Source organism: Stylophora pistillata, chromosome 4 (genome assembly GCF_964205215.1).
Source record: "Stylophora pistillata chromosome 4, jaStyPist1.2, whole genome shotgun sequence".
NCBI lineage: Eukaryota > Metazoa > Cnidaria > Anthozoa > Scleractinia > Pocilloporidae > Stylophora > Stylophora pistillata.
The window spans coordinates 5263912-5405000 of NC_142522.1; the positions used below are offsets into that span (position 1 = coordinate 5263912).

Consider the following 141089-nt stretch of genomic DNA (forward strand, 5'->3'; position numbering starts at 1 on the left):
AAATTATGCGAAACCTTTCAGTAAGGCAAAATTTGGACTTCCTGTAAACACATGCTACCAAAACATTTTAGCAGCTGCACAAGTTGACTTCTATCTTTAATTTAGAATGAAGATCAGACTCTCTCAAGGGGAGGGGGGGGGGAGGGGAAGGGAGGAGAGCGAGAGGAGAGCTTGACACAAATCTATATCGAGAGCCGTGTTCTTCGGCCGCTGAACGGTCGAAACGCTGATTGGCTAAGGCGACAATAGAAGAGAACTGGAAGTAAACTTGTTCGCACCGTTTGTGACGACGCCATCTTGAAATGCCGTTAGTGTGAATAGTTGCCCTTGAATGTCTCTGATAATAAACGAAAAGAAGTTTGTAAAGTGTCTTGAGACTTCTCTAGAATATTTTCCAGGAATGACTTTGAAGTCGGGTCAACTCAAATGCATAAAAAAGCTAGTTTTGTGCCATCAAGATGTTCTCGGCGTCCTTCTAACGGGTTACCGGAAGAGTTTGATTTACCAGATTCCCAGATTCTACCAAAGTTGTTCTATTCCATCTGGAAAGATGTAAAGAAAGAAGAAAAGGACTTTAAGATAATTATAATTGATCTTCTCGAACTTGTTCGACGCCTGCAAGTCGATAAGCCCGTCGAATATGGTATAAAAGCTGTGACATTAGACTCGAGCAACAAAGGAACCTAAGCGAATGCAGAAATAATCTTTGGTAGTGCTGAGCAGTGGTTATCCGAAGAAAACAAATTGATGGATGTGTCGGTCTTGGTAGTCGATGAAGCACATACTGTTGAGACTTGGTGAGTCCGAATCGATTTGTGTTTACGTTCGTTTGTGTGAGTGTTTAAACTCTAGAGGACAGTTGACATATGAACCCACATCTCGAATATCAGGCAAACTGGAAGAGGTTTTGATTTAATTACAAGAGGGCGGAATGGCTCTCGATATAGATTTGTGTCAGGCTCCTCCCTTCCCCTCCCCCGCCTCCCCTTGAGAGAGGCTGATCCTCAGGCTATTTTTAATTCAAACTAATAAGCTCTTGGAATAATTCGCAAAGACATTGAATGATAACTCATAACCATAATTGAATGATAACTCATAACCATAATCGAGGACTCCGTGTAAATTGTTTCCATAGATTCCTATCAAAGTATCAACCCTGTAATATGCTTGGTTTTACGTAACTGATTTCTTATTCAGTCATGAAAATTACGATTTCCATGATTGTAATTGGCTCAGAACGCTCCTATTTTCCACTATTTTACTTGCCAAGTTGCTATCGGACTGCTTTTTATTGGACAGTTCAATAAGATAATCACATCCAATGCTGTAGTTTAAATCAACATTAAAAAAAAAAAGCCTCCTTTGTCAATCTTTTAATGCAAATTTTCCCTTTCTTTCATATCTTGGCTATTCTCCTTTTCCCGGAAATTGTAATATTTATGATTAATTGGTAATAAGACTCGTGTCATCTGATTCGTTCTGCTATTATACTCGTGTACTTTGTAATGATATACTTTGTATACTACTATACAAATCTAATTAATACTTTCTGTGAATTCCAGGCTTTTGATGCATCCTGCAAGTAAACCATTGATAACACACGTCTATGAAGGACACAATAAAGATATAGATAAAGTTTATTAAAATCAGCTCCAATATTTTGAACTTCCTGCCAAATGGGTAAATAATTATATCGAAATAATACAAGTATTGTCAGTATTGGCAATGATGGACTCAACATTATATAGATAATTTATTAGAATCAGCTTTAATTCAATGAACATCCAGTATAGTTACTTTATATTTACAACGTAATAACAGAAGAATTGTCCGTCCGAAGATAATAGTTGTAATCAGTAAAGCAATGCTGTACCAAGCTCTTTCCATTTATAGATATGTATCCCAGACTCCAACACAGTACCGAAGCTCTTCTAACAACTCCCGGATATAAGACGCTTTAGGTCTGTTTTCTGCCGTTTCTCTAAAGCACAGGTTCATGATTTCATGCAACTGCAGAGAAACCAATTTTAAGTTAGAAGAAAAAAACCTAGTTCTTTCAGCTTGAAGAAACAAAAACTGTAATGGCTATGTGGCGTTGAATCGCGCAATGTTTTAATATCCAATTCCAAACCCTTGTCGGGGCATGCTGTAGATGCTCTGCTGGATTAAAGAAACGTAGGGCCGAGAACAACATTGCATTCTGTAGTCTGCTATTTGCAATGCGATACATTGCAATGCGATGTATTGTGTATGACAGCGTAACACAGTATAGTTTGGCGTAATGCAGAACAGCATATCAGTATGCAATGAATTATTGGAATGCAATGAAACGTGTTCTGCATTGTAATGGAATGCAGCGAAGTGCAATCGATAATGGGATGCTATTATATCGCAAAATTAATAGGCAAAACGGCAAAAAAGTGGCCAAGGTTGATTCACTAACAAATAGGAGGCAGACCTAAGGTTTTTTTAAAAACTATACAATTACCCTTCGTGATACTTTTCTGATAGGGAGAACATGTCATCGAGCACAAAAATACATCGTTTGGTATCAGAAACAAAATAATTTGACGAATTTAACTAAAATCCGCCAACATCGTCAAATATTCACTTGGATTGACGAAATCTCGTCAAATCTGCCATTTCAGTTACTGCGTGCATTGGTCATAAGTAAAGGAGAGAGAAGAGGATCGTCGGCTCATTTACTGATCAGCGGTTCGTTATCGAGGTGTCAAATGATAACCTTACCTGGACGTATTCACTGGACCCATGACAGTGTCCTAATAAGATAGCTATCAACTGTCCGAACTGCTCAATATCGTTGCCGTGATCACTGTGCTCATCAGCTCCCGAGCTTGTAAATGAAGCTGGTTCATTCTCCTTAGACACTCGAGATAGTCCACCCAAGACTGCTCTCACAGGAGGAAGCTGAAAATAAACCATAATATACATTCGTTGATCATGGTTGAAGGTTGGATGGAAAAATATTTGGCTCGAAATCTGTACTTCGTGACCGCGAGCCAAATATTTCCCAGTATCCAACACAATTTTGTTGATCACAAAAAAGCAGAAACTTTATTTACCCTTAGGCAGTGACCAATGAAAATGTTGCTTGTTGTGACGTTGTTATGAACCATCCCAAGTTCCTGTAGTCGTTCTATAGCGCCGATGACGTCACAGGCTATAGCAAAAACCGCATCAAAGTTGATGACAGTTCCTTTATCGCAAAGAAAATTTTGCAATGTCGAACTCGACACAAAATCGTAGCAAATAAGTCTGAAGCAAAAGGAAAAAAATTAGTAGAAAATAAAAGCTCAGTTTTCTTTTAAAATTTCCTTTTCAGATGAAAACATTGTATACTTACAAACTATTCGACTGTAACTCGCGGATCTTCACTTTGCCGTGCTCGATGCTATGGTCACGGGCTGCAGAGAAAGATCGGGGACTTGCTTTAATGCAAACAATGAGCACTGAAGAAATATTTATGAAAGAGAGCAAAATAACTGACTAAAATTCCTAAACGAGCTGATCGAAGGAACCCTCCATGGCTGGAAAACAGCTTTGTTTGAATAGTCAGGGAAACTCTGTTAAAAAACAAGCTCTAATATCAGGAATCATCTTGGATACTTTTTTTCCATCCATTTTGAATCGTTTAATTTCATTTTTATCCTCCCTTAAGGAAACCTGGGTGAAAGGAGCTAATGCTTTCTCTGCATAAAATAATGGCAGCTACCATATATCATCATATCGCTCACTTCGTGTGTGCACTATGATTGGTCAATTTAGCGGGCGGTATTTTCCTGTATCGTCTGTTAAATTCCAAATTTTTTTTAATTGAAAATTTCTCCATCATTTGTACCCAGAAATATGATTATCTTTCTGACCTCGTTTTCTCGGTCCAAACTGTTAAGGAACCGCGGTCACGTAACTTGCAGTACGGACCTCGGGCTCGGTTGATGAGAAGTTTTCATTTATTGAATACGTTTTAAAATGAAGCGTAACAGGCTTAACAGGAAATTGGCCGGTAATTGCGTCCGATTTCTTGAAAAATTTAATTTTTCCAGAAATTTTCTGCTGTTGAACAATTAAAAATTCTAACAGAATATGCTTCCTTTTAGAGGACAAAGTATACAGCATCGTCCATTTACTCGCCTTTAGAATGCCAACGGTAATTGAGAAGGACAGGAAACTCTTCTCTCTCACAACATAACCGTTTTGCCACATCAACTTCTCGAATCCAGTCTTGTTTGTGTTCTTTTGCGAAGTATTTCAGTAACACCATGCTTAAAATGTCTCCTTCCTCTGACCATGCTATAGCGTAACCCTGTGACGGCAAAGATTCGTTAGGACGACTTAATCTTAGGCGACCGCGAGTTTTGCCAGTCCTCCTTGATTCATTCCAAAAAAAAAAAAAAAACCTTCCTTTCCTTGCTCACCATAAAGTGTTAAAGTCAAGTCTAGTCTCTGTCAGTTCGCTGGTACTTATTTATTCTCCTGCTAGAGAGAGGAATTGGAAACGATAGTCTGGTTTCTTTCCCGAGCACACGTCACAGAGACCCGGTCAGTCTCGAGTCTAGACCTCTCTACCTGGAGTCCAGTGCTCTTACCAGCTGAGTGACAGGGAATAATTTGGATATATCAACAAAGTTGAAATGGTAAATTGGCCACCGTAACGATTACAAAAGCTGACGTTTCGAGCGTTAGCCCTTCGTCTTTCGCTCCGACGAAGGGCTAACGCTCGAAACGTCAGCTTTTGTAATCGTTACGGTGGCCAATTTACCATTTCAACTTTGTTGATATATCCAAATTATTTCGTTACACCGACGTAGCCCCAAACAGTTTCTTTCGAAACTATCAAATTTCATTCATGAGTGACAGGGAGACTGGTTGACAGACCACCTTAAAGACCTTTGTACAGCTCAATTAATCTACCCCAAACAAAATCGAAGTTTAGAGCAAGAAATTACTTGTCTTGTCGTGGGTGTGTGAAAAGAAAAATTCTGATTGCCAACGATGAATCGAGCCACAGACCTTCGCGGTTTTGGCGTTCCGACGCAGAAACTGATATGTGACACGCGTATCACATACTGCTTGGATCAGCGATATCGAAAGTCTTTAGTCATGTGGGTCAAGAGCGTAAGAATGTTCTTTTGATAAAACGTTTTCACACACTTACAGTGCTAGCTTTTCCAGCGGTGTCGTCTTGCAGAATATCCACTTCTTCAATCAGCTTCAGTTTAACGTGCGTCGTATGTTTACCATGGTCTCGTTCATGTTTTTCTACCACTCGTGATGGCAGTGGACTGGAATATGCAATGACATTGGAAACCAGAGTCGCATCATCAGATGTTTTCAACCAATCGACTGTCTGCTTTCGACCTTAAATGAAAAAGAAAACCTTTATCAAATACAAGGACCCAGGAGAAGGGTGGGGAGGGGGGGAAGGGGTCCAGACACACCATTTGTCATAGGTGTACTTGTTTTTCCTACCTGTCTGACACCAAATTTTTGAAAAGATCACCCATTTCCACTCAAATGGTTGTTTTTTCTCTTTTATTTGTAACCGACAGAGAGATAAGTAATGACGATTCAGCGTGACTCATCCCCACCATTTAGGTGCCTGGAAAAGCCAAAGATTACCTTAAATGTGTATTTCTTTTACTGATGATTGTCATTACTCACTTGGCATACGGTAGTTTAATGTCTTCATGACCATACCAGTGACATTTTTTCCTTTTTTCGTTAAGCTACGTTTTGTTCGCTGGGTGGAAAACGTGTACAGGATTGGATTCAGAGAAGAGTTTAGCGGAAGAACAAATACTGCAATCCACACGTAAGCGATTTTGTTTGGATCCTCAAAATTTCCAGTTAGAGATAAAACATTGATTATAATGATTGGCACCCAGCAGCAGAAGTCTGTCATCACAATGAAAACAAGTCTTTTAGCCATGGCAGATTCGTTTTTGAAATTCGTCGATCGCGCTGCACGTGCAGCACGCTTTACCGTCCAAAACATCGAAATATACGCTACGAGGATAAAAGTGAACGAAATGAAGTTCAGGCCAACAAAGATTGTCACGGAGTATTCCCAGCCAGCCGGTGTGCCCTCCGAAAGCTGAAGAGGAAGGCAAACGGCAGAGCGACTGTAGAAACCGAAATCCCCACTTTCATCGTAAAAGTAGTTTATTCCGGTGATAGGAATCAAAGATATGACCACGCCAAATATCCAAACACCCATGCAGGAAAGGACGGCCGCTTTGTAAGTAAAGCGCTTGAACTTGAATGGGAAGACGATACAAATTAGTCGGTCTGTGGTTATAATGGTGAGAATCAGGACAGACACTTCATTTGAGAGCATCGAAAGAGCTCCAACAATTTGACAACCCATACCCGATCTCCATTTGATGTCATGTTTGAAGTATTCCCCTTGCCATCTCAAGTCCATAATAGCGATTGTTAATAGGTACACGCCCATTAACAGATCAGCTACGGCCAGATTAGTCAGCAAACAGGACTGAATCCTGTTTTCCTCTTTATCAATGGTGCGCCATATAATGACAAGGAGGTTGCCAAGGAAGGCGAGGATTCCAAGAATCCAGATACAGACCTGAACCGGCTTGTTTTTCATGAGGTCGTTGCAGCTGGAAAATTCATCGACTGGAGAATTGCAGTCAACTCCTGCGATTGATTTCTTAGCGTAGCAGCACAAGATGAAGCGGTCGAGTTTCCTAAACGAAAATAGTTCATGGTAAGTACGATTAACAATGCTGCCTAACACTTCCCCTGGAGCAATTCTGATTAAGTGTGGAAAGCAATTCGAGATAACACTGGATTTGTCTTACATTGTTTAAGAAAGTTTGCACCTCATTCTTAACCACTCAAATTCAAAGTTTTGGTAATTGACACCGGTTTCCGTGTGTTTATCTTATTTCCCAAGACTTCTTTCGGTATTTCCTTTAGATCTGGTTGGCCAATATCGGCCAACACTAGCCAATATTGAAAAGCCAATATTGGAAAGCACGCAGTGAAGTAAAACAAGCTAGTGCGCCAGGCAGCGTTGAACACACTTGGAGTAAAGGATACTCACAAATACTTCATGTTTTTCAGTTCACTGAAAGCATCGGAAGGTACATCGGATAGTTTGTTATCGTTGAGATATCTGTAGTAATAGAGTGAAAGGAATAAATGTAAAGATGAACAGTTTTATCATATCAAAGATTGGATTTGAGACAGTTTCAGAGCTTACCACCAAACTTTTTTGTTAAAGAATATAGCAATTGATAAACGGTCAACTTACAAGTACTCCAGTGACTTGAGTCCTTTAAAAGTTCCCTTTGAGACTGTTGTCAGCTTGTTACCACTCAGGTCTCTAAGAAAAAGCGCGATAAGGATAATAGTAAAGTTGAAAATAAATTTCCTAACATTGATAAGGATCCGAATGGTTCTCGCTTGGGTTCTCTATTGCAACTGGCTGAGCTATTTAGAAAAACGTAGTATACTGAGCACAGATTGAATCTGTGGAGATTCAAGTTGAGATGAGAATTGCGTCAGGGTTGATCTGCAAATTCTTCCACGAGTATCCATGCAAAATAAAGTATTTCAGAGGCAGGAATGTACATTACTATCCGCTAAATGATTTTAGCTTGATCTAACGTCAAACTCTGTCAATTAGCCTACATGGAAATATAGGGAAACTAGAAAGGGGAACTTCATACTGACGGACAATGGCCGAGAGCATTTAATCCCGCTACAGATTTTCCTAAAGCAGTGCCCGTTTCAGGAAAGCCCGGAAACTTGAAGGGTGCAAAGCAATTTTTTTAAAATTTGAATCTATGGCACAGCGGTTCAGATCTTGGAAAAAGAGAAAAAAACAGTGAAATCTGTTTCTTTTTCTGACAATTTCCCTGTTTGAATTTCAGAACTGTTGACACTCAATAACGGGAGAACGGATCTCTCATTATCGAGCGTAAACATAGCAAGAAAAAACAATAGCCTTTCGGGAAAATTATTTACTAGGAATGTGAAAAAACGCTCCTTACAGCAGGCAATTATTCCTACTTTCAACATTACTCGTTTCTTTCCTCACTGAAAACTACCACTTGGTTGGAAACACTTACAGTACTTTCAGCTGCGAAAGATCTTCAAACAGGCCCTCTGGTAGTGTTATTAGTTCGTTATCCTGGAGGTATCTAATTGAAAATAAGCAATTCCAAAAGTAACGATTAAATTCGACAGAAGAAACGCTTTTTTTTAAACAGTGACCAGGCTCGAAAAAGAAAAAATCCCTAGATAGTTTTTAATCTTATAATCTATATTTCATTGAACAGGAAAATTTGAAGCAGATCACAACAGAGAGCTGATTGTTCATAGCAAGTTGTATCCCTGTGAAGCTGGACTGGCCTCACGCAATACTTAAGTGATCACATTGAATCGGTACAAAAGAGGCACTAAAAATTATCTTTCCGTCTTTGAGTTCTGAGGAAGCGCTTAAGAAATCAGGCTTAATTTTTCTGCGCCAGAAGAGGGAGGATGCGTGCATAACATTCCTCAAGCGAAGTTACTCTTCTTCCGAACTACTACGAAAGTTAGTGCCTCGTTTTGCATTCACAAGACCATATACCCTCAGGACAGGAGAAACTGTGTTTGTACCTGCCTCTCCAAGATCTAATAGATTCGGAAATTTTTTCACCATCAAATACCAGAACCACGTTTAAAATACCGAATTACGATTCGTCTTAATACTCATAGTTTACATAGTATTCAATATTTACATTTAATTGATATCTATAATAGTTATATTTAGGTGTAACATAGAAGTATTTGTAATTAATGACCCGTCTTGTAATTCAGTGTATGCTGCAAAAAGGTTGAATAAACGATCGTAATTATTACTATTATTATTACTAGTAGCCAAAAACCAAACAATCCCAATAAATGAAGGAAAAATAAACTTACAAATGGGTCATATTACTCTTGTTTTCAAAAACGCCATATTCCAGCCGCTCAATCTGGTTTGAACGCAAGCCCCTGTAAATGAATAAAAAGGTTTGATCAAGGCTGTCTCTTGTTGCAGTTAAAAAGCTTCATCAACCTCGTTCCCAGGGAACTTTTCTTTTCAAAGAGGGGACGCCCTGGGAACGAGGTTGAAGCTTCATGTCAAAAAATAAGAACTGTAGAATTCATATAGAATATGATACTTACAAAACCTCTACAGTTGATAGTCCATCCAACACTCCTCTCATTGGTCTTTGTAGAAGGTTTTTCCCCAGATCACTGAAACAAATCACATCGATGTCCACTAAATTTCAGTTATCGAGAGGACTGCGAGATTGCCGCACTTTAAGTTCTGTGACTGGTTGGGAAAATTTGTGCCATCCTCTCGGCAAATAAGATACATAGATAAAATCGCATGCAATCCTTGGTCCTTCGCATTTTCTCGTGCTCAATAAAAGATTTTAAGACAATATCTACTTTGATTTCCTACTGGCTCCCATTACCTAAACTAGTCAAAGTGATTAAAGTCGATCTACATTCAGAAAAGTGCCCCGAACGCCGGATTTATAAGTCACGTAAATACTCACAGAACACGTAGATTAGGAATTCCACGAAAAACACCTTCGGGAAGAGATCTTAAAAAATTGGAGTTCAATCGCCTGGAAAAAAAGGTACATTTTTAAATTCAGTTTAAGTACAATCTGATACTAGCCTTGGAGCCACCTCGTAACCAAAGCATATAGCAGCCCTTATGGCCTCATTCGGTTAAGTACAATCTGATACTAGCCTTGGAGCCACCTCGTAACCAAAGCATATAGCAGCCCTTATGGCCTCATTCGGTTAAGTACAATCTGATACTAGCCTTGGAGCCACCTCGTAACCAAAGCATATAGCAGCCCTTATGGCCTCATTCGGTTAAGTACAATCTGATACTAGCCTTGGAGCCACCTCGTAACCAAAGCATATAGCAGCCCTTATGGCCTCATTCGGTTAAGTACAATCTGATACTAGCCTTGGAGCCACCTCCTAACCAAAGCATATAGCAGCCCTTATGGCCTCATTCGGTTAAGTACAATCTGATACTAGCCTTGGAGCCACCTCCTAACCAAAGCATATAGCAGCCCTTATGGCCTCATTCGGTTACGAAATTGCGCAAAGAGGTAAAGGCAGTCAGGGCGTAAATAAGATTGCAGTTTCGAAACTCAACCTTTTTCGTTATTTTACGGACGAAAGTTTCCCTGTTGTCAGTGTTTTTTATTAATTTTTTTTAAGATGTAAAGAAAAGAATTGAAACAGATTATCAGTGTAGTGGTTTCAAGAGCCTCGTCGGATACCTTTCCACAATTTCTATGAATGGTTTTCCAAATTATCACATCGAATCAAAATTAAAACAACAAATAAAGGGGGAAACAAAAAATGACCTAGGGATGAAGCATTTCCAATTATAACATAACCAAAGTAAAGCGCGCGCTCTGATTGGTCAATTTAGCGTTCCCCATTTGCCCATGGGTGTACGCTGCTGACGTGAGCAAATGCAAAGACTATTTTTCCGCGCGCGCTTGTTTTTTGTGGTCGCGTAAGATTTGTTAAATAAACGGGAACTCTTTAGCTACAATGTATCAATGTTATGTTATAAAACAAATGGTAAACACCACAGCGTACACTATTGAGTTATGGATGCACTTGGGAGGTTTGCTAAGCACTCAAGAAGCTAGAGTCGCTCTCGGCTGTCGCCTCGAGCGACTCTTACGCTTCTTTCGTGCTTAGCAACCTCCCGCGTGCATCCATAACTCAATAGTGTACGCTGTGGTGTTTACCATTTGTTAACTGGGGAATACCGGCTTCATCTCGAAGACTCGACTTTTTCATTTAAGACATTCAAATAAATAACGTCTTGTCAAGCTCTGGTCAAATAAAGAGGCAAACAAAAGGTGACCTAGGGATGGAGTATTTCCAACTGGGGACTGCGCTTCATCTCGAAGACTCGACTTTTCTATATTTAAGACATTCATCTTTACAAGGCGTGACTAATTTTATACTTACATTGTTTTAACGGATGAGACATTTTGAAAGCAGTTTTCACTGAGACGAAGCAAAATATTGAAGCTCGTGTCGCTAGAAAAGCCAAAAAGAAATAATCAGTTGGTTTCATTCTCCAGTCGGTTCATTAAACCTTTTGCTAGCCCAGATCTAAACGGAAAGTTTTAACATTTGATCACCGTATGAGGAATATGCTCACATATATTCCAGCTTTTCGAGATCTGAAAAGGCCTTTTGCTGTAACTGGGATATCCGATTTTTCTTGAAAAACCTTGAAAGAAATATGACACTTGCAGCAAATATGAATGAAAAATGTAATCATGTGGGAAAAATAACAGAAAAGCTCACTGAGAAAAGCGACAAAAAAATAAAAATAAAAATGATGATATCACCACATTAAGATTAGAAATGCAAGAGAACTTTTCCGAGTTTTTCTTGCTTACACAGCTCCTGTATTGAGAGGAAGATCTCTTGGAACACCGAGCAAGTCTATTCCAGTTACTTGAATCTTCTTGTCCTTGCCTTCACCGAAATCTTCGCATTTGCAGCTCGATGGACAACCTAAAATAAAACGATAATACTATTATCAATTCAAATTGAAAAGGCAACAAACAATTAACTTAAAATAGGATAAGAAGCAGGTCTCATGCACGGGAGGGAAAGATTGTTTACCTTGCTGACGTGAGCAGGAAAGTCCGTCATTGTCGTTGACTAGAAAAGAAAGAAAAATCGATAATAATTTCTAAACGGTTTTGGAAGGAAGTTAAAGGACTCCCAGAAACAAGCCAAGAGTTATACTGTTAATGTTCGCGGCAAAGTATTGCAAACCGACAAACTCTTTCTTTTTTAACAGCAGTTTTTACAAAGTCACATTGCACCAATTAAACGGGTCTCTTTTTGGATCACATTGTGTATGGTATTCATAAGATCTACCCGACCATTCAGAAAAAATTAATCGATCACATTTTGCGCCTTGGTGATTTTTTAAGGGCCCTCTTAATAATGAACCTATTTCCAAAAAGTCCCCCTATTCTAAATACCTTGGGAATAACTGAGACTACCTCCCCCCACCCCCCGTGGTTTTTAGAGCGTTAACGGTGTTCACTGACTTTTATATCAATTCATGCCATCCTAAGAAAACAACTAAACTAAAACAGCTTACGAAGAAAAATAAAAGATCTCAAAACCTGGAACGCTATATAACTAAGCAAGGTAGCGGACTGCAACCAAGATAACGACGAAAACACTATAATGAGAATATTATTATGTTCACGTACCTGGAACAGAGCGATACAAGGCCTTGAATCTGGCTACAGGCAAATTTCCTTGACAGCTCAGAAGAATTGTGAAATGATTAGAGGAGGATAAGAGATCTGGGGGGAACAAATAGCCGCAGAATTTTCCTAAAGATGGTCGAGTTCTTTCGCTACCATCAAAAACCTCCACAAAACATTTATCACACGTAGGGTGATCCCTGAGTCGGAATTCTTGGAACTTTAAGCGTATTATATGACGTGGTGGAACGGTTATGAGCCATCTGCAAAAGATGTCATCAAGAGAATGTCCCGGATATGAAGGAGAAAAGAAATATCCCGTTTTGTTGGTTAATCTTTCGTTACAGGCTGAAAGAAGATAAAAGAAATATAAGTTGATGAGAACGAATAGAGTTTTTATATTCCTTAAAAAAAGGCAACAAATGTAACTATTGCGACCAATAAGACTATTCTTGAAAGTACCCCTCATATTTAAGAAACAATTGGGCATATTTTTTTTTAAACGTGCGAAGCGAAGAATAGCACCAACGTTAAATTCAATCCATCTGTGATGCTTGGGTTGGGAATCGAACCCAGAAAACCATGGAGGGAGGTAAGCAGATGAACACTCTGCTACGCTTTTACTTTCTCTCTCTTCGCTCTTTGCGTTGCCTTGTTAATCTATTTTCTGGCCGAACAGAGCCTCTGTAGGTTCTTTTTTTCTCTAAAAATTCGGAAAGGCAAGGATGGAAAGTGGCACTTTGTCAATTTTCATCCTTTCCCAAAAGTTCTCCCCACAATGTGATTGACGTTTAGTACACTTAATGAATGAATCTACTAAAAATTTTACCTTGTTTAGCTGACGAGGGTTTGTGTTGGCAAAGGTTTTCCTCCTCAATGTAAAGTCCCGTCAATGCTATCAAGTCTTCCCTTGTCTCTGTTTTACCTTCTATTAGCACCTGTTTATTGTATCAGACAAAAGCAAAAAAGGAAGAAAAATATATAATAAAAGAAAATCATGTTTATGGTCGGTCACCGTGACTCGTCATCCGCGAAAAACTCCAAAAAGTGGACATGGAAATGGAAAAAAGTCCATGAACAAAGAACTTTACGGCACGCTACGGAAATTTTTTTCGGGGAGAAATGTCGTTCTGCTAGAAAGGTTTATTCAAAGCAAAATACAATGGAAAGCTGTTGGTGATGGGCAACTGGTTAAGTGTTTCTCATACTTTTCTGTGCTTAAAACCTGGGAACACTTTATCCTTTCCGAGCAGAACATGCTCCTAAAATAATATCCCGAGACGTATACCTGAAACTCAGATAGAGAATTCAAAGGCACTTGTCCGTAAAGCTAGTTCTTGCCGGTATTGCTTCCTGAAATCCAGATTGGAATTCCACGGTAGGTTTTTGTCTTCTGGTAAATTGTAAGTGTCTTCTTTCCAGGTCCCCGCAGCATGTAACGAAACTTTAGGCACTCACTATGCCAGTCATGTGATCTATTGTATAGCGGGCTCATGAGAACAGCCAACTGGGTAAAGCGGGTGACGTTGGTATCCACTACAAGTCGTCCACCTGGATCAGAAATAAAATTGAAAGCATTTTATTTACAGAATATCATCGAAAACACTATCGAGAAGTTATCAAGGAACAAGGAACATTTAACAACGTTTTGAGCGAACCAAAACAACAAAAAAATTAAGAAAAAAGTTAATTAAATTACGACATTGATGCAGCGGTTCCTGGTTCAGAGTGGACTCAGTGGAGCATGGTTCCAGATTTCTTCCCTTCACTAATTTCTCTCAATCAGCTGTAGAGCTAAAGGCCTTCCCGACATGGATTAATAACCAAATTTTGTTAGATGATGAAGCCACTCAGATAAATTTGCGTAATGTGTACATGTTTGTTTAAGGAGAAGGAGGACATTCTTAATGGATGAACATGTATCACACTTTAGACGAACATTTACACGCGCGATAAATGTTTTGTAGAGATTTTTTTACTGTAGCCAAAGGACTGGAACCTCGTTGGGCAAATTCTGCGGCTATTCGTTTTTAAGGAAGACCATCCAATAAGAACTAAGCGTAAACTCTCTACGTCAGGCGTGTGGTGTAACCGGGAAAACGGGAAAACGAGAATTGGATTTGCAAGGTGATAAAGTACAATTTTTTTCACTCTTTTCTCCTTGTTGTTTCGCTGCTCAGTTTCAAAACTTCCTTAAACTAGCCAAAAGGGTCTTTTCATATTCAAACTGTAGAGCAATAAATGAAGGACCGATTGCAATCAAATTCTCGTGACTATGAACTTGCCTCCTCTATCGCTGCAGGTTCGAAACCACTTCACTTCTACTTCTTTTTGCAACCCTTTTCTGACTGTTATCCAGGCCTTCGCGTCACCATCTTCGCTGTCACATCCAAATGACATGCGCAGTATCTCCTCGACTGGCAATGGGTAACCCCACAGATTGAAACCACTCAATACACCCAAAGTAATTGACGCATTTTCGCTGGAATTTCTGAAACCAATGGTCATGGTTCCTTCCCCTGTGCGCAAAAGGTTAAGAGACAAGAGCAATTTTGTTACTACACTTAAATTTTCTGATCGCAGAAGTTACTTCTACATCGGCGTTCTCGTTTAAAGTCAACCATCTATCACGATAAGTTAAAGATGGTCTTAGGAAGTAGCAGTGGAAAAATACAAAGCAAAATCAACCAGACGCATAAAAGATAACACTTTTGCTGAAGCCATAGAGCAAAATGTAAATAGTTTCCGTACAAAGAGTACCTTCGTTCGGCGTAAAATGGAATTCAAATGAACCATATCTTCTCTCGCCGTCTTTGAACACCTGCATGAGCCTCTTACGATTATTCCACAATACACACACGTGGTGCCACATGTCATCTGCCACGCCCATCGGTATTTTGCTATGAATAAAATATAATGATAATCAGGCATTCAATTTCATCTATTCATCCAATCCATCCATTCATCCATATGGTGGCATGTGGCCACTCACTAAGTTACAGTAGTAAGTGTATTCCAGGAGGTATTATCATTGGAAATTGTTCCTTCTCCTTTACACCCTCTTACACAAACTGGTTCTCGAAAAATTAGGAATCTTAAGCAGTCTCAGTGATGGTGTCAACGAAAAGAGAAGCTAAGATATGAATTGGGTTGATTTTTAGCAAATAGCAGCGCTGACTGCATTAAAGAATAGAATACAAACTTGATTTATTTGCTTTCGGTGTTCCACTTTTCTGACTCGTGAAAAATTGGCGGTATCACGTTGTTGTTCTGTAGAGAATGGCCACGAAATGCTAATAGTTTTTAATACTGCCCGCAGAGCTATACTTCGGCTCGTCAAACTTTTAGTTTGGTCCTGTCTCGTCCTTGTTGACCTTGCTTGTGCGTATGCAGTTTGCTTAAATTCCCTTTTATGCGCCTACTAAGGCAACGATGAATGAATTCAATATTTTGTCTCCTACCTCCTCCTGTTATTCATCTGTATTACAAAGATGTCGTTGCTGACGTAGCATCCTAGTTGCAGCGACCCGCCTCGTTCCTTGGCGACTTTATATTCGATGAAAAAACCATCATGAGAGGTCTTTAACCAAAAGCAGAGCGTAAAACCCTTGTGGAGAGATAAAATTTCTGAGAACGACACATAGCCAAGATCAATATCAGGAAGATGAATCTCGTAGTTTCCTGGATCGAAAATTCCTGTAATGTTAACACAAAAATTTTCTATCAATTATATTGCAAACCATATACAGCTGAAACTTTGATAGAGGATGCAATGACGAGGCAGATCCATTTTTAGCCTCCATTTGATAAATTTTCATTTCAGAGGGGAAGCAGTGAGGATTACGAGTAAACATTTTCCTGACTGTCCTAAGAAGCTTGCGCGCTGAAACAAAATTAGAGTCTGACCTCCCTTTGCGACTGCCTCTCGTTATAAACACCTCTCTTTAGAGATTACTTTTTCAAAATATCAAAAGTTTCCAAGTCAAATCACAATAAATGGAAACTCTCGTAAGCGACCACCTCTCTTAATCGGCCTCTTTTAGAGATGCTCAACCTCGGGTAGGAGATCAACTGTTTCAACATATGTCGTTCAAGTAGAGTCCCCGGAAGTGCTTCCCGAAATGGCTTTACCACGTGAATTTTTGCTTGTGTTCCGTTCCTGGAGAAATTTGGACAGCACCACTGGAATAACAAACGAACCAAGTTTTTTTCACGAGAATTGTCCCAAACGCGCTGTAGATACAAAATAATCACCATAGATCCTAAGTTATTTGCTTTTTCTGCATGAACACGCCGCTAAGAGTTATTCCTATAGCTTTCCATAAGCGTTGGCCAGAAAGGGTCCGGTCACCATATGAAAATTACTCGAGATAAGAAACCTAGACTTGACATTTCGGATGGTCACTTACGAGATGTTCAGCTGTAGTTATATTCGCCGAGTACAACAGAATTCATAAATATATAAACTAATAAGATCATATGCTTCCAATTGACTATATCGCTGTAAATCTTACGGTCAAACTCACCGATAATAAGGAAATCAAGTGACAGAGCAGTTTAGGCCCTTGGGTTTCATATTTGGGGACTGGGTTCGTCTTTCGAAATCCCCGTGTTAAACGACTTGGCAGCGCATCACAATTGTAGTTGAGAATTTTTTAGAAAAGATAGTTTTTAACTTCCAGTTTAGATATAGAAGAAAGTCATGGAAGTGTAAGAGTAATGTAATTTTTTAAGTCATACATTAAAAATTTTACCCACCAAAATCAGCGGAGTGAACATAGTCGCTAACACCGCCCTGTTCGTGATTGGCAGTATTACCACTGTCGTTCTGATGGTTATAGTCAAACTCTTTGTTCTTTAGACTCTTCCAGCCATGGATACTTTTCCATCCGCACCAGTCTTGCGATATGTCACATTGGCTGTCATCTAATTGAATCGATAATGGACCAACTAAACTATGACTGATAAAAGCCTTCCACATAAGCCTGCTTTCCTATCAGGTTATTTTCAATGGCTCTCCTTAGAAAAATGCGCGTGTTTTTTAAAGGGAACCTCCCCTGTTTTAACAAATAACTCTGGAAATGTTCCAAATGTACTTCTGAATAGATCTAGCATAAAGAGGTTGCCTTACCAAGCGGTCTGACTTTTTTTTATCGTTTTCCAAAGAAGGGTATCACAGCAACTTTGAATTTCCCGCGGCCGCCATCTAAAATAGTGCGCAATGCACTCAAGGTGTAGTCTTTCACTCATGTTGATGCTAAATTGCTGTCGTTTAAAGAAAATTTTAGAGAATGTGTCACTGTTCTTCCCCATTGGTAAGAGCCGGAACATTCTTCATGCGAAGAGAGACAGGAAAGCGAGGTAGAAGATAAAGAATATAGAGAAGCGCCAGATTAAAAATTCTGAAAATGACGACCGCCGATCGAACACTTCATGGTGCCTGTGGCTCCAAGTGATGATGAAGATCTGCGACATATTCAATAAAATTTTTCTACAAGAGACAGCAATAAAGTATCATCAGGAGTACCAAGAAACCATTACACGTCATCAGCTTAAAGCTCACTGCACGCTATTCAAGATGGCAGCCGCGGAAAATGCGAAATGGCTGTAGACCCTTTGGAAAATGATAAAAAAAATCAAACCACCTGGTAAGCCAATTTTTTTATACCAGATCTACTGAGAAATACATTTGAAACATTTTGGGAGTTACTTGTTAAAAGAGAGAAGGTTCCCTCAAGGTTTTGCTGGAGAATAGAAAGAGGCTACACGGCAGTGCCACTGCCAAAGCCACTGCCACCGTCATTGCTACTGTTACTGCTACTGCCATTGCTGCTGCTACTACTAGTGCCACTCCCAGTCCACAACCACTGTCAATGCTACTACTACTGCTACTACCACTGCTACTGTTACTGCTACCGCTACTACTATTGCTATTACTTCTTCTGGTACCACTATCACCAAATTATTTTGTTGTCAACGCATAAAGACTCATATACAGGCAAGGGAATCAGGGTATAAAGAAGAAGAGAGCGTTTTTCTGATGCGCTATATTTCCAAAAACAAAGAAAAACGATTATTTTAGGCGCTGGAAGGTGTAATATCAGACAGTGTGGATTCGTGAAACAGATACATTACCTTTACAGCCATACAGCTCCACTCTCATGGAGATGTGATCTTTCCAAGCTATTGGTCGAAAGCGGATGAAACGTGCTATTATAGGTGGTTTAACTTCATGAAAAACAACAGTGTCCATATTTGTATTTCCATCAAATTCCTTCATGAAAAGATAGTAGTAGAAATGATCAAAGGAAATTCTGTCTATCTCACTTCAAAATCATATTACCCTCCTGAACTTATGTAAATGAAAACGGAGTCGAACCAAATGAACAGGATCAAACCTAACCGAAACGAGACGAACAGAACAAAACTGAACATAGCAAAATTCAACTGAACTGAACCGAATCCAACAACACCCAACGAAACCGAGCCAAGCTGACCAGCCTCGCCCCGCTCCGCCCTGAACTGTTCCGAACCGAACTTAATCAAATCAAACTCGGCCAAAAAAGATAGGCTGAACCGAGTCGACCTGCTCTACCCTGTCCCTCCCAATCTCGCACCGCCCCGACTCGATTTTATGCGACGCAGCCTGACCCGATACGACGCGAATCCAATCGACTCAGCCCGAGCTGAGCCGACCCCACCAAACATAATCAAACCAAAGGATACTAACCTCAGCCAAATGTTTATTTATTTATTTATTTTTTTTTATTTTGGATGAGAAAAACAACAGTAATATGATTTTGATGTGTGAAGTCCAACTCACCTTGTCTTCAATATCTTTTGGTTCCTTGTAATACTGGAAGCTTATTCCATCCCCGCTATACTGCAGCTTGTACTTCGTTACCCACTCAGGATATGCATTCCGTCCTTGCGTTGCTACAGCCGTGACCTTCATGTACCGAATTCCCAGAGCCACTTGAAGCCATTGGTTATCGTCGTTTACGCTGGCTGACCAAGATCCCTGTTTAACGCCTGATTGTTTAAAATGTAACCTGCCCTGAGAAGGGGCGTGGTGAGCATCCCATTGTGATGAAGCAGTGATTTGTTTTTTGGAGATAGTTCCATTCTCCATGCCAAGAGGCTTTTGACAATCTAATGGTTGTTAGGGATTAAAAAGTAATGTAGCTATTGGTAAAATAGATAGAACAGGATAGGATAAACCGTAGCCTATACTTTCCGCGTCCTTAGCTGTTTTACCTACGGTTAGAGGCGAGTATGGGGGTGAAAAAAAGAAAATCGTTTCAGTTTCTCTATTTTAATGTAGCTCTGGGCGTGCCAAATGTTCCCAAAACATTATGCCCTTCCTCCTTTCGCCATCTAACTCTAAAATCTAAATATTCATTCCCCTTAATGAATGACGCTCATTTCTTGAAAATTTAGCTCTTATTAGGGAATTGACGGCTTTAATATGTTTCTTCAATTGGAAGAATAGGATCATTGGCTTTTAGTACAATTACATTCATTTTATTCATAATTTTGCACAGCATATCCACGAGTTTACCATAGCGTCACTTTGATTAGTTAGTCGTAGGAGTGTGAGGTTAATGGGCACAGCAAGTGCCTGCAACGTAAAAAAGAACTTGACAGTACACGAAGTGCAGTTTTCTATGAATACGTAACCTCTAGCGTAACCCTTACCTTTAACAGCACTCCAAGGAATCAGTTTGCAGGGTTCTTTGGTGAAAGAAACATTAGCAATGGCCAGAAATGGTCCATGAGTGAATTTGCAGACACCAACAGAATGAATCTATGGTAGGTTATAAAAAGGCAACCATGATAAGCTCAGGCATGTACAACCACGAGAAGATAGGTGTTATGGGAAAAAGGAATGTTTAAGTCTAACCCACTCTAGTTCTAGGAACACCGTCTAAGAACACCGTCATAGAAGACACCACGACATCATTAAATCGTAACCACGTTAAGAGTTTTTCTCCTTCGCAGCCTTTGTGTGGTCTAGACTTGTAACGCGCTCTCTCACGTTACACCTGTTGTTAGAAGGGTAAACAACGCGTTTCTTCACGAGCTTCACGTTGCATGGCGAGACTTAACAAAACGCTGCGAAGGAGAGTATTAACTACCTGAATTTGAGTTGAATTGACTGGTATTGGAAGCTGTGCGTAACGCCACATATTGGTCGCCTCTTCTGCATGGAAATGATGTTGAGTTTTGTTCGTGTTTGTGTTGTTTAATAACACAGTTAACGAAACCTTGTGCCAGAAACAAAGGCACTTCCATTCATAAGCAATGCTGTTGATGATGGGAGACGAGAGAAAACATGGCAGTTCTGATGCTCCAACTGGTAGAGAGGCGTATCCTACTGACAAAAAATACTCGTCGTGTTAAGGAGTGATCTGCTCTGGATACCATATGATTTTGTCGCCGACATTAAAAAGTATACGTGAAATCATAGTGGGGACTGCATTTTAAGATTCCAAAGGATATCCAACTTAGGAAAAATCGTTTTCAAATATGCCAAAAAGTGCGTTCCTGGACGGTGCCATTTTGAAACTTGCTGAAGGTTATTACATCGTTTGTAAGACATATTTTAAGATTTCTGTATTTTCTACGGCAATTATGGGAAAAGGGAAAGCAAACGACCGTTATCGGTCATAAAGCATCACTATGTTACTGTCAACTGACGATCAAACAGCTTACCTCGCTTTCCCATTCCCGCGAAATGAGTATTGAGAACCCCTCCAGCATGAACGTACCAATCGCACCCACTCTCTTCAAAATAGCAGTCTGGACTCGCTGGAGACGAAGCATAAAAAGCAATAGGTTATAGACGCAATTTGTGCTTCTTAATATTCCTATTACTGACGATGCCGGACGGGAAAATAGCGAGAAATCGTGGTAATTCGTGTTAACTTGTCTTGAAGACTTTATTTCTGTTTAGATCGCTTTCAATCACCTTAAAATTAAATATACCTACTTTGTTTGAAGATTTTTTCACATGCTCCGTCCACCACCGTAAAATCATCCACTGCAATATCCCCTTTACTTCCAGTACCAACTGCTCCTTCCAGTACAAACTGAAAATAGCAATCCTGATATCAACAAAAATTGACCTTTACAAAGCTTAAATGCGTATTTTTCATTACTTTGCGAAATACTTCAGATTTTAACCTTGTACTTTTGGAAAATATGCGATTAAGTAAATGAAAATGCAATGCACTCTTTTAAACGCCCTTATAAAACAAAATATTTTAAAAAGGAGCTGAAATTGAAAACATCTACAATGAAAGAGCGAGACTTTCGTCCGGCCAGCAGCTCCTGCGGGAGAATGCACTGTGGATTATGCATTTTTAGATGATTTTAACGTCCTCTTATATGATTGAATCGTGTTAATATATTATATAGTTTCAAGCCTCTTCGCTGCATAATTATCGGAAAATTGAATACTTACTTTAAACCAAAGGGTGCTATTCAAAGCCGTCTGACCATATCGCCAACGGTTTCCTTGATCTCCCGAAACCATCCAAACAAGGGTTTCTGATTGGTTAGTTTTGAGGTAAATACTCAGATTACCAATGTCCGACCCATGCATGTGATACCAGAACTTAACGCAGACTGTCTCATTAGGTTTCATCCAGTCGCTAAGCAATCTCGCCTCGTCTCCAAAGTTTCTTCGAGAAGCTTCAATATAGATATAAAAACCTGCAAAAAAAGATATTGCGCGCCTATTGTTTTTTTTGCCCTTTTCGTGATCCGAATTCTGACCCTAGTGAGCGAAATGGCTGGGTTTTAGAGCGCTCTCCGATTACTTGTCGTAAAAGCAATCTCAAAGGGATTTTAACAGCCAATTAAAGCGAAGGAAAATACCCTTAAGTTCTAATGAGAACTCGAGGTGAGACAAGCATGCTGCCTTAAGCGCAGGTAACCAAATCGTGTGTGGTTTTAGTCATGCATCTGATTGGTTAATAGAATGTCACGAGTTTTCCTGATCGATCCCAGTACGATATCAGCAAAAGCATTGTAGTCCTAGATTACTTTAAAACTGCTTTGTTCAGTCATAACCGTTATCAATTTTTTCGATAGAATTGAATTCATTTGGAGCCTTTATTTCCGCTTAGCCCATTGTTGGTTCTTTCCTCACTGAAGTGATTTCTGCGCAAAGGCTGCCTTACCATCCTTGCTGAACGAAGTGTGATCGTAACTCGGCCCAGTTCTTTCTGTTTGCGTCTGACCAGTGCCCACGGTCCATTGGAAAGTGGCATTCTTGTCAGACTTTAGTCCACAGTGGCCCGTTTGAAAGTTACAGTTACCTGAAAGGACCAATAGAAACTTATTTACTTAAAAACAGGAAAGAAAACAAACAGGCAAAAAAACACAATCATAGAAAAATTATCATAGCTAAAGAAATGCCATGTGATTCAAAAGAATGGACAAAATGAAATAAACAAGTTCTTAAGATAATTTGATTCTGGCGAATAAATTGAATTTACCATTGAGAAACAAATAAATTTACTGATTTCCACTTTAGAGAACACTTTGTGCATGTTTGGACCATCTGCTTCGCTTAAAAAGCAGTAGTTTTTAGTTATTCCTCTACGAGTTAGTAAGAAAAAGAGTCGTCTGATTAGAATAGCTGATTAGGTCTGCAATTAACCACAACAAAGTTAGTATAGAAGAAACACTGAAGTCGTTCTACCTCTGAAAGATCTGCATCTCTTTTGTCCAGTGGAATTTTTGGAGGTACACGCCAAATCGTTAAGATTACACCTGGTAGAACCTGGAAACCAGAAAGATGAAATGCCACGTGAAAACCACATCTACGTAAAAGTCTGACTTGCAAACTTTTGTTAATTACACAATTAAGAGGATCACCACTAGTGACTGGCTCTCTTCATAAGGAAATCTAACTGAAATTACATATAAATCTCCTCTGATAAGGGAAACCCCTGGAGAATCTATATACAGGAAATCCTGTAAAACATGCGGAGGACCACCCGACTACGATTTTTCATTCTATCCAAAACAAGCAAACAACAAGCAGACCATCACTTTTTCCAGCAGACACGGTTACCCAACTGCTACCCTTCTTTTTAAGCTTTATTCACACTCTGATCTTGCTTAACACTCTGATCTTGCTTACCGCATATAGATGGTGTGTTAGTTCCATCCTTGCAGAAGGGTGTTTGACTACAAGTGTCTGACCAGGGAATGCACGATCCATCAAGGCACTGATGGCTGGAGGGACATGGATTTCCTGCCAAAAAAAATTATCATCGGCGCATTTTAGTAACTACCGGACGACGATAATCTAGAAAATTGCTATTTCGTTGGAGACTAACTGCTTAATTGGCCCGCTTGAGCGTAATAGTCTGGGCAACTGCTGTTTCACTAATTGGAGATAAGTCTTGGGTCCTTAAAAGGCGGCATTTTATAGACCATAAAGATATCATCTGCTTCAAGATCATTTGACTAAATACACCTAACAGTTAACTCACGACAGCTGCTTTCATCATCTCCGCTAGAACAGTCCTCGTAACCGTCACACACTGCCGTTGCTAGGAGACATCCTCCTCCTTTACAGGCGAACATACTGGAAGGACACTCACAATTCTCTTCATCTGAATGATCCTTGCAGGCAAAGTCGCCATCACACAACAAATTCTTCTTGACACATTCGCCGTTCTTACAGGTAAACCGATCTTCGCTACATTTGAAACCTAACGCAACCAGAAAATTTAAGAATCACTTATGGAACAAATTCGATTTGATGGGAAAGCCGGCGGAATGTTTGCTGAGAGAAACTGAACATAGGCACAGAAGTTAGTATAAAGTTTCAACATACATCAGCCATTTTAGTGGTTAACATTCAGCTGGATGTCTTTTCGTAAGGTCTAAGATTGTGTAGCTGCGGTCATTAGCTTGAAACAATAGCTATTCATTCAAAAAAGATGCACTCAGACTAATCATATATTTAATTAGCTGTTATTTCTTTCAAACGTCTTGGCATTGAATGCCATTTACTTCATTGGCTTGTATAACCACAGGTAACAAAGGTAAATAACAGAATGTACTTGACGAATTCACAATGAAAACAACGTTATTAATTTAGTTGTAAGCTATCTTTTACTTTTAATGAAAACAGGATCACCTGGCTGAGCAAAGTAGGGTCGTAGTAAACAATTCTCAGTAGTTATAATGACGTCATCAAATGCAACGTTAATTTCGTCTTCAAGAACGCCTTCTCCTTTAAAAATGATCTTAAAGAATAAACCCCAGAAAAAAAAATCAAGCTTCGATTGAATGATGAGTCGTGAGTTCATTTAGTCCCCATTTCTCAGTTCTAACCTGAGTTCCTCCGGCTCCTGGCCAAGCAACCTGAGCTGCTGACCATTTTTCACCGTGGTTTCCGGTCAAATTCCATATTAACACCAGATTCTCTTCACTTGTGTCCCTTAGGTAAACCTTGAGAGTCGGCTTCGACTTAGCGGGTATGAGGTAATTGAAACGCAGACATAAGCCCACAGATTTATGGAACGGTTGCCATGGCAATAAAGGACTGTCCAATTGTGCTTTGTAAGGCCCATCAACAAAGGCAAAGCTACCTGTATTGTAAAAAGGAATCTTATACAGTTGCAGTAACGCATCGCGTTTTCAGGGAGCCAAAACTGGAGGGACCCGAGAAAGTGTGCCTGGGAACTTTAAATGTTCATTGTCTCTCCGGGAGAGTGTTAAAGAAACAAAACTGATTTTTAAGACAGCTGAAATAGCACAGCAGCCAGAGCCTAACACTCATACTCATGGGGCACGAAAGACAGGCAAATGAAGCATCTAGCCCTGGAAAAGACCTATCCCTTCAATATTCTTCAGATTTGTGCATTTTTGCCAAATTAACACCCCTGTCAAACGAAGTGATTATGATCAGTACCTATGTATAGCTCTGAGATTTCGCTCTCTGCTTTCAACTAACCTGGATAGTTAACGAAGGGTTTAGCATCGGTTAATTTCCACTTTTTCGGCATGTCATCAGGTTGTGTCCATCCGCAGTATTCTGATTGGAAATAGCACTCTTTTAACACCACGGCTAGTAAGTAGATAAATGAAATTATCAAAATTAGTTTATTTTAAATCAGAAGACAGGTTAAAAATTACACGAGAAAGGACTTCACCTTGAAGATGGAGATGACCTAACACCCTCTGATGGACAGTACTCTCCAGATTGCTTGCAAACGAAGAGGAAATCTGTATTGATATGCAGAAATGTTAAGTGAATAGTGCGCTGTATAAAATGGCCTGTACAAGGAGCCTTCCTCTGGTAGCACACAGTCAGCATATCTATTCGTATAGATACACTGACTGTGTGAGGTCAAGGATGAGCCATCTTGATCTCACACTCAAAGCCTACATACTCACCTTCACTGTAAAATTTCCCGGCTGTTTGATTGCGTCGAAAACAGCCGTGAAGGATGTGTTTACACATGACAGGCTCACTGCTGGGTTAATTGTTATGTTTTGTCCTAGCGTTGTGATCTTCAGTTGTAGCAGGCAGTCTGGGCAATACAAACTATCACAACAGAACTGGAAAAATCCTATTTAAAATGAAAGTAGTGATGTTTTATATGCTTGGTTTAACGTCTATTAGAGTACTATGTTATTTGGTACTCTAATAGACGTTTTCATCAACCACCAGGGTTCACTTTTTTACAATTAAGCCTTTTTTTGGGTAATAGTATTAAAGATATTTCTTCCGAGAAACGGAAACATGGACACAAACATAAAATATTTTTTCCCTACAATGGTAATACTAATAATAACAAAAGTTTTGGATGTTAATGATGATTATTGTAATACTGACTAGCTAATGTTGATATCGATGATAATACCGGCACAGGTTTTAAAACTGAAAAAGAAAATCTGAAAGATGAATTGAGAGATATGTGATTTTTGATAGTAGCGCTTAATTATTCCGGGTAACTTAGAAGTACATAAATCCCCATTATTAACATGCAAGACCTGAGTAACTCACCTGAAATGCGCAATGCCGCACCAACGAAACCAAACATGGATGATTCATGATTTTCAAGTGTCACTTCTAGTTTACGTGTCCCTATCAGAATTGAACGGAGAAGCAGCTTTTAATAATCACCACGGTGTAGTTCTGAATGATTCTTGCTTGCGGCCATGACAGCTGCTATATCCAACAACATAACCGTCCGTCATACCTGGTTTAGTCCAAAATAGTCTTTTTCTTGGAATAGGCCGTTCATATTCACCATTTGGTCTACGCATGCCCAGAGATACGTGGTCTGGGCCTACTATTTCACTCATAAAGACCTCCATTTGGTAAATGCGGCATTTGTTCAAAAATATTGGTTGTGATGTTTGCTGGGCTTTATACCTTAAAAAAACAAGACAGCGTATAGGATCTAAGAAGAAGAACGCCCAGAAACCTTGAAGTGTATACCTAAAAGCCTGCGGCGGTTTTCTCTGCATATGAAACGAACACGAGTAAGGCTACTTCCCCCTGTCCTTGGATAGTTACTTTCTATTTGGAAAGGTTTGGTGTGTGAACTTTCAAAAAAAGTGTTGTAATAAATACCACAGCATAAGATCGCACATAAGTTCTGACTTAGATCCGGAATTTGGGTGCCTAAGAATCGGTCGAAAATTTTTTTCCCGAATATCTTTGAAGGTACTACGATGCACATCTAAGTTTCAAGCGACCCTAATCGTATCAATTATTATTTTGCGTGTCTCACTTGTCCCATTGTTGATGGTCAGTCCATCTTTCAACAGTGATGATTGGTTGCTTCGACACAGTCTTTTCTGACTTCTTATCAACAGTTTCAATGCCTTTCTCAGTAACATCGTGCATTCATAGTTCACATAAATCATCACATGCCACGTAAAATGTGTAATTACCACTCTCAGGAGCCTGTAGAAGGATAAATGCAGTTTCTCAATTGACAAAGGAAGGACGAAGAACAACCTGAGGCTACACGAGATTGCATTTTCGGTTATTTATTTTCAAAAAAGCTATTTTGCTGTCTCTCTCTTTTTCCACCCATTCACGCGATTTTGTACCATTTCCAGTGCACGAATGGAAGTTCTGAAAAAGCAAATGTACTATTTCGACTACTGTATTCGTTCAGATAATGAAACCCTTCCTGAGATTTTTCTGTTTTACGATTTTGGTAGATGGTGTTTTCAAGAAAGCTTAAGCGAGGTGAGGCAGTCATTAACTACATAGAAAAATCTCTTGTTGACTCTAGAGACGATTTTGTTGAGTTAGTTGATGACCTGTATTCACAGTTATAGTGAAAAAAAGTACCTGTAAGTAACCAGTCAAACGCTGAATGTACTTTTCTGCCACATTTACCGGTGCATCGAAATCTCGAAGAATTATTTGGCTTTGTGGCGTATACTGGAAAGCAGGATTTTCGCGCATAGTTGATGTTTTTGTAGTGTCGTAGTTAACGTTATACCATGCATCACGCCAAACTCCGTGGATTTCGCTGGTGAACTCTACAAAACAACAATGAATTGAAGACAAATGAATGAAGATGAACGTCCCTTATACACATTAATGGCATTTGAAATTTATGATGTGTACCAGAAGTTACAAGTTTTGGATGACAAAGAGTTATCAAGTTATCCTTGAAGCTTTGCAATCGTTACTTTGTCAGTATTATGAGTATGTGTATACATTCATCTGGATAACTGTTCTGAAATTACCTATGTTAACAGTAACAAGGTGGGACATTTTAAATCTCAGTCCATTATCTTGTGACCAAACGATGAGGCAATTATAAAACAAACCTGCGTCAGAGACCTTTCTTTTGCGGTTCGTTTGGAAGAGTACGCTTCGCAGACACATATCAAAGTTTTCACATTACGTACGTAATGTGCACGTAACCATAGTTACGTGCACATTTTACTTTAACTTTTTTTTTAATTAACTGCAACTGGTGAAACTTACCAATTGTGCGAATCACAACCTGGCAAAGAACTAGCGTGACATTGCTACCAATCAACTTGAATGTCACGTAACGTCCACGCGCTGGTTGAGAACAGCGTACTTTGTAACCCCACGACTTTCCATAGGACACAAACTTGGTACAAGATGGATGTAAACTGGTTTCATCAGTGGATGCGTCGATGCTAAGAATTCCATTATCTCGTCGACAGCAGTCCAGGTTTTCGGTGATCTCAACAGATTCAATGGAGAGGGGCTTTTCAAGGGTCACCTGCCACTAAGGTTTAGACTCCTATTCAAAATGAGGGCCAGAGAAAACCAATGAAATGACTCTAAACAGAGAAGCAAACGCGAACTAAAGCGACGAGAAGTGGATAAATAATGAGGGGAACGAAAAACCAGTGAAGTGTTCAAACAAATAAACAAACAAACATAGAGCCAGCACAAGGACAGACAGACGATTGTCTGAGTCACCATCAATCAAAGGTTCATATAATTTCACTTGCTTTGATGAACGAATTAGCGATGTTTATAATGTAAGTGCTATCTCTTGTATCACATTATCTCTTACCTTTTTTGACCTAAAACATGTGGAAAAGGATATGTCAATAGCCAGAAAAGGGCCATTTGGTATCAGAACACTCGAGCTTCGGAGTAAATTTTGACGCAATAAGGAATTTTCTGAGAGAGAAAAAAATGGTGGATCAAAGAATCAATGGAGAAGTTACTGCTTTCCTTCGGTGATACCAGTAAATCATAAAAAAACTACTTTTTGAAGAGTGAGAAGTTTTTTGAAAGTATTCAGTTGTATCATAAATCTGTTTAAATGAGTTTTGTTGTATTTTACGATAGAATTTTTGTTGAAAAGTCAACATGAAAACTACCTAATTCGCTATTGTATGCCAAATAATCTCACACGACGTATAGACTATGGGACATACCAGCACGTTTGGAGCACAAAGCATTCTTATACGTTTTGCAATCTTCATTCGTGATTCTTGACGAAATTGCTGAGAGAACTGCACAACTCTGGTCTCCATGGTTACCGGACGGATATCCACGCATCCAAAGGGAGGCGTTCAACGGGTTTCCATCGATCCAAACCCAGTCGTCTCGCGCCAAGAAACCAATATGCAAGTTGTTCGGCTTTGGCTTCATTTCTTCCAACTTGTTAGATAAGGCAGATCTTAAGCCTTCCCGCGATACCTTGGCTAGTGCACCACCTTTTCGACTGCATTCTATTTGAGCGTAATTCCATGGAAGTGCGTTATGGGTGTGAATAGAGAAACAACCGCCATGGAAATGGAAGAAATTTGGACCACACTCGAATCATAAAATGCTACTTAAAGGAAGTTTGAAATCGGAAAGATCTAGATGTACACTGTCAAATATCAGTGCTACACTAAATAATTTCACTAATTTACCAGATATTTAATTTTTTTTTGGGGGGGGGAGGAAAATATACATACGGAAGATTTGTATCAATATATCAAGACTCATAATTGATAACCATGAATTTACTCAATGTCCCTTCAAAGTGTCAAAAATAAGGGTTAGCCCTTCACTCCAAAGATTTCAATATCACTTCTCTAAACTGTTCTTCCATATATTTCTGACAATTCCAACTCTGAGAATCAGGTATCAAATCAAACAAAGTGACGTTTTTTGGTTCTTCATCCCTGCATTCTGCTTGACGATGTATTTAGATTAAAGGAAGAAATTACATGTGAATATAAGTTCCTTGTAGAAGTAAAAGCATTAACAAAAATGGGATTTTATTAAATCACATGCAACACAAACTCAAACTCCTAAATAAACATACCTGAAAGAAATCAAAATATTTAAATTGACAATCTTTGTGTACTAGATGTGATATATTGTTGTTTCCATGCAGCCACATGTTACCAGTAGGTATCATCTGCTCATAATACACATCTTTAGCCAAATAAAGAAAAAATTCAAGATCACGAGATTTTGAAGACTCTTCTATTTGGATTATTTGTTCACAATACAAAGCTTCATGTGGCAAATGAAGCAAAAAGTTGGTGATCTTTTTTCTTTTTTTTTTGTTCATTCTGTTTTGTCAGTCTCTGTAAGAAAACATGTTGTTTTAAATATTTATGGAAGTAAATGCAAATTTGTTGCCGGTCACTTCACAAATACACTTGTGCAAGCCATGCTCCATTTCACAATCAAGAGCCATCAGTCTTTTTATCTTCCTTCTCCAAAATTCACAGACTGTTAAAAGAAGTTTTTGTTTTTGGCAAGTGCATCACAAACTATGAAATCAATGACATCTGTGACAAACCAAAGGTTGCAAGCACTTTTTAAGTGAGCTATTTCTTAAAGCTCAAGTTTTGGTCCAAATATAATTTAGTGTTACAATACAAAGGCGCTAAGGGACAAAAAAAACAAAGGTTATTTTTTTGAAGAGACAAAGAGAATGATTTCATTGGTCAACAGGTTTTTCACCAACTGTTCAAATAAATGAAGGGTAACAAAGTCAAATCAACCTCTGTGGTTCAAAAACAGAGGACAAAAGTTACAAAAGATTTACCTGAGCGGCAAACTGGAGGGACAATACCACACAATGTTTTAAAACGCTTCAGCAAAACTCAAAATTCCCATTACGTTTTTTTTCATTGTTTTTACAGCGTAACTAGCAAATATAGAACCGTCAAAAATATACAAAAGTCGAGATAACTCCTCGTGACTTAAATAGATTATCTTTGACAAGATATGCTAAACTGAAATTAGCAAGATAAATTTTCAGTCGACAAAAATGGCTTTAAAATAATCCAAACGGGCACCGTAAAAAATTCATGTAACGAATGAGCGGTCGTCGCCAGAATAGAGCGGCAAATATCATCTTACTAATACCAAATCCTCTAATTAATCGATTGAAGTAGTATTTCGAACATACCAAACACGTTTTGAAGCAAGCAATAAGGCCCTGTGACGTGGACGAGGAGTTATAAAAGGATTTACATTTATCAAATGGTTTGCTTAAGTAAGTTCTTGCCCGAATGATTCTGAAGTTTAGAAAACAACATGTTATGCAGATTTCCGTCTCAGAGAAAAGGACTTTGTCAGGGAGTAGCAAATTCCAAAATAAAAAATGGACGACTTTTACTTTAAGTTTATCCAACCAGACGACCTAAAAATCTCGTGAAGTTGGTTCCCTGTGAACACAACGAATGTATCAAATTATCCCCAGTTTATATCTAAACAAAATATCGGCATATGGTATTCCGAGGACTGGACTGGACTGGACTGGACTGGACTGGACTGGACTAGTAAAACGCGGACTAGTAAAGCGCGGACTAGTAAAACGCGGACTAGTAAAACGCGGACTAGTAAAACGCGGACTAGTAAAACGCGGACTAGTAAAACGCGGACTAGTAAAACGCGGACTAGTAAAACGCGGACTAGTAAAACGCGGACTAGTAAAACGCGGACTAGTAAAACGAGGACTAGTAAAACGAGGACTAGTAAAACGCGGACTAGTAAAACGCGGACTAGTAAAACGACAACAACAAAAAAAACAATTTCATACGAAGGCGATCATATGACTTAATGGCAAGCCAATTTAGTAAGTGACAATCCCTGTTTGACTTTTAAGCTGCAAATGGGTTTGACATGCGCCAGATACAAACAAATTTATAAGTTTAGGCTAAGAAAGTATTTTATTCAGCACCAGTTCAAAATTCTAAAATACACTTTCGTCGTAAATTTCACGGCAGAAACGCAGGAATTCGATGAATAAAAGTCGCATTAAATCTCCTTGTGTCTAGGTAGAAAGAGTCTCATTGACTTCAGCTTTTCGGTGGAAGAATAACCGATTTACACACGCCGTTACAGAAAACAAACAAGCAGATTGACGACTCCAAAACACAATTTGCATTCACTTACAATTTCACTTTCCGTGACATTTTAAAACGGCACAGAGGTAAATCTTCGAAGATTAATCGTCGTTGGAAATAAAAAATACTTTTCGTAAGATCTCTGTTTTCCTCTTTACGAGTAAATCGTCGCATGATCAATTAACTCGTGTGTGTTTGTCACACAAGTACTGCTGTTTCTTCAAAAGCGTATGCTTTAATTGACAGGTGTCACATCGTGACAGTTACTTTTCCAAAAAATGTTTGAAAATTTGTTCGGAAGCCTTTTAACTACCTTTACAAATAAAAATCTTTCGTTCAAAGTTTTCTCTTTAATTTGAAGAACCCGAATGATTTTAGGGCTACAATTACGAGTTTATTTACGGGAAAATCCTCCTTGAACTGAACAATTTTATAGCGAGGTAGTTATAAAGAAAACAAACGTCATTGAAATTAAAGAGAAAGCTTTCGCCGAAATATTTTTATTTGTCAGTGTAAAGATAGTTAAAAGGCTTCCGAACAAATTTTCAAACATTTTTTTGAAAAGTAACTGTCACGATGTGACACCTGTCAATTGAAGCATACGCTTTTGAAGAAACAGCAGTACTTGTGTGACAACGTGTTAACTGATCATGCGACGATTTTCTCGTAAAGAGAAAAACGGAGATCTTACGAAAAGTATTTATTATTTCCAACGACGATTAATCTTCGAAGATTTACCTCTGTTCCGTTTTAAAATGTCACGGAAAGTGAAATTGTAAGTGAATGCAAATATGTGTTTCCCGCTCTTTTTGGTTTTTATCTTTTTTCACACGCACGCACAAATGACAACTTCGTCCGCCACGGACGCGGGTCCTTTCTTTTAAAAAAAATTTGTCAAAATCGGTCAGCCCCACCCAGGCACACCGGCGTCTTTGATTTGTTTTAGAATTTTGAAACTCTTAGGAAACCGCAAAAATTGGGTCGCATTAGAAAATGCTTGTGTTGATAGAGTTTAATCCCTAGAGTAAACAATTCGGTCATAATGCGACCCGAGCCTGAAAGAATCCAGGATGCTACACCAATTTTTGAACAGTTCAGAAATATACGAACAGTTCAGAAGTTCCCATTACGGACCGACCTATGCTGGTGAATAACACTTTTATCTTTTTCTAACGCATAAAAACAATGATTGCTAAAAGAACCCGAATGATTTAGGGCTACAATTACGAGTTTAATTACGGGAAAATCCTCCTTGAACTTCACAATTTGATGGCGAGTGAGTTATAAAGAAAACAAGCGTTATTCAAGTTAAAGAGAATGTTTTCGCCGAAACATTTTATTGATAAGCAACTGTGACGATGTGACACCTGTCAATTGAAGAAGAAAGAAGCATACGCTTTTGAAGAAACAGCAGTACTGGTATGACAAACACACACGAGTTAAATTATCATGCGACGATTTTCTCGTAAAAAGAAAAACAGTTAGAGATCTTACGGAAAGTATTTTTTATTTCCAACGACGATTAATCTTCGAAGATTTACCTCTGTTCCGTTTTAAAATTTCACGGAAAGTCAAATTGTAAGTGAATGCAAATATGTGTTTTGGCCGGGAGTTGTCAGTCTGCTTGTTTGTTTTCTGTAATGGCGTGTGTAAATCGGTGTTTCTTCCACCGAAAAGCTGAAGTCAATGAGACTCTTTCTACCTAGACACAAGGAGATTTAATGCGACTTTCATTCATCGAATTCCTGCGTTTCTGCCGTGAAATTTACGACGAAAGTGTATTTTAGAATTTTGAACTGGTGCTGAATAAAATTCTTTCTTAGCCTAGACTTATAAATTTGTTTGTATCTGGCGCATGTCAAACCCATTTGCAGCTTAAAAGTCAAACAGGGATTGTCACTTACTAATTTGGCTTGCCATTAAGTCTTATGATCGCCTTCGTATGAAATAGTTTTTTTTGTTGTTGTCGTTTTACTAGTCCTCGTTTTACTAGTCCGCGTTTTACTAGTCCTCGTTTTACTAGTCCACGTTTTACTAGTCCGCGTTTTACTAGTCCGCGTTTTACTAGTCCGCGTTTTACTAGTCCGCGTTTTACTAGTCCGCGTTTTACTAGTCCGCGTTTTACTAGTCCGCGCTTTACTAGTCCGCGTTTTACTAGTCCGCGTTTTACTAGTCCGCGTTTTACTAGTCCGCGTTTTACTAGTCCGCGCTTTACTAGTCCGCGTTTTACTAGTCCAGTCCAGTCCAGTCCAGTCCACGCAATACCATATGCCCAAAATATCAACACATTTCAAATAATTTGATTATTTGATGGCCTGCTCCCAGTTGGCTTGTTAGCTCAATTGGTAGAGCGCTGCACTAGTATCGCAGAGGTCAGTGGTTCGAATCCCGTACAGGCCTGAAATTTTTTTCAGGTCTGATTTTCACTATTGCTCAAATAGTGCTTTACTGCGAAGGATCGTGCTCATATACATTTCAAATAACTTGATCACTTATCAACTTCATCAATTGTCGGCAAATTCTAAAAAAGTAGTCCATTCTGAGAATAGCCACAAATTACTGCGCTGTATATAAAATGCTTTTAACTCAATCACGAAATTCTCGCTTGCATTCACGATCAAAATTACTTTTTAAAACCCTTTTTTAAGCCATTTTGGCCACGCACAAGTTTCAAAAGGCAACCTAAAAAACTAAATAAAATGGACAAACATCTGATCTTACCTGTCAAACGAAAAGCATTACAATCATTTCCCTCAGAAGTATAACTTTTGCGAGCGTTTTAATCTGTAAAAATCACAAATACATAATTTTACGCCAAGCGACTAAAGTTAAATCAAACGACGAGTACCTGGCGTTTGAACAGTAAATCGTTTTAGCGGAATCATACAATACCAATTCCGATTAGAAGCTATGACCACGAAACAGTTTTTTATGCATGTAGCGTTGGTTTTGCTTGATAAGCAATCTACAAATCTTTTACCGAATGTGACAAAATTAGAAGTTCAAATCGCGCAGCTATGTTTGTCAATCATAACATTACATATTCTTCGATCACTCATGTAAAATTACGAGTTTTGGCTTTCAGACTGAACAAGATGCGTTCACAAAATGTTCAACATGTTTAAATGACTCTAAAGAATAATTCCTCAAAAGACTTCCGACAGAAAGTTTGAATTTCCTGAGGTCTTCTGGATTTTACAATTCACGCCATACACATTCATAAATGCTTGAAATACCAATTGGTTCGAGACGAAGATAATAAAAAACTATAAAACGCGGTACAAACCTCGTCAAACTTTGATCTGTTGATTCCGACAACTCGTCCTATTCGTTAAAGTTTTGTCTGCAGTAATAGCTCCGTTTTTCGCCCTAAAAATGAAGATTTTACAGCAGTTAAAACGGAACGACTGAAAAACATGCGAGCTACAAAAGCGTCGGGCGGTCTGAACCACACGGTCCGACCAATCAGCAACAAAACTGACCAATCAGACAAGCCCATTATCTTGTCACGCTTGACACGGAATGTCATACTGCACCTCCATGGGTCGGCGACCTGAATGTATTTTTTTATTTTCACTTGAGAAAAGAAATGTGTTTTTTTCGCTTTAGTCTTAAATTTTTGTTTTACTTCGATCACAGCATCCCTTCCATTATGAGGCACTTACAGAATCTCAGAATCACATAATCGACAGCAGTAAAAATAAAATTCAAGCACAAACAGGAAAGGCGCTGTAAAAACAGCTTTGAACTTTTGATGACAATACGCTTTCGTAATGCAGTAAATGGTTTGAACCCGGGGGTAACATGTGAAGGTGTAGTCTGATCGTCCGGGTGAGTGTAGTCCTGAGAAGGACTGTTGTCGGTGGCAGTGACTGACGTTTCGACAACCTGTGCGGAAGTCATCATCAGAGTCAAGTGAGTGATTGTTGTCAGTAGAATGTTCTTATTCCAGTTCGTGTGAAATGATCGGTTGGTTTTGCCGTGATGTTATTGGCTGTAAGACTCAAGTGACGTAAGTCGTTCGTGATTGGTCTGTTTCGGTCTGTCGGTAAAGCTAGGTTGTTCTTTTTCGGTCGTTTGTGATGTTTATGTCGTGAATGAGTCGTTTGTATGGGGCGGGTAGTTGTTGACATCTGTTTAGGGGAGTCTGTTCTAAGTTAGTAAACCAGCTTTCCAGAGTCAGTCGTTGAAAATAGTCAGTGCTGTAGGTTAGGCATTGCGCAGAGTCCCAGTCAATGTTGTGGTTGGTAAGTCGATGGTGTTCAGCAATGTGATTGCCTTGTTAATGAAATGTTGTATATTCGCATGCGTAAGCCAACACTGAACGTGCAAACGGATTCCATCCGCGCCAAGGTGTTTGTTTAAGCCGTTCAGTCTAATTTATGCTATTCTGGTACCTTTCCTTATTTGCATGTTTTTAAACTAGTCTCTTGATAATGGAGTCACGATGACCCCGAAACGTCGAGTAATAAATCTTTCCTGGTTTTTTCTATGCCTTTGCTTTAGCAAATCCCTGCTGATCAAGTGCTTGTAGAGAATGAACTGTTTTATGTCAAAAACAATAAAAATGACGCTAAAGTCGACTTGGAACGTTGTATTTCAGAGGGAAATGGTGTAGCGTGGAAGAAACAGAGGAGACTTCCAGGTTCTTAACATTAATGATAAAGAAAACCATTTAGTCTCAGTCACAGGGATTCCACTGACAGGACAGCAGGCGCCGTCTGGCCAGCTGACAACTTATTAATTAGCATGGGGAAATAAGACAGTTTTTGATAAAGTGAAGGAGGGTAATTAATCAAGAAGCGGGATCTTAAACAGTAATAAACAACTCAACAAAATCACTTACGTTACAAAATAAATCATGACAAATACGGTGAAATATTTCCGTAGACTGAGATACACCTTGAGGTCCATATCCGGCAGTTGACAATCGGGTGTCAAAACCGAACCTGTGCGTTTGCCGTATTTTTGCCTTGAGCTTATACCCCACATCGAAGAACTCAACCAGGAGGAAAAATCAAATTTTGTCGAGTTAAAAGAGAGAGAAAGAAGAAAGAAATAAAAGGAAGCAAAACAACTTTGACTGAATATGCTTCTGTTTGTATAAACTGAGTGGATCTGCAAATAAAATTTAGAGACTTACAACTTTATTGCCATCGCATCTGTGCTAGATGGCAAAAACTTTTGTATTCACATGCTAGTGAAAAAAGGGTACAGATTTCACGTCCTCATCGCCTAGAACAAGCTCCCACAGCGGAAAACTGAAAACACAGTGATCGCTAGAGGGATTCAATTAATTGGTATATTGACGCCTGAAACAAATTGTGGAAAAGGGATTAAAACGCAAGCATCCTATTCTGCTTCTCATCTGCAAAAATTCGTTACTGACGGTTGAAATGTCAAATTTTTATACTATATCGTATTGTGGTTTATTGTGGCATTTACCCAATTTCGAAAGGATCAGGCAAAATGTAAAATCTGTTTCTGAATGGAGTGTGTTTAAATCGTGCAAATTATATTTGAAAGTGCATTAAAGTTTCAAATCAAAGAATCATCACAATGTTTAAAAATCAACCAAGAAAAGATTAAATATAACTAAATTTTGGGGGAGGGGGTGCTTTTGTCAATATGATCATGATTATTCTATGCTTAAAAGCAAAAAGCACCCGCTTAAAATACAGTAAGGAGTAGAAAAAAAAGATACTTAACTGCTTATTCGATTAACGCTAAACCTTGTAGGGCAGATAGCAACTGATTTTACGACAAGGCTTGAGAACGTATGGTGCGCCAAGTCAGTATTATATCGGAAAAAGAATTGTAATAGGATGTTTAGATTTTAATTGTGGGCCTTTAAAATAAGCAAAGGCAACAACGAACTAAAAAATGAAAAATTGTTTAAAACTTTTAATCAGCAAAACGACGGCTTTGCACGTGCGTTTTAATACTTTGCAAATTTCTCAGGTCTTACGCGGAAATGACATCAATCCTTCCAGATCGAGTGAGTTTATGTTTTAGCAAGAAGGTATATGATGTTGTATAATTTGAATATATCAACAAAGTTGAAATGATAAATTGGCCACCGTTACGGTTATAAAAGCTGACGTTTCGAGGGTTAGCCCTTCGTCGGAGCGAATAGAGGAATTGTGGGTTGTGTGTGCTTTTAAAGGCAGAAAATGGAGCTACGTGATTGGTGATGTTGTATAAGCTGTATGTCGCAAATTTTTACAACTTTTTTTGTTGCTATATTTAGAGGATAGCAAGACATCTGTTTCTGCAAAGCGGATTTTGTCGTTGAAAGCCGGCCCTCTTTTCCCTACAACGGCTCACGGATGAAGGAAACCCAAAGTTTATAATATTTTAATAAGATCCATGGATCGAGAGTATTCGATGACCAGGAAAGGAACAAATGTTTTTTGTTTCACACATTGGTTTTCGCATAGTGAATTGGCTCAAATCCTAAAAAAAAAAATAATAATCATAAGCCTAGTAGAGTAGAATAACTACATACAGAACTAATGTCAGTTTAATATTTTCAAACGGTGATAATTCAAAAGACGTATCGAATTTGTCGACTGAACTCAGCACAGATCAAACATGTTTTCAGGGGAAATTTTTCAGTTACACTTAATAGCTTAAAGCGTAATTTCCATTTTGTGTTCCAAAGAATAACTTGCTAATTTCAATTTTCTTGAACAATTAAAAAATACCACGAAACCACTCAAAGATAGATTTTTCTAGATAGATTTAATTCGACGCCTACAGGGAACGGGAATCTCTAATTTGGCTTCATTTCCTTCCAGACTTCGAATAAATATAACAGAAAAATAGAAACATATCGATCGTAGTTTCAACAAAAACATTAACTTCACACCATCACTCGAAAAATGTTCCTAGCTTTTTATTTGTGCAAATGACGGACTCTCAACTGAGGGGGAGGGGAGGAGAGGGGAGGGGAGGGGAGGGTGAGGGGAGGAAAAGGGGTGAGGAGGGGATTTCGGAGGCTTTGATTATGCTACGACAAAATTTACCTGATCCGATTCCCCCATAAGGCTTTGCAATATTCGTGTGATCCCCTATCATTGGCAGCCGATTTTCAATAGTCCTCAAACTTCTCCCCCCACCCCCCCCCCGCCATGCAATAAAAATAATGAATGGTTCCCTCGTCACCATCATCATTATCATCATCATCTTTATTTAAACACGGTTAAACACATCAGGCATTAACAGTTTAATATGAAAGCTACAACTAGTTACGAAGAACTAAGTATACTATGTATAAACTATGTATATTAGTCTAATTTAAAATATTACCAACTATTATAGAACGTAAATTAAATTAAAGCCTGTTACATGAATGCGTGTCGGAATTAATTAACAATCGTCGGAAATTAGCCAGAGATGTTGCTTGCCTAGCAGCTGAGGGTAGGCTGTTCCAGAGAACCGCACCACTATAGTTTATAAGAGTTAGTGCGTGGCAAGCCGGAATAGCAAGCTTATTTTCAGAATCGCGCAAATTGTAAGATACGCAAAACACTTGTTAAGAGTAAGTGACACATTAGTTGCGGGGCTTCCACGCGCGCGAAGCGCGCGTGGCGCAGTGCCCCACACCCATGGAATATGGTCAACCTCTCGGTTGTCACGTGACTGACCGAGCGTACGTAAGGGAGGGGTGACTCAGGCGAGTCTTGGCAAATGCACATCTTTTATGTTATCATTAATATTACGAACTTGGGAGCTCCGCCTTTAGGCTTGGCTAAATCTATATGTTAGAGTGCATGGCAAAGAAGGACTCCATATTAGATGGATAGCTTATTAAAATCAGCTTTTATCTAATGAACACACAGTAGAGTCAGTAAATACGGTTTACAATAAAATACTTCAAAAATTGTCCATCTAGAGATAAGAGTTGCATTCAGTAAAATAATACTGTGCCAAGCTTTTTTCCATTTATAAATACGTCTCCCGGACTTCAACTCAATGCTGAATCTCCTCCAGCAACTCGCGGATGTTAGACGCCTTAGGTCCGTTATTTTCGGCTGTTTCCTCAAAACACAGGTTCATGATTTCATGCAGCTGAAAAAAAAGTCAAATTTAGTAAGGAGAGAAAAGCTACCTCTTTCAATTCGTTTTGAAGAAACAGAAAACATTATCGATATAATGGTCATTCTCTTCATGCCTATTTAATGGCTTTGAATCAGGCCATGTCTTGCCATCCAATACCAGACATTACCGGGAAGATTGTGGGCTCATTTCCTGATCAGCAGCTGGTTATCAAGCTGTCACTAGTAATAACCCTACCTGGGCGTATTCACTGGACCCATGACAGTGTCCTAATAGAGTGGCTATCAACTGTCCAAACTGCTCAATATCGTTGCTATGACAAATCTGCTTATAAGCTCCCCAGTTCAAGGTAAACGAATTAGGCTTGCTCTTCTTTGACACTCGAGAAAATCCTCCCAGGACCGCTCTCAGGGGAAGAAGCTGAAAATAATCGATAGTACGTACTTTTGACCGAGTGATTCTAATTAGCATCTAATACGATTTCGCAAAAAGATGAAAAGTTTATTTACCCTTAAGGAATGAGCAATCAAAATGTTGCTTGTTGTGACGTTGTTATGCACCATCCCAAGTTCCTGTAGTCGTTCTATAGCGCTGATGACGTCACAGGCTATAGCACAAACCGCATCAAAATTAAGGACAGTTCCCTCGTCGCTAAGAAAATCTTGCAATGTTGAACTCGACACAAAATTGTAGCAAATCAATCTGAAACAAAAGGGGCATATATTTTGGAAATCATCACATACAACAAGCCCAGTTACGACTACTTTGTGTTCCTTCTTTCACTGTCCTACGAGTATGGTGGGAAAGTAAACGCAATAGTTGTTTTTTGAACAGGAAGAGACTTGTAATGGCCGCGAAAGGCTGATCAATTTATTAGATCAGGTCAGGTCATTTCATGTTTCGAATGTCTTTTTCAGGGCTCAAAATTTAGACTGCTTCGGCATCAGGCTTGGTTTACTTTGCCCTGTGATAGTCTTAAAAGCTTGCGTCGCCTTCTCGACCAATCAGATACAAAACTAAAGGCAATCACGGCTTCGTTAACGCGTCTAACACGTCAAACCATTTAAGTTTAATTTTGTTCGAGCTTCTTGATGTTTTGGCCTCGCTCAAATGTTCCTGTGATGAATTTCTATGATAATTTTTAATTGTCTTTTAACATGAGAGCTGTTACTTACAGACTGTTCGATTGTAACTCGCGAATCTTCACTTTCCCGTGATCAATATCGTGGTCACGGGCTGCAAGGGAAAAATAGAAACAATACCTGAGCAAAGAAGGAATTCCTTAGAAGAAAGAAAAATGACTTAATAAAAATACCAGATGACTTGACAACTCATTCAAGAACCCAGGCCTGCATATTTACAAAAAGGTTTCATTGAAAGGCTCAAATACTTTGTTAGCTGAAAAATTTTGTTGACAACAACGGCAAGAAGGTAAAATTAGCTACTTAAAAAATTTGAACTCATTTTGAGTGCATCTATTCAGGATCACGTGGGAATTATTTTTTTTCCTATCAAGTAATTTTCAAAATCCCTCAGGGTGACCCGGGGTCAAAGCGCTTCTGCCTTATATTCATGTAAGAATATTTAGCAGCAATCAATCATATCTGCACAGCAGGATATTAAAACACTTAAAAACAGTAGGAAAGTGTTTCTAATTCCTCGGCAATTTCGATACTCGTTAACTTTTCGTTTAACAGCAAATCATACTAGTAGTATATGATTCCGTTCAGAGGACAAAACACAAGGAGCTTTTATTCACTTGCCTGTGGAGTGCCAACGATAATTGAGAAGAAAAGGAAATTCTTTTCTCTCAATACACAGGCTCTTTGCCACATCAACTTCTCGAATCCAGTCTTCTTTGCATTCTGTGGCAAAGTATTTCAATAACACCATACTTGAAATGTCTCGTCCCTCAGACCAAGCTACAGCATAACCCTGTAATAGCAAAGATTCATTGCGAAGGTTAAACCCATACCAGTCTAATGGCCCTTCCTTCCCTCCCCTCCCATCCAACAAGTTTTTAAGTCGAGTGAGTCTGTTGGTTCGCTGGTATTAAATTATACTCTTAAGTGTAAATCAGTTGCTCATGATCGTCAAATGTCCTGGCCAAGAACACGATGCAATGACTTTGGCAGGGCTCGAACTTAGCTTCTCCGGTTGGTGTTCAGTCCAATGCATGCTTTGAACACTATATCCCCAGCCAAATTGTTCAGACAGTCAGTGACTAACTCAGATAAAAGCCAAGTCTCAGATCCTAACTGAGATGAAATATTCGACCTTCCACAGACTGGTAATATACTCTGACCGATGAGCAACATTGAGAGTGATCGCACCTTAGGTAGCATGTCATATGTACTTGCATAGCTCTATAAATCTCTCCCCAACGATATTCAGGATTTGGTCTTCTGGTAAACATTATTTCACACACTTACAATGGCAGGTTTTCCAGCGGTGTCGTCTTTTAGAATATTCACTTCCTCAATCAGCTTCAGTTTAGAGTGCATCATGTGTTCACTATTGTGTTCACTATTGTCTCGTTCATGCTGTCCTGGTGAAGGCAAGGGACGTGGGAAAGCGATTATATCGGCGATCAGGGTGGCATCATGGGATGTTTTCATCAAATCCCCTGCCTGCCTCCGACCTTAGATGAATAAAAATAAATCATGCAAATACACGTTAGACTGCCACAGAAATACAAGGACTTACTCGCACACAGCACTGAAGAAGTACTCCTCGTTTAAAACAAGTTTTTCACATCTCGAATTTGATTGCATTCGAGATTTATCTTCAATTGTAGAAAATATGCGTTGCTTGACTTGTACTTTTCCATAAGATATCGAACGTACTCCTTGGAAGTAGTTCTCTTCAAAGTGCCCTTTTGAAAGGTTCTTTAAAGGGGAGATCAGGGCGGATCCAGAAATTTTTGATTGGGGGGGTCCAAACTTTGGTTCAGAAAGGACTGTTGGACTCTTTTGAGGCAAATTACTTCTCCACCACACCCCACACCCCCTCCCACCAGTCGCGGTTGCACGTTATAATTCCTTGGCCGCTCACCGTTTACTTGGATTCATTAATTAAAAAAATCAGATAGTTAAAATACGATATACGATCATGTCGATGTAAGAATTTCAGTCTCAAAGTTTTAAGCGTCAGGTCTGATAGGGGGTCCGGACCCCCCCGGACTCACCCCTGGATCTGCCTCTGGAAATTCACCTTTTCGTGAGTTACTGCCCCCCAAGACCTTGGCAGGGACCTCAAGCAAACCATGATTGGCCATACTCTGCTAAAAACAATATGAAATCGCCAAAATTTATGTGGTCTGAGAACGGCGAATCATTTACGTCTTTTTGTGGAATGCAAGGGTGTTCAATTTTAACTTAAAAATTATGCCGAAGATGAGGTCCAAAGGCATCTAGCCACCCACGAAATCATTATGGACGGTTTCCTCGTTGCTCCCGTTCTACATGCTTCTGGTCCCCAATATTTCTGAGAGGGACTCCAAAGATGATAACAACTGTGTCAGGCTCTGGGTTGAGAGGGTGAGGAGGGGGGGGGGGGAGGGTGCAAAAATAACAGGGGCCAAAAGTCCCAGTAGAAAAAGAAGGAACAAATGGTGCTTTCCTTATTCCTTTATTCGTCATTAGCCCATCCCCTCCAATTAAGCGCACTCAGCTCATCGATAACTGTCATTAGTATATACTAAAAAAGTGGATGGCGTTGAAGGCGCGCTCTGATTGGCTAGTCAAACTCCGAATATCCTTTGCTATTTACCTTCGAGCAATTCGGGAAAAAATGGCGTCCCGGTTTACATCCGTGACAAGCGAAGAAATCACTCAAATTAACGACGGTGGTGTATAATATCTCACTGTTTTAGTATTTACTAAAACAACTATTCAGCTCAGTGTCGGTGGTTAGCGGTGGATATTTACCTCGTCGCTTCGCGGCTAGGTAAATATCCACCACTAACCACCTCCATTTCGGTGAATAGTTGTTCATTACTCACCTGGCATTCGCTCGTTCAATGTCTTCATTACAATACCAGTGATATGTTTTCCCTTTTTGGTCAAGCTTTGCTTTGCTCGTTGGGTGGAAAAAGTGTACAGGATTGGATTTATGGAGGAGTTGATAGGAAGAACAAACACTGCAATCCACACGTAGGCGATTTTGTTTGGATCCTCAAAATTCCCAGTTAGCGATAAAACACTGATTGTTATGATGGGCATCCAGCAGCAGAAGTCTGTCATCACGATGAAGGCAAGCCTCTTAGCCATCTCGGATTCCTTTTTGAAATTCGTCGATCGCGCTGCACGTGCAGCACGCTTTACCGTCCAAAATATTGAGATATACGCCACGAGGATAAAGGCGAAAGAAATGAAGTTCAAGCCCACAAAGAATGACACGGAGTATTCCCAGCCAGCCGGTGTGCCCTCAGAAAGCTGAAGCGGAAGGCAGACTGCAGAGCGACCATAGAAACTGAAATCACCACTTTTATCGTAAAAGTAATTTATTCCGGTGATAGGAATCACAGATATGACTATGCCAAACATCCATGCACTCATGCAGGCGAAAACGGCCGCTTTGTAAGTAAGGCGCTTGAACTTGAATGGGAAGACGATACAGATAAGTCGGTCGATGGTGATGATGGTGAGAATCAGGACAGAAACTTCACTAGAGAGCATCGAAAGAGCTCCAATGACTTGACAGCCGATGCTAGATCTCCATTTAATGTCGTGCTTAAAGTATTCCCCTCGCCATCTTGAGTCCATGATGGCGATCGTTAATAGATACACGCCCATAAACAGATCAGCTACGGCCAGATTGGTCAGCAGACAAGACTGAACCCTGCTTTCTTCTTTATCAACGGTACGCCATATTATGACGAGGACGTTGCCAAGGAGCGCAAGTATTCCCAGAATCCAGATGCAGACCTGAACAGTTTCGTTTTTCATGAGGTCGTCGCAGCTCGAAAACTCGTTGATTGGAGAATCGCAGTCAACTCCTTCGATTGACTTTATGGCGTAGCAGCAGAAGATAAATCGGTCGAGTTTCCTGCGTAAAAGAAATACCTCATAATAGGCACGATTGACAATTTTACCTCCCTCCTCCCGAGGAGAAGTTTTTATTCAAATGTCGAAAGTAGTAAGGGAATGCAGTTGTTTTGCTTTTCGTTGCTTATTGATTGATTCAGATTAATCCGTACACCCTCTCAACCAATGAAATGCACGATAATTTTCCGTACTTGATGCTGGTTGAAGTGTGTTCGTAAAGTTTTGTATGGGCTTGTAAAAGTAAGGAGTAATATCACTCATGTTTTTAAGAGTGATGATAATTTTTAACCTTACGACGAAACATGCGATTACTTGTTTATATTATTTAGGGCAAAATTTTGTTTCATTAGGAAGGTCAAAAACCATCTAATATGGTACTTAAAATAATAAGTAAATAAATACGTAAAATGAAGCTCCCCTTCAGGGGCTTGCCAGCCACAATGTCAACTAACTAAGTGCTTAAAAATCCCCACTGGCATGAGGCAGACCAGTGGGCTATTTACAGAGCGCAGCCGAGGAATTGAACTAGGAGCAACCGAGCACAAATCCAGTTAGTGACAGGGTGGAGGATTTGAGCCTGGGACACCAGATTACAAGTCCAGCACCTTAACCACTCGGCCACGCCGCCTCCCCGTACTTCTAAATCTGATTGGGCGAAATTGGAAAGCGCTTTGTGAAATAGAGCAATTTCGAAGGCCAACAAGAGCAGAATGTTCATTGACAGATACTCACAAATACTTCAAGTTTTCTAGTTCACTAAATGCATCGGAAGGTACATCAGATAGCTTGTTTTTGTTTAGATACCTGTACCAATGGATAAAAAATAGTTTACGTATTGACAAACTATTATTTTTCAAATCTAAGATTTGATTTAAGGCAGCTGTCAAGCTTACCACCTAGGAATTTTTTTACTTAAGTTTTTGTCATCGACATAAAGCGATCAACAAACACTCTACTCACAAATATTCCAGTGATTTGAGTCCTTTGAAAGTTCCCTTCGTCGCCGCTGTTAGCTCGTTCCCACTCAAATCTCTGCGGAAAAAAAGCGAAATTACTTCTGTCACAAGATTGATAATTCAAAGGTTTTGTGGAGGATCTGAATGGTCCTCACTTGAATTTTCTATCTTAATGGGCCATTTCGAGAAACGAAGTACACTGTACACAACAAAAATGTGTAGAGCCTCCAGGCATTCAAGGTGACTAAGACCATAAAATTAATCTGATTGGGCGAAATTGGAAAGCGCTTTGTGAAATAGAGCAATTTCGAAGGTCAACAAGAGCAGAATGTTCATTGACAGATACTCACAAATACTTCAAGTTTTCTAGTTCACTAAATGCATCGGAAGGTACATCAGATAGCTTGTTTTTGTTTAGATACCTGTACCAATGGATAAAAAATAATTTACGTGTTGACAAACTATTATTTTTCAAATCTAAGATTTGATTTAAGGCAGCTATCAAGCTTACCACCTAAGAATTTTTTTACTTAAGTTTTTGTCATCGACATATAGCGATCAACAAACACTCTACTCACAAATATTCCAGTGATTTGAGTCCTTTGAAAGTTCCCTTCGTCACCGCTGTTAGCTCGTTCCCACTCAAATCTCTGCGGAAAAAAAGCGAAATTACTTCTGTCATAAGGTTGATAATTCAAAGGTTTTGTGGAGGATCTGAATGGTCCTCACTTGAATTTTCTATCTTAATGGGCCATTTCGAGAAACGAAGTACACTGTTACATATGATGCACGATGCTCGCAGTAGATAGCGCTATTTAAGCAATAGCGAAAATCAGACCTGAAAAAAATCAGGCCTGTACGGGATTCGAACCACTGACCTCTGCGATACTAGTGCAGCGCTCTACCAATTGAGCTAACAAAACCTCTGCGATAGTAGTGCAGTGCTCTACCAATTGAGCTAACAAGCCAAGCCTTGTTAGCTCAATTGGTAGAGCGCTGCACTAGTATCGCAGAGGTCAGTGGTTCGAATCCCGTACAGGCCTGATTTTTTTTTATTTTTTTTTTTTTTCAGGTCTGATTTTCGCTATTGCTTAAATAGCGCTATCTACTGCGAGGATCGTGCATCATATGTATCTAATGCCGCAGTTCAAAATATATGAACTTGATATGTTTCATTGTATCTGAAGTACACTGTACACAACAAAAATGTGTAGAGCCTCCAGGCATTTAAGGTGACTAAGACCACAAAATTAATCGGCTAGCTATGTTATTTCCATTGATACCTTATCATTCAAACAGTGACAAAAAAATAAAATGCTGGTTTTATCATCGTGTGACCATTTATATCCTAACATCAGTATGCATATTTTCTATACTCTTCTCTATACTTTTCTTCTGTGATTGACAACAAGAATTTGGCTAACAATCAAGAGCTTCCTTGGTTTGTGATAATTTTCCTTTGTTCTCCTGACCTTAATGTGTGATTCAGGGGTGATATCAAGATTGTGAGAAGAAAGTAGATGCTTGTCACCCTCAAGTCAAATGGTTACACCACCTAACGTTTTACTTCCTGATGTGACTTATGTAAAAATGTCTCAGTCAATATTCATGTAAAATGCAGGAGAAAAGATTTAGATAACATCCAGCTGAAGGATGTTAGTTTGATGCAACCCAAAGCTCTTTTCAACTACCATACGTGGAAATATAGGAAGTACCGGTAACTTTATGGGCTTAGAGCCGTATTGTATACCATGAATCACGGTAACAGTAGTGTAGATGTTGGATGAAAAGACAATCAATTCTATTTCTTTTTCTGATTATTTCACTGTTTGAATTTCAAAACTTATGATATCACGATGTTGAATGTAAACATAGCGAAAAAAATTTCGAGAGCAGTAAGTACATGGACTTTCGAGAAACGGGCCCCAGTGGGCAACCAATTATTCTTAGTTTTCACAACTGTTTGTTTCTTTCTCTAATGATGACCAATTTTTGGATTGCCATACTTACAACACTTTCAGCTTTGAAAGATCTTCAAACAGGCTGTCTGGTAATGTTTTGAGCTTGTTATCCTGAAGATACCTAATTGCACATGGCCAATCAAAAAAGTAATGATACAAAACCATAATACATAACCTAACCGAAAAATAAGGAAAAGAAAACCCACGAAAATTTCGAATTTCCAATCTTGATCTATAAACAATTCCACGAAACTTTCTAATTTCCAATCTTGTTCTAAATATAATTCCATTTCAGAAGTCTTCATAGGGTCTTCAGAGTGTCACAACGGACAAAAACTAAACCCCATTAATCTGTACACGGACCCCTAAAATTACTTAATAAGGATTTCGACACATCACAAACAGTCTATATTTATTTCAAATTAAGTCACGGGAAACACTACCTAAAATATATGAAGGATAACAATACTTACAGATGGGTCATGTTGCTTTTGTTTTCAAAAACACCATATTCCACTCTCTCAATCTGGTTTGAACGCAAGCCTCTGAGAGCAAATATGAAATTTTAATTTAGGCCATCTCCACTTAAGGTTGTTGAAGATATTTTGAAAGCTTCACATGAGAAATAGACTATTGCAAATTTAATTGGGTCACTTGTAGTTTAGAAGTTAATACTTACAAAACCTTTATTCTAAAAAGTCCATCCAACATTCCTTTTACTACTTTGCGAAGACGGTTTTTCCCTAAATCTCTGAAGTAAATCAATAAATTTCACTGAGTTTAAATTGTGTAAAATGAAGTGGAATGAAGTCTGATGACCCAATCAAGGACACTCAGTTTTTAGTCGTGTTGAAAGGAGTGCGAGTTGTCGATGTATAAACTCTGTGATTGCTCGGGTAAATTTGCGCCGCCATTTTAGAGAATAGGATGCGTAATAAGAACAAGTATGCAAGCGTCAGTCGTTTACACTATATCGAGCTCAATGGAAAATCGTTCAACTACACCCACTATGACTTCCCGCGTTTGATTAAAATCGATCCATGGTGACAAACCTGTGATGAGGGTCGGCCTTTAAGGTACCCAAATACTTACAGAACGCGTAATTTCGGAAGTTCAAGAAAGACTCCGTTGGGAAGGGATTGTAAGAAGTTGAAGTTCAGTCTCCTGGAACAAAAAGTACAGCGTTAAATTTAATGAACATATAACTGATAACAGCCTTAAAGCGACTCTCTTCTGACAGCTAAATAGATATACACGACCGTAGAGGGTTTCGCTTTTGTCACCATTGGGCAAGCAAATGTGCCCAGATGTTACCATTTGGATCTGAAATGGGATAGCAGCTTTTAAAACCCTCTTGGATATCAGATCACAGCATCTCCACCTTATTTTCTTGGTTTATGCAAGTGTAAAGACAAAAAAGACCGTATTATGCGGTTTTCCCAATCGAGGACTGCAGTGTTTAAATGAAGAAACAACTCACTCGGCAAAAAAAATTACCCTTAAAATGTCGTGATGCATACTAACATAGTTTTGACGGATGAGACATTTTGAAAGCAGTTTTCTCTGAGGCGAAGCAGAATATTGAAGCTCATGTCTCTAGAAAAAAAAGTAATCAGCTCGTTAAGTTCCCCAGCCAGTTCACCTAACTCTATAGCAGAAATCTTGATGCAGATTTTTAATTCTTTTAATCAACAAATGTAAAGTTTACTCACATATATTCTAGCTTGTCGAGATTTGCAAAGGCCTTTTCTTGTAACTGACGTATCCGATTTTTCTGGAAAAACCTTGAAAGAAATATTAAACTTGCAGTAAACAAGAATAGAAATTCTAATCATCACAAACCAACAGAGCAGCTAGCTAACAAAGAAAAGGAAAACAATGTGGATATGTCAATGATGAAGTTGAAAAACAACAAAACTATTAAGTTTTTCATGGCTTACACAGCTCGAGTATTAGGGGGGAGATTAGATGGAATACTGAGCAAGTCTACTCCAGTTACAAGAATCCCTTTGTCTTTGCCTTCACCGAAATCTTCACATTTGCAGCTCGATGGACTACCTAAAAACAAGAGAAAACAATACTATCATTCAGACTAAAGCTGACAACTAACGTCCAAATCTGGGATGATAGGAAAACGCGCAAACAGTAAATCAGAAGCATAAAATTAGAGCACGAGACCCAAAGATTGTTTACTTTGCCGACGTGAACAGGATGGTTCGTCATTGTCCTTGGCTGGAAAAAGAAAAGAAGAGCTTTTATATACCCCCATAAAAGAGTACTGGAAAGAAATAAAAGGGCTCAAAGAAGTTAGTCAAGAATACTGTGAATGGAATACTACTGGTAACCTTGATCAGAAATTTAATGCATAATAAAAGACTCGTCTCTTTTAAATGCACTCAGAACAGAATATACTTATATTCAAAAATCCTGAATTGGTTTTCTTTGGTATTTCGCATTTTTTTCAACCAAAGAAAGGTATATCATGGATGGCATTCATTAGATTTGGGCAAATTTTCTAAATACAAAATAATGAATCGTATTTGACACCCTAGGGGATTTCTTAACAGCCTTCTTCCACCCATAAATGAGCCCTATCTCCAGCATGGAGACCACACCTTAAGTGCTGAACAATAAAGCAGAATGAAAAAAGGAATCATGACAAAAACGCAATAAACTTTGTGATTTTCATTTACCTGAAACAGAATGATACAAGGCCTTTAATCTGGCCACAGGTAAATTTCCGTGACAGCTCAGAAAAACTGTTAAATGATTCGACGAAGATAAGAAAACTGGAGGAAACAGAAAGCCGCAGAATTTGCCCAACGAGGGTCCAGTTTTTTCGCTACCATCAAAAACTTCCACAAAACATTTATCGCATGTGGGGTGTTCTCTGAGTCTGAATTCTTGGAACTTCAAGTGGATTATATGACGTTGTGGGACGGTTATGAGCCATCTGCAAAGAATGTCATCAGGAGAATGTCCCGGATATAAAGGAGAGAAGAAATATCCCGACTTGTTAGTCAGTCTTTCGTTACAGGCTGAAACAGGATGAAAGAACTGTTAGTTGATGAGACAAAATGGAGCTGGTATGTTTCTTATAACAAAAGGACAGTCTGTAAATATTGTGGCCAATCAGGTAGTTATTGAAAACCCCTTCCACATTCAAGAAAAAATTGAACATATTTTGTTTAAACGTGCGATTGCGAAGCGAAGAGGAGGACCAACGTTACATTCAACCAATCTGTGATGCTAGGTTCGTGAATCAAACTAAGAAACCGCTGAAGGGAGGTAATTTATCCTTCAAAAAGTCGATATGGCAAAGATGGAAGGTGATGCTCTTGTCAATTTGTGTCAATTTTGTAAAAGGCGACGTCCGTTAGTTCTCTTTTATCCTCCGAAAAGTCGATAAGGCAAAGATGGAAAGTGGCGCTTTTGTTAATTTGTCAGTTTGTGCAATTTTTCAAGAGTGTAATTTTCATCCCTTTCCAAAAGCTTTCTCCACAATGTGAATGCGGTTTAGTGCACTTAAGGAATGTTTCTACTTAAACCATACCTTGTTTAGCTGATAAGGGTTTGTGTTGGCAAAGGTTTCCCTCCTCAATGTACAATCCTGCCAATGCTATCAAGTCTTCCCTTGTCTCTTTTTTTCCTTCTATTAGCACCTGTTAATTGTATCAGACGATAGCAAAAAAAGGAAGAAAAATATGTAACAAAAAAAACTCATATTAATCGTCGATCACCGTAACTCGTCATCCTCGAAAAGCTAAAAAAAGTGGACATGGAAATGGAGAAAATTGCATAAACAAAGAACTTTACGCCACGCTACGGAATTTTTTTTTGAGGAGAACTATCGTTCTGGCTCCGGCTGTTCGAAGGATAGATAATGCTATTCACTGGATAAAATCTCTATCCGGTGGATAGCGCAGTACGTTTTGTTAACGCTTATCCGCTGGATAGCGATTTATCCGTTGGATAGTGTTATCCGCTCTTTGAACAACTGGGCCCTGTTGGAAAGCTTTATTCGAAGTAAAATACAATGGAAAGCTGCGGGTAATGAGCAACTGGTTAAAAAACTCATATTAATCGTCGATCACCGTAACTCGTCATCCTCGAAAAGCTAAAAAAAGTGGACATGGAAATGGAGAAAATTGCATAAACAAAGAACTTTACGCCACGCTACGGAATTTTTTTTTGAGGAGAACTATCGTTCTGGCTCCGGCTGTTCGAAGGATAGATAATGCTATTCACTGGATAAAATCTCTATCCGGTGGATAGCGCAGTACGTTTTGTTAACGCTTATCCGCTGGATAGCGATTTATCCGTTGGATAGTGTTATCCGCTCTTTGAACAACTGGGCCCTGTTGGAAAGCTTTATTCGAAGTAAAATACAATGGAAAGCTGCGGGTAATGAGCAACTGGTTAAGTTTTTCTAATACTTTTCTATGCTTAAAACCTGGAAACCCTTTTTTTTTTTATACCGCGAACACAAACATTTATCCCTTCTGAGCAGAATTTGCTTCTAACATAATATCCCGAGACACTTGCCTGAAACTCAGAAAGAGAATTCAAAGGAACTTGTCCGTAAAGCCAGTTCTTGCCGGTGTTGCTTCCTGAAATCCAGATTGGAATTTTACGGTAGGATTTTGTCTTCTGGTAAATTGTAAGTGTCTTCTTCCCAGGTCCCCGGAACATGTAACGAAACTTTAGGCACTCACTAGGCCAGTCATGTGATCTATTGTATAGCGGACTCATGAGAACAGCCAACTGGGTAAAGTGGATGACGTTGGTGTCCACGACAAGTCGGCCACCTGGATCAGAGATAAAATTGAACGCATTTTATTTACAGAAGATCATCGTAAACTCTATCGATAAATGACCAAGAAACAAAGAACATTTAGCAACATGTTGAGCGAACCAACAAAACAACAAATTTCAAGAGCCATCATAGGAGAAAGTTAATTAAATTGCGACATTGATGCAGCGGTTCCTGGCTCAGAGTCGAGCATGGTTCCAGATTTCTTCCCTTCACTAATTTATCTCAATCAGCTGTAGAACTAAAGCCTTTCCCGACATGGATTAAGAACAAAAGTTTTTTCGGATTATGGTGTAACCGGGTAAATGAGAATTGGATTTGCAGAGTGATAAATTACAACTTTTTCGCTCGTTTCTTCTCGTGGTTTCGCAGCTCAGTTTCAAAACTCCCTTAAACAGCCAAAAGGATCTTTTCATACTCAAAGTTTAGAGCAATAAATTAAGGACCGATTGCAATCAAATTCTCGTCACTGGGAACTTGCCTCCTCTATCACTGCAGGTTGGAAACAATTTTACTTCCACTTCTTTCTGCAACCCTTCTCTGACTGTTTTCCAGGCCTTCATGTCACCCTCTTCGCTGTCACATCCAAATGACATGCGCAGTATCTCCTCGACTGGCATTGGGTGACCCCACAGATTGAAACCACTCAGTACACCCAAAGCAATTGACGCATTGTCGCTGGATTTCTGAAACCAATGGTCATGGTTCCTACCCCTGTGTGCAACAGGTTAAGAAATTGTAGCAATTTTGTTACAACACTTAAATTTTCTGAAAAAAATTATGTCATCATCCGGAAGTTCGATAACTCACGAATTTAACTCTCAGCTTAATTTGTGATCGCAGAAGTTAATTGTACCTCGGCGATCTCGTTTAAAATCAGCCATCTATTACGATAAATTGAAGATGGTCTAGTTAGAAAGTAACAGTGGAAAAATGCAAAGCAAAATCAACCAGACGCTAAGAAAAACAACACTTTCGCTGAAGCCACTCGGCAAATGTCAATAATTTCTCTACAAAAGGTACCTTCGATCGACCTCAAATCGAATTCAAATGAACTGTATCTTCTCTCGCCGTCTTTGAACACCTGCGTGAGCCCCTTACGATTATTCCACAATACACACACGTGGTGCCACATGTCATCTGCTACGCTCATCGGTATTTTGCTATGAATAAAATTTAATGATAATCAGGCATTCAATTTCATCTATTCATCCATCCATTCATCCATATGGTGGCATGGGCCACTCACTAAGTTACAATAGTAAGTGCATTCCAGGATGTATTATCATTAGAAATTGTTAATTCTCCTTTACGCCCTCTTACACAAACTGGTTCTCGAAAAATTAGGAATCTTAAGCAGTCTCAGCTGTGGTGCCGACGAAAAGAGAAGCTAAGAAATGAATCCAGTTGAATTTGAACGAATGGTAGCACTGACTGCTTTTAAGAATAGAATAGAAACTTGATTTATTTGCTTTTGGTGTTCCACTTTTCTGACTCCAGAAGAATTAGCGGTATCCCGTTGTTGTTCTGTAGAGGACGGCCACGAAATGAAAACCACCCGCAGAGCTATATTTCGGCTCGTCAAACTTTTAGTTTGGTCGTGCCTCGTCCTCGTTGACCTTGTTTATGCAGTTTGCTTAAATTCTCTTTTATGCACCTTCCAAGGGAACAATGGATGAATTGAATATTCTGTTTCCTACCTCCTGTTTTCCATTTGTAATACAAAAGTGTCGTTGCTGACGTAGCATCCCAGTTGCGGCGACTCGCCTTGCTCCCTGGAGACTTTATATTCGATGAAAAAACCACCATGAGAGGTCTTTAACCAAAAGCAGAGCGTAAAACCCTTGTGGAGAGATAAACTTTCCGAGAACGACACATAGCCAAGATCATTATCAGGAAGATGAATCTCGTAGTTTCCTGGATCAAGAATTCATGTAATGTTAAAAAAAAATTTCCTGTTAATTATATAGCAAACCATATACAGCTGAAACTTTGATAGAGGATGCAGTGACAAGACAGATCCATTTTTAACCTCCATTTAATAAATTTTTATTTCAGAGGGGAAGCATGAGGATTACGGGAAACCTTTTTCCTGAATGTGCTCGGAAGCTTGCGCGCTGAAACAAAATTAGAGTCGGACCTTCCTTTGCGACTGCCTCTCGTTAATGAACACCTCTCGTTAGCGACCACTTTTTCAAAATACCAAAAGTTTCCAAGTTCGATCCCAATAAATGGAACCTCTCGTAAGTGACCACCTCTCGTGATCGACCTCTCTTAGAGATTCTCAACCTCCCGTAGGAGACCACTTGACAGACAATCGGTTTTTCTCTCACAAGCGAAAACTGAAAATTGTTTCAAGATATGTTGTTAAAGTAGAGCCACCTGAAGTGCTTCTCGAAATGGCTTTACCGCGTGAATTTTTGCTTGTGTTCGGTTCCCACAGAAATTTAGACAGCACCACTTAGAATAACAAACCAACCAAGTTTCTTTCACGAGAATTGTCCCAAACGCGCTGTATTAAATAATATGTGAGATACAAAATAATCGTCATAGATCATAAGTTCTTTTTTTTTTTTTTGCCGGAAAGTGTCCGGTCACCATATGAAAATTACTCGAGATATGGAACCCGGTAAGCGACCACCTTCCCTAAGAGATCACCTAGACCCGACATTTCGGATGGTCGCTTGCGAGAGGTTCAACCGTATTTGTGTCGCCGAGAACAATAAAATTCAGAAACATACAAACTAATTAAGTCATGCGCTATAAATATTACGGTCAAACTCACATGATAATAAGGATATCAAGTGTCAGAGTAGTTTAGGCCCTTGGGTTTCACATTTGAGGATTCCAGTTCTAAATCTTACAGTCATTTACTCAATTGGGTTCTTCTTTTGAAATCCCTGCGCTAAACGACTTGGCAGCGAATTACGATTGTAGCTGAGATTTTCTTTTAAAAAGTTAGTTTTGAATTTCCAGTTCATGAGTTTAATTTCCCCAAACAGCAAAGAAGAAAGTTATAGAAATGTACGATGAATGAATTTTTTTTATGTAATATATAAAAAATTTACACACCAAAACCATTGGAGTGAACAGAGTCGCCAACACCGCCCTGTTTGTCATTACCAGTATCACCACTGTCGTTCTGATAGATATAGTCAAGCTCCTTGTTCTTGAGACCCTTCCAGCCATGAATACTTTTCCATCCACACCAGTCTTGCGATATGTCACATGGACTGTCATCTAATTGATTTAACACTGGATCAACAACAACAACAACAACATTTATTTAAACACGATAAAAATTACATCGGAGCTGATGTGGTCGTGTATTTAATAATCAACCTAATTATCCTAATTAACCTAATATGGTCGTGTATATATAAATTAACCTACTTAATTAATTAACCTTGATTTAAAATCAACCTAATTGACCTAATATCGAATATTTAAAAATTAACCCAATTAATTAAAAATCAATTAAAATATTATTCATCTATAAATTTAACTAAGCGTACGAGGTTTTGTGTTTTAGAAAATTTTTAAATAAGCTTTTTCTTGAAATTGCACGCGTATGATTGTCAAGAGAATTCCATAGAGATGCGGCTTTGTAACAGGTGGACTTGCGAAGAACTTCAGTGATTGGTTTTGGTAATAAAAAGGTCAATTTCCTACGCAAGTTATAGATGCACTCATATTTCGTAAACAGCTTCATAATGGGAGCGGGTAAAAAGTTATAGAAACAGTTATGTGCCAAGATAAGTAATCTATGTTCGTATAAATTTTTAACAGTGCGCCACTTGCATTGGACTAAGATAAAATCACTTGGTGTGTACCAATCGAGGCCGTAGATGATCTTTGCGGCACGTACATGTATTCTCTCCAGCTCATCAAAGAGCGATTTGCCGCAGGAACCCCATACAATCAACCCATAGGTAACAGATGGTAGAATTACTTTGAAATAAAATTCAGCTCTCGCTGTAGTAGGTAAAAAATATAAGGACTTGAGAAAGTTCAACTTTTGTGAAAAGGACTTAATCGTATCAACTCTTTTACGTGAGCGTTCCAGTTAAGGTCACTATCAACTTCTACTCCTAAACACCCAGATGATTTAACTTGAGTGACCACACTGTTCCCCAATAACACTGGCTGCATCGGCCCAACAAACCGGCCACGCATTAAAATCATATACTCGGTTTCACAAGGGTGGGGTATGAGGCGGTTAAGGCAGCACCAGTCATACAACTTCAGAAGGATAACGTTCAAGACAACAGCAACCATATAAGGAGAAGACGCAGCCGCGTAAATCGTAGTGTCATCAGCATAATGTGAATTTCACCATCACAATGCCCAACTATATCAGGCAAATCGTTGCAAAACAACGAAAAGAAGGTGGGAGGTCGCTTGATCCCTGTTTGGACTGATGCATGTACAAACATGTGGTCCGAGATTCCAAGCTCGATTGTTCTGGTGCTCTTTATCAGGTTACGCTTGCTGCTTATTACCGGTCAATCCGAGTAGACGTATCACTTGTTACCCTAGTTACCCTAGTTGGTTTATCATCGATAACCGTGTAGTCAAAGGGAGAAGACCTTGAGTGTTGGTCCGGCCGGGGCTCGAACCCTCGACCTCCCGCACTACAGTCCAGCGCTCTATCCATTGAGCTAACCGGGAGGCGGTTTGTGTGCTATGTGTGGTTTGTGTAATGTGTGCTACACTTAGGTTTAATGCCTGGTACACAGACCTTGCGAAGTCCTGCAGATAATTTCCCGTTTGGTCAATCACGCTTTGCCATCCGGGGTTGGTTTCAACATCGCCCGAAAGAAGTAAAAGCTGTTTGGTCGCCATCGTATTAGCTTAATATAAAATTCGGCTGTTAGAGAATTTACGCTTGCACTTGCTATTGCTTAAGATGGAAAAATGATGGAACAATGAATTGGCAGGTTAAATAAATGCAGGAGCAGGTTTAAACAACAACTGAACTATGATTGATAAAAGCCTTCCACATAAGCCTGCATTCCCATTAGGTTATTTTCAACGGCTCTCCTTGGAAAAATGCGAGTGTGGAGGTGAAAAGAAGAAAACCGTTTCAGTTTCTCTATTCTAATGCAGCTTTGGGCGTGACAAATGTTCTCAAAATATTATGGCCTTCCTCCTTTCGCCATCTAACCCTAAAATCTGAATATTCATTTCCCTTAATGAATGACGCATATTTCTTGAAAATTTAAGTCTTATGTGGGGATTGAAAGCTTTAATCTGTTTATTCAATTGGAATAATAGGATCATTGAGGTTTTAGTACAATTACATTAATCTTATTCATGTTATGCACAGCACATCCACGAGTTCACCATGGTGTTACATTGATTAGTTAGTCATGGGATTAAGAGGTTAATGGGCACAGCGAATGCCTGCGACGTAAAAACAGAACGTGACACGAAGTTCAGTTTACTATGAATACGTAACATCTAGCGTAACCCTTACCTTTACCAGCACTCCAAGGAATCAGTTTGCAGGGTTCTTTGGTGAAAGAAACATTATCAATGGCCAGAAATGGTCCATGAGTGAATTTGCTGACACCAACAAAATGAATCTGTTGTAGGATATAAAAAGGCAAACATGATAAGCTCAGGCATGTACAAGCACGAGAAGATAGGTTTTATTGGAAAAAGGAATGTTCGAGTTTAACCCACTCTAGTTCAAGGAACGCCGTCTAAGAACACCATCTTAGAAGACACCACGACATCGTTAAATCATAACCACGTTAAGAGTTTTTCTCCTTCGCAGCATTTGTGTGGTCTGGAAGTTCTCTCACGTTACACCTGTTGTTAGTAGGGTAAACAACGAGTTTTCTTCACGAGCTTGACGTTGCGTGGCGAGACCTAACAAAAGGCTGCGAAGGAGAGTATTAACTACCTGAATTTGAATTGAATTGACCGGTATTGGAAGCTGTGTGTAACGCCACATATTAGTTGCCTCTTCTTCATGAAAAAGACGTTGAGTTTTGTTCGTCTTTGTGTTGTTTAATAACACAGTTAACGAAGCCCTGCGCCAGAAACGAAGGCACTTCCATTCATAAGCAATGCTGTTGATGATGGGAGACGAGAGAAAACATGGAAGTTCTGATGCTTCAGCCGGTAGAGAGGCGTATTCTATTGACAAAAAAAATACGGCGTCGTGTTAAGGAGTGATCTGCTTTGGATACCATATGATTCTGTCGCCGACATTAAAAAGTATACGTGAAATCATAGTGGGGACTGCATTTTAAGATTCCAAAGAATATCCTAACTTCCTAAAGGAAAAATCGTTTTCAAATATGCCAAAAAGTGCATCCCTGGACGGCGCCATTTTGAAACTTGACAAAGGTTATTACATCACTTAAAAAAATTGTTTTAAAAATTCTGTATTTTCTCTTGCAATTATGGGGAAAGGGATAGCAAACGACCGTTATCGGTGATAAAGCATTACTTTGTTATCGCCAACTGACGATCAAACAGCTTACCTCGCTTTCCCATTCCCGCCAGATGAGTATTCAGAACCCATCCATCATGAACGTACCAATCGCACCTACTCTCTTCATCATAGAAATCTGGACTCGCTGAAGACGAAGCATAAAAAGCAATAGGTTGTAGACGCAACTTGTGCTTCTTTTTGGTCCTAATACTGACGATAATGGACGGGAAAACAGAGAGAAATCGTGGTAATTCCTGTTAACTTGTCTTGAAGCCTTTCTTTCTGTTTGGATCACTTTCAATCACCTTAAGCTCCGACGAAGGGCTAACGCTCGAAACGTCAGCTTTTGAAATCGTTACGGTGGCCAATTCACCATTTCAACTTTGTTGTTATATCCAAATTATTTCGTTACCCCCACCGACGCAGCCCCAAACAGTTTCTTTAGAAACTATCAGCCTTTATTGATTAAAATTAAATATGCTTACTTTGTTTGAAGATTTTCTCACATGTTCCGTCCAATAGCGTGAAATCATCTACTGCAATATCACCTTTACTTCCAGTACCAACTGTTCCTTCTAGTACAATCTGAAGATAGCAATCTTGATATAAAAAAAATTGACCTCTACAATGCTTAAATGCGTATTTTGCAATACTTTGTGAAATGCGTCAGAATTTAAACCTTGTACTTTTAGAAAATATGTGATTAAGTAAATGAAGATATAATGCACTCTTTTAAAGGCCCTTGTAAAACAGACCATTCTAAAAAGGAGCTCAAATTTAAACATCTACATTGAAAGAGCGTGACTTTCGTTCGGCCAGCAGCTTCTGAAAGAGAGTGCACTGTGGATTACGCATTTTTAGATAATTTCATCGTCTTCTTGTATGACTGAATCATGTAAATCAATTATATAGATTCAAGTCTACTGGAAAATTGGATACTTACCTTATACCAACGAGTGCTATTCAGAGCCGTCTGACCATATCGCCAACGATTTCCCTGATCTCCCGACACAATCCAAACAAGCGTTTCTGATTGGTTAGTTTTAAGGTAAATACTCAGATTACCGATGTGCGACCCGTGCATGTGATACCAGAACTTAACGCAGACTGTCTCATTAGGTTCCATCCAGTCGCTTAGCAATCTCGCTTCGTCTCCAAAGTTTCTTGGAGAAGCTTCAATATAGATATAAGAACCTGCAAAAAGACATCGCGCGTCTATTTTTTTGTTTTGCCTTTTTGATCCAAATTCTGACCCTGATGAGGTGGCTGGGTTTTAGGGCGCTCTTCGGTTAAGTGTCGTAAAACCAAACCCAAAGGGATTTCAAAAGCCAATTAAAGCGAAGGACAATACCCTTAAGTTCTAATGAGAACTCGAGGTGAGACAAGCATGCTGCCTTAAGCGCAGGTAACAAATCGTGTGTGGTTTTAGTTATGCATCTCATTGGTTAATAAGGTGGCGCGAGTTTTCGTGACCAGTCACAGAACGATATCAGCAAAAGTATTGTAGTCCTAGATTACTTTAAAATTGGTTTGTTCAGTCATAACCTTTGTTCATTTTTTGATAAAATTGAATTCATTTGGAGCCTTTATTTCTGCTTAGCCCATTGTTGGTTCTTTCCTCACTGAAGTGATTTCTGTGCAAAGGCTGCCTTACCATACTTGCTGAACGAAGTGTGATCGTAATTCGGCCCAGTTCCTCCTGTTCGCGTCTGACCAGAGTCCACGGTCCACTGGAAAGTGGCATTCTTGTCAGGGTTTAGTCCACAACGGCTCGTTTGAAAGTTACAGTTACCTAAAAGGACCAATAGAAACTTATTCACTTAAAAACAGGAAAGAAAACAAACAGGCAAATAAACACAATCATAGAAAAATTATCATAGCTATAGAAATGCCAGGTGATTCAGAAGAATGGAAAAATGAAACAAACAAGTTATTGAGAAAATTTGACACTTGTTTGCATGTTTGGACATTTACTTTGTTTAAAAAGCAGTTGTTTTGAGTTATTCTTCTATGAGTTAGTAAAAAAAAGAGGCGTCTGATTAGAATAGCTGACTAGGTCTGCAAAATTAACCAACAGAAAATTAGTATAGAAGAAACACTGAAATCGTTCTACCTCTGAAATATCTGCATCTATTTTGTCCAGTGGAATCTTTGGAGGTACACGCTAAATCATTAAGATTGCACCTGGCAGATGCTGGAAACCAGAAAGATGAAACGCTACGTGAAAACCACTGCTACGTAAAAGTCTGACTTGCAAACTTTTGTTTAACTTAATTAAACAATTAAGAGGGTCACCACTAATGACTGGCTCCCTTCATAAGGAAATCCATCTGAAATTACATATAAATCTCTTCTGATAAGAGAAACCCCTTGGGAACCTAGATATAGGAAATCCTGCAAAACATGCGGAGAACCCCTTACTACGATTTTTCATTCTCTTAAAGACAAGCAAACAACATGCAGAGCCTCACTTTTTCTAGCAGACATGGTTACCCTGCTGCTAACCGTTTCTTTATGCTTACTTCACATCCTCATCTTGCTTACCGCATATAGATGGTGTGTTAGTTCCATCCTTGCAGAAGGGTGTTTGACCACAAGTGTCTGACCAGGGAATGCACGATCCATCAAGGCACTGATGACTAGAGGGACATGGATTCTCTGCCAAAAAAAATTATCATCGGTGCATTTAGTAACTACCAAACGACGAGAATCTGGAAAATTGCTATTTCAGTGGGAATCAGCTGTCTGATTGACCCGCTTGAGCGTAATAGTCCGGGAAACTGCTGTTTCACTAATGGTCTAGGGTCCTTAGCAGCCTACATTTTCTAGACCATAGGGATATCTTCTGCTTCATGATCATTTGACTAAATACAAACAGTCAACTCACGACAGTTGCTTTCATCATCTCCGCCAGAGCAATCCTCGTTACCGTCGCACAAAGCCGTTGCTAGGAGACACTCTCCTCCTTTACAGGCGAACATACTGGAAGGACACTCACAATTCTCTTCATCTGAATGATCTTTACAGGCAAAGTCGCCATCGCACAACAAATTCCTCTTGATACATTCGCCGTTCTCACAGGTAAACTGATCTTCGCTACATTTGAAACCTAACACAACCGGAAAATTTAAGAATCCCCGATGGAACAAATGGGATTTGATGGGCAAGTGGAATGTTTGTTAAAAGAAACTGAACGTAAGCACAGAAGTTAATGTAAAGTTTCAACATACATCAGCCATTTTAGTGGTTAACTTTCAGCTGGATGTCTTTCCGTAAGGTCTAAGATTGTGTAGCTGCGGTCATTAGCTTGAAACTAAAGCTATTTTTCTGCCATGAATCATCCAAAACAGATGCACATAGAATAATCAAATATTTAATTAGCAGTTATTTCTTTCAAACGTCTGGGCACTGAATGCCATTTACTTCATCGGCTTGTAAAAATACAGGTAACAAAGATAAATAACAGAAAGTACTTCACGAATTCATAATGAAAAACAATGTTCTTAATTTATTTTGAAGCCATCTTTTACTTTTAATGAAAACATAATCACCTGGTTGGGCAAAGTAGGGTCGTAGTGAACAATTCTCAGTAGTTATAGTGACATCATCAAATGCAACGTTAATTTCGTCTTCAAGAACGCCTTCTCCTTTAAAAATTATCTAAAAGAATAAACCCCATAAGAAATATCAAGCTTTGATTAAATGTCGTGACGTGAGTTCATTTCGTCCCCATTTCTCAGTTCTAACCTGATTTCCTTTGGCTCCATGCCAAGTAACCTGAGCCGCTGACCATCTTTTACCGTGGTTTCCAGTCAAATTCCATATCAACAGATCCTCTTTATTTGTCTCCCGTAGATAAACCTCGAGGGTCGGCTTCAACTTAGCAGGCATGAGGTAATTGAAACGCAGACACAGGCCCACGGATCTATGGAACGGTTGCCATGGCAACAAAGGACTGTCCAATTGTGCTTTGTAAGGGCCATCAATAAAAGCAAAGCTACCTGTATTGTAAAAAGGAATCTTGTACAGTTGCAGTAACGCATCGCGTTTTCAGTGAGCCACAGCTGGAAGGACCCGGGAAAGTGTGCCTGGGACGTGTAAATGTTCATTGTCTCGCCAGGAGAGTTTTAAAGAAACAAAACTGATTTTCAAGGCGGCTGGAATAGCACAGCAGCTAGAGCCTATCACGTTTTCTGCACGACTCATACTCATGGGGCACAAAAGACAGGCACATGGAGTATCTAGCAAGGGAAAAGATTTGTGCCTTCAATATTCTTCAGTTTTGTGCGTTTTTGCCAAATTGACGCTCCTGTCAAAACTACGTGATCATGAATCAGTACCTATGTATAGCTCTGAGATTTCCCTCTCTCCTTACAACTAACCTGGAAAGTTAACAAAGGGTTTAGCACTGGTTAAGTTCCACTTGTTGGGTATGTCATCAGGGTGTGTCCATCCACAATAATCAGATTGGAAATAACACTCCTTTAACACCACGGCTAGGAAGTAGATAAATTAAATTATCAATATTATTTTTTTTAAATCAGAAGACATGTTAAAAATTACACGAGAAAGGACTTCACCTTGAAGATGGAGATGACCTAACACCCTCTGATCGACAATACTCTCCAGATTACTTGCAAACGAAGAGGAAACCTGTATTGATATGCAGAAATGTTAGGGGAATAGTGCAATGAATAATTTGGTTTGTATAAGGACCCTTCCTTTGGTTGTACACAGTCAGTACATCTATTCCTCTAAATTTCAAGGATGAGCCATCTTGACCTCACGCTTTGTCAATAACGCCTATATACTGACCTTCACTGTAAAATTTCCTGGCTGTTTGACTGTGTTAAAAACAGCCGTGAAGGATGTGTTTACACAAGAGAGGTTCACTGCTGGGTTCACTGTTATGTATTGTCCTAGCGTTGAGATATTCAGTTGTAGCGGGCAGTCTGGGCAATACAAACCATCACAACAGAACTGGAAGAATCCTATTTGAAATGAAAGTAGTGACGTTTGTACGCTAGGTTTGACGTACCATATTATTAGAGTACCATGTTATTTGTGTTTTTTTTCTCCATCGAGTCGGATGAAATGGTGTCAGACTCATTCTTGTCAATTAACAAGGTTCACTTTTCAAAACTTAAGCCTCTTTTTGGATAATAGTTTCATAGATAGTACTTCCGAGTTTACACATGACAGGCTCTCTGGCTGGTTCACCATTTTGTTTTCTCCTAGCGTTGAGATGTTCAGTTGTAAAGGGTAGTTTGGGCAAAACAAACCATCACAACAGAACTGGAAAAATCCTATTCAAAATGAAAGTAGCGATGTTTGTATGTTAGGTTTGACGTCTATTAGGGTACCACGTTATTTGTGTTTTTTTTTTCTCCACTGAATTGGATGAAATGGTGTCAGACTCATTTCCATCGACTACCAGGGTTCACTTTTTTCAATTAAGGTATGGGTCGCACTTGGGTAAAGTTTTAAATTTTGCCGGCAAAAAAACCACAGAAATTTGAAACCGCAACCGGAAAGCAAACTTCTGGTTTCAACTATCAGGGTCGCACTAGGTGAAAAAATATGTCAGTGATGACACTTTGAGAAACCAGACACACGTTTATCCACGTGTTATGGGGAGAGAGCAGTGAGCTGAAAAAGGAAAACAAACGTTAAAAAAATGCGTCCCGTTGAAGCATTGTTAACAACGATCACGGTGATGCTTATTCTTCTTATTCAGTTAAATCACGAGCACCTTTTTCGTCTTTCGTATGATGTATGAAAGATAGGTTAACACCTGTTTAACTGTTTTGACTGCCGCTATGAAATTGGTCCGCTAGTCCGATGAGCTCCGGAGACGATGATGAAGCGGAATTCTGCAAAGGGCTCTCAATATTTCCAATAGTTGCCCCTTCAGGACCACAACTTTGGCCTTGAGGGTACACATATTGTGAATACTCTGCGTTGCCACCGAAATAAACCGGGAACTGTGATAAAATTGTAATAATAAAATCCACGTCCGTCCATGGTAAAGAAAGAGGGCGAACTGAAGTAGATCTCGTGCGCTGTTAATTTTATTGCATATTATCTGTTTGCTGTTACTGACAAGCGATGACAGTTACCACTGTGATAGCTAATGTTTAGTCCGAGTTTTCCTAATCTGCCTGCCCCACCCAAGCACTACGGCGTCTTTGATGTTTTGGCCGGTTTTCAAAGTTTATGCGAACCGGAAAAGTTAGGGTCGCATTAGGAAATGTGCCCCGATTACAGATTTTTACACCAAAGTGACCACATTCACACCAAACTTTGCCAAGTGCGACCCATGCCTTTAAGCCTCATTTTGGATAGTGGTTGCCAACCGAAACGGAAACGTCGACACAAAGATAGAATACACTCTCCCTGAAATAGCAATACTAATAATAACACAAGTTATTGATCTTAATGATGATGATTGTAATGCTAGCTAATGTTAAAAACGACGATAACACTGTCACAGTTTTTAAAACTGTAAAAGAGAAGCTGAAAGACACGTTGAGAGGTAGGTGATTTTTGATAGTAATGCTTAATTATTCCTGGTAATTTAGAAGTGCATGAATCACCACTATTAACATGCAAGACCTGATCAACTCACCTGAAATGCACAATTCCGTACCAACGAAACCAGGTATGGATGATTCGTGATTTTCAAGTGTCACTTCTAGTTTACGTGTCCCTATCAGAATTGAACGAAGAAGCAGCTTTAATAATCAGTACAGTACAGTTCTGAATGATTCTTGCTTCCCGGCCATGACAGCTGTTATATCTAACAACAGAAGCGCACGCCATACCTGGTTTAGTCCAAAATAGTCTTTTTCTTGGAATAGGCCTTTCATATTCACCATTTGGTCTACGCATACCCAAAGATACGTGGTCTCCGCCTCTGAATTCTCTCATAAAGACCCCCATTTGGTAAATGCGGCATTTGTCCAAAAATATTGGTTGTGATGTTTGCTGGGCTTTGTATCTTAAAAAAACAAAACAAAACAAAACAAAACAGCGTAAATGATCTAAAGAGAAGAACACCCAGAAACATTGAGGTGTATACCTAAAAGCCTGTGGCTGTTTTCTCTGTATATGAAACGAACAGGAGTAAGGCTACTAAGCGCTGGACTGTTATGCGGAAGGTCGAGTGTTCGAGCCCCGGCCGGAACAACACTCAAGGTTTTAAATAATCGGATAGGGACGAATAAATAGAGGTCCCGTATCCTGCAGGGTTAGGGGTAGGTGACGTTAATTTCCCACGCATGAGATTACTGCGTAATGGATGTCCTCCCCTGAGGTGGGATGGGTGGGTTTCCACATTTCCATTTAAACGAGCTATCGCTTATAGGCGATATGTGGTTAAATGAAATTACTTACTTACTTACTTCCACCCTTTCCTTGGTTAGTTACCCTCTATTTGAAAAGGTTTACTTTGTGTACTTTCAAAAAAGGTTTCGTAATAAAGACCACAGCATGAAGATCGCACAAAGGTTCTGACCTAGATCCGGAATTTAGGGTGCGTAAGAATTGGTCGAAAAAAGTTTTCCCGAATATCTTTGAACGTACTATGATGCACATCCAAGTTTCAAGCGACCCTAATCTTTTCTATTATTCTTTTGCGTGTCTTACTTGTCCCATTGTTGATGGTAAGTCCATCTTTCAACGGTGATGATTAGTTGCCTAGACACAGTCTTTTCTGACTTCTTATCAACAGTTTCAATGCCTTCCTCAGTAACATGGTCCATCCATAGTTCACATAAATTATTGCATGCCACGTAAAATGTGTAATTACCACTCTCAGGAACCTGTAGAAGGAAGGACGAAAAACGACCTAAGGCTACACGAGACTGCATTTTCGGTACTTCTTTTCAGAGGAACTATTTTGTTGTCTAAAGGCTGATAGTTTCGAAAGAAACTGTTTGGGGCTGCGTCGGTGGGGGTAACGAAATAATTTGGATATATCAACAAAGTCGAAATGGTAAATTGGCCACCGTAACGATTACAAAAGCTGACGTTTCGAGCGTTAGCCCTTCGTCGGAGCGAAGGCCGGGCTAACGCTCGAAACGTCAGCTTTTGTAATCGTTACGGTGGCCAATTTACCATTTCAACTTTGTTGATATACCCAAATTATTTTGTTGTCTCTCTGTTTTTCCACCCATTCAAGGTCACGAGATTTTGTAACTGCACGGATGGAAGTTCTGAAAAAGAAAATGCAGTTTTTCGACTTCTGTATTCGTTCAGATAATGACACCCTACCTCAGATTTTTCTGTTGTACGATTTTGGTAGATGACGTTTTCAAGAAAGCTTAAGGGTGAGGCAGTCATTAACTACACAGAAAAATCTGTTTTTTTTGTAGAGATGACTTGTATTCACAGTTATAGTGAAAAAAATTACCTGTAAGTAACCAGTCAAACGTTGAATGTAATTTTCTGCCACATTTACCGGTGCATCGAAATCTCGAAGAGTTATTTGGCTTTGTGGTGTACGTCCGAAAGCAGGATCATCGCGCATAGGAGGTTTCTTTAGAATGTCGTAGTTAACGTTGTACCATGTATCACGCCAAACTCCGTGGATTTCGCTGGTGAACTCTACAAAAAGCAGATAGATGGAAGCCAAATGAACGAAGATGAACATCCCATAGGAACAAAAATGTCATTTGAAATGCATGATGTGTACAAGAAGTTATAAGTTTTTGGACGACAAAGTTATCAAATTATCCCTGAAGCTTTCCAATCGTTCGTTGGTCAATATTATGAGTATATGTGTATATTTATCTGGATAACTGTTCTGAAATTTACTATGTTAACAGTAACAAGCAAAGCAGGACATCATAAATCTCGTTCCATTATCTTGTGACGAAACGATGCGGCAATTATAAAACAAACCTGCGTCAGAGACCTTTCTCTTACGGTTCCTTTGGAAGAGGAAGCTTCGCAGACACACTTCAAAGGCCAGGGATACCATAGTTGTGTGCACACTTTACTTTAATCGTTTTTAAAATTAGCTGCAACTGGTGAAACTTACCAATTGTGCGAATCACAACCTGGCAAAGAACTAGCGTGACATTGCTACCAATCAACTTGAATGTCACGTAACGTCCACGCGCTGGTGGAGAACAGCATACTTTGTAATCTCGCGGCTTTCCATAGGAAACGGAATTGGTACAAGATGGATGTAAACTGCTTTTATCAGTGGATACGCCGATGCTAAGAATTCCATTATCTCGTGGACAGCAGTCGAGGTTTTCGGTGATCTCAACAGATTCAACGAAGAGAGGCTTTTCAAGGGTCACCTGCCACCAAGGGTTGGACTCCTATTCGAAATGAGGGCCAGAGAATAGCAATGAAATAATGAGAAGAACGACAAACAAGTCAAATATTCAAACAAACAAACAAATAACCATCACAAGGACGGACAGACGATTGTCTGAGTCACCATCAATCAAAGATTCAGATCATTTCATTTACTTTGATAAACGAACTAGCCATTTTTATAATATAGGTCATGTGATATCTCACCTATTACATCATCTCTTACCTTCTTTGACCTAAAACATGTGGAAAAGGATCCGTCAATCGCCAGAAAAGGATAATTTGGTAGCAGAACACTCGATGGTAGGAGCGAATTCTGACGTGATAAGGAATTTTCTGAGAGAGAAAAAAAATGGTGAACTAAAGAATCCGTTGATACCAGTTAATTTTAAGAAAATTACTTCTTGAAAAGTAAGAATTTTTTTTTAAAGTCTTAGGTCGTATCAGAAATCGGTTTAAATGAGGTTTTTTTATGTCTTACAATAACAGTTTGTTGATAACAACCTAATTGGTTATTGCATGCCAAACCATCTCACAGGAAGTATAGACTTTGGGACGTACCAGCACGTTTGGAGCACAGAGCATTCTTGTACGTTTTGCAGTATTCATTCTTGATTCTTGATGAATTAGCTGAGAGAACTGCACACCTCTGGTCTCCATGGTAACCAGAAGGATATCCATGCGTCCAAAGGGAAGCGTTCAACGGGTTGCCATCGATCCAAACCCAGTCTTCTCGCGCCGAAAAACCAATGTATAAGTTGTACGGCTTTGGCCTCATTCCTTCCAGCTTGTTAGATATGGCAGATCTCAAGCCTTCCCGAGATACTTTGGCTAGTGTACCACCTTTTCGACTGCAGTCTATTTGAGCGTCTTTCCATGAAAGTGCGCTCTGGGTGTGAATAAAGAAACAACCGCCATGGAGATGGAAGAAATTTGGACCACATTCGAATTGTGCTGTGACAAAAAGTTAAGGAAAGGATTTTTAATATGAGACTTTCAATACATTTGCATATACAGTCGAACCTCGATTATCCGGACTATTCGATTATCCGGACTTTTTTCTCTGTTCCCAATTATTTTCATGAATATTAGTTAGTTGTGATCTTGAAAACTCAGAGTTGCAAAAAGGCCAATAATCCTTTCAAAAGACTGTTGAAACAGCGTATTATCTTGTGCGCTTTTCAAAATTCGCAAGTGCGACGAGACAAAGAAATATTCGGATGCCTTATTTGTAAATACATACAGGCTGTGTAGATATCACAATTAAAATGATGTTTTCTTTGCTGCATACCTTTTGTTTACATTTCTATCTCATTAATATTCATATTTTCGATCATCCGGACTCTCGATTATCCGGACTATTTACCGAGGTCCCGACGAGTCCGGATAATCGAGATTCGACTGTACCAAGGCTCTATAAAGTCCTCTGGTTAGTAATTGTTATTTATATATAGTAAACCCTTTGGTCAGCGAAAGGTCTCTTTAAAGACCTATAAATCAGTACTTTTGAAGGTTTTTCAGCAGTTTTAGTTTTTAAGGATATATTTGCATTCGAGGCATGTAGATATATTCAGCCGAAAGATTGGGGCTTTTTAGCATTTTAAGCAATAGAAACGTTTTAAATGCCATTACTCATTGATTTGTCAGTAGAAGTATTCAACAACTCACCAGTTTGATTACACCTTGACTTGACTTTGATTATTTGGTCCACAGATAATGCCTGATCGTACACCTGTAAACAGGATATCCTGCCACGAAAGAACTTATTCGATCTGGTTGAACCTCCAATCAGCACTTCTGAAGCAGTACCTAGTTCCATTTTTACTTTGAGAACTTTTTGGGTGACTACGCTATTATTGACAAAAATAGTTGCAATCCCTGTGTGGTAATCGTATGTTGTTCCAATAAAGTTCCACATGTCTGAGTTCAAAATGTTTTTCTTGTAGAGAATATATTCCTTTGAAGTTTTCCTATCCATGTATGTCACTTGAACACCAAGTGATTGATGAACCACCATCAGCGAGGAAGTGGAAAATCCGTTAACTGTTTCATATTTGTAAATATACCCAGTGGAGTTTTGAAGATACACCCAAGCAAAAATACTAGTAGAGAACCTTGTGTCAAGTTCTCCGTTATTTCCAAGGTGCACAAAACTGTCATTTATACCACTGAAGAAGAAGGAGCCATTTAGATTTTTCCAAGGACCAGGCGCAAACGTAATTTTATTAGAATTAGCTTCAGTGGCTCCGTTTGGACTCAAGTCCACCGTTCCATTTGCACCCCTCAGAGTAAAAAATGCCACTGGCATAGGAACATCTAAAAGAAAAAAAATAACGATTATTAAAATTTTTTCTCATGATTGTCAAAGGATAATGGTATTTAATACGTCTAGTATAGTCGGTAAAACATTTTGGAAACAGAGCAATCAGGTAAGGTACGTATGCTCTACCTTAGAACTCATTCTCTCTACATGTTCGTATTTCTTGCTAATGTATAATTTCTTATTCAAGGGCAGATATCTCAGCAACTTGTACAACCTGAGGCTCTTGAGCATTATCTCAGAATGGAATACCATACTCGAAATCAACGCGAAGAGGACTCAAACTCTGTATCAAATTACAATTAAACATTGAACTTTTCAAAGTGTTACTCTGGAATCAACCAAAAATTATTACCATACAGACGTTTTTATTTGGGGAACTGAAATACTCTTATTGGATAGATTTTGAATTTTAAAACGTATCGCTTGTCATCATACCAAGTGGCTGTTCACAGATGTACCCTTTCAAACCATTGCACGGTTGATCGTTCCATCGCCATCCATAACCAACCCAGTCTGAAGACGATCTTATCCCATTGTAGAAAGACCCACATTTTCCATCTCCACTCGGTTCTCCTGGGCCCCAGAGATTATTCGTGTCAGAAACCATCTGTCCATCTATCCAGACCCAATCAGTGACCTGAGTGGTCAATCCAAGATGAATTCCACCGTGAATGTCAAATTTTAGTTCTCTCATTCTATTGGCTACGGCGTCCATCGTTGACTCGTCATTGAAGACAGCAAGGTCGGCGTTGGATTGGTGGCAAAAGTTCCGTGCGTCACTCCACTTAAAGGTTGATGTTAAATAGAACAGAAAACACGAAGTACCAGCTCTGTACCAGCCAGGTTCGCATCCAAAGGTTATATTATCGCCTAAAAAATAAGACCTGAGTTTCATTTCTACGGTACAGTCCGAAAGACATCAATTATCAGACATTGGTTTCTTATTTATGTCACCATCGCTCATCTAAAAGGTTCCTTTCCCTTATCTGCTCTAGAAGATGGCTTCATGAATGAGCTTTACAACCCCTGGTTAGGTTTTTTTCAGTCTATGGCGTTTGAGCAGAAAAAACCCTTTGCGAGTGTCATCTTCTTTTGTATTCTCACCTGGTTTAGAAACATCAAGAGCATAAAAGGAGAATACAGTTTTTCTCCCACAGCAACTGTCATTTAGGTGATTATGAAGACTTATCATCTGACCATACGGACCTCTATCAATCATATAAATCTTTCGAGAGTTTTTCTCTGCGTCACTGCTGAGGACAACAACATCTAGTGGAAAGCTTGTGTAATTAACAACATCCAACTTTGGTGTGAAGAAACTTTTTTCCTTCGACACTGCAGGGTAAATAAAGTATGGCTTCTCTTCCAGATTTCCCCGAGGTCTTTGCAGAGTGAATCGAAATTCCTCGGAGTAAAGGCTGTGGTCGGAGGGCTGCAAACCTATTCGAAAGGTCTGGCCCTTGTAGGAAGAGACGTAAAAGGTTTTTGATTCTAGAAATGAGACAGGTAAGATAAGAAATGATATGATACAAGATTATGTAAAAGGTGGAGAACAAGTTTAATTGCAAAGGTAAGATAGAGAGGGAAGGAAAAACTACATAAATTCACATATTTTGATATTTGGAAGATATACACCTGGCTGAAGATAAAAAAAGGCAGCCTAAGATTGCTTAAGTGACTAGAAACAGAAAACTATTTTAAAAAAGAGGACAAAGGTATGTCTTTAATAGGGTTAGTCATATCAATTTAGCCATTTAAGACATATTCACTTAATAATGCAAAGTGAAACTCAAAACTGAAATGACGAACCCAATGCATTATTTAAATGTAGAGATGCACCTTTTTGGAGACAAGTTCCCCTTTGGAAGGTGAGGTCGTCAAGTGCTGCATCTCCAGAATAACTTCTGCCTCTGATACCATCTATGACTACCTAAAGAAGACAATCGAGGTAAAATCGTGCCTCGCTACCAGCACTTCTGTAAAATATCAGTCTTGCGGGGTACGTCATCGATGAAGACACTCATGGTACTTAGTAAATGAAAGGCATAAATGCTAGGAATTGTTCAACACTGATCTATATAGAGTTATTTACGTGGTTGTAAAATTATAAAAACGTTTTTAACTTCCCATAAACCTACTTTATACCGTCTCGTCTCGTTGAGATTAATTTGCTCGCGTATCCATTGATCTCCTCGATCCTCAGACTGAAGCCAAACCGGTTTAATTCTGTTTTCCTTATGGCTCTGTACGTAGATAACAACACAGCTCATGGTGGAACCAAACATGTGATAGTAGAATGTCATGCATTGTGGTCCCTGCATCCATGGACTTTCAAGCCTTGCTGTGTCTCCACGGCGTCTAGGAGCCGAAGCCTCAATATAAATAAACTTCCCAGATCCTATGTTTGGAAATAAGATGATGAAAAAGGATCTGATGACATCTTGACCCGTTTTATGACATCGTTCTTTCAGATTAAGTTTCTTACTTCTTTCTCTAGTAAAACCTTCACGTTTCAAAACCGAAAGAAAAACCGGATCACGCAAAGAGCAAGCACAGTTTGTCATACGCGATAATGAAATAGAACTAAGAGAGATGATTAAAAAGATAAAGTTTCGTAGGTACAAATTCCCTGTTTGTTTCTTGTTAATCAAACCCTTATTTTCTTCGCAAGGAGACCTTCTTCACTGTTGTCTTCAAGTTGGAACTTCTTCAAATGTCATTATAAACCATTTGTGCTCTCCTTCACAAGCGAAATCTGCTTTTATCGTTTTCAAATTTTTTTAAAATTTTGTAAAAGAACATAATTTTTTTGAGAGATGATTAAAGGGTTTTCCAGTAGCCTCCGGATGACAGCATTGGTGAACTTTGGTTTTGTTCGATGCAAGCTGATGTGAGTCAGTTTAAGTAGCAAAATAGCATAACTTTTGACGGTTAGCTGTTTTTTCTTGCCTTTTATTTAACACATTTAGACATAATGTCATCTTAAACTAGGTTCTTTAGTATGGCAAAAGTAAAATCAAAAGAAGCAAATATATTTTTTTTATCACTTTTCACAGTATTACCTGATGTATGATCAGCTCTTGGCCCAGTTTTAACGCTTGGAGTGGACATTCCAATTGACCATTGAAAAGTTGCCTTTGCATCCGGCCTCCAAAAGCAAAAATGGAAATCAAAGCTGCAATTTCCTAAAAGAGAACGACGAAAAAGATAAGAATTGTTGGTGATTCAATTGTGGTATAGTTTTGTATTAGACATTTTCAAAACGTAAACACTAAAAAATGGAAAAGAACATTAAAAAAAAAAACAAGAACAAAACAACAACAACAAGAAACAAACAAACAAACAAGCAAAAAATGGAATAGCGAGACATAATAAAATACAAATGAGTCATAATTCATTTTATTATATCGCTCGCAGCGCCCGTGGGCAAGATAAAGCGAATCCTGTGTTCTGATTGGCTACCCGAGCGGGAGAGACGGGCCCATCTTTCCCGCTCGGGATTGCCCGCATTGATCCCGCACATGAAAAAAATAGAATTAGAACTACGTTCGTAATTCTGGACAATTTTGGCGATGGAAACGCAAAAAGTGGCAGAAAGTAGTCAAAACAAAGAAACGAAAACGACTCTCATGAGTTTGTTGTGCTACAAGCACAGGTGGCTTTCTTTTCAGGCTCTCGAAATAAACAAATCATTCCTAATTCTTATTAAAGCAAAATCTTTTAGCGATATAATAAATCCTTTATGAACTAAGCTTGTTCGGTCAAGATGACTGGATTAATATCCAGTCATCTTGAACTCGTTCTTTTTTCGCATTTTTATGGACCTCGATCCATAAATGGACCTCTGTCCATAAAAGGTCCATAAAAGGTCCTTTTATAGACCTCGGTCCATAAAAATGCCAAAAAACAACTCGGCTAATATCCAGCCATCTTGACTGAATAAGGTTGGCTTATAACGGATATATCTTGACGTCATTTCGACCTGAAATTATAATCAAAGATTCACAAGGGAGTAAAATGGAGAGAAATGTCTTTAATCGGAGAATTATGGTAAAACGATTGTGAATGTTGAAAGATACCACAGAAATTTACCAAGAAAATCAACTAAGCAGTGCTGCAAGTTATTGTAAAAGAAATTGTTCAGCAGATATGTACCTGACTGATCGCTTGAGGTTTCGGTTTGATTTACACACATTCCATCCGTCAATATCACATCATCGACTGCAATGTCTCCTCGGTAACTCTGGCCAACGACTCCATGCAGTGTTACCTGCAAAAATGTTGTAAGAGATATTTTTCATTTATTCTCAGCATTTTTGGTCGCGTAGACTACTGCGATTTATGCGTATTGGCATTACATTTGATTCGGTGTTATTATCATTTCAAATTGTCTGGACGTACACTTGTTTTTACAAGAACGCCCGCAAAAAACAAACAAGGACAATTTCTACGCCTCGATAGCCAATAAAATCTTCTTCACAATTGAAAGAAACGTGGAAACGCTGGCACGATATATAAATTTTATTATTTCGAGTAAATTTCTTTAGTTTACCCATCTTTTTCCCTTTCGACCGTTCTTGATTTTCTTCTGATTAGTTTTCGGTTTGAAGCTGTAGCACTGACATCTAACTTAAATTCCTGACTAGACTGTCACGAACAAACCTGGCCCAAATTATACGAAAAGTTGATTGACCTCAGGCGAATTCTGGTTGATGCTTTTTCTTCTTAGTTTCTGTGGATGGGTGTCGTAAACTTACCAGGATCATCCAGTGATGTCAAGGGTAGAGGAGGCTGGGAATGTAAGGCAATGTCATCTTGAATGTAAGGCTACAGAGGAAAGAGTTTCTGTCGAGAAACTCATTCCACTAGAGTAGATTACCCTAGTGAATCCATGAGATAAATCTTACCTGAAACTCGCCCACATAAGGTATATCAACAACGGCCTTTCTCCACTTATATCCTTGGTTTCCATTCCTTTCCCAAATCAGGTAATATTGCTGTTGTCCGGCGGCCCTCATGAAGACTTGAAGTCTTCCTATGTGTATTACATACATGTGATAAAAGAAGTGCAAACATTTTGGTCCCCAGATGAAAGGACTCAGCAGCTCTGCGAACTGATTTTGTTTTGCTGGATGTGAAGCATTGATGTGAATGTAACTTCCACCTCCTGTAAAGATTTGTGCAAATAGTTACATGCACTGATAAGCATCCGCAAAAAGAAAAACTAAGGGTATTATTGTAGTTAATTTACAACAGCAACACTTGCCTCAGCTTTAAGCTTAAAGTGGAGAAAAGTCACCCTAAAGCGGCGAGCAGATGGTAGAATTCGGTTCAGATGTTGCTCAACTTGCAAAAAATATTTTACCTACTCAGTAAATACATAAAATGGAAGGCGGATAAACAGTTAAATCAGCAACATCACATCCTACAATTCAAAGCTTAACCAGTAGCAGTAAAGTTAGGAATAATTTTTTCGACAGGTAAACGTGGATAATTCGAAAAGGAAGTCGGCAGAGTCAACTTTGGAGAATGTTATTCGGGAGAAATTCGCAGGAAATGTTTCATTCCAAAGAATAATTATCAGTCAGAATACCGGGGACGGGTTAGAGCGGAAAAAAAGGTGTTTTTGAGCCATAGGCTCCTGTGTTTAAACTAGGAGTTCCTCCTTGTTGGAGAAGCTAATCAAAATGATCCCCTCCCTTTCATTCCGCCAGTTACACAGTGTTTTGAGATCAAAGGAGCAGTTTCCTAGAAAAAAAGGTACTTAATATAAGTTCTAACGGAATGAAAGCACTCTTGACTAAGTTATCTTGGTGTACTAGTGGTTCCTCGTTCGCTAACCTCATTTCAATTGCTTTCAAGTTGCATTAAAACATCCAGAGCAACCAAGGATACGTTTTGGTTATCATGTTCATGAGCCTATTTTAAATAACATCTTCAGTGAGTTACGAAATGGCTAGTTTTTACACAAGGTCATTGTACACTCCGAAAAAAAAAAAGAGAGTCGAATACCATGAAAAACGGGTAGGTAAATTAAACTAAAGCAACAGACAGAACCCATAAGTAGGCTTGCAAGTTGATGTGCAAAAAAATGTTCAGCAGATAAGTACCTGAAGTTTCGGTTTGATTTACACAAATTCCATCCGTCAATATCACATCATCGACTGCAATGTCCCCTTGGTAACTCTGGCCAACGAATCCTTGTAGTACTACCTGTAAAAAAATTGTCATAGATATTTCTCTGAATTTATGGTCTCGTAAACTATTGCGACTTATGCGTATTTGCATTATATTTTCTTTGGTGTAGTTATTATTTCAAATTGTCTGGACTCTTGTTTTTGCAAGAACGCCTCGCAAACAAAAGATAAAGACCATTTCTACGCCTCTATAGCCCATAAAACTAAAAAAATCGAAATAAACATGGAAACGTTGGCATGATTTATGTACTTTCTTATTTTGGGCAAATTTCTTCAGTTTGCCCATCTATTACCCTTTCGACCGTTTTTTTTTCCTACTAACTTGCTTCCAACTCGAAGCTTTAGCTCTGATATCTAACCTAATATCCTGACTAGACTGTCACGAACAAACCCGACCCAAATTATGGGACAGGTTGGGTGGACCTTAACCAAGTTTTGGTTTGTCTTAATTTTTTCTTAGGCTTTGTGGATGGGTATCTCAAATTTATCTAGGATCATCGAGTGCTATAAAGAAGGCAGGGGAATGTATGACTCAAGAGGAAAGAGTTTGTTTCGAAAGACTCATTCCACCAGAGTAGGTTACCCATTGAATCCACGAGATAAATCTTACCTGAAACTCGCCCACAATAGATATAAAGACAACGGCCTTTCTCCACTGATTGCCTTGGTTTCCTGCTTTTTGCCAAATCAGGTAATTTTGCTGTTGTCCCACAGCCCTCACTAATACAACAAGTCTTCCTATATCTGATCCATACATGTGATAAAAGAAGTATAAACATTTTGGTCCCCAGATGAAAGGACTCAGGAGCCCTGCGAACTGATGTTGTTTCGCTGGATGTGACGCTTCGATGTAGATATATTTTCCCCCTCCTGTAAAGATATGCGCGAATAGTTACATGCACCGATAAGCATCCGCAAAAGAAAAATTAAGGGCATTATTGTAGTTAATTTACGTCAGCAACACTTGCCTTAGCTTTAAGCTTAAAGTGGAGAAAAGTCACTCTAAAGCGGCGAGCAGACGGTAGAGTTCGGTTAAGATGTTGCTCAACATGCAAAAACTATTTTACCTACTCAGTAAATACATTAAATGGAAGGCGGTTAAATAGTTAAATTAGCAACATCACGTCCTACCATTCAAAGCTTAACCGGTGGTAATAAACCTGGTAATCATTTTCTCGACAGATAAACGTGGATGATATGAAAAGGAAGTCAGCAGAGTCAAACTTGGAGATTGTTATTCGGGAGAAACTCTTAGGAAATGTTTCGTTCTGAAGAATAATTATCAATCAGAATACCAAGGATGGGTTAGAGCGGAAGGAAAGGTTTTTTTGAGCCATAGGAAGCTTTTTGACCATCGTTAAATTCCTAATCCCTTTCCCTTTCATGACAAGATATCGTTTGCGATCAAGTACTTACCTGTGTGGTCTTCAGTCGGTCCCGTCCATCTGCTTGGTGTTTCATCTCTTCTTAGTATCCAATCCATTTGGTCTGCGTGGAGATTACGCCATCCGCAGTAACCCTCATCAAAGGTACAGTTTACTAGAATTTCAAACGGTTAAGAAGGACGGAAACATCAGCGAAACAATAAAATGTAACATTATTTGCATGGCCAGAAATTAAGAACGGTTACTTTTCGCCAGGTGACTAACATCAATAGCGCATGTAGATTTGTTAAAAATGCTTTGCTTACTCAACTAAAGACGTTTGAGAAAAAAAATTGTATCAAGTTATACGAATTTACCTGACATTTATCTTTTTTACGTACCTTCAAATGCCCCAACGAGCGTGATATTCTCAGGGGAGACGCACGTTAAATTCGAACTAAAACTAATATCATCAATTGCGATATCAGCAGTGTAACTTGCGCCTGCCATACCTTCAATTATGACCTGAATTGAAATGGTATAAGAATTGTCAGAGTCACAATTTAAAAGGGTGGTTGACTCATTTATATAGCGAATTAGGGGGACAAGGAAATAAGTGAAGACTTTGCGGGAGTTGGAAGTGACGGAGGTTAATGAAGATGCTTGATGCTTATTCAAATGAATTGTTACGAAGTGGTATAGCAAAAAATTGAGACTTATGGGTGACTACGAATACAATGGTCAAATAACATGTAATAGCACTCCAAAAATCATCTTTGATCCTTGAGAAGATTTTTTTTTCGCACCACATGGTTTAATTTATTAAACGAGATTTGCCTCGCTACCTGGTAACTTCCGCCGTAATTCAAGGTCGTGCAGCCCTCAGTCCAGTTGTTGGATAATTTACCTCCATGACGGCTCCATACTCTTGATTCTTTTCCCATCTGATCTTTAATATATACAGACAGACTCTCAATGGCACTGCCGTACATGGAGTAGAAAAACGTTAAACGCTGTATGCCTCTCATCCAAGGACTGTATAACTTGGCACTCTCTTGATATCTACGTGGAAATGAAGTTTCTATGTAAATGTACCAGCCATTTCCTGAAAGAAAATTTAGTTGGAACGTTAACTTGGAAATATAGACTTTGACTGTGGGCGTCCAAAGTTAACAAGTTATCAAGCGTTACCTCTGAAAAAATGAAAAAGTCATGGATTTGAATGTTCCTATACGATTAGGAAAGCATTTTTGGTTTCTGAAATTCTTCACAAATCTTGGCATAAAATTCCGCCTTAAATTTTATTAATGTCCCTATTCTATGTGTAAGTTAAATGCATTAAATGTGAGATGCATTAAATGCGAGCCCAAAGGTTTATGTGGAAAAAAAACCACTATGATTGCGCGTAACCTCGATGTTCCGCGATTGACACTGCTGCCTAACAACATAAAGTACCTTTGTAACCGCTTGAGCTGAATAATACCGCTTCCGAGAGAAGCTGCGAAAGATTTTCTGGTTTGATAAACGCCTCCGTGATTAGTTTTAGACAGAAAATTATAGTTAGCGTTTCAGGTCAGGATAAGACCTCGTGTAATCAAGATCGATTTTTAAATAGAAGACGAGTTATACTGTAATCTTCGATAAAGTAATCAAGACCCGCGAACGTTTGTAAGCAATAAGTTATTTTGTGATTACGTTAACTCGTAGTTGTGACTTAAAGCGAATTCGAAACTTATAGCTAGTTTTTTACTTTCCTTATTGTTCTTTAATTGCCACGTGCTCGGTATCCAAATTGAGATAACATTATTCGTTAAGCTATGATCGCACAATACTTAGGCAATTTCTTCACGTAATGATTTCCGCTGATCGCTTAGATATAAGAACGCCTCAAAGAAAATGAAAAAGATAAAGAAAGAAAAGATCCTATGTTGGTTTGGTGTTTATCGCATGCGTGTGTATCAAACCGGGAATCGAGTGCCAATTCTAACTTGAAAAGAAACATTTACAGCTTTGCATCTCAACTATCTCATCAGCTTTTCAACCATTTGATTTGGATGTCAGATGACATCATGTTTCTCTTGTGTTTCTTGAACTTAATAAAATTGATTTTGGGGTGACACCACTCTCTACGTACCTGAGTGGTCGCTGCTTGGTCCTGTGTCAAAACTAGGAGTAGCTCCTTGCCGGAGGAGCCAATCAAAATGATCCCCTCTCCTTTCATTCCGCCAGTTACACAGTGTTTTGTGATCAAAGGAGCAATTTCCTAGAAAGAAAAAGGGTACTGAATTTAAGTTGTATTGGAATGACACCATTTTTAACCAAGTTATCTTGGTGTATTAGGGGCTCGTCGTTCACCATCCTCATATCAGTGGTTTTTCAAGTCGCGATAAAACATCCAAACCAACCGAGCATACGTCTTTTGGTAATCTGGTTCATAAGCCCATTTTGAGTAACACCTTCAATGAGTTACGAATTGGTTAGTTTTTAAACAAGGTTTGTACGCTCCAAAAAGGTCAAATTCCATGAAAAAAGGGTAGATAAATGGAATTACAACAACAGACAGAATCCATAATATTCGAGGTGATGTGTACTTGTTATTAACAGATTCCAGATATCAATAACAAGTTGAATGTCACCTTTTGAACGAATTATTTTAGTTACGAATATTAAACGAAAATTGAAGAGAAGCAAAAGACGGGATAAACTGTGGGGCAGTAAAGAATGGCATATACATCGTTTTCAATGTCTGAAGACAGTACCTGTTACAAACAAACACTTAAAAATATTGGAATGCTCACAAACACCAAATCCATTTTACGGGAGTGCCGTTTCGGATGATAGGTTTGGTGGAACCAAAACATTTTCGGACGCATTTTTAAAAAAATCCGTTTATACGACCATTCCAAAGAGCAGGCAGCTGCATTTAACAATCCCTAGATTCAAACTAAAAAACTAAAACGAAAGTGCTGTAACGAATATAACCTTGGATGTAAAAATGAAAGGCATAGACAACTAATCAACTTATTTGCTATATCAAGACTGTTTTAATTCCCAAATGGGATATTTACCTGTGAGGTTTTGCGAAGAGACACCATTTGTTGCAAGAAGCACATGTGTCAAAAACCATAGCGAGAATCCTTGGAGAAACGTGAACATAGTAATCTTGAACTGCGCACTGTCTAGAAAGTTGAGAAGAACGATGATAAGAATACTTTAAATTTCCTTCAGTCGATTATCATTATGTTAATATATTTGACTGGATGCCCGATAAGCAGTGATAAACAACAAACGAATGTCTTAAAAATTTCTGCTCCCGCTTCCCACCCTCTCCCGTCCCTGTTCTCCCGGGCTCCCGCCCCCCTACTGTCCCCCTCCACAATAAAACCGACAAAACCCCGGAGCTTCTAGAGGAAATGCGCAAGCTGAATGCACTCCTATTTACCCTAAAATAAAAAAAGTTCGAGACGCTTCTAAAAGCACTTGTTCGTTAAAAGACTGCTTTTAGCCACGAATGGTCAATTATCAGTTTGAGAGAGAAATCTTTCAAAATTTTTAATCTTGTAGAGAATCTTATCGCACTTCAAGAGTTGAGAATATTTCGATGTCCAAATCGAGAATATTCCGAAAAGGAGTCGACTGCTTGCGAATCACAAGAATAAAAGTCAAGCTAACCACAATTTTGCAAGTCTGTATTATAAGCACTCAGTGGGAAATGAAGAGAAGTCACGTAGCATTCATGACCTTCAAGTGCAAAATGAAAAAAAAAAATAAAATAAAATAAAGAAGCAAGCAGTAGGCTTATTTTTGAGGTAAGCCATAAGTCATGTGTTTGTTTGTAGTCGGAGTGAACGTAGGCCAGGGGCCCGTTTCTCGAAGGTTCCGGTAACTTAACGGACCCGTAAAGCTGTTATGTTTTCTTTTAAGATGGCGATTTCAAAAGTTTTGAAAATGATGGAATAAAACTATCAGCTACAGAAACAAAAAGGACTTGTTTTGGGTGCCAGAACCTGCTTCCCTATCCTTTAAATTTTGATTTTAAAACATTGCTTCGGGCCCGTTAAGTCACCGGGACTTTCGAGAAACGGGCCCCTGGTCAGTCAGATATTTCTTGCGTTTTGGATTTCGCAACAATAAGTAAGTCAATAACAGTCGACACGAAATTAAAAGTTTGAAACGTAATAAGCTGTTATCGATATTTAAAAGAAATCTTCACATGGTTAAATTAAGTCGTCGAGCAATGAACTCATATTTTTACGTCATTCCTTAGGGTCGAATGACTCTAAGAAGGAAGTGTTTTCAGAATATGGAACGAACTCTAGACTTTTAGATCATCAAATGGCATTAGACTGTGTACTTGTTGCGATATTGTTGTCGCTATGCCAATTTCATGATACTTTTCTTGGCTAAAAATGCAGTAAAAAGTGATTTCTTTCATCGCTCCGACGTCACAGGCTGTTATCTAAGTTTACTTTGGGGCTCTAGTTGTCCCTTTATTTAGCATCAACTATAATGAAACAAGTTAAACGGATGTTTCTTGCGTGGTTGGAAAGTAATTAGCAGGTATCCAATATTTCCCAATCACATTAGATAAAGAACTATTATGTAGCATCCATGTTATGCTTGTGATAATTCGAGAAGTCAACTATGTATATTCTGTCAGAACATGCCAATTAGAATACGCGTTTATTTGTAGCCGGAGCAAAAGAACTTTGAAAGCCAAACTCAGACAGATTGATCATAGTATTTCATACTGGTGACGTTTTCAGTCCATTCACGATCAGAGTACAGATCAAAAATTGGAATTTTCTTTCTACCTTTGGTTTACGGTAAGAATGACCTTTGTTTACGAAAAAAATAAAACAGTAAACATGGATAGACTACCGTGGTCGCAGAAGTTTAAAAGCCCGTCAACGAAGCAGTCAAACACTGAATGACAAAAGTGCGATCACAGCACGTCAATAAAGTATTACTCGTGAAGCTTCCATAAAATGTTGTTGAGATAAGGAAGAATTGGAGCTCAACGGCAGCAAAACAACACAAATGCTTCTTTAGTTACATATTCGAGCCAGCACCTCTTGACGTTTAAGGAACCGGCAAATATACAGCAGAACCAATCACTGGCCAAGCCATTAATGTGCGTTTGTCGTATATTTTTGTAGCGGACTTACACAGACAGTTGTCGCTGTCGTTAATGAAAGCCAACTAAGACAGATGTTGCTTGCGTGGTTGGAAAATAAAACTAACGAAAAAATGGCACTTATATAATATTTCCTGCTCTGATGAGATAAAGAGCAATCATGAAGCATTCATGATCTGCTTATAAAAAGGCGAAAAAAGGAAACAGAAGGCTTTTTTCTCTCAAAATATCATAATGCTAATTAGAAAATAGGTTTGTGTATCGACGGAGTCAAAAACAGATGTTTAGTGCTTAGTAAATTTCAGTACATTACGGAAGTCAACGATCGTCGACTAGAAGTTCAAATGGTAAAACACGAGGAGAAGTAGTCATATATTTCTAAAGAAAATCCTTACATAGTTTGATTGCGCCTATTTAAAAATAATTCGCATTATCTAAGATTTTTGACGTCGAATGAATGAATGAAGTGCTCTCAAACTTTCGAAAGACTTCTAGAGGTTCACACATATAATCATGTGTCAATTTTTAGCTACGTAATTCATTAAGAATGCAGTAAAAGGTAATTTGTCCATCCCTTGGCGACATGGGTGGTTTTCTAAGTCTACCTCCAATTGTCCCATTAACCACATCAACTGCAATGTAAATTTCCCGCTAAATGCGTCTTCACTTCGACAGGATAAGATATCCTTGCCAAGCCACTATTTTCTAAATTTCAGAACATTTGTTGAGCGTCCTAACCTTTAAGCAGACGTTTCCACTCCGTAACAGTGCATGAGGGATATCCTATAATGAGTTTCCTGCTGACACTGAGCAAGAATAATGAACACAATTCTGTTTCCAATTTTACGATGCGTTCGGCATAATCAAATAAACAGCAGCTGTCATAATTAATGTTGACCGGAAGTTACAGCATCGATTACTGAGTGTTTCAAATGAAGCACAAATATATGAATGGGAAAGTTTTCTTGGTTTTGAAAAATGCAGATTTTATTTTCCCTGTAATACATTTTCTTAAGTAAAACTTGTTCAATTTTGCATATGCGCATTTTGTGTTTCTTTGCCTGTCTTATGACATTTTCCCGTCTCACGGAAAAAGATGTTTTTCATCATGTCACGAGCAAGGGACAGAAAAAATAGTCATGTTGAATCGAACTTCAGACCTTCAATTCCATATCAGGCCCCAGAATTTTTTTCTTTGTCCAGCACTCGTGACTAGACAAAAGAGCTCCCTTTTTTTTTACCGAGCTGAAAATTTACCACTTTTCTTATTCTGTTCAGAAACTTAAAATAGCTACCAGCGATCGACTGATAGCGCAAAATTCAACATCAATTTTTAATTTTTCACTACCGTGCTTAAGTGTGATCTTTTCCAGACCTCAGACCTCAAACCTCGAGCACTTAGGGCCCCACATGTACACATGTACTATATGGGTATTTAAAAGTAACCTCACGATACAAGACCATCATTTGGACTCTTACAAATATTTTGTTGAATTTACGAATGTCATACGAGGAGTCACATGATGCAGACCCGACTTGTATTTGCATTTGCTCTTAACAGCAATTTGATAATAACTTATAAAAATAATAAGAACCTATTCACTGAGTGGGAGGGCCGGAGGGGAAAATATTTTTGTCGAGTTCTGTAGGGCATGAACGTCCGTGCACGTCATGAAAGTCATGAGCACCCGTGCGTCATAAACATCAGTAAGCATTTCATCATATGACTACTAAGTGCTGGAAATTTCGAAATATTCTTTTTAACTTATATAAGACGCGATAGACTGGCGCGCGCAGGAAAACCGCAAATACGATTTCACTGGAAAACTTTTCCTTTTTTTTTAAATTAGAACAAGGGACTCATAATTCATTGAAAAACGTGACCCTGTCCCCCTTCACAATGAAAGCGGCAAAACCCCGGAGCTTCTAGAGGAGATGTGCTAGCTAAATGCACTCCACTGAGTCACTCATTATCCTAAAATGAAAAAAAGTTCGAGACGCCTCTAAAGTAGTCTCCCTCGTTGCAGTTTTTAGTCTCGTCACGCAACGCTCCTCCCCACAAACGGCTGCTCACATTCGAACAACATTCCTTACCACTACGTCAACCAATCACCATTCGGATTACATATGCCGAGAACTCTGCGCGCCAAAGTAATCTAACCAATCATGTTGTTTGTTTCATCTTGGAGTTCAAAGCTTTCAAAAGTGGCGACCTTTGAAGAAGCGTTTGATGTTGTTAGTAATACATTTTGAATTCCTAGCTTAGATGCGCAGCAAAAAACTGGAATTAGGAAAATAGTTGAGGAAAGAAAGGATGTATTTGTCAATCTTCCTACTGGTTTCGGGAAATCTCTCCTGTATCAAACACTACCACTCGTGTTTGATCTTACCTCATAAAAGCCTGGTCATATCGTCGTCGTGGTCTCACCATTGGTAAGCCTTATGGACGACCAAGTGTCCCATTTGAAGGAGCTGGGGCTAAAAGCAGCTAACATAAGTTCACTTGAGGATGGTAAACGCACTCGTGTTGAAAGCGGCAAATATTCCTTAGTTTACGGATCCCCTGAAACGTGGTTGAAGAACGAACGCTGGAGATTTATGCTGACGAACTCTGTGTATTCCAAAAAACTCTGTGCCATTGCCGTCGATGAAGCGCATGTTGTAAGACAGCGTAAGTGTTTAAATAAAAACGAGACTACAGCAAAACCTTCTTCGGCGTTTCCTCCATCAAGAAACTACGATCAAATGCAGAATTTGAAAACGCGGGAAAAACGATATTGATTACAATCTTTTGTACTCTGATTGGTCACATAAGAAACGATGTCAGTGACCTCATAGTTGCAAAGACAACAAAGGGAAAGGAATGTTGTTCGAATGTGAGCAGCCGTTTGTGGGGAGGAGCGTTGCGTGACGAGACTAAAAACGACTGTGAGAGAGACTACCTCTAAAGGCACCTGGTCGTTTAAAGCCTCGTTTTAGCCACGAATGGTAAATTATCAGTTTGAGAGAGAAATTTGTCAAAATTTCTACCCTGCCAGAGAACTTTATCGCACTTCAAGAGTTGAGAATATTTCAATGTCCAAATCGAGAATATTCCGAAAAGAAGTCGACTGTTTGTGAATCGCAAGAATAAAAGTCAAGCTAACCATATTTTGCAGGTCTGTATTATAAGCACTTAGAGGAAAATGAAGAGAAGTCACGAAGCATTCATGACCTTCAAATGAAAAATGAAAAAAGAAAGCAACGAGTATGCTTACTTTTGTCGAAGTATACCATAAGTAACATAGGAAGCTTTTATCTGTTTATAAAAGAAATCTTCACATGGTTAAATTGAGTCGTTGGGCAACGAAACAATATTTTTACGTCATTCTTTAAGATCGAATGATTCTAAGAAGGAAGTGTTTTCAGAATATGGAACGAACTCTAGACGTTTAGATCATCAAAGGGCATTAGACTGTGTACTTGTTGCAATGTTGTTGTTATGCCAATTTCATGATACTTTTCTTTGGCTAAAAATGCAGTAAAAAGGGATTTGTTCATCCTTCTGACGTCACAGGCTGTTTTCTGAGTTGACATTGAGGTTCTAGTGGTCCCTTTATTCAGCATCAATTATAATGAAACAAGCATCCAAAGTTTTATTTTTGTCGGAATATGCTGATTAGAGTAGATTTTTGTTTTTTAGACCGAGTTAGAGAAAAATTAATGAAACTCAACTTAGACTGATGTTTCTTGCGTGGTTGGAAAGTAATTAGCAGGTATCCAATATTTCCCAATCACATTAGATAAAGAACTATTATGTAGCATCCATGTTATGCTTGTAATTATTTGAAAAAAAGCCAAACTCAGACAGATTGTTCATAGTATTTCATACTGGTGGCGTTTTCAGTCCATTCACGATAAAAAAATTTGAATTTTCACTCTACCTTTGGTTTGCGGAAAAAATGACCATTGCATACCGGAAAAAAAAAAACAGAAAACGTGGATAGGCTACCGTGGTCGCAGAAGTTTAAAAGCCCGTTAACGAAGCACTCAAACACTGAAGGACAAAAGTGCGATCACTCAGCACGCCAATAAAGTATTACTCGTGAAGCTTCCATAAAATGTTGTTGAGATAAGGAAGAATTGGAGCTCAACGGCAGCAAAACAACACAAATGATTCTCTTGTTACATACTTGATCCGGCACCTCTTGACTTTTAAGGAACCGGCAAATATACAGCAGATATTGCAAATCTCCAACTTTATCCTTCTTTTTTTCAACCTGTTTTACCCGAAGAATTACTGTCAGAAATATCACTTGTACCGAATCATAAGTCTCATGGTTTGTACTCCTCAACAGCCAAATTATTAAAATGTTCGAGTACCGTCATAGCTCCTGTCCTTTAGCTACTTGATACATCGATCAGATCAGAGACTTATCCATTACAACTCAAAATTGCTAAAATTACACCAGTATTTAAGAGTGACGATGATACTGACGCAAACAACTACAGACCTATCTCTTTACTTTCAAACTTTAACAGAGTATTCGAGAAAATGATTTACAACAGATTAGCGAGCTACATAAAGAAACACGAACTTTTGTATTCCTCACAATACGGCTTTCGTAAGGAGCATTCAACCCAGTACGCAATATTGGACATTGTTAATGATATACAGGCAAACATGAATCAGCGATTGCTATCTTGTGGAATATTCATTGATCTCAAAAAAGCTTTCGACACAGTCGATCACTACATTTTGCTTGATAAACTCGATCACTATGGCTTTCGTGGATTAAGTAACGATTGGTTCTCCTCATATCTTAGAAATCGCACACAAACTACCAACGCAAGTAGGCCATTGTATTTCAGATAAAGCTGTCGTTGGATGTGGTGTTCCTCAAGGATCAATTCTTGGACCATTACTTTTCTTGCTATTTGTCAATGATATCTACAGATGCTCGAATAAATTTAAGTTTTACCTGCAGACGCCCTAACATATTGTATGCGTACGAAAATCTGAAAGACTTTGAAACAATTGTCAACAACGAGTTACAAAACCTTTATAACTGGTTGGCAGCCAACAAATTAACTCTTAACACTAAAAGATCCAACTTTGTAATTTTTCATCCTTACCAAAAGGGACTGGCTTACTAACTAAAACTCTGCATTTTCGATAACGAAAAGAATAAATATGTTCGTCTCGAGTCTAAGGTTTACATAAATTATGTGGGCGTTCCTACTGATCAGAATCTCTCTTGGAAATACCGCATTGATTCTATTGCTACAAAAATTAGTACAAATGTTGGGCTATTTGTAAAGCTACGCCACTCTGTACCTTGAAAAATACTATCGAATATTTATAAGTCATTAATCCACCCTTATTTAACTTATGGTCTTGCCGCCTGGGGTCAGGCATTGATGACTCATCTTAAAATTCTTATTCTTCAGAAAAGAGCCCTTCGTCTGCTGTACTTTGTAGAATGGCATGACCATGCAATTCCTTTATTTCTTAAAGCAAACGTGCTTCCGATAGCTTTTCTTTATTACGAGTCGGTACATACTAAACCTATTTCAGAAAACGTCTAATATTCATTTATACAATACATGATCGTTTACGTCTGGTAAGTTTTATGTTAAAAGTTCGAGACTAGAAATAAAAAACAATTCCTTCTCTCTGATCGGAGTAAAGCTGTGGAATAAGATACCAATCTGTAGAACGGATCTCCCAAAGAAAGCTTTTAAAATAGTCCTTCGCAAATTGCTATTTGATATCTCAGAAAAAGAAGATAACTATATTCAAATCCCCATGATCATTAAAAAGGTAGGTACATAGATACACTTTCTAAGTTTAATTGTCTTCTTATCTTTTTCTATCTGACTGTGTAAATAAAGACTCCTTGTCCTAAGATACCAGACGATTTGTATTATTCAGGTACTTGTCTTGCCCCGCCAAGATTAGCTTTCTAGCTATTTGCGGGGGAAACTATCCCACTTTAATTTTATGTAAAAAGATCAAAGAATAAAAATTGTTGTTACCGTTGTAACAATCACTTGCCAAGCCATTAATGTGCGGTTGTCGTATATTTTTGTAGCGGACTTACACAGACAGTTGTCGTTGTCGTTAATGAAAGCCAACTTAGACAGATGTTGCTTGTGCGGTTGGAAAATAAAGCTGACGGAAAATAGCATTTATCTAATATTTCCCGCTCTCCTGAGATAAAGAACAATCATGAAGAATTCATGATCTGCTTTTTAAAAGGCGAAAAAAGGAAACAGAAGTCTTTTTTCTCTCAGAATATGCCAATTAGAAAATAGGTTTGTTTATAGACGAAGTCAAAAACAAATGTTTATTGCTCATTGAATTTCAGTACATTAAGGAAGTCAACGATCGTCGACTAGAAATTCAAATGGTAAAACGCGATGAGAAGTAGCTATCTATTTTCAAAGAAATCCTTACATAGTTAGATTGCGCCTTTTTAATGATTTTTAATAATTCCCATTATCTAAGATTTTTGACGTCGAATGAATGAATGAAGTGCTCTCAAACTTTTGAAAGACTTCTAGAGGTTAAAACATATAATTATGTGCCAACTTTTAGCCACTTATTTTCATTAAGAATGCAGTAAACGGTAATTTGTTCATCTCTTGGTGACATGGGTGGTTTTCTAAGTCTACCTCCAATTTTCCCGTTATACCACATCAACTGTGGTGTAAATTTTGCGCTAAATGCGGGAGTATCTTTCATACTTCGACAGGATAAGATCTCCTTGCCAAGCCCACTATTTTCTAAATTTCAGAACATTTGTTGAGCATCCTAACCTTTAAGCAGACGTTTCCTCTCCGTAACAGTGCATGAGGGATGTCCTCCAATGGGTTTCTTGCTGATACTGAGTAAGAATAATGAACACAACTCTGTTTCTAATTTTACGATGCGTTTGGCATAATCAAATAAAACACCAGCTGTTATAATTAATATTAACCGGAAGTTCCTGCATCGATTATCGAACGTTTCAAATGAAGCACTGGTATATGAATAAGAAAATTTTATTGTTTTTGAAAAGAGGCTATTTTTGTTTTCCCTGGAATACATTTTCTTAAGAAAAAGTTGTTCGATTCATTGCATGTGGGAATTTTGTGTTTCTCTGCCTGTCTTATGACAATTTTCCCTTCTCATGGATAAAAGTATTATCACAATGGTTTTTTGATGACCAAACATAAAACGGAAAAATATGTTTTTCAACATGTCCCGAGTACGGGACAAAGAAAAAATAGTGTTATGTTGAATCGAACTACAGACCCTCAATTCCATGTGAGAATTCAGAATTTTTTTCTTTGTCCCGCGCTCGTGACTAGAAAAAATATCTTCCTCTTTTTTTACCGAGCTCAAAATTTACCACCTTTCTTATTCTGTTTACAAACTTAAAATGGCTACCAGCGATCGACTGATAACGGGAAATTCAACCTCAATTTTTAATTTTCCACCACAGCGCTAAATTGTAATCTTTTCCAGGCCTAAAACCTCAAACCTGGAACACTTAGGGCCCCAAACATGTACTATATGGGTATTTAAAAGTAACCTCACAATACAAGACCATCACTCAGACTCTTACAAATATTTCGTTGAATTTACGAATGTCATACGAGGGGTCACATGATGCAGACCCTACTTGTCTTTGCATTTGCTCTTAACAGTAATTTGATAATAACTTATAAAAATAATAAGAACCTATTCACTGAGTGGAAGGAGCGGACAGGAAAATATTTAGGCAGATCCTATTTGTATTTTCATTTGCTCTTAGCAGAAATTTGATAATAACTTATAAAAATAATAAGAACCTATTCACTGAGTGGGAGGGCCAGACGGCAATATATTTTGCTCGAGTTTCGTAGGTCATGAACTTCCGTGAACGTCATGAAAGTCATGAACATCCGTGCGTCATAAACATCAGTAAGCATTTTATCATATGACTACTAAGTGCTGGAAATTTCGAAATATTCTTTTTAACTTAGATGAGACGCGATAGACAGGCGATAGCAGGAAAACCGCACAAACACTTCCATAAGAAAAACTTTTCCTTTTCTTCGAATTAGAACAAGACACTCACAATTCATCGAACAACGTGACCCTGTCCCCCTCCACAATGAAAGCGGTAAAACCCCGGAGCTTCTAGAGGAGATGTGTAAGCTAAATGCACTCCACGGAGTCACTCATTATCCTAAAATAAAAAAAGTTCGAGAAGCCTCTAAAGGCACTTGGTCGTTTAAAGCCTGCTTCTAGCCACGAATGGTCAATTGTCAGTCTGAGAGAGAAATTTGTCAAAATTTCTGCCCTACCAGAGAACTTTATCGCACTTCAAGAGTTCAGTAAATTTCGGTGGCCAAATCGAGAATATTCCGAAAAGGAGTCGACTGTTTGTGAATCGCAAGAACAAAAATCAAGCTAACCACGGTTTTGCAAGTCTGTATCATAAGCACTTCGAGGAAACTGAAGAGAAGTCACGAAGCATCCATGACCTTCAAGTGAAAATGAAAAAAACAGGCAGCTAGTAGGCTAATTTTTGTCGAAGCATGCCAAGTTTACTTTGAGGTTCTAGCTGTCCCTTTATTCAGCATAAACTATAATGTAACAAACATCTGGACGTTTATGTTTGTGGGAATATGCTAACTGATTAGAGTATATTTTTGTTTTTTATACCGGGTTAGAGAAGATTAATGAAACTCAACTTAGACAGATGTTTCTTGCGTGGCTGGAAATTAATTAGCAGGTATCCAAAGAGAGCTATTATGAAGCATCCATGTTATGCTTGTAATAATTCGAGAAGTCAACTCTGCATGTTCTATCAGAATATGCCAATTAGAATACGCGTATATTTGTAGCCGGAGCAAAAGTAGTTTAAAAGCCAAACTCTGAAAGGAAGTCAACGATCGTTGAATAGAAATTCAAATGGTAAAACACGATGAGAAGTAGTCATCTATTTTTAATATTATTCATAGAATTTCATACTGGTGGCGTTTTCAGTCCATTCACGATCAGTGTTCAGTTAAAAAATTGGAATTTTCTTTCTACCTTTGTTTTGAGGAAACAATGACCTTTGTATAACAGAAAAACGAAACAGAAAACATGGATAGGCTACCGTGGTCGCAGAAGTTTAAAACGCCGTCAAAGAAACACTCAAACACTAAATGACAAAAGTGCGATCACTCAGCACGTCAGTAAAGTATTACTCGTGAAGCTTCCATAAAATGTTGTTGAGATGAGGAAGAATTGGAGCTCAACGGCAGCAAAACAACACAAATGCTTCTCTAGTTACATATTCGAACCGGCTCCTTTTGACGTCTAAGGAACCGGGAAATATACAGCAGAACGAATAACTGGCCAAGCCATTAATGTGCGTTTATCGTATATTTTTGTAGCGGACTTACACAGACAGATGTCGCTGTCGTTAATGAAAGCCAACTTAGACAGATGTTGCTTGCGTGGGTTGAAAAGAAAGCTGACGGAAAATAGCATATATCTAATATTTCCCACTCTCACGAGAAAAAGAGCAATCATGAAGCATTCATGATCTGCTTGTAAAAAGGCGAAAAAAGGAAACAGAAAGCTTTTTTCTCGCAGAATATGCCAATTAGAAAATAGATTTGTTTCTAGACGGAGTCAAAAACAGATGTTTAGTGCTTATTAAATTTTAATACATTAAGGAAGTCAACGATCGTTGACTAGAATTCAAATGGTAAAACGCGATGAGAAGTAGTCATCTATTATTAAAGAAAATCCTCACATAGTTAGATTGCGCCTTTTTAAAAATAATTCGAATTATCTAAGAATTTTAACGCCGAAATAAATGAATGAAGTGCTCTCAAATTTTTGAAAGACTTTTAGAGTTTAAAACATATAATCATGTACCAATTTCCAGCCACGCATTTTCATTAAGAATGCAGTATACAGTAATTTGTTCATCCCTTAGCGACATGCGTGGTTTTCTAAGTCTACCTCCAGTTGTCCCGTTATACCACTTCAACTGCAGTGTAAATTTTGCGCTTAACGCGTCTTCACTTCGACAGGGTACGATCTCCTTGCCTAGCCCACTATTTTCTAAATTTCAGAACATTTGTTGAGCGTCCTAACCTTTAAGCAGACGTTTCCTCTCCGTAACAGTGCCCAAGGGATGTCCTCCAATGAGTTTCTTGCTGACACCGAGTAAGAATAACGAACACAATTCTGTTTTCAATGTTACGATACGTTTGACACAATCAAATAAAATACCAGCCGTCATAATAATGTTGATGGGAAGTTACCACATCGATTATTGAGTGTTTCAAATGAAGCACAAGCATATGAATGGGAAAGTTTTATTGTTTTTTAAAAAAGGCCATTTTTATTTTCCCTGTAATACATTTTCTTAAGAAAAAGTTATTCAATTCATTGCATGTGCGCATTTTGTGTTTCTTTGCCTGTTTTATGACATTTCCCCCTTCTCATTGGTATTTGTGTTATTATAATGGTTATTTGATATAACCAAACATAAAACGGAGAAAGATGTTTTTTCATTATGTCACGAGCATGGGACAAAGAAAAATAAGTCATGTTGAATCGAACTTCTGACCTTCAATTCCATGTGAGGACTCAAAACTATTTTCTTTGTCCCGCGCCCGTGACTAGACAAAAGAGCTTCCTCTTTTTTCACTGAATTTAAAATTTATCACCTTTCTTATTCTGTTCACAAACTTAAAATGGCTACTACCGATCGACTGATAGCGGGAAATTAATAAAGGGTAAACACCAGAGCGTACGCTATTGAGTTATGGATGCACGCGGGAGGTTGCTAATACGAACTGAAGCGTAAGAGTCGCTCGAGGCGATAGCCGAGAGCGACTCTAGCTTCTTGAGTGCTTAGCAAACCTCCCAAGTGCATCCATAACTCAATAGTGTACACTGTGGCTTTTACCATTTGTTTTATAACATAACATTGATACATTGCAGCAAAAGAATTTTGTTTTATCCAATAAATCTAACGTGACCAGAAAAAACAAGCGCGCGCGGAAAACTAGTCTTTGTTTTTGCTCACGTCAGCAGCGTACACCCATGGGCAAATGGGGGACGCTGAATTGACCAATCGGAGCGCGTGCTTTACTTTGGTGATGTTATAATACAAAATCAATTTTTAATTTTTCACTCAAGCGTTAAAGTGTGATCTTTTTCGGACCTCAGACCTCATACCTCGAGCACTTAGGTCTCCACACATGTACTATATGGGTATTTAAAAGTAACCTCACAATACAAGACCATCACCCAGACTCTCACAAATATTTCGTTGAATTTACGAATGTCATACGAGTGGTCGCATGATGCAATCCCTACTTGTATTTGCATTTGGTCTAAACAGAAATTTTATAATAACTTATAAAATTAAAGTAATATTTACCTATTGATTGAGTGGGAGGGCCGGACGGGAAAATATTTGGCAGACCCTACTTGTACTTGCATTTGCTCTTAACAGCAATTTGATATGATATAATAATTTATGAAAATAATGTGAACCTATTGATTGATTGGGAGGGCCAGGCGGGAAAATATTTGGCTCGAGTTCCGTAGGTTATGAAGGTCCGTGTACGTCATCAAAGTCATGAACATCCATGCGTCATAAACATCAGTAAGCATTTTATCATATGACTACTAAGTACTGGAAATTTCGAAATATTCTTTTTAACTTAGATAAGACGCTCTTTTTAACTTAGATAAGACGCGATAGACTGGCGCGCGCAGGAAAACCGCAAAAACGATTCCAAAAGAAAAAATTTTCCTTTTTTCCGAATTAGAACAAGAGACTCACAATTCATCGAGAAACGTCACTTATTTTCTGAGTTTTGCTCACTGCTTTCACTCATTTTTTGCAGCGACAGAAAACAATGTTTTCTTTTATTAAACAAAGCCGTACAAGTTACTAGGGCCTTATCATAACTTTTGTTATTAATACGATCGAAACGTCTATCAGGCTAAATTTTTAGCATCCTTAAGCCAAACTACCACAAACCGGCGATCCCAAAACACAAATAATTTTATTTATAACTAATCGCAATTATACAACGGTTGTAAAAAGAAACCAGTTGAGAAAACTTTTCTCCCGGCTGTGTTATTGGACGACAGAGAACTTCTCTTTATTGACAATGTTTTAGTTTCATAACACGTAGACTGTTTAATTTATACGCTCGATGATATCAAACGATGCTATTAATATGATTCCTCTGGATCACAATATAGGTTTCATTTAAGGTAAATTTAGTACTCAGTACTCGGAAATGTTCAAATAACTAAAGCTAAACCTAAATACCTGTTAATAACACTGTTTTCTTGATTCGTACTACAAAGAGCGCGAGTCATAGATCCGGTAGGAAAAAAACGAGGTTTCACTTTTTTACGGTGCGGATCGAGAGAAGGCAGTTAGCAAGATCTTCATGATATCTCTGGGTTCAAGTAGAGGGAGAAGATTTAAATTTAAACGAACTTTAAATTTAGTAAGCCGCACTTCATAGTAGAACCAATTATGGTGATAACTGATCGATGTAATAATGGCCAATATCAACATTTATGTATTTTTCGCCTATAATAATTGTCGTGTTCTTGACGACTAATAAAAAGGTTTTCAGTATAGAGAAATCGAGACGTGTTATCTCAACCACATGTTTATTCGATCTCTTTGATATTATAACAAGGATATAGAAATTACGTACATAATTACGTGGTACTAACTAGATTACATCATGGTATAATTATATTCGCTAGTGCGATAGGTCAAATACTACAATAATCATGAAACATATTTATATCGAAGGCAGAACAGTTCCCCTTCTCCAAATCTAGAAGTAGTTTTCTCCTCAGATGTTTGATTAACTTTTTTTTAAACAATTTGGCTATGTAACTTTTTACATCTTTTTTGCACAGATGTACAAGTTTTATTTCTGTTGGGTAGATAGCTATACGGGTTACAATCAGTTGGCTACAGCTGACCGAGCTGTGTGACTCGACACAAGGTTCTGTCTAAAAGTCTCATTCAGAGTGGAAACACTGAAGGAAAATGATCCAGAATTTGGAATGGTCACCAAAACCTGAAGTTTTTCGATATCATGGGCTACAAGTTCATAACTTCACTTATTAAATCACAAACTTTCTCCAGTAAGGTGCCCTGAATATCAATTAATGCGAGGTCTGCAAGGTTCCTGGAGTCATTAGTGCCTTACCCTAGACGGACCTCTCGTACGCTCGCCTGGTCTAATCTTGTGGGCTTCGCCGATCGTGGCTGGTGGCCCGCTATTAATAAGAACCTGCTCACGGGCTGGGGATTTGTTTGAGCATTAGAAACAGTCAGCTGGTAGTCTTTTTCACGGCGTTGTTAAGTTTAACAACGCAACACTGACGCCAGAGTTGTACCATTGGTATTGGTAAAGCCATGGCAAAGATGGACTCATCATTATATGGATTGTTTAGTAAAATTAGCTTTAATCTTATGAACATCCAGAAGAGTTAATAAATGTTTACAAAGAAATTATGCAAAAATTGTCCGTCTGGAGATGAGAGTTGAATTTGCCGGGAACTTAGTAAAGCCATTCGGTATCAAGCTTTTACCATTTATAGGCATGTATCCCAGACTCTAATGCACTGCCGAAGCTCTTGTAACAACTCTCAGATGTAAGAGGTTTTAGGTCTGTTTTCTTCGGTTTCTTTTCAAACAGATTAATTATGCACGATGTAATGAACCAATTCGGTGGCCTATGGATCATAAAAACTCGCGTCGCCTTCTCCACCAGTAAGATACAAAACTAAAACCGATCACGGCATCGTTATTACGTATCATGTGCTTTAAACCGTTTATATTTAATTTTCGAGTTTCTTGATTTCCTAGCTTCACTAAAAACTTCTTCTTTCGCATTTTTCTGACCAACGTCTAAAACTTCTTTCAATTGCCTTTAAATAATAATAATAATTGTTTACTTTACAAACTGTTCGATGGTAATAATTTGGATATATCAACAAAGTTGAAATGGTAAATTAGCCACCGTAACGATTACAAAAGCTGACGTTTCGAGCGTTAGCCCTTCGTCGGATCGAAACTATCAGCTTTTGTTCGATGGTAACTCGTGGATCTTCGCTTTCCCCGGTTCATTATCCTGGTCACGGGCTACAAAGAAACAACACTTTGAAGCTACCAATCAGCACAGAGGAATACTCAATAGAAGGACGCAAATGACTGAATAAAAATATTAGATTACTTGACGAAATAATTGGGGAGCTCTAATAATTAAGGGAGCTATCTTTGATAAGTTTGAATATTTTGTTGACTTAAAATAAAGATTGATTTAATGAAAATATAGAAAAAGCGCTAAAGCGAGAAGGAGAGATTGGGTACTTTGAAATTGATTTGAACTCATTTTGAGCACATCTATTTAGGATCGTTTGAGGATACATTGTTTCCTCTTATATATACACGTGAAAAAATAACGCGCGTCTGATTGGCTGAAAATGAGCGCATTTTTCATGTAACTTTGAAATTGAAACATCAAAATGGTAGGAAAGTGTTTCTTATTCTTCGAAAACTTCGAAGCTTGTCAACTACTTCCCCTGTTTAACGACAAATCGTCCAAGCAGGGAATGTTTCTTTTCAGAGGACAAAAGGTAAAGATCTTCCACTCACTCGCTTGTAGAGTGCCAACGGTAATTGGGAAGAAAAGGAAATGTTTCTCTCTCACTACACAGGCGCTTTGCCACATCAACTTCCCGAATCCAGTCTTCTTTGTGTTCTTCGGCGAAGTATTCCAATGGCAACATGCTTGAAATGTTGACTTCCTCAGACCAGCTACAGTATAAGATGGTAACAATAAAGATTCTTTGAGAAGGTTAAACCTGTACGAGACAAATGGCCTGTACGAATTGAAGCCCCCCCCCCCCTTCCCTCTCGTCAACAAGTCTTCAAGTCGAGTAATTCTGTCTGTTCGTGCTAATAATTTATACTGCTGGGTATACAGCAAATGCTCATGAAAGTAAAGTGTCCTGCCCAAGAAAACGACTCGATGAACTAACCAGGGTTTGAAATCAGACCTCTCTTTGTGGAATCTAGTCCAGTGCTCTGACACAAGACCACCAACTCTCCTACCAAAATTTATGCAAACAGTCGGGTGACTACTGAGATGAAGAATAAGTCGGGGATCCTAACAGAAATCGACTCTTTTACCTCCTACAGACTGGTAAGATGCTCCGACCAATAACCAACATCGACACATGGTTCGCTAGGTAGCATATCATATGAACTGGCTTAGCTCCACAAATCTATCCCCCAAGGATATCAAGATATTTTCTTTCACTAAATATTTCTTCTCACACTTACAGTAGCAGGTTTTCTTGCGGGGTCGTCTTGTTGAATATCCACTTCTTCATCAGCTTCAATTTCTCGTGCATAAGTGTTCACTATGGTCTCGTTCATGTTGTCGCCCTTTTGGGACGTCATGGACGCGGAAAAGCGTGATATTGGTGATCAGAGTGGCCAACTTAATCTCCATCAACTTATAGACTTTGAGGCGTGCCGGCAGTCTGCATTTGAAACGCTTTAAACTACATCTATTGAGAATTCTAATGGCATTACACTTCCGCACAATCAAATGCTGCAACCTTCAATGAGATACTTGCTTTTTCTCGTTTTTCTCTTAAGGTTAATTGATGCCTTTCCACGACAAACAAGAATAAATAATAAGAGTGAGGAAGTCAGCTTCTAATAGTTCATACCACTCACGTAAATTCTGTGCTTTTATCATCAGCATACCGAGCTTGTCTCAATAAATTATGCGAAACCTTTCAGTAAGGCAAAATTTGGACTTCCTGTAAACACATGCTACCAAAACATTTTAGCAGCTGCACAAGTTGACTTCTATCTTTAATTTAAAATGAAGATCAGACTCTCTCAAGGGGAGGGGGGGGGGGAAGGGAAGGGAGGAGAGCGAGAGGAGAGCCTGACACAAATCTATATCGAGAGCCGTGTTCTTCGGCCGCTGAACGGTCGAAACGCTGATTGGCTAAGGCGACAATAGAAGAGAACTGGAAGTAAACTTGTTCGCACCGTTTGTGACGACGCCATCTTGAAATGCCGTTAGTGTGAATAGTTGCCCTTGAATGTCTCTGATTATAAACGAAAACAAGTTTGAAAAGTGTCTTGAGACTTCTCTAGAATATTTTCCAGGAATGACTTTGAAGTCGGGTCAACTTGAATGCATAAAAAAGCTAGTTTTGTGCCATCAAGATGTTCTCGGCGTCCTTCTAACGGGTTACCGGAAGAGTTTGATTTATCAGATTCCCAGATTCTACCAAAGTTGTTCTATTCCATCTGGAAAGATGTAAAGAAAGAAGGAAAGGACTTTAAGATAATTATAATTGATCTTCTCGAACTTGTTCGACGCCTGCAAGTCGATAAGCCTGTCGAATATGGTATAAAAGCTGTGACATTAGACTCGAGCAACAAAGGAACATAAGCGAATGCAGAAATAATCTTTGGTAGTGCTGAGCAGTGGTTATCCGAAGAAAACAAATTGATGGATGTGTCGGTCTTGGTAGTCGATGAAGCACATACTGTTGAGACTTGGTGAGTCCGAATCGATTTGTGTTTACGTTCGTTTGTGTGAGTGTTTAAACTCTAGAGGACAGTTGACATATGAACCCACATCTCGAATATCAGGCAAAGTGGAAGAGGTTTTGATTTAATTACAAGAGGGCGGAATGGCTCTCGATATAGATTTGTGTCAGGCTCCTCCCTTCCCCTCCCCCGCCTCCCCTTGAGAGAGGCTGATCCTCAGGCTATTTTTAATTCAAACTAATAAGCTCTTGGAATAATTCGCAAAGACATTGAATGATAACTGAAAAAGTTTCATAACCAAAATCGAGGACTCCGTGTAAATTGTTTCCATAGATTCCTATCAAAGTATTAACCCTGTAGTATGTTTGGTTTTACGTGAACTGATTTCTTATTCAGTCATGAAAATTACGATTTCCATGATTGTAATTGGCTCAAAACGCTCCTATTTTCCACTATTTTACTTGCCAAGTTGCTATCGGACTGCTTTTTATTGGACAGGTCAATAAGATAATCACATCCAATGCTGTAGTTTAAATCAACATTGAAAAATATACGCCTCCTTTGTCAATCTTTTAATGCAAATTTTCCCTTTCTTTCATATCTTGGCTATTCTCCTTTTCCCGGAAATTGTAATATTTATGATTAATTGGTAATAAGACTCGTGTCGTCTGATTCGTTCTGCTATTATACTCGTGTACTTTGTAATGATATACTTTGTATACTACTATACAAATCTAGTTAATATTTTCTGTGAATTCCAGGCTTTTGATGCATCCTGCAAGTAAACCATTGATAACATACGTCTATGAAGGACACAATAAAGATATAGATAAAGTTTATTAAAATCAGCTCCAATATTTTGAACTTCCTGCCAAATGGGTAAATAATTATATCGAAATAATACAAGTATTGTCAGTATTGGCAATGATGGACTCAATATTATATAGATAATTTATTAAAATCAGCTTTAATTCAATGAACATCCAGTATAGTTACTTTATATTTACAACGTAATAATAGAAGAATTGTCCGTCCGAAGATAATAGTTGTAATCAGTAAAGCAATGCTGTACCAAGCTCTTTCCATTTATAGATATGTATCCCAGACTCCAACACAGTACCGAAGCTCTTCTAACAACTCCCGGATATAAGACGCTTTAGGTCTGTTTTCTGCCATTTCTCTAAAGCACAGGTTTATGATTTCATGCAACTGCAGAGAAACCAATTTTAAGTTAGAAGAAAAAAACCTAGTTCTTTCAGCTTGAAGAAACAAAAACTGTAATGGCTATGTGGCTTTGAATCGCGCAATGTTTTAATATCCAATTCCAAACCCTTGTCGGGGCATGCTGTAGATGCTCTGCTGGATTAAAGAAACGTAGGGCCGAGAACAACATTGCATTCTGTAGTCTGCTATTTGCAATGCGATACATTGCAATGCGATGTATTGTGTATGACAGTGTAACACAATATAGTTTGGTGTAATGCAGAACAGCATATCAGTATACAATGAATTATTGGAATGCATTGAAACGTGTTCTGCATTGTAATGGAATGTAGCGAAGTGCAATCGATAATGGGATGCTATTATATCGCAAAATTAAAAGGCAAAACGACAAAAAATTGGCCAAGGTTGATTCACTGACAAATAGGAGGCAGACTTAAAGTTTTTTTAAAAAATGTACAATTACCCTTCGTGATACTTTTCTGATAGGCCAGAGCCTAACACTCATACTCATGGGGCACGAAAGACTGGCAAATGAAGCATCTAGCCCTGGAAAAGACCTATCCCTTCAATATTCTTCAGATTTGTGCATTTTTGCCAAATTAACACCCCTGTCAAACGAAGTGATTATGATCAGTACCTATGTATAGCTCTGAGATTTCGCTCTCTGCTTTCAACTAACCTGGATAGTTAACGTAGGGTTTAGCACCGGTTAATTTCCACTTTTTCGGCATGTCATCAGGGTGTGTCCATCCGCAGTATTCTGATTGGAAATAGCACTCTTTTAACACCACGGCTAGTAAGTAGATAAATGAAATTATCAAAATCAGTTTATTTTAAATCAGAAGACAGGTTAAAAATTACACGAGAAAGGACTTCACCTTGAAGATGGAGATGACCTAATACCCTCTGATGGACAGTACTCTCCAGATTGCTTGCAAACGAAGAGGAAATCTGTATTGATATGCAGAAATGTTAAGTGAATAGTGCGCTGTATAAAATGGCCTGTACAAGGAGCCTTCCTCTGGTAGCACACAGTCAGTAAATCTATTCGTATGGATACACTGACTGTGTGAGGTCAAGGATGAGCCATCTTGATCTCACACTTAAAGCATATATACTCACCTTCACTGTAAAATTTCCCGGCTGTTTGATTGCGTCGAAAACAGCCGTGAAGGGTGTGTTTACACAAGACAGGCTCACTGCTGGGTTAATTGTTACGTTTTGTCCTAGCGTTGTGATATTCAGTTGTAGCAGGCAGTCTGGGCAATACAAACCATCACAACAGAACTGGAAAAATCCTATTTAAAATGAAAGTAGTGATGTTTTATATGCTAGGTTTAACGTCTATTAGAGTACTAGGTTATTTGGTACTCTAATAGACGTTTTTATCAACCACCAGGGTTCACTTTTTTACAATTAAGCCTTTTTTTGGATAATGGTATTATAGATATTTCTTCCGAGCAACGGAAAAATCGACACAAACATAAAATATTTTTTCCCTACAATGATAATACTAATAATAACAAAAGTTATGGATCTTAATGATGATTATTGTAATACTGACTAGCTAATGTTGATATCGACGATAATACCGGCACAGGTTTTAAAACTGAAAAAGAAGGTCTGAAAGATTAATTGAGAGATATGTGATTTTTGATAGTAACGCTTAATTATTCCGGGTAACTTAGAAGTACATGAATCACCATTATTAACATGCAAGACCTGAGTAACTCACCTGAAATGCGTAATGCCGCACCAACGAAACCAAACATGGATGATTCATGATTTTCAAGTGTCACTTCTAGTTTACGTGTCCCTATCAGAATTGAATGGAGAAGCAGCTTTTAATAATCACCACGGTGTAGTTCTGAGTGATTCTTGCTTGCGGCCATGACAGCTGCTATATCCAACAACATAACCGTCCGTCATACCTGGTTTAGTCCAAAATAGTCTTTTTCTTGGAATAGGCCGTTCATATTCACCATTTGGTCTACGCATGCCCTGAGATACGTGGTCTAGGCCTACTATTTCACTCATAACGACCTCCATTGGGTAAATGCGGCATTTGTCCAAAAATATTGGTTGTGATGTTTGCTGGGCTTTATACCTTAAAAAAACAAGACAGCGTATATGATCTAAGAAGAAGAACGCCCAGAAACCTTGAGGTGTATACCTAAAAGCCTGCGGCGGTTTTCTCTGCATATGAAACGAACACGAGTAAGGCTACTTCCCCCTGTCCTTGGATAGTTACTTTCTATTTGGAAAGGTTTGGTGTGTGAACTTTCAAAAAAAGTGTTGTAATAAATACCACAGCATAAGATCGCACATAAGTTCTGACTTAGATCCGGAATTTGGGGTGCCTAAGAATCGGTGGAAAATTTTTTTCCCGAATATCTTTGAAGGTACTACGATGCACATCTAAGTTTCAAGCGACCCTAATCGTATCAATTATTATTTTGCGTGTCTCACTTGTCCCATTGTTGATGGTCAGTCCATCTTTCAACAGTGATGATTGGTTGCTTCGACACAGTCTTTTCTGACTTCTTATCAACAGTTTCAATGCCTTCCTCAGTAACATCGTGCATCCATAGTTCACATAAATCATCACATGCCACGTAAAATGTGTAATTACCACTCTCAGGAGCCTGTAGAAGGATAAATGCAGTTTCTCAATTGACAAAGGAAGGACGAAGAACAACCTGAGGCTACACGAGATTGCATTTTCGGTTATTTATTTTCAAAGAAGCTATTTTGCTGCCTCTCTCTTTTTCCACCCATTCACGCGATTTTGTACCGGTTCCAGTGCACGAATGGAAGTTCTGAAAAAGCAAATGTACTATTTCGACTACTGTATTCGTTCAGATAGTGAAACCCTTCCTCAGATTTTTCTGTTTTACGATTTTGGTAGATGGTGTTTTCAAGAAAGCTTAAGCGGGGTGAGGCAGTCATTAACTACATAGAAAAATCTGTTGTTGACTCTAGAGACGATTTTGTTGAGTTAGTTGATGACCTGTATTCAAAGTTATAGTGAAAAAAATTCCCCGTAAGTAACCAGTCAAACGCTGAATGTACTTTTCTGCCACATTTACCGGTGCATCGAAATCTCGAAGAATTATTTGGCTTTGTGGCGTATATTGGAAAGCAGGATTTTCGCGCATAGTTGATGTTTTTGTAGTGTCGTAGTTAACGTTATACCATGCATCCCGCCAAACTCCGTGGACCATAGTTACGTGCACATTTTACTTTAACTTTTTTTTTAATTAACTGCAACTGGTGAAACTTACCAACTGTGCGAATCACAACCTGGCAAAGAACTAGCGTGACATTGCTACCAATCAACTTGAATGTCACGTAACGTCCACGCGCTGGTGGAGAACAGCGTACTTTGTAACCCCACGACTTTCCATAGGACACAAACTTGGTACAAGATGGATGTAAACTGGTTTCATCAGTGGATACGTCGATGCTAAGAATTCCATTATCTCGTCGACAGCAGTCCAGGTTTTCGGTGATCTCAACAGATTCAACGTAGAGGGGCTTTTCAAGGGTCACCTGCCACTAAGGTTTAGACTCCTATTCAAAATGAGGGCCAGAGAAAACCAATGAAATGACTCTAAACAGAGAAGCAAACGCGAACTAAAGCGACGAGAAGTGGATAAATAATGAGGGGAACGAAAAACCAGTGAAGTGTTCAAACAAACAAACAAACAAACATAGAGCCAGCACAAGGACGGACAGACGATTGTCTGAGTCACCATCAATCAAAGGTTCATATAATTTCAGTTGCTTTGATGAACGAATTAGCGATGTTTATAATGTAAGTGCTATCTCTTGTATCACATTATCTCTTACCTTTTTTGACCTAAAACATGTGGAAAAGGATCCGTCAATAGCCAGAAAAGGGCCATTTGGTATCAGAACACTCGAGCTTCAGAGTAAATTTTGACGCAATAAGGAATTTTCTGAGAGAGAAAAAAATGGTGGATCAAAGAATCAATGGAGAAGTTACTGCTTTCCTTCGGTGATACCAGTAAATCATAAAAAAACTACTTTTTGAAGAGTGAGAAGTTTTTTGAAAGTATTTAGTTGTATCATAAATCTGTTTAAATGAGTGTTGTTGTATTTTACGATAGAATTTTTGTTGAAAAGTCAACATGAAAACTACCTAATTCGCTATTGTAGGCCAAATAATCTCACACGACGTATAGACTATGGGACATACCAGCACGTTTGGAGCACAAAGCATTCTTATACGTTTTGCAATCTTCATTCGTGATTCTTGACGAAATTGCTGAGAGAACTGCACAACTCTGGTCTCCATGGTTACCGGACGGATATCCACGCATCCAAAGGGAGGCGTTCAACGGGTTTCCATCGATCCAAACCCAGTCGTCTCGCGCCAAGAAACCAATATGCAAGTTGTTCGTCTTTGGCTTTATTCCTTCCAACTTGTTAGATAAGGCAGATCTTAAGCCTTCCCGCGATACCTTGGCTAGTGCACCACCTTTTCGACTGCATTCTATTTGAGCGTAATTCCATGGAAGTGCGTTATGGGTGTGAATAGAGAAACAACCGCCATGGAAATGGAAGAAATTTGGACCACATTCGAATCATAAAATGCTACTTAAAGGAAGTTTAAGATCGGAAAGATCTAGATGTACACTGTCAAATATCAGTGCTACACTAAATAATTTCACTAATTTACCAGATATTTAATTTTTTTGTGGGGGGGGGGGGGAGGAAAATATACATACGGAAGATTTGTATCAATATATCAAGACTCATAATTGATGACCATGAATTTTCTCAATGTCCCTTCAAAGTGTCAAAAATAAGGGTTAGCCCTTCACTCCAAAGATTTCAATATCACTTCTATAAACTGTTCTTCCATATATTTCTGACAATTCCAACTCTGAGAATCAGGTATCGAATCAAACAATGTAACGTTTTTTGGTTCTTCATCCCTACATTCTGCTTGACGATGTATTTAGATTAAAGGAAGAAATTACATGTGAATATAAGTTCCTTGTAGAAGTAAAAGCATTAACAAAACTGAGATTTTATTAAATCACATGCAACACAAACTCAAACTCCTAAATAAACATACCTGAAAGAAATAAAAATATTTAAATTGACAATCTTTGTGTACTAGATGTGATATATTGTTGTTTCCATGCAGCCACATGTTACCAGTAGGTATCATCTGCTCATAATACACATCTTTAGCCAAATAAAGAAAAAATTCAAGATCACGAGATTTTGAAGACTCTTCTATTTGGATTATTTGTTCACAATACAAAACTTCATGTGGCAAATGAAGCAAAAAGTTGGTGATCTTTTTTCTTTTTTTTTTGTTCATTCTGTTTTGTCAGTCTCTATAAGAAAACATGTTGTTTTAAATATTTATGGAAGTAAATGCAAATTTGTTGCCGGTCACTTCACAAATACACTTGTGCAAGCCATGCTCCATTTCACAATCAAGAGCCATCAGTCTTTTTATCTTCCTTCTCCAAAATTCACAGACTGTTAAAAGAAGTTTTTGTTTTTGGCAAGTGCATCACAAACTATGAAATCAATGACATCTGTGACAAACCAAAGGTTGCAAGCACTTTTTAAGTGAGCTATTTCGTAAAGCTCAAGTTTTGGTCCAAATATAATTTAGCGTTACAATACAAAGGCGCTAAGGGACAAAAAAACAAAGGTTATTTTTTTGAAGAGACAAAGAGAATGATTTCATTGGTCAACAGGTTTTTCACCAACTGTTCAAATAAATGAAGGGTAACAAAGTCAAATCAACCTCTGTGGTTCAAAAACAGAGGACAAAAGTTACAAAAGATTTACCTGAGCGGCAAACTGGAGGGACAATACCACACAATGTTTTAAAACGCTTCAGCAAAACTCAAAATTCCCATTACGTTTTTTTCATTGTTTTTACAGCGTAACTAGCAAATATAGAACCGTCAAAAATATACAAAAGTCGAGATAACTCCTCGTGACTTAAATAGATTATCTTTGACAAGATATGCTAAACTGAAATTAGCAAGATAAATTTTCAGTCGACAAAAATGGCTTTAAAATAATCCAAACGGGCACCGTAAAAATTCATGTAACGAATGAGCGGTCGTCGCCAGAATAGAGCGGCAAATATCATCTTACTAATACCAAATCCTCTAATTAATCGATTGAAGTAGTATTTCGAACATACCAAACACGTTTTGAAGCAAGCAATAAGGCCCTGTGACGTGGACGAGGAGTTATAAAAGGATTTACATTTAACAAATGGTTTGCTTACGTAAGTTCTTGCCCGAATGATTCTGAAGTTTAGAAAACAACATGTTATGCAGATTTCCATCTCAGAGAAAAGGGCTTTGTCAGGGAGTAGCAAATTCCAAAATAAAAAATGGACGACTTTTACTTTAAGTTTATCCAACCAGACGACCTAAAAATCTCGTGAAGTTGGTTCCCTGTGAACATAACGAATGTATCAAATTATCCCCAGTTTATATCTAAACAAAATATCGGCATATGGTATTCCGAGGACTGGACTGGACTGGACTGGACTGGACTGGACTAGTAAAACGCGGACTAGTAAAGCGTGGACTAGTTAAACGCGGACTAGTAAAGCGCGGACTAGTAAAACGCGGACTAGTAAAACGCGGACTAGTAAAACGCGGACTAGTAAAACGCGGACTAGTAAAACGAGGACTAGTAAAACGCGGACTAGTACAACGCGGACTAGTAAAACGCGGACTAGTAAAACGCGGACTAGTAAAACGACAATAACAAAAAAAAACAATTTCATACGAAGGCGATCATAAGACTTAATGGCAAGCCAATTTAGTAAGTGACAATCCCTGTTTGACTTTTAAGCTGCAAATGGGTTTGACATGCGCCAGATACAAACAAATTTATAAGTTTAGGCTAAGAAAGTATTTTATTCAGCACCAGTTCAAAATTCTAAAATACACTTTCGTCGTAAATTTCACGGCAGAAACGCAGGAATTCGATGAATAAAAGTCGCATTAAATCTCCTTGTGTCTAGGTAGAAAGAGTCTCACTGACTTCAGCTTTTCGGTGGAAGAATAACCGATTTACACACGCCGTTACAGAAAACAAACAAGCAGACTGACGACTCCAAAACACAATTTGCATTCACTTACAATTTCACTTTCAGTGACATTTTAAAACGGAACAGAGGTAAATCTTCGAAGATTAATCGTCGTTGGAAATAAAAAATACTTTTCGTAAGATCTCTGTTTTCCTCTTTACGAGTAAATCGTCGCATGATCAATTAACTCGTGTGTGTTTGTCACACAAGTACTGCTGTTTCTTCAAAAGCGTATGCTTTAATTGACAGGTGTCACATCGTGACAGTTACTTTTCAAAAAAATGTTTGAAAATTTGTTCGGAAGCCTTTTAACTACCTTTACAAATAAAAATCTTTCGTTGAAAGTTTTCTCTTTAATTTGAAGAACCCGAATGATTTTAGGGCTACAATTACGAGTTTATTTACGGGAAAATCCTCCTTGAACTGAACAATTTTATAGCGAGTGAGTTATAAAGAAAACAAACGTTATTGAAATTAAAGAGAAAGCTTTCGCCGAAATATTTTCATTTGTCAGTGTAAAGATAGTTAAAAGGCTTCCGAACAAATTTTCAAACATTTTTTTGAAAAGTAACTGTCACGATGTGACACCTGTCAATTGAAGCATACGCTTTTGAAGAAACAGAAGTACTTGTGTGACAACGTGTTAACTGATCATGCGACGATTTTCTCGTAAAGAGAAAAACAGAGATCTTACGAAAAGTATTTTTTATTTCCAACGACGATTAATCTTCGAAGATTTACCTCTGTTCCGTTTTAAAATGTCAAGGAAAGTGAAATTGTAAGTGAATGCAAATATGTGTTTCCCGCTCTTTTTGGTTTTTATCTTTTTTCACACGCACGCACAAATGACAACTTTGTCCGCCACGGACGCGGGTCCTTTCGTTTCAAAAAAATTTGTCAAAATCGGTCAGCCCCACCCAGGCACACCGGCGTCTTTGATTTGTTTTAGAATTTTGAAACTCTTAGGAAACCGCAAAAAATGGGTCGCATTAGAAAATGCTTGTGTTGACAGAGTTTAATCCCTAGAGTAAACAATTCGGTCATAATGCGACCCGAGCCTGAAAGAATCCAGGATGCTACACCAATTTTTGAACAGTTCAGAAATATACGAACAGTTCAGAAGTTCCCATTACGGACCGACCTATGCTGGTGAATGACACCTTTATCTTTTTCTAACGCATAAAAACAATGATTGCTAAAAGAACCCGAATGATTTAGGGCTACAATTACGAGTTTAATTACGGGAAAATCCTCCTTGAACTTCACAATTTGATGGCGAGTGAGTTATAAAGAAAACAAGCGTTATTCAAGTTAAAGAGAATGTTTTCGCCGAAACATTTTATTGATAAGCAACTGTGACGATGTGACACCTGTCAATTGAAGAAGAAAGAAGCATACGCTTTTGAAGAAACAGCAGTACTGGTATGACAAACACACACGAGTTAAATTATCATGCGACGATTTTCTCGTAAAAAGAAAAACAGTTAGAGATCTTACGGAAAGTATTTTTTATTTCCAACGACGATTAATCTTCGAAGATTTACCTCTGTTCCGTTTTAAAATTTCACGGAAAGTCAAATTGTAAGTGAATGCAAATATGTGTTTTGGCCGGGAGTTGTCAGTCTGCTTGTTTGTTTTCTGTGATGGCGTGTGTCAATTGAAGAACTAGTCCGGTGTTTCTTCCACCGAAAAGCTGAAGTCAATGAGGCTCTTTCTACCTAGACACAAGGAGATTTAATGCGACTTTCATTCATCGTATTTCTGCGTTTCTGCCGTGAAATTTACGACGAAAGTGTATTTTAGAATTTTGAACTGGTGCTGAATAAAATTCTTTCTTAGCCTAGACTTATAAATTTGTTTGTATCTGGCGCATGTCAAACCCATTTGCAGCTTCAAGTTCAAGACGAAGATAATAAAAAACTATAAAACGCGGTACAAACCTCGTCAAACTTCGATCTGTTGATTCCGACAACTCGTCCTATTCGTTAAAGTTTTGTCTGCAGTAATAGCTCCGTTTTTCGCCCTAAAAATGAAGATTTTACAGCAGTTAAAACGGAACGACTGAAAAACATGCGAGCTACAAAAGCGTCGGGCGGTCTGAACCACACGGTCCGACCAATCAGCAACAAAACTGACCAATCAGACAAGCCCATTATCTTGTCACGCTTGACACGGAATGTCATACTGCACCTCCATGGGTCGGCGACCTGAATGTATTTTTTTATTTTCACTTGAGAAAAGAAATGTGTTTTTTTCGCTTTAGTCTTAAATTTTTGTTTTACTTCGATCACAGCATCCCATCCATTATGAGGCACTTACAGAATCTCAGAATCACATAATCGACAGCAGTAAAAATAAAATTCAAGCACAAACAGGAAAGGCGCTGTAAAAACAGCTTTGAACTTTTGATGACAATACGCTTTCGATTCTCACCACGCGAGCACTTGGCCTCCCAAAAACAGAAAATAAAACGCGCAGAAACAGATCAATTTTGTTTCTTCTGCGGTGTCCCAGCAATATTTTACACGTATTTGCGGGTAGAAATTAAATTATTCTCTCCGCCATGGTGACAAAACAACACTCTTAGGGGTGTGATGTATTGTTTAAAATACTCTCGGGAGCTTTGCTTTGGAGCGGTGCCAAACAAAATACTGTTGTTCTGAGGCATCCGATTGCATCTAAGTCTGTTATTTCACTGACAATCAATATAAAGCGCACCGACCTATGGTGGCGCCCTCGGACTGCCATTTTTCGAAAGCGAATATTCCCTTCAAACCACTTCGAAACCAATTAACCGTTATCGGCTAATTCGCCTGGACTTGAGCTTAAATTTACAAAGCAAGCAGACATCGAACACAATAGACCTAAATTTATTAGAATCAATTTCATGTCGATTTCTAATCAACATGTATACACTTTCGTCACGAAAAGAAAAGAAAAAGAGAAATAAACATTAGTTTCTTACAGTTTCAAACAGAATAACCCGCGAGAAGAAGAAGATGAAGGAAAAAAAAAAAAAGAGAGAAGAAAACAAATTCACCTTTAACGACCACAAGGAAAATCTTAATGTTTTCACGCCAACAAAAATCAATTTTAGATTTAGTCTAATTGTTTTCATGGCGCTTAGAAATGAAAATTTCCTTATGTCAATTTCACGGTCAATAAAAATTCGAAACTTACGGATAATTACTGGTTTGTTGTCTTCCACACCTGCACAAAACAGGAACGAGCAACAGATTGAGTTTGATTTCATCAGACTTCCGGCACCCTAAGAAATATCCCGGACACAGGAAGATTGAAAAAAAAGCTGCAGAAAACCGGCTACAAGAAAAAAAACAATCCTCGCACACCTTTAACCCACGTGCGCGAAGTATACCACAACAAAGAATTTGATTGGCTAAGCACCAAAAATATTGTTTAAGCTCTCAGCGACATGAATAATTTAACAACTGCGGTGAAAGGTTGTTCAGTCGACTACACATTCTCTCTTTGTATGATGCAAATAGACGTTTTATCCACCAAGTTTTCACAACAAGAAACGTTTGATAACATAATTTATTTGCCGCCTCATTTTATGCAATTTCAGTGAAAATTCATTTGCGGAAGGACTTCATGATTGGATCAGTTGCTTCGTGTCTTTTTTTTTTTTTTTTTTTTTTTGTAGAGAATGAACTGTTTTATGTCAAAAACAATAAAAATGACGCTAAAGTCGACTTGGAACGTTGTATTTCAGAGGGAAATGGTGTAGCGTGGAAGAAACACAGGAGACTTCTAGGTTCTTAACATTAATGATAAAGAAAACCATTTAGTCTCAGTCACAGGGATTTCACTGACAGGACAGCAGGCGCCGTCTGGCAAGCTGACAACTTATTAATTAGCATGGGGAAATAAAACATTTTTTGATAAAGTGAAGGAGGGTAATTAATCAAGAAGCGGGATCTTAAACAGTAATAAACAACTCAACAAAATCACTTACGTTACAAAATAAATCATGACAAATTCGGTGAAATATTTCCGTAGACTGAGATACACCTTGAGGTCCATATCCGGCAGTTGACAATCGGGTGTCAAAACCGAACCGGTGCGTTTGCCATATTTTTGCCTTGCGCTTATACCTCACATCGAAAAACTCAATCAGGAGAAAAAATCAAATTTTGTCGAGTTAAAAGAGAGAGAAAGAACAAAGAAATAAAAGAAAGCAAAACAACTTTGACTGAATATGCTTCTGTTTGTATAAACTGAGTGGATCTGCAAATAAAATTTAGAGACTTCCAAGTTTATTACCATCGCATCTGTGCTAGATGGCAAAAACTTTTGTATTCACATGCTAGTGAAAAAAGGGTACAGATTTCACGTCCTTATCGCCTAGAACAAGCTCCCACAGCGGAAAACTGAAAACACAGTGATCGCTAGAGGGATTCAATTAATTGGTATATTGACGCCCGAAACAAATTGTGGAAAAGGGATTAAAACGCAAGCATCCTATTCTGCTTCTCATCTGCAAAAATTCGTTACTGATGGTTGAAATGTCAAATTTTTTATACTATATCGTATTGTGGTTTATTGTGGCATTTACCCAATTTCGAAAGGATCAGGCAAAATGTAAAATCTGTTTCTGAATGGAGTGTGTTTAAATCGTGCAAATTATTTTTGAAAGTACATTAAAGTTTCAAATCAAAGAATCATCACAATGTTTAAAAATCAACCAAGAAAAGATTGAATATAACTAAATTTTGGGGGAGGGGGGCGCTTTTGTCAATATGATCATGATTATTCTGTGCTTGAAAAGCAAAAAGGACTCGCTTAAAATACAGTAAGGAGTAGAAAAAAAAATACTTAACTGCTTATTCGATTAACACTAAACCTGGTAGGGCAGATAGCGGCTGATTTTACGACAAGGCTTGAGAACGTATGGTGCGCCAAGTCAGTATTATATCGGAAAAAGAATTGTAAAAGGATGTTTAGATTTTAATTATGGGCCTTTAAAATAAGCAAAGACAGCAACGAAGTAAAAAATGAAAAATTGTTTAAAACTTTTAATCAGCAAAACGACGGCTTTGCACGTGCGTTTTAATGCTTTGCACATTTCTCAGGTCTTACGCGGAAATGACATCAATCCTTCCAGATCGAGTGAGTTTATGTTTTAGCAAGAAGGCATATGATGTTGTATAATTTGAATATATCAACAAAGTTGAAATGGTAAATTGGCCACCGTTACGGTTATAAAAGCTGACGTTTAGCCCTTCTTCGGAGCGAAGAGAGGAATTGTGGGTTGTGTGTGCTTTTAAAGGCAGAAAATGGAGCTACGTGATTGGTGATGTTGTATAAGCTGTATGTCGCAAATTTTTACAATGTTTTTTTTTGCTATATTTAGAGGATAGCAAGACATCTGTTTCTGCAAAGCGGATGTTGTCGTTAAAAGCCGGCCCTCTTTTCCCTACAACGGCTCACGGATGAAGGAAACCCAAAGTTTATAATATTTTAATAAGATCCATGGATCGAGAGTATTCGATGACCAGGAAAGGAATAATTGTTTTTTGTTTCACACATTGGTTTTCGCATAGTGAATTGGCTCAAATCCTAAAACAAAAATAATCATAAGCCTAGTAGAGTAGAATAACTACATACAGAACAAATGTCAGTTTAATATTTTCAAACGGTGATAATTCAAAAGATGTATCGAATTTGTCGACTGAACTCAGCACAGATCAAACATGTTTCCAAGGGAAATTTTTCAGTTACACTTAATAGCTTAAAGTGTAATTTCCATTTTGTGTTCCAAAGAAGAACCTGCTAATTTCGATTTTCTTGAACAATTAAAAAATACCACGAGACCACTCAAAGATAGATTTTTCCAGATAGATTTAAATCGACGCCTACAGGGAACGGGAATCTCTAATTTGGCTTCATTTCCTTCCAGACTTCGAATAAATATAACAGAAAAATAGAAACATATCGATCGTAGTTTCAACAAAAACATTAACTTCACACCATCACTCGAAAAATTTTCCTAGCTTTTCATTTGTGCAAATGACGGATTGTCAACTGAGGGGGAGGGGAGGAGATGGGAGGGGAGGGGAGAGTGAGGGGAGGAAAAGGGGTGAGGAGGGGATTTCGGAGGATTTGATTATGCTACGATAAAATTTACCTGATCCGATTCCCCCATAAGGCTTTGCAATATTCGTGTGATCCCCTATCATTGGCAGCCGATTTTCGATAGTCCTCAGACTTCTTCCCCCCCCCCCCCGCCATGCAATAAAAATAATGAATGGTTCCCTCGTCACCATCATCATTATCATCATCATCTTTATTTAAACGCGGTAAAACACATCAGGCATTAACAGTTTAATATGAAAGCTACAACTAATTACGAAGAACTATTTATACTATGTATAAACTATGTATATTAATCTAATTTAAAATATTACTAACTATTACAGAAGCTAAATTAACTTAAAGCCTGTTTTACATGAATGCCGTGTCGGAATTAATTAACAATCGTCGGAAATTAGCTAGAGATGTTGCTTGCCTAGCAGCTGAGGGTAGGCTGTTCCAGAGGACTCCACCGCTATAGTTTATAATAGTTAGTGCGTGGCACGCCGGAATAGCAAGCTTATTTTCAGAATCGCGCAAACCGGGGCTCCCACGCGCGCGAAGCGCACGTGGTGCAGAGCCTTATACCCATGGAATATGATCAACCTTTTGGTTGTCACGTGACTGACCGAGCGTACGTAAGGGAGGGGTGACTCAGGCGAGTCTTGGGAAATGCACATCTTTTATGTTATCATTAATATTACGAACTTGGGAGCTCCGCTTTTAGGCTTGGCTAAATCTATATATTAGAGTGCATGGCAAGGAAGGACTCCATATTAGATGGATAGCTTAATAAAATCAGCTTTGATCTAATGAACACAGAGTAGAGTCAGTAAATACGGTTTACAATGAAATACTTCAAAAATTGTCCATCTAGAGATAAACATTCAGTAAAATAATACTGTGCCAAGCTTTTTTCCATTTATAAATATGTCTCCCGGACTTCAACTCGATGCTGAATCTCCTCCAGCAACTCGCGGATGTTAGACGCCTTAGGTCTGTTATTTTCGGCTGTTTCCTCAAAACACAAGTTCATGATTTCATGAAGCTGAAAAAAAAGCCAAATTTAGTGAGGAGAGAAAAGCTACCTCTTTCAATTCGTTTTGAAGAAACAGAAAACATTATCGATATAATGGTCATTCTCTTCGTGCCTATTTAATGGCTTTGAATCAGGCCATGTCTTGCCATCCAATACCAGACATTACCGGGAGGATTGTGGGCTCATTTCCTGATCAGCGGCTGGTTATCAATCTGTCACTAGTAATAACCCTACCTGGGCGTATTCACTGGACCCATGACAGTGTCCTAATAGAGTGGCCATCAACTGTCCAAACTGCTCAACATCGTTGCCATGACAAATCTGCCTATAAGCTCCCCAGTTTGTAAACGAACTAGGCTTACTCTTCTTGGGCACTCGAGATAATCCTCCCAAGACCGCTCTCACGGGAGGAAGCTGAAAATAATCGATAATATGTACTTTTGACCGAGTGATTCTAATTAGCATCTAATACGATTTCGCAAAAAGATGGAAAGTTTATTTACCCTTAAGGATTGAGCAATCAAAATGTTGCTTGTTGTGACGTTGTTATGCACCATCCCAAGTTCCTGTAGTCGTTCTATAGCGCTGATGACGTCACAGGCTATAGCACAAACCGCATCAAAATTAAGGAGAGTTCCCTCGTCGCTAAGAAAATCTTGCAATGTTGAACTCGACACAAAATTGTAGCAAATCAATCTGAAACAAAAGGGGCATATATTTTGGAAATCATCACATACAACAAGCCCAGTTACGACTACTTTGTGTTCCTTCTTTCACTGTCCTACGAGTATGGTGGGAAAGTAAACACAATAGTTGTTTTTGAACAGGAAGAGACTTGTAATGGCCGCGAAAGGCTGATCAATTTATTAGATCAGGTCAGGTCATTTCATGTTTCGAATGTCTTTTTCAGGGCTCAAAATTTAGATTGCTTCTGCATCAGACTTGGCTTACTTTGCCCTGTGATAGTCTTAAAAGCTCGCGTCGCCTTCTCGACCAATCAGATACAAAACTAAAGCCAATCACGGCTTCGTTAACGCGTCTAACACGTCAAACCATTTAAGTTTAATTTTGTTCGAGCTCCTTGATGTTTTGGCCTCGCTCAAATGTTCCTGTGATGAATTTCTATGATAATTTTTAATTGTCTTTTAACATGAGAGCTGTTACTTACAGACTGTTCGATTGTAACTCGCGAATCTTCACTTTCCCGTGATCAATATCGTGGTCACGGGCTGCAAGGGAAAAATAGAAACAATACTTGAGCAAAGAAGGAATTCCTTAGAAGAAAGCAAAATGACTTAATAAAAATACTAGATGACTTGACAAACTCATTCAAGAACCCAGGCCTGCATATTTACAAAAAGGTTTCATTGAAAGGCTCAAATACTTTGTTAGCTGAAAAATTTTGTTGACAACAACGGCAAGAAAATAAAATTAGCCACTTAAAAAATTTGAACTCACTTTGAGTGCATCTATTCTGGATTACGTGGGAATTATTTTTTTTCCTATCAAGTAATTTTCAAAATCCCTCAGGGTGACCCGGGGTCAAAGCGCTTCTTCCTTATATTCATGTAAGAATATTTAGCAGCAATCAATCATATCTGCGCAGCAGGATATTAAAACACTTAAAAACAGTAGGAAAGTGTTTCTAACTCCTCGGCAATTTCGATACTCGCTAACTTTTCGTTTAACAGCAAATCATACTAGTAGTATATGATTCCGTTCAGAGGACAAAACACAAGGAGCTTTTATTCACTTGCCTGTGGAGTGCCAACGATAATTGAGAAGAAAAGGAAATTCTTTTCTCTCAATACACAGGCTCTTTGCCACATCAACTTCTCGAATCCAGTCTTCTTTGCATTCTGTGGCAAAGTATTTCAATAACACCATGCTTGAAATGTCTCCTCCCTCAGACCAAGCTACAGCATAACCCTGTAACAGCAAAGATTCATTGCGAAGGTTAAACCCATACCAGCCTAATGGCCCTCTCTTCCCTCCCCTCCCATCCAACAAGTCTTTAAGTCGAGTGAGTCTGTTGGTTCGCTGGTTATAATTTATACTCCTAAGTGTAAATCAATTGCTCATGATCGTCAAATGTCCTGGCCAAGAACACGAGGCAATGACTTGGGCAGGGCTCGAACTTAGCTTCTCCAGTTGATGTTCAGTCCAATGCATGCTTTGACCACTAATTCCCCAGTTAAATTGTTCAGACAGTCAGTGACTTACTCAGATGAAAGCCAAGTCTGAGATCCTAACTGACATATAATCTTCGACCTTCCACAGACTGGTAACATACTCTGACCGATGAGCAACATTGAGAGTGATCGCACCTTAGGTAGCATGTCATATGTACTTGCATAGCTCCATAAATCTTTCCCCCAGGATATCAGGATTTTGTCTTTTGGTAAACGTTATTTCACACACTTACAATGGAAGGTTTTCCAGCGGTGTCGTCTTTTAGAATATTCACTTCTTCAATCAGCTTCAGTTTAGAGTGCATCGTGTGCTCACTATTGTGTTCACTATTGTCTCGTTCATGCTGTCCTGGTGAAGGCAAGGGACGAGGGAAAGCGATTACATCGGCGATCAGGGTGGCATCATGGGATGGTTTTATCAAATCCACTGCCTGCCTCCGACCTTAGATGAATAAAAATAAATCATGCAACTACTCGTTCGTCTGCGACAGAAATACAAGGAATTACTGGCACACAGCACTGAAGAAGTATTCCTCGTTTAAGACAAGTTTTTCATATCTCAATTTTGATTGCATTCGAGATTTATCTTCAGTTTTAGAAAATATGCGTTGCTTGACTTGTATTTTTCCATAAGATATCGAACGTACTCCTTGGAAGTAGTTCTCTTCAAAGTGCCCTTTCGAAAGATTCTTTAAAGGGGAGATCAGGGGCGGATCCAGGAATTTTTGATTGGGGTGATCCAAACTTTGGTTCAGAAAGGACTGTTGGACTCCTTTGAGGCAAATTACTTCTCCCCCACACCCCACACCCCCTCCCACCAGTCGCGGTTGCAAGTTATAATTCCTTGGCCGCTTACCGTTTACTTGGATTCATTAATTAAAAAAATCAGCTAGTTAAAAAATGATATACGATCCTGTCGATGTAAGAATTTCAGTCTCAAAGTTGTAAGCGTCAGGTCTGATAGGGGGTCCGGATCCCCGGACCCTCCCCCTGGATCCGCCTCTAGAGATTCACCCTTTTGTGGGTTACTGCCCCCCAAGACCTTGGCAGGGACCTCAAGCAAACCATGATTGGCCATACTCTGCTAAAAACAACATGAAATCGCCAAAATTTATGTGGTCTGAGGACGGTGAATCATTTATGTCTTTTTGTGGAATGCAAGGGTGTTCAATTTTAACTTAAAAATTATGCCGAAGTTGAGGTCCAAAGGCATCTAGCCACCCACGAAATCATTATGGACGGTTTCCTCGGTGCTCCCGTTCTACATGCTTCTGGTCCCCAATATTTCCGAGAGGGACTCCAAAGATGATAACAACTGTGTCAGGCTCTGGGTGGAGAGGGTGAGGAAGGGGTGGGAGGGTGCAAAAATAACAGGGGCCAAAAGTCCCAGTAGAAAAATAAGGAACAAAAGGTGCTTTCCTTATTCCTTTATTCATCGCCCATCCCCTCCAATTAAGTGGCTGGAATTATCTAGGGATACGTTGAAAATGCATTCAGTTCACCGATAATTATCATTTCTCACCTGGCATTCGCTCGTTCAATGTCTTCATTATAATGCCAGTGATATCTTTTCCCTTTTTGGTTAAGCTTTGCCTTGCTCGTTGGGTGGAAAAAGTGTACAGGATTGGATTTATGGAGGAGTTGATAGGAAGAACAAACACGGCAATCCACACGTAGGCGATTTTGTTTGGATCCTCAAAATTCCCAGTTAGCGATAAAACACTGATTGTTATGATGGGCATCCAGCAGCAAAAGTCTGTCATCACAATGAAGGCAAGCCTCTTAGCCATCTCGGATTCCTTTTTGAAATTCGTCGATCGCGCTGCACGTGCAGCACGCTTTACCGTCCAAAATATTGAGATATACGCCACGAGGATAAAGGCGAAAGAAATGAAGTTCAAGCCCACAAAGAATGACACGGAGTATTCCCAGCCAGCCGGTGTGCCCTCAGAAAGCTGAAGCGGAAGGCAGACGGAAGAGCGACTGTAGAAACCGAAATTCCCACTTTCATCGTAAAAGTAATTTATTCCGGTGATAGGAATCACAGATATGACTATGCCAAACATCCATACACCCATGCAGGCGAAAACGGCCGCTTTGTAAGTAAGGCGCTTGAACTTGAATGGCAAGACGATACAGATAAGTCGGTCGATGGTGATGATGGTGAGAATCAGGACAGAAACTTCACTAGAGAGCATCGAAAGAGCTCCAATGACTTGACAGCCGATGTTAGATCTCCATTTAATGTCATGCTTAAAGTATTCCCCTCGCCATCTTGAGTCCATGATGGCGATCGTTAATAGATACACGCCCATAAACAGATCAGCTACGGCCAGATTGGTCAGCAGACAAGACTGAACCCTGCTTTCTTCTTTATCAACGGCACGCCATATTATGACGAGGACGTTGCCAAGGAGCGCAAGTAGTCCCAGAATCCAGATGCAGACCTGAACAGTTTCGTTTTTCATGAGGTCGTCGCAGCTCGAAAACTCGTTGATTGGAGAATCGCAGTCAACTCCTTCGATTGACTTTATGGCGTAGCAGCAGAAAATAAATCGGTCGAGTTTCCTGTATAAAAGAAGTATCTCATGATAGGCACGATAGACAATTTTACCTCCCTCCTCCCTTGGGGAAGTTTTTATCTAAATGTCAAAAGTTGTAAGGGAATGCACTTGTTTTGCTTTTTGTTGCTTATTGATTGGTTCCGATTAATCCGTACACCCTCTCAACCGATGAAATGCGCCATAAGTTTCCTTATTGAATGCCGGTTGACTTGTGTTCGTATAGTTTTGTATGGGCGTGTAAAAGTATAGTCTCCCTCGCAGCCATTTTCAGTCTCGTCACGCAACGCTCCTCCCCACAAACGGTTTGTGGGGAGAAGCGTTGCGTGACGAGACTAAAAACGGCTGCGAGGGAGACTGGTAAAAGTAATGAGTAATATCACTTATGTTTTTTCAAGTGATGATAATTTTTAACCTTACGACGAAACATACGGTTACTTGTTTTTATTATTTAGGGCAAAATTTTATTTCATCAGGAAGTTCAAAAACGACCTAATATGATACTTCTAAATCTGATTGGGCGAAATTGGAAAGCGCTTCATGAAATAGAACACTTTCGAAGGCCAACAAGCGTAGAATGTTCATTGATAGATACTCACAAATACTTCAAGTTTTCTAGTTCACTAAATGCATCGGAAGGTACATCAGATAGCTTGTTATTGTGTAGATACCTGTAGCAATGGATAAAAAATAATTGACGAAGTGACAAACTGTTATTTTTTAAATCTAAGATTTGATTTAAGACAGCTGTCATGCTTGCCACCAAGGAATTTTTTTACTTAAGTTTTTGTTATCGACGTATAGTGATCAACAAACGCTCTACTCACAAATATTCCAGTGATTTGAGTCCTTTGAAAGTTCCCTTTGTCACTGTTGTTAGCTCGTTCCTACTCAAGTCTCTGAGGAAAAAAGCGGAATACGGATGACAGTTAAGTCAAAAATCACTTCTGTCATAAGATTGATAATTCAAACGTTTTGTGGAGAATCCAAATAGTCCTCACTTGAATTTATATAGAAATTGGCCATTTCGAGAAACGAAGTACACTGTACACAACAGAAATGAGTAGAGCTTCCAGGTATTCAAGGTGAGATAGAACCACAAAATTGATCGGCTAGCTATGTTAATTCCATTGATACCTTGTTATTCAAACAGTGCCAAAAATTATTATGACAATTGACCCTCCTTGTACACCAACTACCATGATCATTGCCTAACGTCATCAGCTAGTTTTATCATCGTTTGACCATTTATACCCTAACATCAATATCCATACATTCTGTACTCTTCTTCAAAGTTTTCTTTTGTGATTGACAAGGAGAATTTGGCTAACAATTAAGAGCTTCTTTGGTTTGTGATAATTTTCCTTTGTTCTCCTGACCTTAATGTGTCATTCAGGGCTCAGATTGTGAGAACAAAGTAGATGGTTGTCACCTTCAGGAGTCAAATGGTTACGCCACCTAACGTTTTACTTCCTGATGTGACTGTAAATTCCTCCATCAATATCCATGTAAAATAATCAAGTACGCAAGAGAAAGGAATTTAGACAACGTTCAGCTGAAGGATTTTAATTTGATGCCACCCAAAACTCTTTTCAGCTACTATACGTGGAAATATAGGAAGTATCGGTAACTTTGTGGGTTTAGAGCCGTATTGTATACCATGAATCAAGGTAACAGTAGTGTAGATGTTAGATGAAAAGACAATCAATTCTATTTCTTTTTCTGATTATCTCACTGCTTGAATTTCAAACCTTATGATATCACGATGTTGAACGTAAACACAGCGAAAAACCTTTTCGAGAGCAGTAAGTACATGGACTTTCGAGAAACGGGCCCCAGTAGGCAACCAATTATTCTTACGTTTTAATTTACATACTTGTTAAGGATTATTGTTACTTGATTGCCATACTTGTTAAGGATTATTTCCTGTTCCTTCCATTCTAAAAAAACTTTTGAAAAAGCGAACCGGAAGTTAAGTACCGGAAGTTATGTTACTCGCGCGAATTGATTGACAGTTTAGAGATAAAATACCCGGATTCAGAGGAGAAGTGCTTACGCCATGGAAAAAAAAGCTAGTGTGGTTGTTTTGTTGTTTTTACGGGACTTTTATTGATGGAAATTTGGACTTTCTTTGGAGTTTGGACAGGGAGAATTTAGGAACCTAAGGAGAAACAATACTTACAAAACTTTCAGCTTTAAAAGATCTTCAAACAGGCCTTCTGGTAATGTTTTAAACTTGTTATCCTGAAGATATCTAATTGCACATGGCCAAATAAAAAAGTAATGATACAAACTCATAATAAATAACCTAATCGAAAAATAAGGGAAACAAAACCCACGAAAATTTCGAATTTCCAATCTTGATCTAAAAACAATTCCACAAAAATTTCGAATTTCCAATCTTGATCTAAAAACAATTCCATTTCAGGTCTTCATGGGGTATTCGGAGTCCTAAAATTTCGACACATCACAAATAGTCACAACTACAATTATTTCAAATTAAGTCATGGGAAACATTACCTGAAATATATAAAGGACAACAATACTTACAGATGGGTCATGGTGCTTTTGTTTTCAAAAACACCATATTCCATTCTCTCAATCTGGTTTGAACGCAAGCCTCTGAGAGAAAATTTAAAATTTTAATTTAGACCATCTCCACTTAAGGTCGTTGAAGACATTTTAAGAGCTTCACATGAGAAATAGAGTGTTGCAAATTTAATTGGGTAACTGGCAGTTTAGAAGTTAATACTTACAAAACCTCTATACTAGAAAGTCCATCCAACATTCCTTTTACTGCTTTACGAAGAAGGTTTTTCCCTAAATCTCTGAAGCAAATCAATCAAATTCACTGAGTTTAAATTGGGTAAAACGAGGTGGAATGAGGTCTAATGGCCCATTCAAGGACACTCAAGTTTTTCAGCGAATAGGATACGTAACAAGAACAAGTATGCAAGCGTCAGTCGTTTGCACTATATCGAGTTCAATGGAAAATCGTTCAACTGCACCCACTATGACTTTCCGCCTATGATTAAAATCGATCCATAGTGACAAACCTGGGGTAAGGATGGGCCTTGTAAGGTACACAAATACTTACAGAACGCGTAAATTAGGAAGTTCAAGAAAGACTCCGTCGGGAAGAGATTGTAAGAAGTTGAAGTTCAGTCGCCTGGAACAAAAAGTACAGCGTTAAATTCAGTTTACATACAACTGATAACAGCCTTACAACGACTTCCTTCCGAAAGCTAAATACCACCGCTTTTGTCACTACTGGGCAAGCAACTGTGCCCAGATGTTACCATTTGTTTCTGAAATGGGGTAGCAGTTTTTAAAACCCTCTTGGATAGCAGATCATAGTATCTCCACTTTATTTTCTTCTTGGTTTATGCTAGTGTAAAGACAAAAAAGACCATATTATGCGGTTTTCCCAATCAAGGAGTGCAGTATTTTAACTGAAGAAACAACTCACTCGTCAACAAAAATCAACTTAAAATGTCGTGATGCATACTAACATAGTTTCGACGGATGAGACATTTTGAAAGCAGTTTTCAATGAGGCGAAGCAGAATATTAAAGCTCATGTCTCTAGAAAAAAAAAATGATCATTTGTTAAACTCCCCAGCCAGTTTACTTAACTCTATAGCAGAAATCTTGGTGGAGATTTTTTATTCTTTTAATCAACAAATATAAAGTTTACTCACATATATTCTAGCTTGTCGAGATTTGCAAAGGCCTGTTCTTGTAACTGAGATATCCGATTTGCCTGGAAAAACCTGAAAGAAATATCTAACTTGCAGTAAGCAAGAATATAATAGAAATTATAATCATCTCAAACCAACAGAGTAGCTAAAAAAGAAAAGGAAAACAATGTGGATATGTCAATGATTAAGTTGAAAAAAAACAAAACTATTAATGCGCCCAGTTTTTCATGGCTTACACAGCTCGAGTATTAGGGGGGAGATGAGATGGAACACTGAGCAAGTCTGCTCCAGTTACAAGAATCCCGTTGTCTTTGCCTTCACCGAAATCTTCACATTTGCAGCTCGATGGACAACCTAAGAAAAAGAGAAAACAATGCTATTATTCAGACTGCAGCTGACAACTACCGTCCAAATTTGGGATGATAGGAAAACATGCAAACAGTAAACTAGAAGTATAACATCAGAGCACGAGACCCAAAGATTGTTTACTTTGCTGACGTGAACAGGATGGTTCGTCATTTTCCTTGGCTGGAAAGAGAAAAGAAGAGTTTTTAAATATCCCGATAAAGGAGTACTGAAAAGAAATAAAAGGGCTCAAAGACGTTAGTCAATACTGCGAATGGAGAACTACTGGTAACCTTCATGAGAAATGAACGCATAATAAAAAAACTTGTCTTTCTTAAATGCACTCAGAACAGAATAAACTTGTATTCAAAATCTTGTATTGGTTTCCTTCAGTATTTCGCATTTTTCAACCAAAGAAATGTATAATATTGAAAATATTTATCTAAAAGATAACTAGTTGTAGGCCAAGATCACCGACAGCAATTTTACAACAGCTTTAGATGACCTTTTGCCGCCAGAGTGACCAATAGTTGCGCTACGTAAGAGGCGCCATAATTATATTCTCCCGCTTGTCAGAACTGAACGTTTCAAGAGGACTTTTGTTAATAGATGTTTGTTTTCTTGTTAGTTACTCAGTTAGTTATTTAGTTAGTTAATTAGTTTTATATTTGCTTGAGTTCATATCATTGGAACTAAACACGTTTGTTGTTTAGATTGCTTAATAAAGGCTTTTATTATTATTACCATATATGGTATTCATTAGATTTGGGCAGACTATCTACATAAAAATAATGAGTCGTATTTGACACCTTAGTGGATTTTTTAATGGCCTTCTTCCACCCAGAAATGAGCCTTATCTCCAACATGGAGACGACACCTGAAGTACTGAATAAGGCAGCAGAATGAAGAAAGGAATCATAACAAAAACGCAATAAACTTTGTGATTTTCATTTACCTGAAACAGAATGATACAAGGCTTTTAATCTGGCCACGGGCAAATTTTCTTGACAGCTCAGAAGAACTGTTAAATGATTCGAGGAAGATAAGAAATCTGGGGGAAACAGATAGCCGCAGAATTTGCCCAACGAGGGCCCAGTTTTTTCGCTACCATCAAAAACCTCCACAAAACATTTATCACATGTGGGGTGGTCCCTGAGTCTGAATTCTTGGAACTTCAAGTGAATTATATGACGGGGTGGGACGGTTATGAGCCATCTGCAAAGAATGTCATCAAGAGAATGTCCCGGATATAAAGGAGAGAAGAAATATCCCGACTTGTTGGTCAAGTTTTCGTTACAGGCTGAAACAGATGAAAGAACTGTTAGTTGATGAGACAAAATGGTTCTGGTATGTTTCTTATAACAAAAGGACAGTCTGTAAATATTGTGGCCAATCAGGTAGTTATTGAAGACACCTTCCACATTCAAGAAAAAATTGAACATATTTTGTTTAAACAAAATATGTTTTGAACGTATTTTGTTTAAACAATTATTTTAAGACCAACACTCAAGGTCTTAAAATAATTGAGAAGAATTTGCTACCTTTCTATAACATCAAGAAATGGTTAGATATTCTAGTCTTCTCGGATAGGGACGAATAAATGGAGGTCCCGTCTCCTGCAGGGTTGGGGCAGGAGACGTTAATTTCCCACACACGAGATTATTGTGTGATGGATGTCCTCCCATGGGGTGGGATGGGTGGGTTAGGACAGCAGGTCCACATCAGCTATTACAGCTGCCAATTAATCAACCTGCTTAAACAAATAAATGAACTTCAACTTCAACTTCAACTTCAACAACGTGCGATTGCGAAGCGAAGAGGAGGACCAACGTTACATTCAACCAATCTGAGATGCTAGGTTCGGGAATCAAACTAAGAAACCGCTGGAGGGAGGTAGTTCATCCTCCAAAAAGTCGATATGGCAAAGATGGAAGGTGATGCTTTTGTCAATTTGTCAATTTGTGTCAATTTGGTAAAAGGTGACGTCCGTTAGTTCTCTTTTATCCACCGAAAAGTCGATAAGGCAAAGATGGAAAGTGGCGCTTTTGGTAATTTGTCCATTTGTGTCAATTTGTCATTGTGTAATTTTCATCCCTTTCCAAAAGCTTTCCCCACAATATGAATGCGGTTTAGTGCACTTAAGGAATGTTTCTACTAAAACCGTACCTGGTTTAGCTGACAAGGGTTTGTGTTGGCAAAGGTTTCCCTCCTCAATGTACATTAATCCTGCCAATGCTATCAGGTCTTCCCTCGTCTCTGTTTTTCCTTCTATTAGCACCTGTTTATTGTATCAGACGATAGCAAAAATATATAACAAAAAAAATCTCATATTTATGGTCGATCACTGTAACTCGTGATCCTCGAAAAACTAAAAAAATTTGACATGGAAATGGAGAAAATTGCATAAACAAAGAACTTTTACGCCACGCTACGGAATTGTTTTTCGAGGAGAACTATCGATCTGTTGGAAAGCTTTATTCGAAGTAAAATACAATGGAAAGTTGCGGGTAATGGGCAACTGCTTAAGTTTTTCTAATACTTTTCTATGCTTAAAACCTGGAAACCATTGTTTTTTTTTCATACCGTCAGCACAAAAGTTTATCCCTTCCGAGCAGAATATGCTCCTAACATAATATCCCGAGACATACCTGAAACTCAGAGAGAGAACTCAAAGGAACTTTTCCGTAAAGCCAGTTCTTGCCAGTATTGCTTCCTGAAATCCAGATTGGAATTTTACGGTAGGTTTTTGTCTTTTGGTAAATTGTAAGTGTCTTCTTCCCAGGTCCCCGGAACATGTAACGAAACTTTAGGCACTCATTAGGCCAGTCATGTGATCTATTGTATAGCGGGCTCATGAGAACAGCCAACTGGGTAAACTGGGTGACGTTAGTGTCCACGACAAGTCGGCCACCTGGATCAGAAATAAAAATTGAACGCATTTTATTTACAAAAGATCATCGTAACCTCTATCGATAAATTACCAAGAAACAAAGAACATTTAACAACGTGTTGAGCGAACCAACAAAACATCAAATTTCAAGAGCCATCATAGAAGAAAGTTGATCAAATTGCGACATTGATGCAGCAGTTCTTGGTTCAGAGTCGAGCATGGTTCCAAATTTCTTCCCTTGACTAATTTCTCTCAATCAGCTGTAGAACTAATTATAAAGCCTTTCTCGACATGGATTAATAACAAAAGTTTTTTGAATTATGGTGTAACAGGGAAAACGAGAGTTGGATTTGCAAGGTGAGAAATTGCAACTTTTTTCGCTCGTTTCTTCTTGTGGTTTCGCAGCTCAGTTTCAAAACTCCCTTAACCAGCCAAAAGGATCTTTTCATATCCAAACTTTAGAGCAATAAATTAAGGACTGATTGCGATTAAATTCTCGTCACTATGAACTTGCCTCCTCTATCGCTGCAGGTTCGAAACCATTTTACTTCCACTTCTTTCTGCAACCCTCTTCTGACTGTTTTCCAGGCCTTCACGTCACCATCTTCGCTCTCACATCCAAATGACATGCACAGTATCTCCTCGACTGGCATTGGGTGACCCCATAGATTGAATCCACTCAATACACCCAAAGCAATTGACGCATTTTCGCTGGAATTTCTGAAACCAATGGTCATGGTTCCTCCCCCTGGGTGCAACAGGTTAAGAGATTGTAGCAATTTTGTTACAACTCTTAAATTTTATGAAAAAAATTATGTAATCATCCGGAAGTTCGTTAACTCACGAATTTAACCCTCAGCAGAGGTTAATTGTACCTCGGCGTTCTCATTTAAAATCAGCCATCTATTACGATCAGTTGAAGATGGTCTAGTTAGAAAGTAAATGTAGAAAAATTCAACGCAAAATCAACCAGACAAATAAAAAATGACACTTTCGCTGAAGCATCGAGCAAATGTCATTAATTTCTCTACAAAAGGTACCTTCGATCGGCGTAAAATGGAATTCAAATGAACTATATCTTCTCTCGCCGTCTTTGAACACCTGCATGAGCCCCTTACGAACATTCCACAATACACACACGTGGTGCCACATGTCATCTGCTACGCCCATCGATATATTGCTATGAATTAAATATAAATATAATCAGGCATCTAAACTGAATTCATCTATCCATCCATCCATTCATCCATATGGTGGCATGTGGCCACTCACTAAGTTATAGTAGTAGGTGCATTCCAGGATGTATTATCATTGCAAATTGTTACTTTTCCTTTACACTCTCTTACACAAACTGGTTCTCGAAAAATTGGGAGTCCTTAGCAGTCTCAGCGATGATGTCAACGAAAAGAGAAGCTAACGAATGAATTCGGTTTAATTTGAGAAAATGGCAGCACTGACTGCATTAAAGAATAGCATGGAAACTTGATTTATTCGCTTTTGGTGTTCCACATTTCTGACTCCTGAAGAATTGGCGGTATCTCGTTGTTGTTCTGTAGAGGACGGCCACGAAATGCAAATAGCTTTGAAAACCACCCGTAGAGCTATATTTCGGCCCGTCAAACTTTTAGTTTGGTCCTGTCTCGTCCTCGTCGACCTTGCCTATGCAGTTTGCTTAAACTTCCTTTCATGCACCTAACAAGGCAACGATGAATGAATTAAATATTTTGTTTCCTACCTCCTTCTTTTTCCCATCTGTAATACAAAAGTGTCGTTACTGACGTAGCATCCCAGTTGCAGCGACTCGCCATGCTCCTTGGAGACTTTATATTCGATGAAAAAACCAACATGAGAGGTCTTTAACCAAAAGCAGAGCGTAAAACCCTTGAGGAGGGGCGAAATTTCCGAGAACGACACATAGCCAAGATCTATATCAGGAAGATGAATCTCGTAGTTTCCTGGATCGAGAGTTCATGTAATGTTAAGAAAAATTTCCTTTCAATTATATAGCAAACCATATACAGCTGAAACTTTGATAGAGGATGCAATGGCAAGACAGATCCATTTTTAACCTCCATTCAATAAATTTTCATTTCAGAGGGGAAGCATGAAGATTACGGGAAACTTTTTCCTGAATGTACTCAGAAGCTTACGCTCTGAAATAAAAATTCAGTTAGAGTCGGACCTCCCTTCGCGACTACCTCTCGTTGTGAACACCTCTAGTTAGCAACCACTTTTTCAAAATACCAAAAGATTCCAAGTCAGATCACAATAAATGGAACCTCTCGTAAGTGACCATCTCTCGCAATTGACCTCTTTTAGAAATTCTTAACCTCCCGTAGGAGACCACTTAACAGACAATCGGTTTTTCTCTCACAAGCGGAAACTGAAAATTGTTTCAACAATTGTTTCGTTAAAGTAGAGCCACTGGAAGTGCTTCCTGAAATGGCTTTACCGCGTGAATTTTTGCTTGTGTTCGGTTCCTAGAGAATTTTGGACAGCACCACTTGGGATAACAAACGAACCAAGTTTCTTTCACGAGAATTATCCCAAACGCGCTGTACTAAATAATATGTCATAGAAATGTAATATGAACGTAATATGAATTACAATTGTAGCTACATTACAATTGTAGCTGAGATTTTTTCAAAAAGTTAGTTTTGAATTTCCAGTTCATGAGTTTAGTTTCCCCAAACAGCAAAGAAAAAAAGTCATAGAAATGTAATATGAACGTATTTTTTATGTAATGTATTAAAAATTTTACCCACCAAAACCACTGGAGTGAACAGAGTCGCCAACACCGCACCGTTTGTCATTACCAGTACCACTGCTGTCGTTCTGATAGATATAGTCAAGCTCCTTGTTCTTGAGACTCTTCCAGCCGTGAACACTTTTCCATCCACACAAGTCTTTCGATATATCACATGGGCTGTCATTTAATTGATTCGCTAAAGGATCAACTGAACTATGATTAAGAAAAGCCTTCCCCATAAGCTTGCATTCCTATCAAGTTATTTTCAACGGCTCCCCTTGGAAAAATGCGCGTGTTTTTTGAAGGAAACCTCCCCTATTTTAACAAATAACTCTTGAAATGTTCCAAATGTACTTCTCAATCGATCTGGCAAATAGATGTTGCCTTACTAAGGGGTCTGAGTTTTTTTTTAATCGTTTTCCAAAGAAGGGTATTACAGCCACTTCGACTTTCGCTTGGCCGCCATCTTAAATAGTGCACAATGCACTCAAGGTGTAGTTTTTCGCTCATGTTGATGCTGAATTGCTGTCGTTTAAAGAAAATTTTAGAGAATGTGTCACAGTTCTTCGTTTTCAGTTAGAGCCGGAGCACTCTTCAAGCGAAGAGAGACAGGAAAGTGAGGTAGAAGAGAATATGGAGAAGCGCCAGGTTAAAAATTCTGAAAATGTCGACCGCCGATCGAACACTTCATGGTGCTTACTGCTCCAACTAATGAGGAAAATCTGCGACACATCTAACAAAATTTTCTTGAGGAGAAAGCAATTCAGTATCAACAGGAGTATCAAGAAATCATTATACGTCGTCAGGCTAGAGTTCATCGCGCGCTATTTAAGATGGCGACTGCGGGAAATTCGCAGTGGCTGTAAGACCTTTTGGAAAATGATAAAAAAATCAGACCATACGGTAAGGCAATCTTTTCTGCCAGATCTATTGATAAATACATTTGGAACATTTTGAGAGTTACTTTTTAAAAGAGAGGAGGTTCCCTCAAGGTTTTGTTAGAGGATAGAAAGAAGCTACACGGCCGTGCCATTGCCAAAGCCACCACCACCGTCACTGCTACTGCCACTGCTACTGCTACTGCTTCTGCTACTCCTACTGCTACTGCCACTTCCACAGCTACCACTGTTACTACCTCTGTTACTGCTACTATTACTGCTACTACTATTGCTATTACTTCTTCTGGTACCACTATTACCGTGTTATTTTGTTACCAACGCATAAAGACTTAGATAAAGGCAAGGGAATCAGGATAGAAAGTGGACGAGAGTATTTTTCTGATGCACTGTCTTTCCAAAAACAAACAAAAACGATTATTTTAGGCGCAGGAAGTTGCAATATCAGACGGTAGTGATTCGTGAATCAGGTACATTACCTTTACAGCCATACAGCTCCACTCTCATGGAGATGTGATATTTCCAAGCTATCGGTCGAAAGCGGATGAAACGTGCCATAATAGGTGGATTAACTTCATGAAAAACAACAGTGTCCATATTTGTGTTTCCGTCAAATTCCTTCATGAAAAGATGGTAATACAAATTATGAAAGGAAAGCTTGTCTCTTTTCACTTCAAAATCATACTATCCTCCTGAACTTATGTAAATGAAAACGGAATCGAAGCAAATGAGAACGAACAAGATCAAACCTTACCGAAACGAAACGAACCGAACAAAACTGAACCCAGCACATTTCAACCGAGCTAAACCTAATCCAACTACACCCAACGAAACCAAGCCAAGCTGAGCCAACTCGACTAGCCGCGCCCCGCCCCGCCCTGAATCGACCTGAAGTGTTCCGAACTGAGTTTAATCAAACCAAACTCGGCCAAAAAAGATAGGCTGAAGCGAATCGACCTGCTCCAGCCTGTCCCTCCTAACCTCGCACTGCCCTGACTCGATTCGATGCGACGCGGCCTGACCCGATACGACGCGACCCCAATCGACTCGGCCCGAGCTCAGCCGACCCCAACCAAACATAATTAAACCAAAGGATACTAACCTCAGCCAAATGTTTATTTTCTTTTTAATTTTGGATGAGAAAGACAACAGTAATATGACTTTGAGGTGTTAAGTCCAACTCACCTTCTCCTCAATATCTTCTGGTTCCCTGTAATACTGGAAGCTTATTCCATCCCCGCTATACTGCAGCTTGTACTTCGTTACCCACTCAGGCAATGCTTTCTGTCCTTGTGTTGCTACACCCGTGACCTTCATGTAATGAATTCCCAGCGCCACTTGAAGCCATTGGTTATCGTCGTTTACGCCGGCTGACCAAGATCCCCGTTTAACGCCTGATCGTTTAAAGTGTAACCTGCCCTGGGAAGGGGCGTGGTGGGCATTCCATTGTGATGAAGCAGTGATTTGTTCATCGGAGATAGCTCCATTCTCCATGCCAAGAGGCTTTTTACAATCTAATGGTTCTTAGGGATAAAAAAGTAACGTAGCTATCAGTAAAATAGCTACAACAGGACAGGATAAACCATAGCCTATACTTTCCGCGTCCTTAGCTGTTTTAACTACGGTTAGAGGCGAGTATGGAGGTGAAAAGAAGAAAACCGTTTCAGTTTCTCCATTCTAATATAGCTTTGGGCGTGACAAATGTTCCCAAAATATTTTGCCCTTCCTCCTTTCGCCATGTAAACCTAAAATCTGAATATTCATTCTCCTTTATGAATGACGCACATTTCTTGAAATTTAACTCCTATGTGGGGATTTACGGCTTTCATCTGTTTCTTCAATTGGAATCATAGGATCATTGGCTTTTAGTACAATTACATTCATTTTATTCATATTCTGCGCAACATATCCACGAGTTCACCATAGTGTCACTTTAATTAGTCGTGGGAGTGAGAGGTTAATGGGCACAGCGTATGCCTGCAACTTAGAAAAAGAATGTTACACGGAGTTCAGTTTATTATGAATACGTAACATCTAGCGTAACCCTTACCTTTACCAGCACTCCAAGGAATCAGTTTGCAGGGTTCTTTGGTGAAAGAAACATTATCAATGGCCAGACATGGTCCATGAGTGAATTTTCTGACACCAACAAAATGAATCTGTGGTAGGTTATAAAAAGGCAATCATGATGAGCTCAGGCATGTACAACCACGAGAAGATAGGTGTTATGGGAAAAAGGAATATTCGAGTTTAACCCACTCTAGTTCTGGGAACACCGTCTAAGAACACCGACTTAGAAGACACCACGACATCGTTAAATCGTAACCACGTTAAGAGTTTTTCTCCTTCGCAGCCTTTGTGTGGTCTAGACGCTCTCTCACGCGTTTCTTCACAAGCGTGACGTTGCGTGGCGTGACCTAACAAAAGGCCGCAAAAGAGAGTATTAACTACCTGAATTTGAGTTGAGTTGACTGGTATTGGAAGCTGTGTGTAACGCCACATATTGGTCGCCTCTTCTGCATGAAAAAGAGGTTGAGTTTTGTTCGTCTTTGTGTTGTTTAACGACACATTTAACGAAGCTTTGCGCCAGAAACGAAGGCACTTCCATTCATAGGCAATGCTGTTGATGATAGGAGACGAGAGAAGACATGGCAGTGCTGAAGCTCCAACCGGTAGAGAGGCGTATCCTACTGACAACAAAATACGGCGTCGTGTTAAGGAGTGATCTGCTCTGGATACCATATGATTTGGTTGCCGACATTAAAAAGTATACGTGAAATTATAGTGGGGACTGCATTTTAAGATTCCAAAGAATATCCTAACTTCGTAAAGGAAAAATCGTTTTCAAATATGCCAAAAAGTGCGTCCCAGGACGGCGCCATTTTGAAGCTTGCCGAAGGTTATTGGATCACTTTAAAGACTTAGTTAAAAAATTCTTTATTTTCTCTTGCAATTATGGGAAGAGGGAAAGCAAACGACCGTTATTGGCGATAAAGCATCATTGTGTTACTGCCAACTGACGATCAAACAGCTTACCTCGCTTTCTCTTTCCCGCCAGATAAGTATTCAGAACCCATCCTTCATGAATGTAACAATCGCACATACTCTCATCAAAATAGCAGTCTGGACTCGCTGGAGACGAAGCATAAAAAGTAGTAGGTTATAGATGCAAATTGCGCTTCTTTTATACTTGCTGAGTTCATATCATTGTAACTAAACACGATTGTTGTTTAGAGTGCTTAATAAAGACTTTAATTATTATTATTATTATTTTTGGCCCTAATACTGACGATACTGGACGGGAATTTAGCGAGAAATCGTGGTAATTCTAGTTAACTTGTCTTAAAACCTTTATTTCTGTTTGGATCACTTTCAATCACCTTAAAATTAAACATACTTTGTTTGAAGATTTTCTCACATGTTCCGTCCAATACGGTGAAGTCATCCACTGCAATATCACCTTTACTTCCAGTACCAACTGTTCCTTCTAGTACAAACTGAAAATAGCAATCTTGATATCAACAAAAATTGACGTCTACAAAGCTTAAATGCGTATTTTGCATTACTTTGTGAAACACGTCTGATTTTAAACCTTTTGCTTTTGGAAAATATATGATTAAGTAAATGAAGATACAATGCACTCTTTTAAATGCCCTTATAAAACAGACCATTCTAAAAAGGAGCTTAAATTTAAAACATCTACATTTAAAGAGCGAGACTTTTGTTCAGCCAGTAGCTTCTGAAGGAGGGTGCACTGTGGATTACGCATTTTTAGATGATTTTATCGTCGTCTTGTATGACTGAATTGTTTAAATAAATTACGATTTAAGCCTATTTGTCGCATATTTATCGGAAAATTTGATACTTACTTGATACCAACGGGTGCTATTCAGAGCCGTCTGACCATATCGCCAACGATTTCCTTGATCTCCCGACACCATCCAAACAAGCGTTTCTGATTGGTTAGTTTTAAGGTAAATACTCAGATTACCGATGTCCGACCCGTGCATGTGATACCAGAACTTAACGCAAACTGTCTCATTAGGTTCCATCCAGTCGCTCAGGAATCTCGCCTCGTCTCCAAAGTTTCTTCGAGAAGCTTCAATATAGATATAAGAACCTGCAAAAAGATATCGCGCGTCTATTTTTTTTTTGCCTTCGTGAACCAAATTCTGACCCTGATGAACGAGATGGCTGGGTTTTAGAGCGCTCTCCGGTAAAGTGTCGTAAAACCAAACCCAAAGGGATTTCAACAGCCAATTAAAGCGAAGGAAAACACCCTTAAGTTCTAATGAGAACTCGAGGTGAGACAAGCATGCTGCCTTAAGCGCAGGTAACAAATCGTGTGTGTTATTAGATATGCATCTCATTGGTTAATAAGGTGGCACGAGATTTCGTGACCAGTCACAGAACGATATCAGCAAAAGTATTGTGGTCCTAGATTACTTTAAATTGGTTTGTTCAGTCATAACCGTTATTCATTTTTTGATAGAATTGAATTCGTTTGGAGCCTTTATTTCTGCTTAGCCCATTGTTGGTTCTTTCCTCACTGAAGTGATTTCTTTGCAAAGGCTGCCTTACCATCCTTGCTGAACGAAGTGTGATCGTAACTCGGCCCAGTTCCTTCTGTTGGCGTCTGACCAGAGTACACGGTCCACCGGAAAGTGGCATTCTTGTCAGGGTTTAGTCCACAACGGCTCGTTTGAAAGTTACAGTTACCTAAAAGGACCAATAGAAACTTATTCACTTAAAAACAGGAAAGAAAACAAACAGGCAAATAAACACAATCATTGAAAAATTATCGTAGCTATAGAAATGCCAGGTGATTCAGAAGAATGGAAAAATGAATTAAACAGGTTATTGAGAAAATTTGACACTTTGTGCATGTTTGGACATTTACTTTGTTTAAAAAGCAATCGTTTTGAGTTATTCTTCTATGAGTTAGTAAAAAAAGAGACGTCTGATTAGAATAGCTGACTAGGTCTGCAAATTAACCAAAAGAAAATTAGTATAGAAGAAACACTGAAATCGTTCTACCTCTGAAAGATCTGCAACTATTTTGTCCAGTGGAATCTTTGGAGGTACACGCTAAATCATTAAGATTGCACCTGGTAGAACCTGGAAACCAGAAAGATGAAACGCTACGTGAAAACCACTGCTACGTAAAAGTCTGACTTGCAAACTTTTGTTTAACTTAATAACACAATTAAGAGGGTCACCACTAATGACTGGCTCCCTTCATGAGGAAATCTATCTGAAATTACATATAAATCTCTTCTGATAAGGGAAACCCCTTGGGAATCTTGATATAGGGAATCCTGCAAAACATGCGGAAAACCCCTTACTACGATTTTTCATTCTCTTCAAGACAAGCAAACAACATGCAGACCCTCACTCTTTCTAGCAGACATGGTTACCCAACTGCTAACCGTTTCTTTATGGTTGCTTCACATCCTCATCTTGCTTACCGCATATAGATGGTGTGTTAGTTCCATCCTTGCAGAAGGGTGTTTGACCACAAGTGTCTGACCAGGGAATGCACGATCCATCAAGGCACTGATGACTAGAGGGACATGGATTTTCTGCCAAAAAAAATTATCATCGGTGCATTTATTAACTATCAAACGACGAGAATCTGGAAAATTGCTATTTAATTGGGAATCAACTATCTAATTGACCCGCTTGAGCGTAATAGTCCGGGAAACTGCTGTTTCACTAATAGTCTAGGGTCCCTAGCAGTCTACATTTTCTAGACCATAGGGATATCTTCTGCTTCATGATCATTTGACTAAATACAAATAGTCAACTCACGACAGTTGCTTTCATCATCTCCGCCAGAGCAATCCACGTTACCGTCGCACAAGGCCGTTGCTAGGAGACATCCTCCTCCTTTACAGGCGAACATACTGGAAGGACACTCACAATTCTCTTCATCTGAATGATCCTTGCAGGCAAAGTCGCCATCGCACAATAAATTCCTCTTGATACATTCGCCGTTCTCACAGGTAAACTGATCTTCGCTACATTTGAAACCTAACACAACCGGAAAATTTAAGAATCACCGATGGAACAAATGGGATTTGATGGGCAAGTGGAACGTTTGTTAAAAGAAACTGAACGTAAGCACAGAAGTTAATGTAAAGTTTCAACATACATCAGCCATTTTAGTTGTTAACTTTCAGCTGGATGTCTTTTCGTAAGGTCAAAGATTGTGTAGCTGCGGTCGTTAGCTTGAAACTAAAGCTATTTTTCTGCCATGAATCATCCAAAACAGATGCAAATAGAATAATCAAATATTTAATTAGCTGTTATTTCTTTCAAACGTCTGGGCACTGAATGCCATTTACTTCATCGGCTTGTAAAAATACAGGTAACAAAGATAAATAACAGAAAGTACTTCACGAATTCATCATGAAAAACAATGTTCTTAATTTATTTTGAAGCCACCTTTTACTTTTAATTAAAACATAATCACCTGGTTGGGCAAAGTAGGGTCGGAGTGAACAATTCTCAGTAGTTATAGTGACATCATCAAATGCGACGTTAATTTCGTCTTCAAGAACGCCTTCTCCTTTAAAAATTATCTAAAAGAATAAACCCCATAAGAAATATCAAGCTTTGATTAAATGTGGTGACGTGAGTTCATTTCGTCCTCATTTCTCAGTTCTAACCTGAATTCCTTTGGCTCCAGGCCAAGCAACCTGAGCCGCTGACCATCTTTTACCGTGGTTTCCAGTCAAATTCCATATTAACAGATCCTCTTTATTTGTCTCCCGTAGATAAACCTCGAGAGTCGGCTTCGACTTAGCAGGCATGAGGTAATTGAAACGCAGACACAGGCCCACGGATCTATGGAACGGTTGCCATGGCAATAAAGGACTGTCCAATTGTGCTTTGTAAGGGCCATCAATAAAAGCAAAGCTACCTATATTGTAAAAAGGAATCTTGTACAGTTGCAGTAACGCATCGCGTTTTCAGTGAGCCAAAGCTGAAAGGACCCGGGAAAGTGTGCCTGGAACGTGTAAATGTTCATTGTCTCGCCAGGAGAGTTTTAAAGAAACAAAACTGATTTTCAAGGCGGCTGGAATAGCACAGCAGCCAGAGCCTATCACGTTTTCTGCCACTACTCATACTCATGGGGTACGAAAGACAGACACATGGAGTATCTAGCAACGGAAAAGATTTGTGCCTTCAATATTCTTCAGATTTGTGCATTTTTGCCAAATTGACGCTCCTGTCAAACTACGTGATCATGAATCAGTACCTATGTATAGCTCTGAGATTTCCCTCTCTCCTTACAACTAACCTGGATAGTTAACAAAGGGTTTAGCACTGGTTAAGTTCCACTTGTTGGGCATGTCATCAGGGTGTGTCCATCCACGACAATAAGATTGGAAATAACACTCTACTAACACCTTGGCTAGGAAGTAGATAAATGAAGTTATCAATATTATTATTTTTTTAAGTCAGAAGACATGTTAAAAATTACACGAGAAAGGACTTCACCTTGAAGATGCAGATGACCTAATACCCTCTGATCGACAATACTCTCCAGATTACTTGCAAACGAAGAGGAAACCTATATTGACATGCAGAAATGTTAGGGGAATAGTACAATGAATAATATGGTTTGTATAAGGACCCTTCCTTTGGTTGTACACAGTCAATACATCTATTCCTCTAAATTTCAAGGATGGGCCATCTTGACCTCAGGCTTTGTCAATAACGCCTATATACTGACCTTCACTGTAAAACTTCCTGGCTGTTTGACTGTGTCAAAAACAGCCGTGAAGGATGTGTTTACACAAGAGAGGTTCACTGCTGGGTTCACTGTTATGTATTGTCCTAGCGTTGAGATATTCAGTTGTAGCGGGCAGTCTGGGCAATACAAACCATCGCAACAGAACTGGAAGAATCCTATTTGAAATGAAAGTAGTGACGTTTGTACGCTAGGTTTGACGTCTATTAGAGTACCATGTTATTTGTGTTTTTTTTTCTCCATCGAGTCGGATGAAATGGTATCAGACTCATTCTCGTCAATCAACAAGGTTCACTTTTCAAAACTTAAGCCTCTTTTTGGATAATAGTTTCATAGATAGTACTTCCGAGTTTACACATGACAGGCTCACTGGCTGGTTCACCATTTTGTTTTCTCCTAGCGTTGAGATGTTCAGTTGTAAAGGGTAGTTTGGGTAAAACAAACCATCACAACAGAACTGGAAAAATCCTATTCAAAATGAAAGTAGCGATGTTTGTATGTTAAATTTGACGGCTATTAGGGTACCACGTTATTAGTGTGTCTTTTTTCTCCACTGAATTGGATGAAATGGTGTCAGACTCATTTCCATCGACTAGCAGGGTTCACTTTTTTACAATTAAGGTATGGGTCGCACTTGGGCAAAGTTTTCAACTTTGCCGGCAAAAAAACCACAAAAATTTGAAACCGCAACCGGAAAGCAAACTTCTGGTTTCAACTATCAGGGTCGCACTAGGTGAAGAAATATGTCAGTGATGACACTGTGATAAACCAGACACACGTTTATCCACGTGTTATGGGGAGAGAGCAGTGAGCTGAAAAAGGAAAACAAACGTGAAAAAAATTCGTCCCGTTGAAGCATTGTTAATAACGATCACGGTGATGCTTATTCTTCTTATTCAGTTGAATAACGTGCACCTTTTTGTCTTTCGTATGATGTATGAAAGATGGGTTAACACCTGTTTAACTGTTTTGACTGCCGCTATGAAATTGGTCCGCTAGTTCGACGAGCTCCGGAGACGATGATGAAGCGGAATTCTGAGAAGGGCTCTCAATATTTCCAATAGTTGCACCTTCAGGACCACAACTTTGCCCTTGAGGGTACACATATTGTGAATACTCTACGTTGCCACCGAAATAAACCGGGAACTGTGATAAATTGTAATAATAAAATCCACGTCCGTCGATGGTAAAGAAAGAGCGCGAACTGAAGTAGATCTCGCGCGCTGTTAATTTTATTGCATATTATCTGTTTGCTGTTACTGACAAGCGATGACAGTTACCACTGTGATAGCTAATGTTTAGTCCGAGTTTTCCGAAATCTGCGTGCCCCAACCAAGCACTACGGCGTCTTTGATGTTTTGGCCGGTTTTCAAAGTTTATGCGAACCGGAAAAGTTAGGGTCGCATTAGGCAATGTGCCCCGATTACAGATTTTTACACCAAAGTGACTACATTCACACCAAACTTTGCCAAGTGCGACCCATGCCTTTAAGCCTCATTTTGGATAGTGGCTGCAAACGGAAACGGAAACGTCGACACAAAGATAGAATACACTCTCCCTATAATAGCAATACTAATAATAACACGAGTTATTGATCTTAATGATGATGATTTTAATACTAGCTAATGTTAAAAACGACGATAATACTGTCACAGTTTTTAAAACTGTAAAAGAGAAGCTAAAAGACTCGTTAAGAGGTAGGTGATTTTTGATAGTAATGCTTAATTATTCCTGGTAATTCGAAAGGGCATGAATCACCACTATTAACATGCAAGACCTGATCAACTCACCTGAAATGCGCAATTCCGTACCAACGAAACCAGGTATGGATGATTCGTGATTTTCAAGTGTCACTTCTAGTTTACGTGTCCCTATCAGAATTGAAAGAAGAAGCAGCTTTTATAATCAGTACAGTGCAGTTCTGAATGATTCTTGCTTCCCGGCCACGACAGCTGACATATCTAACAACAGAAGCGCACATCATACCTGGTTTAGTCCAAAATAGTCTTTTTCTTGGAATAGGCCGTTCATATTCACCATTTGGTCTACGCATGCCCAAAGATACATGGTCTCCGCCTTCCATTTCTCGCATAAAGACCTCCATTTGGTAAATGCGGCATTTGTCCAAAAATATTGGTTGT

General features: G+C 38.8%; 8 protein-coding genes and 2 pseudogenes across 14 annotated transcripts in view; all 10 read right to left on the minus strand.

Moving 5' to 3' along the window:
* Positions 1-1619: 1619 nt before the first annotated feature.
* LOC148732110 (uncharacterized) lies at positions 1620-11099 on the minus strand. Its single transcript, XM_088756415.1, has 14 exons — positions 11038-11099; positions 9582-9653; positions 9202-9273; positions 8956-9027; positions 8118-8189; positions 7298-7369; positions 7088-7159; positions 5683-6728; positions 5177-5379; positions 4153-4324; positions 3365-3425; positions 3084-3276; positions 2749-2928; positions 1620-2010 (listed from the first exon to the last, which is right to left on the minus strand). Coding segments are annotated over exons 1-14 (2412 nt in total). The 5' UTR covers positions 11040-11099; the 3' UTR covers positions 1620-1887.
* On the minus strand, positions 11092-17441 carry LOC148732111 (uncharacterized; annotated as a pseudogene). Its single transcript, XR_015999788.1, has 10 exons — positions 17067-17441; positions 15770-16004; positions 15069-15208; positions 14594-14827; positions 13597-13859; positions 13138-13246; positions 12312-12656; positions 11707-11745; positions 11478-11595; positions 11092-11305 (listed from the first exon to the last, which is right to left on the minus strand). The product of XR_015999788.1 is annotated as an uncharacterized LOC148732111 (transcript).
* Positions 17442-18209: 768 nt separating this feature from the next.
* On the minus strand, positions 18210-35603 carry LOC148732112 (uncharacterized). Of its 4 annotated transcripts, XM_088756291.1 has the most exons (24): positions 35446-35603; positions 34881-34943; positions 29238-29534; positions 28868-28977; positions 28300-28588; positions 27652-27845; positions 27080-27255; positions 26347-26718; positions 25734-25909; positions 25490-25562; positions 25291-25404; positions 24669-24925; positions 24472-24580; positions 23819-24040; positions 23464-23577; positions 23020-23100; positions 22496-22633; positions 21775-22025; positions 21301-21400; positions 21024-21119; positions 20447-20682; positions 20007-20115; positions 19132-19460; positions 18210-18582 (listed from the first exon to the last, which is right to left on the minus strand). In XM_088756291.1, the coding sequence occupies exons 8-24, from the start codon at positions 26381-26383 to the stop codon at positions 18409-18411; spliced, it is 2616 nt and encodes an 871-aa protein (XP_088612417.1). In that variant the 5' UTR covers positions 26384-26718; positions 27080-27255; positions 27652-27845; positions 28300-28588; positions 28868-28977; positions 29238-29534; positions 34881-34943; positions 35446-35603; the 3' UTR covers positions 18210-18408. The 4 variants fall into 4 exon arrangements, with proteins under 4 accessions (XP_088612417.1, XP_088612415.1, XP_088612416.1 ...); XM_088756289.1 differs by lacking the exons at positions 34881-34943; positions 35446-35603 and having other exon boundaries at positions 29238-31923; XM_088756290.1 differs by lacking the exons at positions 34881-34943; positions 35446-35603 and having other exon boundaries at positions 28300-28977; positions 29238-31923.
* Positions 35604-39468: 3865 nt separating this feature from the next.
* Positions 39469-48990, minus strand: LOC148732113 (uncharacterized). Of its 2 annotated transcripts, XM_088756294.1 has the most exons (14): positions 48865-48990; positions 48659-48730; positions 48235-48306; positions 46803-46874; positions 46575-46646; positions 46229-46300; positions 46001-46072; positions 44224-45269; positions 42653-42861; positions 41984-42155; positions 41396-41456; positions 40730-40922; positions 40458-40640; positions 39469-40232 (listed from the first exon to the last, which is right to left on the minus strand). In XM_088756294.1, exons 1-14 carry the CDS (start codon positions 48894-48896, stop codon positions 40134-40136), a joined length of 2427 nt encoding a protein of 808 aa, XP_088612420.1. In that variant the 5' UTR covers positions 48897-48990; the 3' UTR covers positions 39469-40133. The 2 variants fall into 2 exon arrangements, with proteins under 2 accessions (XP_088612420.1, XP_088612421.1); XM_088756295.1 differs by lacking the exon at positions 46001-46072.
* A 253-nt stretch (positions 48991-49243) lies between these two features.
* Positions 49244-54392, minus strand: LOC148732114 (uncharacterized; annotated as a pseudogene). The gene is made up of 10 exons (XR_015999874.1): positions 54022-54392; positions 53480-53712; positions 52731-52993; positions 51739-51847; positions 50879-51223; positions 50379-50417; positions 50126-50243; positions 49898-49969; positions 49710-49781; positions 49244-49349 (listed from the first exon to the last, which is right to left on the minus strand). The product of XR_015999874.1 is annotated as an uncharacterized LOC148732114 (transcript).
* Positions 54393-54694: 302 nt separating this feature from the next.
* On the minus strand, positions 54695-59135 carry LOC148732115 (uncharacterized). The gene is made up of 4 exons (XM_088756587.1): positions 58910-59135; positions 58478-58586; positions 56071-56253; positions 54695-54915 (listed from the first exon to the last, which is right to left on the minus strand). The coding sequence occupies exons 1-4, from the start codon at positions 58958-58960 to the stop codon at positions 54695-54697; spliced, it is 564 nt and encodes a 187-aa protein (XP_088612713.1). The 5' UTR covers positions 58961-59135.
* A 1043-nt stretch (positions 59136-60178) lies between these two features.
* LOC148732116 (uncharacterized) lies at positions 60179-90692 on the minus strand. The gene is made up of 33 exons (XM_088756588.1): positions 90599-90692; positions 81729-81839; positions 80795-80923; positions 79506-79765; positions 79062-79185; positions 78713-78835; positions 77907-78166; positions 77210-77312; positions 76007-76266; positions 75255-75369; positions 74162-74284; positions 73234-73497; positions 72939-73025; positions 72204-72590; positions 71535-71969; positions 70445-71092; positions 69338-69730; positions 69003-69112; positions 68490-68778; positions 67860-68053; positions 67094-67269; positions 66271-66446; positions 66075-66155; positions 64262-64437; positions 64027-64099; positions 63829-63942; positions 63194-63447; positions 62998-63106; positions 62334-62555; positions 61991-62104; positions 61101-61238; positions 60390-60640; positions 60179-60205 (listed from the first exon to the last, which is right to left on the minus strand). Exons 2-33 carry the CDS (start codon positions 81814-81816, stop codon positions 60179-60181), a joined length of 6303 nt encoding a protein of 2100 aa, XP_088612714.1. The 5' UTR covers positions 81817-81839; positions 90599-90692.
* Positions 90693-101210: 10518 nt separating this feature from the next.
* Positions 101211-103388, minus strand: LOC148732117 (uncharacterized). Its single transcript, XM_088756589.1, has 5 exons — positions 103352-103388; positions 102739-102914; positions 102495-102567; positions 102296-102409; positions 101211-101601 (listed from the first exon to the last, which is right to left on the minus strand). The coding sequence occupies exons 1-5, from the start codon at positions 103386-103388 to the stop codon at positions 101594-101596; spliced, it is 408 nt and encodes a 135-aa protein (XP_088612715.1). The 3' UTR covers positions 101211-101593.
* Positions 103345-110822, minus strand: LOC148732118 (uncharacterized). Its single transcript, XM_088756402.1, has 6 exons — positions 110665-110822; positions 105839-106135; positions 105469-105578; positions 104901-105189; positions 104086-104261; positions 103345-103723 (listed from the first exon to the last, which is right to left on the minus strand). Exons 5-6 carry the CDS (start codon positions 104199-104201, stop codon positions 103468-103470), a joined length of 372 nt encoding a protein of 123 aa, XP_088612528.1. The 5' UTR covers positions 104202-104261; positions 104901-105189; positions 105469-105578; positions 105839-106135; positions 110665-110822; the 3' UTR covers positions 103345-103467.
* Positions 110823-115012: 4190 nt separating this feature from the next.
* The window catches only part of LOC148732119 (uncharacterized), a 53206-nt gene continuing 27129 nt past the window's right edge, over positions 115013-141089 (minus strand). The window contains exons 14-55 of the mRNA XM_088756590.1: positions 140935-141089; positions 140739-140819; positions 138931-139106; positions 138696-138768; positions 138496-138609; positions 137861-138114; positions 137665-137773; positions 137001-137222; positions 136658-136771; positions 136227-136307; positions 135771-135908; positions 135059-135309; positions 134587-134686; positions 134226-134321; positions 133641-133876; positions 133240-133348; positions 132375-132703; positions 131669-131807; positions 130310-130489; positions 129280-129499; positions 128585-128724; positions 128059-128292; positions 127303-127565; positions 126821-126932; positions 125610-125954; positions 124799-124837; positions 124546-124663; positions 124310-124381; positions 124122-124193; positions 123707-123778; positions 123366-123437; positions 123160-123231; positions 122792-122863; positions 121437-121508; positions 121209-121280; positions 119571-120616; positions 118282-118490; positions 117614-117785; positions 117025-117085; positions 116360-116552; positions 116091-116270; positions 115013-115865 (exon numbers count right to left, since the gene is read on the minus strand). The exon at positions 140935-141089 is cut by the window's right edge and continues 21 nt beyond it. Of these exons, the coding sequence (XP_088612716.1) occupies positions 115740-115865; positions 116091-116270; positions 116360-116552; positions 117025-117085; positions 117614-117785; positions 118282-118490; positions 119571-120616; positions 121209-121280; positions 121437-121508; positions 122792-122863; positions 123160-123231; positions 123366-123437; positions 123707-123778; positions 124122-124193; positions 124310-124381; positions 124546-124663; positions 124799-124837; positions 125610-125954; positions 126821-126932; positions 127303-127565; positions 128059-128292; positions 128585-128724; positions 129280-129499; positions 130310-130489; positions 131669-131807; positions 132375-132703; positions 133240-133348; positions 133641-133876; positions 134226-134321; positions 134587-134686; positions 135059-135309; positions 135771-135908; positions 136227-136307; positions 136658-136771; positions 137001-137222; positions 137665-137773; positions 137861-138114; positions 138496-138609; positions 138696-138768; positions 138931-139106; positions 140739-140819; positions 140935-141089 (6991 nt within the window). The 3' untranslated portion in view covers positions 115013-115739. The remainder of the gene's footprint in view (positions 115866-116090; positions 116271-116359; positions 116553-117024; positions 117086-117613; positions 117786-118281; positions 118491-119570; positions 120617-121208; positions 121281-121436; positions 121509-122791; positions 122864-123159; positions 123232-123365; positions 123438-123706; positions 123779-124121; positions 124194-124309; positions 124382-124545; positions 124664-124798; positions 124838-125609; positions 125955-126820; positions 126933-127302; positions 127566-128058; positions 128293-128584; positions 128725-129279; positions 129500-130309; positions 130490-131668; positions 131808-132374; positions 132704-133239; positions 133349-133640; positions 133877-134225; positions 134322-134586; positions 134687-135058; positions 135310-135770; positions 135909-136226; positions 136308-136657; positions 136772-137000; positions 137223-137664; positions 137774-137860; positions 138115-138495; positions 138610-138695; positions 138769-138930; positions 139107-140738; positions 140820-140934) is intronic.

Bases quoted from the DNA above. Each gene is read 5' to 3' on its own strand.
- LOC148732115 (XM_088756587.1), bottom strand. From the start codon at position 58,960: ATGTGGCGTTACACACAGCTTCCAATACCGGTCAATTCAATTCAAATT. The intron at 58,587-58,909 runs GTAGTTAATACT...ATCCTACAACAG, and splicing joins TCAATTCAATTCAAATTCAG to ATTCATTTTGTTGGTGTCAG. The intron at 56,254-58,477 runs GTAAGGGTTACG...TTGTTGATCCAG, and splicing joins TCCTTGGAGTGCTGGTAAAG to TGTTAAATCAATTAGATGAC.
- LOC148732110 (XM_088756415.1), bottom strand. The intron at 5,380-5,682 runs GTGAGTAATGAC...TTTTCATTTAAG, and splicing joins ATTAAACTACCGTATGCCAA to GTCGAAAGCAGACAGTCGAT. The intron at 2,929-3,083 runs GTAAATAAAGTT...GTTTATTTTCAG, and splicing joins TCATTGGTCACTGCCTAAGG to CTTCCTCCTGTGAGAGCAGT.
- LOC148732112 (XM_088756291.1), bottom strand. From the start codon at position 26,383: ATGTTTGGTTTCGTTGGTGCGGCATTGCGCATTTCAG. The intron at 24,581-24,668 runs GTTAGAACTGAG...TTATTCTTTAAG, and splicing joins CAGGAGCCGGAGGAACTCAG to ATCATTTTTAAAGGAGAAGG. The intron at 22,026-22,495 runs GTAAGGCAGCCT...CTTTTTTTGCAG, and splicing joins CACTTCGTTCAGCAAGGATG to GTTTTTATATCTATATTGAA.
- LOC148732117 (XM_088756589.1), bottom strand. From the start codon at position 103,388: ATGTTTGGTTTCGTTGGTGCGGCATTACGCATTTCAG. The intron at 102,915-103,351 runs GTGAGTTACTCA...CATTTTAAATAG, and splicing joins TGCGGCATTACGCATTTCAG to GATTTTTCCAGTTCTGTTGT. The intron at 102,410-102,494 runs GTGAAGTCCTTT...TCTACTTACTAG, and splicing joins AGGTCATCTCCATCTTCAAG to CCGTGGTGTTAAAAGAGTGC.
- LOC148732118 (XM_088756402.1), bottom strand. From the start codon at position 104,201: ATGCACGATGTTACTGAGGAAGGCATTGAAACTGTTGATAAGAAGTCA. The intron at 103,724-104,085 runs GTGAGACACGCA...TGTTTTTTTAAG, and splicing joins GACCATCAACAATGGGACAA to GTATAAAGCCCAGCAAACAT.
- LOC148732113 (XM_088756294.1), bottom strand. From the start codon at position 48,896: ATGTTGGATGGACTTTTTAGAATAAAGGTTTT. The intron at 45,270-46,000 runs GTGAGTATCTGT...TCTTTTACGCAG, and splicing joins CTAGAAAACTTGAAGTATTT to GAAACTCGACCGATTTATCT. The intron at 40,923-41,395 runs GTAAGTAACAGC...CTTTTGTTTCAG, and splicing joins GAGTTACAATCGAACAGTCT to ATTGATTTGCTACAATTTTG.
- LOC148732116 (XM_088756588.1), bottom strand. From the start codon at position 81,816: ATGTTCACGTTTCTCCAAGGATTCTCGCTATGGTTTTTGACACATGTG. The intron at 73,498-74,161 runs GTAATACTGTGA...TTCCAAACATAG, and splicing joins AAGAGCTGATCATACATCAG to GATCTGGGAAGTTTATTTAT. The intron at 64,100-64,261 runs GTCAGTATATAG...ATATCAATACAG, and splicing joins CAGGAAATTTTACAGTGAAG to GTTTCCTCTTCGTTTGCAAG.